We start from the raw sequence: 144,179 nt of genomic DNA on the forward strand, positions 1-144,179 counted from the left end.
CTGTCCAAAAGGACCACCAGAAGCAATTCGCCTCCAGCTGGTAAAGCTAGCAATATAAATTCACAGTCCTGCTCTATCACCTCTCTGGTTTTGTGTGGTAATTTTCTTCCCAGATATCTTAATTGCTTTTCCCTTGCACAAGATGTCACACTGATCCATTACGTTGATGACATTATGCTGAGTGGAGGGAGAAGTAGCAGCCACACCGAACTTACTGGGAAGACATTTGTGTGCCAGGTGATGAATAATAAATCTGACTAAAATTCAGGTGAGGCAGAAGAATAGCAAAGGGAATTAAAAGTTAAAAAAAGGGGAGAATGAGTAAAAGCAGAAAGCAGAAGCAAGGTAAAGGGGCAGTGGGCAAGAAGCAAGAGAAGAGCTAGAAGCTGAGTGGCCAAAACAAAAAGAGAAGGAGCAAGTACACCCCGACCAGCAGGATCCAGATCAAACCGGTAAGAGGCCGCTGTTGTATCCTTACCATGATCCTGTATGATAATCAGCTCAGTAAAATTCATGCATATCAACTGCATATCATGCATGAACTTAAAATTATGGGATGGAGGCAGTGCACAAGCACACAGGGGCCAAAGTAACTAAGTAATACACCTATCAATCGAAAAGGCAAACACTGGCTAGAGATTACACAGCCTTGGGAAGAGAAGGAAAAAGCACATAGAAAGATCCAAACTACACCACTCTGGGGCTGATCTCACCTCGCAGAGGTTGGTCCGCACTTCCCCTCTGAGTGGAACGCTGGGCCTCATCCACTTCTGCTGCCTTGCTTTGCTATGTGTCTCATCCAAAACTTTGTTCAGGACACCAACAGCCTGTACCTGCCTGGCACCACACAGGGACCTTCTACCGCAGTAAAATGTCTAGGAGTCCAGTGGTTTGGGGCCTGTTGAGATATTCCTTTTAAGGTGAAGGATAAGTTGCTGCATTTGCCCCTCCTACAACCAAGAAAGAGGCACGATGTCTAGTGGGCCTATTTGGATTTTGGAGGCAGCATATCCCTCATTATGGTTTGTTACTCTGGCCCATTGTCAAGTGACCCAAAAGGCTGCCAGTTTTGAGCGGGGTCCAGTACAAGAGAAGGCTCTGCAACAGGTCCAGGCTGCTGTGCAAGCTGCTCTGTCACTTAGGCCATATGACCGTGGAGATCCAATGGTGCTTAAGGTGTCAGTGGTAGATAGGGATGCTGTTTGGCGCCTTTGGCAAGCCCCCACAGGTGCATCACAGCAGAGGCCTCTAGGATTTTGGAGCAAGGCTCTGTCATCTTCTGTAGATAACTAGTCTTTTCGAAACTGAACATTTGACTATGGGTCACCAAGTCATTGAACGGCATATCATGAACTGGGAGTCTCCTGACCCATCTAGCCATAAAGTGGGAGGGGTGTGCACAGCAGCATTCCATCATCAAATGGAAGTGGTGTATATGCGATTGGGCTCAAGCAAGTCCTGAAGGCACAAGTTACATGAGGAAGTGACTTAAACGGTCCCCACTCCTGCCACCCAGACTTCTCTCCCAGCCTACACAAATGGCCTCATGGGGAGTTCCCTATGATCAGTAGACAGAGGAAGAGAAGACAAGGGCCTGGTTTACTGATGGCTCTGCACAATATGTAGGTACCACCTAGAAGTAGACAGCTGCAGCACTACAGCCCCTTTCTAGGGTATCCTGGAAGGACAATGGTGAAGGGAATTCTTCACAGTGGGCACAACTTTGGGCAGTGTACCTGGTTATGCACTTTGCATGGAAGGAGAAATGGCCAGACGCATGATTATGTACTGATTCATGGGCTGTAGCCGATGGTTGGCTGAATAGACAGGGACTTGGAAGAAGCATGATTGGAAAATTGGCGAATTGGGGGAAGAGATATGTGGATGTATTTCTCTGACCATAGTAGGTGTTCAAAAACTGTGAAGATATTTGTGTCCCATGTGAGTGCTCACCAGAATTACCTCAGCAAAGGAGGATTTTTATCATGTGGATATTTATCAATCATGACTCATTCTGTAGACATCACTCAACCTCTTTCCTCAGTCACCCCTCATCGCCCAATGGGCTCATAAAGTGGACATGGTGGCAGTGACAGAGGTTACACATGGGCTCAGCAACATGGACTTCCACTCACCAAGGCTGACCTGGCTACAGCCACTGCTGAGTGCCCAATTTGCAGCAGCAGAGACCAACACTGAGCCTTCAATACACCATTCCTTGGGGTGATCGGCCAGTTATTTGCTGGCAGGTTGATTATATTGGATCTCTTCCGTCATGGAAAAGGCAAAAGGTTTGTCTTACCAGAATAGACACTTTAGATATGGGTTTGCCTATCCTGCATGCAATGCTTCTACCAAGACTACCATCCTTGGATTTAATGGAATGCCTTATCCACCATCATGGAATTCCACACAGCATTGCCTCTAAGGCTTACCGCTAAAGAAGTGCAGCAGCGGGCTCATGTTCATGGAGTTCACTGGTCTTACCATGTTCCCCAACATCCTTAAGCAGCTGGATTGATGGAATGGCCTTTTGGATGCCATTTCAATACTAGGTGATAAAACTTTGCAGGACTGGGGCAAAACTCTCCAGAAGGCTATGTATGCTCTGAATCAGCATTCAACATATGGTAGTTTCTCCCATAGCCAGGATTCACGGGTCCAGGAATCAAGGGGTGGAAGTGGATATGGCACCACTCACCATCACCCCTAGTGAAACACCAGCAAAGTTTTGCTTCCTGTTCCTGCAATATTATGTTCTGCTGGCCTGGAGGTCTCAGTTCCAGAGGAAGGAATATTGCCACCAAGAGACAAAACAATAATTCAATTAAAGTGGAAAATTGTCAACTGACCACTTTGGGCTTCTCTTGCCTCTTAAATCCACAGGCTAAAAAGGGAGTTACAGTATTGGCTGGGGTGATTGACCTGAACTATCTAGATGAAATCAGACTACTCCTCCACAATGAAGGTAATAAGAAAGAGTATGCATGGAATGCAGAATCCCTTAGGGCATATCTTAGTATTACCATGCCCTGAGATTAAGGTCAATGGGAAACTATAACAACCCAATCCAGGTAGGAGTGCAAATGGTCCAGTCCCTTCAGGAATGAAGGTTTGGGTCACTCCAACAGTTAAAAAAACCCCCACAACCAGCAGAGGTGCTTGCTGAAGGCAAAGGGAATACACACTGGGTAGCAAAATACAGTTATTAATATCAGCTATGGCCACGGGACCAGTTGCAGAAATGAGGATCGTAATTGTCATGAGTATTTCCTTCTTATTTTGTTATGAATGTTTGTGCATGTATATACTTTTACTAAGAAAAATTTTTTTTAGATGGTGTCTCACTCTGTCACCCAGGCTGGAGTGCAATGGCAGGATCCTGGCTCACTGCAACCTCTGCCTCCCAGGTTCAAACAATTCTCCTGCCTCAGCCTCCTGATTAGCTGGAGTTACAGGTACCCACCACTATGCCCAGCTAATTTTTTGTATTTTATTTTTTAGTAGAGATGGGGTTTCACCATTTCGACGAGGCTGGTCTTGAACTCCTGATCTCATGATTCGTCCGCCTTGGCCTCCCAAAGTACTGGGCAACATTTTCATTTTATTTACTTCCTTTTTATCATGTCACATAAGATTTATTGATTTTATATCAGCATTTAAATGTTGCTCGCTTTATGTAACAGCATTTAGGTTAAGGATTAGTGTGCTTCTGGTTGTATGAAGGATAGCTGTATTATATTAGGTGTAATTATGACCTTATTATTTCCTTTATTTGGAGATTAAGTGTGATTTCAGGAGATGTATATGGGTTCAAGTTGACAAGGACTTGTGATGTTAATATATCAACTTGATTAGATTGAAGGATGCCTAGATAGCCGGTAAACTTGTTCCTGGGTGTGTCTGTGAGGGTGTTGCCAGAAGAGATCAACATTTGAGTCTGTGGACTGTGTGAGTGGGAGACCCATCCTCAATGTGGGTGGACACCATCTAATAGCTGCCATGTGGCTAGAACAAAGCAGGCAGAAGGTGGGATAAGCTGGCTTACTGAGTCTTCTGGCTTTCATCTTTCTTCTGTCCTGGATGCTTCCTGCCCTTGGACATCAGACACCAGATTCTTCTGCCTTTGAACTCTTGGACTCACACCCCTGGGCTCTCAGGCCTTTGGCCACAGACTGAAGACTGCACTGTCAGCTTCCCTGCTTTTGAGGCTTTGGACTTGGACTGGATACTACTGGCTTCTTTCTTCCTCAGTTTGTAGATGGCCTATATTGGGATTTGACTTGTGATCATGTGAGTCAATTTTCTTTTAATAAACTTCCTTTCATAAATACATATATTCTGTTAGTTCTGTATCTCTAAAGAACCCTAACTAATACATAGTCTCTCTCTCAGGGGCCAGAGGCTTGCAGGCCTACCTGGCCAGGCAGATGATCTAAATCTGCCTGAGAGTCATAACATGAGGGGTTGGTGCTGGCGGGTGCGGTGGCCTTGCCAGGGAGCACCAGCGGATCCAGCTGCTGCAGCAAGCAGAATGGGGGCCTAGGGCTGCAAGACGTTTTGAAGGGATGTGGGCATCAGCATTTTTAAATGTTATCGTGTGTGTGTGTGTGTGTGTGTGTGTGTGTGTGTGTGTGTGTGTGTTTAAACACTGGAATCATAAAACTTCAGATTAAAGAAAAACTGCAGGATGTAAAACAAAACCCACCTGCAGGTCAGGGCTGGCCTGCAGGCCACCTGTGACCAGTACAGTTTCCAGCCTGTGCTGCCCATGACTGCAGCAAGGCTCCACTGCACACCCCATGGACATGGTCTCTGTGACTGCAAACCTGAGTGCTACAGAGGTCCCTCCCCATTGCCAGAGCTGTCTGGCCCCGAGTCTGTGAGCTCCTGTGGGGCAGGTGTCAGCTTCTTGACCTGGTTTTCCTTCATAACTTGTTTCTGAGGGCAGTAGCTGGCCAGAGATCCTTTGCCAAGACATGTAGCTGGGGTTGTGAGGTGAAGCCTCGTTTTCAAGTTCATGGGCTTTAGACAGTGATCTCTGACTTTTTCGCTCAGTAGTTTCCTTTTTTTTTAATTAAAAAAGTATAAAACATGCATAAGGCCGGGCGTGGTGGCTCACCTAAAGTCGGGAGTTCACAACCAGCCTGACCAACACGGTGAAATCCTGTCTTTAAAATAAAAATGTTGGCCGGGCGCGGTGGCTCAAGCCTGTAATCCCAGCACTTTGGGAGGCCAAAGCGGGTGGATCACGAGGTCAAGAGATGAGACCATCCTGGTCAACATGGTGAAACCCCGTCTCTACTAAAAATACAAAAAATTAGCTGGGCATGGTGGTACGTGCTTGTAATCCCAGCTACTCAGGAGGCTGAGACAGGAGAATTGCCTGAACCCAGGAGGCAGAGGTTGTGGTGAGCCGAGATCGCGTCATTGCACTCCAGCCTGGGTAACAAGAGCGAAACTCCGTCTCAAAAAAAAAAAAGTATAAAATTTACCATCTGAAGTATCAATTCCAGCATCATTAAATACATTCACAATGTGCAAACACCAACACTGTTTACTTCCAAAACATTTCCATCATCCCTAACAGAATTGTGTACCCCTTATAGAGTAATCCTCCATTTCCCTGACCCCACTCTGTTCTACTTTTTGTCTCTATGAATTTTCCTATTCTAGGTACTTCCCAAGAGTCGAGTGATACAATATTTGTCTTCCTGTGTCAGACTTATCTCACTTAGAATAATGTTTTCTTTTTTCTTTTGAGATAGGATCTCACTCTGTTGCCCAGGCTGAAGTGCAGTGGCACAATCACAACTCACTGCAGCCTCTGTAGGCTCAAGCAATCCTCCTGCCTCAGCCTCCTGAGTAGCTGGGACAACAGGCGCATGACACCACACCTGGCTAATTTTACTTTTTGTAGAGATAGGGTCACACTAAGTTGTCCAGGGCAGTTTTGAACTCTTGGGCTCAAATGATCCTCCCACCTTGGCCTCGCAAAATGCTAGGATTACAGGCATAACCCACTGCACTTGGCCTTGAAATAATGTTTTGAAGTCTCATCCATACTGCAGCATGACTCAGAATCTTACTCCTTATGAATAATATTGCATTCTATATACATATCATATTGTGCTTATCCATTCCTCTGTTGGACATTTGAGTTGTTTCCATTTCTTCTGAATAATGTTACCACAAACATGGGTGTGCAAGTATCTGAATCCCATCTTTCAATTCTCTTGGGTACATATCTCAGAGGAGAGTTGCTCATCCTATGGTAATTCCATGTTATAACTTTTTGAGGAATCACCAGACTACTGTCCAAAGTGGCTACACTGTTTTACTTTCCCACCAGTAAAGCACGAGGGTTCTGATTTCTCCACATCTTCACAAACACTTGCTGTTTTGTTTTTTAAAAATAGTAGCTCAATGTGGTTTTGATTTGCATTTTCTGGTAAACTGACCATGATCATTGTATTTTCTTTGGAGAAATACATATTTAAGCCATTTGCTCATTTTTTAATCACTTTTTAAAACTGAGTTGTAGGACTTCTTTATATATTCTAGGTATTACTCCCTTGTGAGATACATGATTCTCCCATGTGATGAGTTTTTACTCTCTTAATAGTGTCCTTTGATGTCCCAAAATTTAAAATTTTCATGATGTCCAATTTTCTTTTGTTGTCTGTGTTTTTGGAGTCATATCAAATAAATCATTGCCAAATCCACAGTCATGAAGCTCTTCCCCTATTCAAAGGGTTTTATAGTTTTTGCTCTTGATACTTAGGTCTCTGATCCAGTTCGAGTTAGTTTTTACATATGGTGCAAAGTTAAGACTCCAACTTCATTCTTTGCAGACAGGTACGAGTATCCATATCCCAGCACAATTTGATGAAAAGCTGTCTTTTTTTCCATTGAACGGTCCTGGCACCCTTGTCAAAAATCAACTGACCATAGATGTGAGGGTAATTTCCTTTTACCAGGTAGTGCAGCTAGAGAATCAAGTAACTTAACAGGATCTTGGTAATCTCTCCAAGATAACCTAAGTTAACATCTAGAGTTGGAGGATCCTGTTCTATGGCAAGGAATGAAATTTGTCAAGTAGTTTCCCTGTCCTTCCACAACTTAGTACTCCAACAGGCATTCCTGGGAGTGCAGACATGACTAGGGACCAAGGGTACTTTTCCAAACTGCCAGCCAAGCTTGCTTCTGAAAGCAGAATCAACAGAAACCAATGGAAACTCAACTACTGAACTCATCAGCTCTGTTCAACGGGCCATCCAGAGGGGACTTTTCTCTCCCCTGGGCTAGGGATTTTTTTTTTTAATATAACCTTTACCCTCTTTCCTGGCATAAAGTAGGGAGTAATAATGTACCCATGGGCTATGATTAGATGCCAAAAAGCCAACAAAATTCCAGTACTGGCTCCCTCCCAACAAACCACAATGAAAATACACAAACCCCAGGAAAAAGGGGCTTCTTTAGCCCTGCAGTGTGAATGGAGGCAGGACTTCTGGCAAAAGGGCATTGTGAGGGCACATGGTTCCTCTCCTTAAAGTAAAGAGGCAGGGACGGTATGTGCCATGCTAGTAGTTTTGGGTTCTTCTCCAGACTTCCAGTATCTTCTACCTAGCCAGGAAACTCAGGACATGGAAACCTGGTAGTCACTGTGGACCAGGCCAAGCTCACTTGGCAGAAAAGCAGCACTCACAGTGCACCACACCCTAAAACCCAGTCTCTTGGAGCAGGCACATTCTACTCGGAGCCTGCTGGGCTCCCCTCACAGACCCGAGTTGGTTTCTTAGCACTGGAACCAGGCAAGCAAGTTTTAAATAAGGTGGGTCCTCAACTAGTGGTCACTATGAGAAATTCGGAGTGTGATCGAAGTGTTGCACCATCTTTCAATTTTTTAAACACAAAGTAGAGCTGGATTTTGTGTGCCATCTTCCTATTTACTAATATTGGTTGGATGTATGTAGGGAAAGTGGGTCATACAAAATCTATGCAGTGTTGCAACTCAGTGGTGGTGGTGGTGGGGAAGGTTAGAGCATACATTTAAGATCTTTAAATTTTTTAAGGCCAAACTTTTTCTTGTCTCTTAGGAACCAGTTGTGGACTTCACATATTTGTAGTTAATAAAATATTTAGAGAAAAATTTTTATACCAGTTCAACTCCAGCTACACATTAGAATCACCTGGAGAGGTTTTAAAAGGATACCTGAGCCACACCCTGGCACTGTCAAGTTCAGTAAATCAGGTGGGGCCCAGGGCCTCAGGTGATTCCAATGTACAACCACTCTTGGGAAAAACTAACCACCTCCCAGCAAGTGCTCAGCTTTCTATAGCTGTTGTTTTCTTCTCTTTAGAGAGGGTGGGTTGTACCCCCACAAAACTGTTAAAGATTAAAACAAGTCAGAAGCAGGGAAATTTGGGATAAAGCCAGCTTCAAGGAAAGAAAATTGGAGAGTGATAGCTATGAGTGTTAAGATGTACATAGGGGAGGTGACAGGAGGTGATGTGCTGAGCTGTGCCCCCCTCCAATTCCTGTGCTGAGGCCTAAACCCCAGTACCTCAGCAGTACCTCAGCAAGTCACTGCAGTTGGAGATGGGGCCATTAAAGAGGTAACTAAGGTAAAATGAAGTCATATAGTTGGGCCCTAATTAAATCTGATTGGTGTCCATAAAAAGGAGATTCAAACCCAGAAAGGCATAGAAGGTTAGACCATATGGAGACATCACAAGAGAAGCATCCACAAGCTGAGGAGAGGGGTTGAGAAGAAACAACCCCATGGACACCTGGATTTCAGACTTCTATCATCCAAAACTAGAACCAAAGACATTTCCTCTGCTGAAGCCCTGCAGCCCGGTATTTGTTATGACACTCCTAGCAAATGATTACAGGACACGTCCATGAGAAGAGCCAATGGAAAAGAAGAAAGTAGGCACTGGGATGTGCTGGTGGTTTGGAACACAAGGCAAGGCTCTAAAAGGGTCATGTTCGGGATCAGGGTCAAGTTCAAGGTCAGACCAATGATCATCAAAGAAAGTTAAGGGTGAAGATAAGAACTGGAGTTAATGCCAAGGCCAAATTTTAGGGTAAGATCATTTCAATGTTGGGGTGGGTCCAAATATGGATGACAGTCTATGTTCAAAGGATAGTTCAGATTAGGATCCAGGGAAAGTTCAAGGTCACTGTCAGTACAATGGCAGCATCAAGATGAAGGTAAGGCAGTTTCAGAGTCTGGTAGGACAAGGTCAGGATGATTATGTCAAACTGAGGATTTATGGCAGGGTCAAGTTCAAGTCAAGCAAAAAAAAAAAAACCAAAACTAAGATATGGCCAGAACTATGTTTAAGGTGATGAAGTCGGTTTCAAGGAAAAGCTCAAGCTCAAAGTCACATCAAGGTCTGAATGGCTCGTCCTCAAAGTAAAGTTGAAGCTTAGAGATTGATGTGGTCAGAATGCTGGATCAACACGAGGACAAGGGTTGGGTCCAAGGTCACACCAAGGCTAAGGATTAGAGCCAAGAGGATCAAGGTCATTTTAAGGTCAGAGCAGTTCAAAGGCAGACTATCATCAATGACAGGATAACTTTAAGAATGACTTAAGAATCATTAAGGTCAGCTAAATTCAGGTATAAACTTAGGGCAAGTATAAACTTATGGCCAGGACAATGTTCAGGGTTGGCTTCAGATTCAGATTCAGATTCAGATTCAGGGCCATGAAAAGTGTCAGTGTACTGGGTTCAAAATCAATCAAGGTCAGTCTCAAGGACAATTTTTTTTTTTTTTTTAAAAGACGGAGTTTCGCTCTTGTTACCCAGGCTAGAGTGCAATGGCATGATCTCGGCTCACCACAACCTCTGCCTCCTGCGTTCGAGCAATTCTCCTGCCTCAGCTTCCCGAGTAGCTGGGACTACAGGTGCACGCCACCATGCCCAGCTAATTTTTGTATTTTTAGTAGAGACGGGGTTTCACCATGTTGACCAGGATGGTCTCGGTCTCTTGACCTCATGATCCACCTGCCTCAGCCTCCCAAAATGCTGGGATTATAGGCATGAGCCACCGTGCCCGGGCCTCAAGGACAAATTTAAAATGAGGGCAAAACATGGTCAGGGTGATGGTTAGGGTGAGAACAATGGTTAGAATTAGGGCTAGATTCAAATTCAAGGTCAAGTTCATGCTTATTTCAGCTTAAGGTCAGGATGGCTGTGCTTGAGATTCAAGATCATGATGAACATGCCTGTAATCCCTGCCCTTTGGGAGGCCAAAGCAGTGAATCATTTGAGGTCAGGAGTTCCAGACCAGCCTAGCCAACATGGTGAAACACCTCTCTACTTAAGAATACAGAAATTAGCTGGGTGTGGTGGTGCACACATGTAATCTACCTCAGAGGCTGAGGGAGGAGAATCGCTTGAACCCAGGCCAGGAGGCAAAGGCTACAGTGAGCTGAGTGACACTCCATCTCAAAAAAAAGAGAAGGAATCAGAGTCATGTTTAAAATAAAAAGGGTAAGATGTGGTCAGGAAGATGGTCAAGGTCAGTACACGTGGGTCAGTTTCAAAGTTAATCCTAGGTCACCTCAAGGGGATCACAGTCAGGATGATCACTGGCATAAAACAATTAGGATGAGTTCTAATGTGGTAATGAAAAGAATCCATGTTAGTACATTTTATTTGATTCATGTAACTCCTAATTGCATGCGACTGAAAACTGAGAGGAAGGTAACCAAGACAACATATATTCCTCTCTAGGGCACTTTCTTACTGTGAGGTAGAGTGAACCAGGATGCCCCTACTTCATACTATTGGAAGGCATCATTTTCAGTGCAAAAAAGCTTTGTCTCAGACATTTATTTCTAAGGTAAAATCTTATTGCTGGTCAGTCTTAACTGACATGAATATAAGCAACACAACACACATCAATCTCAAAGGCATGTTCCTCCTGAAAGGTGAGGGGAATTTGAATGAACTCAAGTAGGAGTTTGGATGAGAATTCCTGTTAGTACATAAACACACTGACTCACATGGAGATAGAGTGAGCTGGGATCTGAGAAAGGAGTACTAATGAAGCAAGTACATATTAGTACAACACACTCATTCCCAGACGTCCTTTCCAAAACTTTTTTTTTTTTTTTGAGACGGGTGAGTCTTACTCTGTTGCCCAGGATGGCGTGCAGTGGCACAATCTTGGCTCAATGCAACCTCCGCTTCCCATGTTCAACAATTCTCCTGCCTCAGCCTTCCAAATAGCTGGGACTACAGGTGTCCACCACCACACCCAGTTAATTTTTGTATTTTTAGTAGAGACGGTGTTTCACCATGTTGCCCAGGCTGCTCTCAAACTCCTGGCCTCAGTGATCCACCCACCTCGGCCTTCCAAAGTGCTGGCATTACAGGCGTTAGCCATGGCACCTGGCCAAAAGTAACTTCTAGTTACTTGTTAGAGCAAACTGAGATGGATGTAAATCTAACAACAAATTCATCTCATTTCTTATTCTCACCTCGAGACAAATACAAATGAACCCAAACAATCCATGGTACTGCCAACAAACTCAGCCCCAGACAGTATTCTCAAAAGTAAATCCTTACTGCTTATTGCAGCAAAATGACATGTTCCTCTCTTTCGAGAGAAAACACATGCTTATGCTAAATCTAAGCAGGAATACAGAAAAAGGCACTGAGCTCTGTTAGTGCAGAGCTCAGTCTCAGGTATGACTTCCTATTGTGGTTAGGCCGAATCCCTTAGATGAACATCATACAATTTAGGGTTATAATTACGACACCAAGCCCAGCCATCAGGCTGATGGGACATGAGACTAATTAGTCCAGGTCAGAGAGTAAGACCTATTGTCATGGTAGGGTTCCATGTTAACTTCAAAGTCAGGTGATGATTAGGTCAGGAGGTGGGTCAGAGTCATGGTCACTCAATGGTGATCATGTTTAGGGTAAAGTAAAAGTCACTTCAAAGCCAAAGTTAAAATTTGAGTAAGATTTGATAAGAACAATAGTTGAAATCAGAGTCAATTAAAGATTACATTCATCTCAAGCTAAGGCAGGTTAATGTCAGGATGATCATCAGTTTTAGGATTAAGGTCAAGCAGGGCAGAGGTCAAGGTCCATTTTAATGTCACATACAAGGTCAAGACCAATGGAACACAATCAGAGGAATAGAGGCCTGATTTGAAGAGGTGAGCATCACACAAGGGTACACAAACTGTGGCCCAGTAACTGGGCCCTAAGCTGGAGAGAACTCTGCTCCTCTAGAGGACAAACACCTGATGAGGCACAAACAAAATACAGGACCAGAGAAGATTCAAGCCATGCACCACCAGCCAGGGCAGAATTGCACTGTGGATGATCTCACATTGTGCAGTATCTGAGCTTCTAAATTATGCTATTTTTTAACACATAAAGTACATGCCAAGAGGAGCCATAAGAAAAGACACCAAATGAGGAGCCTGAGAAGTGAAAATGTAGAAAAGTGTAGCAAAGTAGAATTCAAGATCAAAGTCAATGAGGTACTTCTGCAAAACCTAAAGTGACCCACAACCTGAACTACTAGTATTTTATAAGACTGCTTCTAAGTGACAACTATTCCATTCCAGGTGGCGGCTTACCTATGTTGAAATACTGGGCCTCTGCTGCCAAATCTTCCTCTCCTGTGACAAAGGCAGAATTATACATCTAAGTGTTAGTAACCAGGTCAACTAAAAATAAAACACATAACACATGACTAGGTTACAGTTACACCTACAGGCTATGCATGGCTCAGAGGTCACCAGCAGTTTGTGGATGCTCTTCTAAAGGGACAATGCTTTCTCCATTCGTGGTTCCCAACCTCCACCACTGCCATTAAAATAACCACCCTCCCAACCAAAACTAGGGACAGGCACTACAGGACCAGATAGGAGAGAGCCTTTCTGCCCCAAAGGGCCACACATGCCCATTTACGGAGGGCTCTCCTGCTTGATAAGGCATTGGCTATGATTAGCTCATGTAGTCTTTATTGAGCCAAGACTCTTGAAGAAGGAAAAAACGACAGGGCAAAGGCAGATGATCATTGTTCTTGTTCAATTTTATTGGCATTGCGTTCATCTCTTTACAGAAGAACTCAGCCCACACCCTAGAATGTAGACCTTTGGAAAAAGGAGAAGTGCTCCGTTAAGCAAGCTACAATGCGGGGGCAGATCCTAGGAAGGGAGCAGAACTGCCAGGGTTCCAAACAAAGAAACAGGTTAATTAATAATGGGCAATACTGGGGAGATGGGTGGGGAAAAGGAGAAAAAGCTCCGCTAACCTAAGGATACCACAACCCTGAAAGGAGCGCCTTCTAGAACAAAGATACAATCACTAGGACAGATCTGTTAGGGTTTTCCTTTCACTCTCATAGTAGGATGCTGATCTAATAGAGGAGTTTTGAAGTGTGGAGTAGGGAGGGTAAAAAGAAAGAAAATGAGAACTTTAATTTTTGAAATAACGGCAATTTATCCATTGCACATACCACTGTATTATGCAAATCAACCTTTTGGAAAATTTAGACACAGAAGGGAACTAGACAGTTTTCCCCCTGGAGAGATGAAAAGCTTTTTGGCTCTTAAGTCTTTGAAAAAAGGCGTACATAATTCTTGTGTCTACTGTACAGAATACTGCCACTAGCTGGATTTCCCAATTCTCAGCCACTAACACTCTGCAATCCAGACAGGGTTCAACCCTCCATCTTACATGCCTGCATTACAGGACTTAAACACATAATCCAAGAATTTCTTACACTAATTTATACATTTTAATTGGTTGCATATATTAACATGTACTATAAGATTCTTTTCTAAGAAGCATTACATAATAAATGGATACTGTAAAAAGATCTGATTAGTTAAAAGTAACAAGCATTAACAGATAGATACATACAAAACTCAGCCTAATCAGACTGGGTGTGAGCCTGTAATGGGGCATGGGGCACCAGCCTTCCCAAGGGGTAGCCTTCAAGGAGGGAGGGGGAAGGGAGGGGTAAAAAGACCACAAGACCGTTAAAAAAAATCAGATAATCAAACACAGATTAACTGTAAACAGTTCTCTCTCTCTCCAGTGGACAAAAAGAATAAGCTTCCAATGCCAACTCTGTATCAGAATGACTTCCACCACTGGCCTGTCTTGCTGCCATACACGTGGGCTCATGTGGGTGGGCAGGCAGACCCCAAGGAGCCATCACAGGCAGGGGCTGGAGTTTGCTTACTTCAGATCTGTGTGTGTATGTATGTGTGTGTGTGTGTGTGTGTGTGTGTGTGTGTGTGTGTGATATGTGGTGTGTAACTGTGTTGGATAGGGTTTCTTTTGGCAGCCAGATGTGAGAGATCAATGTATGTTTTGTTTGGAAGAGGAGAGGGGAATTGTGTTGAAGGCCTACGTGTGTTCTTGGTTTGTGAAGGACTCTGTGCTCAACTCTCACTGCCCCCTCAGCAACTGCAGCTTTCTGCGGAGGCCTTGGCCCGGTCATTCTTGTCCAGTTTGATAGGTTCGGGGAATTCGTTGTACAGCTCCACCTCTGTTTCCTGGACAGGGAGACAGAGAAAGGTTGGTTACTCAGGGAACAGAAACACTTCAGCCCTCACTGTGGGCCCTTTCTGCCCAGGAGAGGTTGGCTCACTTCTGCTTGGGCAGAGTGGGCAGGGAGCTGTGGAGCAGAGCCTGCCACTCAGTGAAGGAAGTGCTCTGGCAGAAGGTGCCATGTTCAGGGGAGTAGCAAAAGAAAAACAGATTTTGTGAGAACTCCAGGTCAATATGAAGAGAGAAATCCTGCTAGGAGAAGCAGTAGTCTGCACTCAACAATCAGGACAGAAGTTCACTGACATTCTCAATCAGATCACAGTTCACAGATGTCCTCCAGCAGATCACAATCTCAGAGCTCTGGGACCACATCCATTTCAGGTGCCTTCTGTATGTTCCATACAGCTGTGAATGGTTAACAATGATCTGGATTTCTAGTTTTTCTCAAACATCTGGCAACCCTCAGCCAAAGTATGCATGAGGTGAAGTGGCTGGAGCTGAGTGTGAGCTGTCTTCCCAGCCTGGAACACTCCTTCTACCTCCCCATCTCCCATTCACTTTTCTGGACCAATGGCCTCTCGTTTCCTTGCTTTTTCTTCCAAAGGTTCAGCAGAGTTTTGTCTCCCAAGTGCTGCAGGCCTAGAAAGGCAGCTGTGGATCCATTTTATCACTACCTATGACAAGTGATCAGAGCAGATGGACGACAGTCATTTTAGTGGGACTTTTGCTCAAGTAACACATTTCCAATGAGGAACAGCATTCTACTTTTGGGTACAGGAAAACACTGTCACTTAAATACTGAGCGCTTGTGTGCCAGGGACTGTTCTGGGATTTGGAGATAAAACAGGTACTATTTCTAGTCATTAAAAGTTATCTAGGGAAAAAAATCATTCAATTCACAATAGCTATAAAAGTATAAAACATCTAGGAATACATACTTTAAAAAATAACAGCTTTGGCCGGGCACGGTAGCTTACACTTGTAATTCCAGCACTTTGGGAGGCTGAGGCAGGTGGGAGTTCAAGACCAGCCTGGCCAATATGGTGAAACCTCATCTCTACTAAAAATACAGCAATTAGCCAGGTGTGGTGGCAGGTTCCTATAATCCTAGCTACTCAGGAGGCTGAGGCAGCAGGAGAATTGCTTGAACCCAGGAGGTTGAGGTTGCAGTGAGCCAAGACAGAGCCATTGCACTCCTAACAGCTTCATTGGGTTTTAACTCACATGCCATAAAGTGTACACTTCAATAATTTTTAGTATATTCAGAAAGTTGGGCAACCATCAACTAAGCCCAAAATACCCTCATTACCCCCTCAAAAAAACACTATGGCCATTAGGAGTTCCTTCCTGTTCTCATTCTATGCTATTCTAGACCCAGCAACCACACATCTACTTTCTGTCTCAATAGGCTTGCCTATTATTCTAGATATTTTTTTCTTTTACTTTTTTGAGATGGAGTTTTGCTCTTGCTGCCCAGGCTGGAGTACAATGGCACAATCTCGACTCACTGCAACCTCTGCCTCCTGGGTTCAAGAGATTCTCCTGCCTCAGCCTCCCGAGTAGTCAGGATTACAGGCACATACTTCCATACCCGGCTAATTTTTTGTATTTTTAGTAGAGACGGGGTTTCTCCATGTTGGTTAGGCTGGTCTCAAACGCCCAACCTCAGGTGATCCCCCACTTCAGCCTCCCAAAGTGCTGGGATTACAGGCGTGAGCCACCACACCCAGCTCATTTAATTTTTAAACATTATTTATTAATTTTTTTCCATTTCTTCTAGTGGACTGTGATTTATTAATTTATTTATTATTATTTTTTTTTGGAGTCTCACTCTGTCTCCCAGGCTGGAGTGCAGTAGCACGATCTCGGCTCACTGCAACCTCCGCCTCCCCAGTTCAAGCAATTGTCCTACCTTAGCCTCCCGAGTAGCTGGGATTACAGTAATGTGCCACCATGCCCAGCTAATTTTTTGTATTTTTTTTTTTTCAGTAGAGACGGGGTTTCACTGCGCTGGCCAGGCTGGTCTCAAACTCCTGATCCACCACCTTGGCCTCCCAAAGTGCTGGGATTACAGGCGTGAGCCACAGTGCCCGGCTGGGCGGAATGTTTGTGTTCCTCCAAAATTCCTGTGTGGAAGCCCTAACCCTTCCCCTCAGGTGGCTGTATCTGGAGTAAGGAAGGAATGAAGGTTAAATGAGGTTGCAGGGCGGGGCCCTAATCTGAGAGAATTCATGTCCTTATAAGAAGAGGTGACACCAGAGACACCTTGCTCGTGTGTCTGCTCTCTGTGCACACAGTAGAAAGGGCATGGGAGGACACAGTGAGAACACAGCAGTCTGTGAGCCCAAAAGAGCTCCCTCACCAGAAACCAAATGTGCTACCATCTTGCTCACAGACTTTCAGTCTCCAGAACTGTGAGGAAATAAAATGTATGTTGTTGGAGCTGCTCTGACTGTGGGGTTTTGTCAACGCAGCCTGAACAGACTAATTCAACGGTCACAACATAATTGCAATTGATGAGAAAAAAACAATGGGCTTGAAGAAAATCAAGAATTTAAGTCAAAATCTCAACAGTTTTATTTGGGGGATGGGAGGTGAGAGAGGAAAATGGTGGAACTCAAACAAAATTATTAGTTAAAAAAGAATGTGAAGTCGGACGCAGTGGCTCATGCCTATAATCCCAGCATTTTGGGAAGCTGAGGCGGGTGGATCACAAGGTCAAGAGATCGAGACCATCCTGGTCAACAAGGTGAAACCCCGTCTCTACTAAAAATACAAAAATTAGCTGGGCACGGTGGTGCGCGCCTGTAGTCCCAGCAACTCGGGAGGCTGAGGCAGAATTGCTTGAACCCAGGAGGCGGAGGTTGCGGTGAGCCAAGATCGTGCCATTGCACTCCAGTCTGGGTAACAACAGCGAAACTCCATCTCAAAAAATAGAATGTGGCAGGCTGGGTGTGGTGGCTCATGCCTGTAATCTCAGCACTTTAGGAGGCCGAAGCGGGCAGATCACGAGGTCAGGAGTTCAAGACCAGCCTGGCCAACATGGTAAAACCCCGTCTCTACTAAAAAATACCAAAATTAGCTGGGCATGGTGACAGATGCCTGTATTCCCAGCTACTTGGGAAGCTTAGGTAGGAGAACTGCTTGAACCTGGGAGGTGGAGGTTGCAGTGAGCCAAGATCATGCCACTGCACTCCAGTCTGGGCGACAGAGCAAGACTCTGTCTCAAAAAAAAAAAAAGAAGAAGAATGTGGCAAGGGGAAACTTGCCTCATCAGGTAGTCAAATCAAGACAGTCCTCAAGAGGGAACACAGACATCACCAGAACAGACTGCAGAGACTAGAAATAGATCCCAGCACATATGAGCATTTAGCATGGCCAGTCTATTCAGAGAGGGAAATCCCTTACATAACAGTCCACTGATTTCAAACAACTGGCTGAGCTGTCTGAGAGAAAAGGTGAGTCCCTCTTACCTGCCATAAGCCAAAATAAATTCCAGCTGAATTAGAGACAAATCAGATGTAGACATAAGAAACACAGCAATTTAAAATGAATACCCAAACAAAAAGTTATTTTTTTCCTAGTCAAAGGACTTAAAAAGACGACAGAGTTGGTAAAGTCACTTGAAATGTAAGTAGAGTTAACTTCAATTCACCAACAGTTCATCAGAACTGAGAGATGCCCAACTGTGTGCTGTGTGCTATGTGCTCGCTGTGTGTAGCAGAGAAAATCCAAATGGCTAAGCCCCAGGGACAGGGACTCAGAGGGACTCAGCCACGATGGTGGCTATTTACTCACCCAAAGGTTGGCAATGTCAGCAGAGTGACAGGTGACACCTATTGCTTGCTGGCAAGGAGGTAGGAGAAAGCAAGCCCACACTGCTGAAATGTTACTCCACCTGGGGAAAACAACCTGGCACCCTAACTTACAATAAAACCCATCTTCCAATCTAAAAATTTAACTCCTTAGAGGCTAGCTCTAAAAATAAAAGCATTATTATAAGACAACAGGGACAGAAGTGATGGAGGAGAAAAACTCTGATGCCAGGCAACAGGGAAACAGGTGGGAAGCACTTTCTCACATGTATTTGGATTTCCATTCCTTTATATGAACATTAAGAAAAACATAACAGTTTATTATATGGGGGTTAGAGTAGCCAAGTCTGCATCTTGGTCTGCTCCTTACAACTTGAGGGCTCTCCTGGCATTCTGGGTGGAACAATTTCCTCACTGGGTAGAGGTCTGTCCCTTTTATTCTGGAACACTTAGTGCAGACCCCACCTATGCCAGAATTTCCCTGGTCCTTGCAGCAACCATTCCAAACAACTCTCTGCCCTACCGAAAGCCATTACCTCCATGCAGCCAGCTTCCTGGAGTCAGCAGAATCTGCCTTGCCCTTCACAGCCACCACACGCTTCAAGTGTTCTCTATATTCCCCCAAATCCACCATACCTCTGACCACCCCTAGATACTGTCTGATGATGCCTCGTGACCTGCCTTAACTCAACACTGCCCCTAACACAGTTGTACATCAAAACAGACTTTCAACTCACATGAGTGGTTATATCTAATCACAGAAACAGTAAATCAGAAATTCTATATACTGTAGCCCTTGAATAGTTTTCCTGTGTTTTCTTCCTTGTGTTGTTTACTTAACTGTTCCTAGGGAAAAAAGTTACCTGTCAGTATGTGAGAGCTGAAAGAGTCTGTCCCATTTAATCTCCATAATCACTCTGCAAAAGCAGGTATTCCCATTTTTCAGGTGAGGGGGTAGAAGTTCATATATATATATATATATATTTTTTTTTTTTGAGACAGAGTCTTGCTGTCACCCAGGCTGGAGTGCAGTGGTGATCTTGGCTCACTGCAATCTCCACTGCCTGGGTTGAAACAATTCTCCTGCCTCAGCCTCCCAAGTAGCTGGGATTCCTGGTGCCTGCCACCAGGCCTGGCTAATTTTTTGGATTTTTTAGTGGAAATGGGGTTTCACCATGTTGGCCAGGCTGCTCTTGAACTCCTGACCTGAAGTTATCTGCCCACCTCAGCCTCCAAAGGGCTGGGATTACAGGTGTGAGCCATCGCACCCAGCCATAATATTTTTTTTTTTAAGCCCAAACTAGATATAATGATTGGTAGGGAGCAGAGCTGGGATTCGTATTCAAGTTTACTTCCTCCTTAAATAGAAGCAGCAATCTGATAGGGGTCTCCCAGTGACCTGCTCTCCCAATTGCATGAAAAGAAAACAAGAAAAAGCCTAGTAAAAAAAGGGCAGCCTCAGTCTTCATGGCCTCTGCCTCTTTTAGATTATTCCCCACAAAGTGGGATTTCTGGAAGCTTAAGCAGAACATGTCATAACCTTCCCAGATGACCACATAGGGTTTTCTGGCTATATAGAAAAGAGTAGGCTAGGGAAGAAGATTAAGGACAGGAGGCCAGGCATGAGCTGGGTCAGTGGTCAGGCATCACCAGAGGGGCTGATCAGCTGTGGGAGACCCACCTGTTTAAGTGCATTCCGTGCAATTGTCTGGAACGCCTGCTCCACGTTGATGGCCTCCTTGGCACTGGTCTCAAAGTAGGGAATGTTGTTTTTGCTGTAGCACCAGGCCTGTGCCCGCTTTGTGGCCACCTGAAAGAAGCAGGGTGCACACAGGCTCATGACAGAAGCCGCCAGCAGTGACTCCATCCTCCCCAGGAAGTGTCATGGCCCCTTGTCTATAGGTGGTACAGGTGAGGACAAAGACTTAGAGAAAGAGGGTATTGGAGGAGATCTGCAGACCCATCCAAACTCGCCCTGCTGGCTATGTTCAGGATAGCTAGGATTCAGCAAGACAGCTCAAAGCCTGTCTCGGTCTATAGCCCATACCTTCTGACGCTCCTTTCACAAACCTTAAAAGCCATTTGTGAATGGAGTAAGAAGCCAGTCCAGGAAGAAATGAAGAGTGTTTACTGGGACCTCAGAGATCCCAGAACAGGAATTGCTCAGCAGCTTGGTCTTAAGATGTATAGTCCCTTCCCCATTACTGCTAGTGTGATGTCACCCATGCCACTCACACGTTCTCATTCCTTCCCCAACCCCTAGCCCAATTTCAGCCAAGAGATAAGGACTAAGTCACTTAGGAAGGGGAGAAAAAGAGATCCATGGTCAGAAATAAACCTTGTTGTAATTAATCAAAGAGTCTATGTTTCCAACAGAAATGATATTTGAAAGTACAGTACAGCAATTTCACTCAAAGCCCAAAGCAATATTCTGCACACACAGAGATCCAGGCATGGCCTGGAGGTGCTGGGAGGCGACTACTAAGAATAACAAAATCGAATTCCCTCTTTCAAAGTTCAGAAAGGGAACTGAAGCTCAGAGAGCCAAGAAAATGGTCCAAAGTCACAGCCAGTTGGGGGCAGCATGGGGACTTAATTAACCCAGGTGAGTGGGTCCTGGTCCTTAAAGGCCGCTGGCCTGAAGGGCTCGAATAGGGTAAAAAGACTTCCACCAGCACCTCCTACAGACCTGTGAGCTTAGCAGGGAACTCTCCAAATTCACAAGGCCCCTGGGGAGCAGGTGAGTGTGACAATGCCTATCATCATTGGTACTTACTTGTCTGTTTTCGAGGTCAATCTTGTTTCCCAACACAACGAAGGGGAAATTTTCAGGATCTCGGGGACTGGCCTGGATGAGAAACTCATCTCTCCAGCTATCTAGGGTTTTGAATGTGTTGGGGGCAGTCACGTCAAATACCAGAACGCAGCAGTCCGCACCTCTGTAGAAGGCCACACCAAGAGACTGGAACCGTTCCTGTCCTGCTGTGTCCCATATCTGTGAGAGACAAAACATTTATTCCTTGGGAGAATGCTGGCAGAGCACCATGAGTGTGTATGCCGAGGTGCCAGAGGAAATGGGCTAGATTGTGGAGTCACCCACAAAGACAAGTGACACCAGACATCAGGAAGCAAATTTCAGCACCAGAGTATCCAAAACAATCCTCACAAATAGTATATGTGAGTATGTGTCTATGAACGGGTGACACTGAGTCCAACCTCCAGGGTACTAGAAATTTCCTATATCTTGATCCAAGTAGTGGTCACATGTAGGTGGTGTATAAAAGTTGAGCTATAAACGTTAAGACTTAAGTACTCTGGGAACTTTCTGAGTGCAATGGAAATACAGGGAGGTGAGGTGATTACTCACGAATGATACAGTTCAATCCATGTATTTTACTGTATGACAAGTTTGCCTAAACAATATAAAAGATTAGTATGTTTTATTTCATTTATATTATACTTCAATTAAAAAACTAAACAAATGAAAAACTGTGACAGAAAGAGACCAAGAGAAAGACAATGAGAACACACACCAGAGTAACAATTAAACCAGGTACTACTGAGCAGCTCCAAGCTGGCCACATCATTCATGGCCATGCTAGGTTTAAGACCAAGGCTGGGTATCCTCACTGCCCTAGATCCGTAACAGGTACGCAAACAGAGCTGGACAAATATGATGACAACTCAAATATAAGTATGAAGAGCAAAAAAGACAAATTTATCTCTAATGATTCCACTGCCTCTCAGCAGGTTAGGGCATTAAATGCTCTTCTCCCTTCCCCAGATACAATAAACAAAGTCCACACATGTAGACTAAACAGATTCGGGGCTGCTGGTGATACTCATCTCTGTGCTCTCCTCGTTCTTCAATGTTCTACACTGAATATGTATGCATCACTGAAAGTGGAGAAATGACCCCATTCTTAAACAAACACAAACAAACAAACAAAAGGACACTTGGCATCCTCCCACACAGGAATGAGTTCTAGTCATCTGCATGGAGGGGTTTTCTGGAGCTGAAATCCTACACTGCTTATGTGACACTCTCCACATTCTCCCACGCCCCTCCCCTCTACCCATCACACACCAGGGCACTCTGGCAACAGCAGATGGTGTGACATGGGAGAGCAGGTTCACTGGACTTTACTGCTGCCTAACATAATTAGTGAACCACCCATTCCTATTTTTAAGAAAATATTGCTGTCAATTTCCTATAATTATAAACAACTCAGCAATTAACATTAGCATAGGGAGCTTTTTCTGTATTTTTCTTTTCTTTTTTTTTTTGAGACGGAATTTCGCTGTTGTTACCCAGACTGGAGTGCAATGGCACGATTTTGGCTCACTGCAACCTCTGTCTCCTGGGTTCAAACAATTCTCCTGCCTCAGCCTCTCGAGTGGCTGGGACTACAGGCGTGCATCACCAGGCCCAGCTAATTTTTGTATTTTTAGTAGAGACGGGGTTTCACCTTGTTGACCAGGATGGTCTTGATCTCTTGACCTCGTGATCCACCCGCCTCAGCCTCCCAAAGTGCTGGGATTATAGGTGTGAGCCACTGCACCCGGCCTTTTCTGTATTTCAAATGGCTTCCTTCAGATAGACTCCTACAAGCAGAATTACGTAAGAACTCTGCTACCTTTAGGTGGAATCATCATCCGGAACTCAGATACACAAAGGCAAAGTAAAACAACAAAAAGAAAAGTCAACAAGTTGAGGGGTTCCTAGAAAGTTAACAAAATTAATTTAACTTTGAATTTACAAAAATAAAGGCCATATTTATCAAAACATCAACAACAAGTACAGTCCTATGGCTAACTGTGACCTTTAAATTTTTTAATAATTTAATTGAAATTGTTAACAGTGCCCTGAGTTCTTGTCATCTTCCATGACAGAAATCAAGAGAAATCACCAGACATAATAGCAAAGAGAAAGTGAAAGTTTATTTAGCTTGTTCATAGTGAGCTAGCACTGCAAAAGGAAAGGGGCAGCTATTCCCTGAAAGCAGTGTGTTAACTTTAAAGGGCTTTCCTATGGGTAGGGGTGATGTCAGGGTATGTATAGGAGGGGTTTTTCTAGTGCATGCACAGTGGCTGGAAATGCTTCTTCAGAAATTGTGACATTTGCAGGTTAAATTTTCACCCTGGGTGTGATTTTTGGCATTAAAATGAGGAAAAAGTAACTATAAGTTGAAGTATAAGTGTAACTACACATGCTGGGGGGGCCCCAGGGAGGTCCCTAGCCCCATCAAGTGGGAACTTGTGATAACAGCTTCTTGGGGTTTTTTGTTGTTGATTGTCTGGAAGTTAGGTAAGCTACAGCTTAAGTAGGGGGCTTTTGTTCTTTTTCTCTAGACCACATCAAAACAGGAAACCAGCCAGGCTGCTTGTCTCAAAACGTTTTGTTTTCTCCATTTAAGATTATACCCCACCAGGCAAGGTGGCTCAAGCCTGTAATCCCAGCACTCTGGGAGGCCAAGGCGGGTGGATCACCTGAGGTCAGGAGCTCAAGACCAGCCTGGCCAACATGGTGAAACCCAGTCTCTCTAAAAATTAGCCAGGTGCAGTGGTGGGACCCTGTAATCCCAGCTACTCAGGAGGCTGAGACGGGAACATCACTTGACCCCGGAAGGCGGAGTTTCTCTGGGCCATACACTCAGCCTCAGAACTCTGGATTGCTGCCTAAGTGTATGTTTGACACTAGGGAGCAGAGTGGCAGTTTCTACCGAAAAGGCTGTACTCATTACTACACTCCTACCATCAACCTGAGGCTACTCCACTCCCTATATTGTAGTATCCACCAGGTTGCCTACTGCTTGGATACTATTAGGTATTATCATCTTTTTTCACCTGCTTCTGTGGTTTGTTATTCTGGGAATCTTTTTATTCAGATGTTTAATGTGATCTATTATCAATCTTTAATATTTTATGATTTGTACTTTCTGTACTTTAAAATGCCAGAAGTCCAAAGTATTCACTATTTTCATTTTTAAACGTTTTCACTTTGTATTTTGTCCACCTTCAGATCTTGAATCCTCTGGCCTCACTGGAATGCAAAGCCCTGTCCTGGTCCCATTATTTACCCTACTGGCTAGGCGCAGTGGCTCACACCTGTAATCCCAGCACTTTGGGAGGCAAACGCAGGTGGGATCACTTAGGGGTTTGAGACCAGCCTGGACAACGTAATGAAACCCCATCTCTACTAAAACAAAACAAAACAAAAAATTAGCCAAGTGTGGTGGTGGACACCTGTAATCCCAGTTACTCAGGAGGCTGAGACAGGAGAACTGTTTGAACCCAGGAGGTGGAGGCTGCAGTGAGTTGAGATCATGCCACTACACTCTATCCTGGGCAACAAAGTGAGACTCCATCTTAAAATAAAATAAAATAAAATACTTACCCTACACTTCCCTTTTCCTCATGCATTCCCAGAGAGGTGCACCCTGTGCCCTCTGTCCCTGTGGTGTGCCTATCACAGTGCTAATATCCCTGTTTAAATTACTACAAACTCATAATATGTTCCCTGGAAATTTTACATGCCTATTTGATTCCATCTAAGATACTAATCAATTTCCAACTTCTTTCTCTGAACAGTATCAAGAACTTAAAAAAAAAAAAAACAAGAAACACAGCGGTCACTAATCTTCCGCTATACATTAGATTATAGTTCTGATCTTTGTTTCCTTACATTATTTTGGCAGTTATATACTCATGATTCCAAAAATAGAAGCACACTATAGAAGTGTTCTTCCTTCATAGCATTCTACACGAAATCACTTTCTGCCTGGAGTTATCCTTTAGAACTTCTGCCACTAGCCCTTAAAGATGTCTCTTTTATTCAGCAGAGACAGAACACTGTGCTGCCTGTCTCTTTCTGAACATATGCCACTGCCTGCTGGGCTCTGCTGCTACTTCCAAGAGTCAGCCTCAGTGCCGTGCTTGTCAAGTTTTCCTCTGGCTATTTTTAAGGTTTTTTTTGAGACAGAGTCTCGCTCTGTCACCCAGGCTGGATTGCAGCAGTGTGATCTCGGCTCACTGCAACCTTTGCCTCCAACGTTCAAGTAATTCTCTGCCTCAGTCTTCCAAGTAGCTGGGATTATAGGTGCCCACCACCACGCACAGCTAATTTCTGTATTTTTAGTAGAGACAGGGTTTCACTATCTTGGCCAGGCTGGGTCTTGAACTCCTGACCTTGTGATTCACCAGCCTCGGCTCCCAAAGTGCTGGGATTACAGGCATGAGCCACTGTGCCAGGCCAAGTCTTTTTTTAAAAATTTATTTCATTATGACTTACATAGAATTCTTTTTATTTATCCGTCCTGGAATCTGGGCTTCCTGAGTCAGTGGATTGGTGCCACATCAATTCTGGAAAATTCTCAGCAAATATCATCTTTGATCTATTATTCTCTTTACACCTTCTGAGACTGATGAAAAGTAGGTCCAATCTTTCACTTCTCTATTTCCTGCCATTTTTCTTTCATTCTTCCAGCCCTTTTCTGGTGTGGCCAATCTGCTGTACACATTAGCAGCCCTCTTCAAATTTCCAAATTCCAATGATTGTGCTTCATTTTTCACAAGTTCAATGACTTGTGTTTTCTACCCAAATCAATGTTAACTGTTTAGTTTCTTCTCTGCAGATAAAAGATTATCTTATCTTTAACCAAAACCCCTTTAGTGAGATATGGGTGACACACAAAGGCGGAACACATCTAATGCATACAACTCGATGAGTTTGAAGAGAAAGCTATCACCACAATGTAGGCCACAAACCTACCCATCAAAAGGTTTCCTCCCATCCTCTTATTATTTTTTTGTGGTAAGAACACTTAAAATAAGATCCACTTAAAATAAGATCCTCTTAGTAAATCCTTTTTTAAAATTTTTTTGTAGAGATGAAGTGTCACTATTTTTCCCAGGTTAGTCTCGAACTCCTCTCTTGGCCTCCCAAAGCACTAGGAATACAGGCATGAGCCACTGCATCCAGCATGCAAATTTTTAAGTGTATAATACAGTATTGACTATAGGCACTATGCTGTACAGATCTCTAGGATTTATTCATTTCATATAACTGAAACTCTGTATCTTCCTTATTTCTTTACAAAAACACTCTGGAATTACCAGCGAAGTTTCCACCGGTTTCTTGTGGTGCCATTTTCTTATTTTGATTATTGTTTATTGCAAGCTGCTAAAAGCCCTCAAAAAACACATGGGGATTCCTCAAGATCTAGGATAATGATGCCTTTGTCCAGAGACAATGATTTTCATTTAATTCTAGTATCTGAAGCTGGCTGCAAGAGCACAAGGGCCATCCTTTTGCTTCAACCTCTTGGGAACTTGTTATCTTTTTCCACTCTTTCCTCACTTCACGCGGTGCCCTGTGGATCTCATGATAGGGTTTACTTCAGGAGTTCAGTGCCCCAAGATCCCAGAGCTTAGTGGTACAGACAGGATTGTTATGACGACCCCCAACCTTGCAGGGGCTGGGCTCTGATTTCTGAATCCCCTGGCCCACATGGCTATCAAAACCATAGCTCAGTTGTAGAAGTTCTATTTTCCGTTGAGTAAGAGGTAGTCTGAGCCTTGCTGGTACACATGGAGAATCTTCAGATGGGCCTTTACCCCAGTTCCCTGAAGTTATTCTACTCCCTTCTGCCTTCTGTTAAGAATTCGTCAGTCTGTTGTTTCTTTATTAAGTCACGTCTTTTTTTTCAACAGTTGCTCTTAAGATTTTGCTTTTCAGTTTCCTACAATTTTAACTCTTCTTTTAGAAAATCTGCTCAGCTCTTATGGCTTATTGCTTTTTTAGCTGCATTTAATCTACAGTTTAACTGTTCATTTAGTTTATTTCAATACTATTTTTTCACTTCTAAGTTTTCCATATCCTCATTTTTTTATAGTATCCCTTTTCCATTATGTTTTCTATTTCTTTTTAGAATATCTCTAGTCACTGTGAACATCTCTATAGTACATTATTTCCTCATGTGGCTATGAACTCATCTTCTCTCCTGTGGTAGTAAATATCCCTAGAGAGTGGTCTTACCCTTGTTTTTGCCAGGAATGACAAATTTTTATTTGTTTATGTTAAATCCTTTGAGACAAAGATTTCTATACATGTGGATAGTGGGACTGAGATTCTGCAACAACTTCAGACATAAGCTTTGCCAATTCCTTGGGCTGAGGTTTTCCAGTCCTACTATCAAGCTTGACTTGCTTAAACTACAGTTATATTTTAAAGATCTCTAGGTGTATGTGTATAGGTGAGGTGAGGATGGGAGATTCAGACTAGCTCTGTTCTAGAAGTGTGAGTCAATTGTTAAAGAGTCCTGATCCTCTAGGAGCATGCCATAGCTTGAGGCCAACACATATTCAGACTTCTACCTCTAACCTACATCATTCACACATTTCAGTGAGCCTCCCCTATTTGCCAGGTACCTGCTAGGACTACAAAGGGATTAGAATTGTATCTGCGTCTAGAAGTATACAGGAAAGAACAACTGCCATAGAGACAGAAGTTTCAAAAGATCTGGCTAAAAGTTGGAGATTTCAGGTGGGTGTAAGGCCCTGCTGGAAGGAGAGACACATCTACTAACACAGGTCTGTAAGAGCAGCACATGATTTGGAAGGACTGGAAGGAAACAAAAAAAAGTGAGTAATAGCTATTTCTGCCATCTTTCCATGCCTCCATAATGGTATGCATGAATGTCATGGTTGATGCTCTCAAGGGCAAACATCAGGTTATTATTATTAGGCTATGCTCCAAAGTCATGGTCTGGTTCTAACTGTGAAGATGAAACATGATCACATTGAAAAATTTGAAATCACAGGTGACCACAGAGCTGGGAAAATTACTGTGAATCTCATAGGCAGGTTAAACCTGTCCCTGGAATGACTGGCCCCAGATTTGATGTGTAACTCGAAGATCTAGAAAAGTGACAGAATAATCTACTCTTATCCCAAGTTTGGTTTCAAAGTGAGGTTTTACTGACAACCTCAGCTGGCATCATGGACCATGAAGAAAGAGATGAAAACACAGGAGGGAAAATCCTGGGATTTAAAATTTTTTTTAAATTTAGAGACAGGGTCTCACTCTGTCACCCAGCCTGGAATATAACAGAGCAGTCATAGCTCACTGCAGCCTCCAAATCCTGGGCTCAAGGTATCCTTCAGGAGTTTCTTTTCTAGGGATGTAATACATATATACAAACAAAATGACTTAATGGGGGAGAAAAAAGTGAATAATAGTTTATAGCCAGAATGTGAAGTATTTTCAAAAAGTCATATGAAAGAATCTGTATCTTATCCTAACTGCTGAAAGGGAAACCCTTGAAAGATTAATAAGCTGATACATGAAAAAAAAAACAGATTGGCTCAACAGAAACACAACTGTTGAGGTTATGCATGAAATACAAAGTAAAAAAAATAAACTTTGTCTCACTACTAAGGGGAGACATAAAGGTGTTCACCTAAAGCACTGGGCAAGGAAAGCAAGAGAGACTCAAAACAGAGACCTGCAGGTTGCCAAATTTAGCAAAAAAAAAAAAAAAAAAAAAAAACAAAACCTAAGACAACAAAAACAACAAAGGATAAATCTAAGCTTTTTTTTTTTTTTTTTTTTAAAGAAATTTTAGTGTGTCTTAGCAAGTAATATCTGGGATATACTAGAAGTATACTAAAAAGTATTCACTATCTGAAATTCAAATTTCACTGAGTGCCAGCCAATTATCTACAAATAGAATAATAAGATTTGAATAACAGGGAAGGAAAATGTCTACGCATGAGGAAAGATTACGACTATATGAACTGTCAAGGCCTGGTTAGCACAGCCACCACATATGCTTACCTGCATTGTGACTAGTCTGTCATCCACCATCACCTCCTTGGTCAGAAAGTCAGCTCCTATTGTGGCTTTGTACTGATTGCTGAATTTCTTATTCACATACTGGTTCATGAGTGATGTCTTCCCGACTCTGAAATTGGAGAAAAATCACAAGTGTAAGTCAAATAGGAGGGTCCTAAAACTGACACGGATTCTTGAAGCATTTAAAAGAATCTGCCTGGCCGGGCTCAATGGCTCACACCTATAATCCCAGCACTTTGGGAGGCTGAAGAAGGCAGATCACAAGGTTAGGAGTTTGAGACCAGCCTGGCCAATAAGGTGAAACCCTATCTCTACTAAAAATACAAAAATTAGCCGGGGCATGGTGGCAAGTGCCTGTCCTCCAAGCCACTCGGGAGCTGAGACAGGAGAATTGCTTGAAGCTGGGAGGCGTAGGTTATAGTGAGCTGAGATCGCACCACTGCACTCCAGCCTGGGGCGGGGGAAGGGAGGGAGGGAGGAAGGAAGGGTGGGGGACGAAGGGAGGGAGAGAGAGGAAAGAAAGAAAGAGAGAGAGAGAGAGAGAGAGAGAGAGGAAAGAAAGAAAGAGAGAGGAAAGAAAGAAAGAAGAAAGGAAAGGAAAAGGAAATGAAGGAAAGAAAGAATAAAAAAAGAATCTGCCTGACCTGAAGGACAAGGAACTGCCCTCACAGCAAAGGGCAATGCCAGCAGCCTCCTCAGAATTATACTTTTGAAGTTTTGCGCGTTCTCTCTGGGTAAAAATACAGGGTACAGATGTGGAAAAGCTGCTTACATGCTTTGAAAGAGCCAGGTCAAATGGTAGAACCTAGTATTATTTTTTCCATTCTAGAAGGATGTCAGCAAATATACTCCTTCTAAAAGAAGCTTCACTAATAAGATTGCTCTGCTATTCCAACAGTATCCCTGTTATCTTAGATGTTTCTCCATTTAGTGGCTATTTAGCTTTATGAAATAACACCAGGAGGAAGACCTTGGCTTTGAGCAAACATACACCACTCAGACAATTTTATGCTTAAAGTTTAAAATCTCAAGCAGAAAAAGCACCAATATATCACCAAACTAAACCTCAAAGAATGCTCCTCCAAATATGTTTTCCAGTAAAAAAAAAACTCAGCAAGAGACAATGTGTGATTTTTGTGTAATGAGGTTAGGGCAACCTAAAGATAATGGAAAAACCTTCCCCATAGTCAGTGATAGCACTGTCCTTTGCCAGAAAGGAACAATTCATATTAAAGAACCTGGAGGTACCCAGACGGCCTATGGCAGTGATCTCCAACCCAGACCATCTGAGCCAGAATCTCCAAGGGAAGAAGTGGTAAAATCTGAAATCGAACAAGGGCTTGGTGAAACTTTTTTGCACAAGTTAGGGGAAGGCAGGCCTAAAAGCACTATCTTTCCATCCAGATGGGGATGGAATTGCGGGGTAAGGTAGAGAGCACAAATCTGAGCCCTAGCCCACTGGTCAGAGGCTGGACAAATCCTGGTGAATAAAAGATTCTTTGAACACTTGGCATGGTGGCTCAAGCGTCTAATCCTAGCACTTTGGGAAGTCAAGGCAAGTGGATCGATCACTTCAGTATAATGCTGAGGAGGCTGCTGGCATTGCCCTTTGAGACCAGCCTGGGCAATATGGTGAAACCCTGTTTCTACAACAAATACAAAAACTTAACCCAGAATGGTGGCACGTACTTGTGGTGCCAACTACTCTGGAGGCTGAGGTGGGAGGACTGCTTGAGCCCAGGAGGTTGAGGCTGCAGTGAGCTGTGATTGCACCACTGCACTCTAGTCTGGGCAACAAACAGAGCAAGACCCTATCTCTCATATACACACAAAAAAAGGTTCCTCATGTGAGTCAAATAAGCCAGTCAAGATAGAAAAACCTCTGGCTTTTCAAAGGAAGGGTAGGGGACTTTGGAATAAAGAAGCATGCCTGCATTTGTTAGTGTTGTTATTTTTAAAAATACATAAGCCTCCAACAAGTCAAAGCTTTCATGGCCCTTCAGACGCCAAGTCTGAAAAGCCTACCACAGAATCTTTTTATTCTAAGAGGTAGGGTCTTGCTCTGTCACTCACGCTGCAGTGCAATGGCAGGATCACAGCTTGCTACAGCCTCAAACTCCTAGGTTCAAGCAATCCTCCCCTCAGCCTCCAAAGCACTGGGATTATGGGCATGGGTCACCTCACCCCACCTACCTCAGAATCTTAAGAGCCATTACAGCTATGGTTAGTGGCACATCTAGAATCAGAACCCAGTTCTGCCATCCCAGGCTTCTTTGCAGATATACCTGAAGCAGGCACAGCAACAGGAGGATACTGTATGGTGCACTCAGAACACACATTTGCTAGGCCAGATGCCAATGGCAATAAATCTACTTAAGCAAGGCTCCCCAGCCTGGCCAGCTTGGAGAAAAGGGATTCCATGAAAATGTGTATCCTTAGGTGAGTTCAAATAGTCATCTGTTCCCCATAAAAAATCATGCTAAAAACCAGAGAACAAAAGTTTACATAACAAGGGATCATCTAAATTTCTGCCATGCAGAGAAGCATGTAAGGTCCTAAGCCTCTACTATGAAAGCAGAAGTGGCAGCATGGAGGGTGTGGGGTCCACAGCACTGAGGCTTAGCTCTGAGCCAATCTGTTAGCTCAAACCGTAAGAAACTTACCCAGAATCTCCCAGGATGATAACCTTCAGCAACACTTTCTTCCTAGAGGTCATCCTTCAAACTAAAGGGGGGAAAGGAGAAATCACTATGAGTGTAATGGAAACACCAAGGCAAAACACCTCCCTTGGCACAAACATCTGAGTAGCCCCCAGAGTGCAGGGCCCTGAGCCTTCCTGCTAGTTATCTTCTTTCCACCCAGAGGGTCCTGACAAAGAACAGTAATACTCACCAGAACTCTGGACCCAAGAGCTAGGCAGAACAGCACGGCAGGCCCATCCTGCCCCAACGAGCTGTTGCAGAGAATGTATTCTCTCACTTGGGCAGTGGATCAATTGAATGGATTGGCAATCTCAGTTAATGCTCCAACTTGCTCAACAGCTGGGTCCTTGCTTTATTCAGGTCGCTGCTTCAGTATCACTTTCTCAAAGAGGTAACCGCTTTATCTAAAGCAGCATAACCCCTCATTTGCTCTCTATCCCGTTACTCTGCTTGCTTTTTCTTCAGAGCACTTACTGCTAATTGACAGTTTTTATGTACTGTATTCATTTGTTCTCTTTCCTTTCTAATAATCTCCACTAAGACAGTTTTACTCCCCACTGTATACTCAATGCCAAGTAGAAATTTATTAAATGTTGGTTACCATCTGAATAATACTTGATTCTGCAGCTCTAGGGACTACCCTTTTCCAAAAAATCTTTCAGGCAGCCCTGTCTACTCATGACCAGAAGATGTGAGAGATGGCTGATCTCTGCTCAACTGTCTTGCAGCACTTGCCACAGCACGGTCTATCTACTCACCAAGACAGGACTCCTGCTGTAACTGCCTCTCATTTGCCAGGGTCTGACTCAGTGACTTCCAGAAAATGAATGGGTCTCAGAAGGACTACTTGTTAGTTTCCTCTTTAACCACCTAGCTTTTGAAGGCAAGACAGACAGCAGTGCCTACAGTGGGATTGACTTAAGCAGCAGATATGAACCCAGGCCACAGGGATTTCTATTCTGGTTTTGCTGCTTATTAATTTACCTATATGACCTTGAGCCAGTTATTTAATTTTTCTGCTGGAATAGGGAATATAGAAATATTAGTTCTTATGTCCTAAGAATGCTGTGAAGACTGAATGAATAAAATGCTGAGGACAGTGACTAGAATACAGTAGATAATTAGTAAATACTGGCTGCTACAATCTTAAGGTATGCCAAATACAGAGATGAGTAACAGAAGACAGAGAGAGAAGCAGCAGATCACAGTACCTAGGAAAGGTAATCAAGCTATCCACCTCTTTCCAGATGCTTAGCTGTGAACTGCTCTCTTTCTCAACAGGTGGTATTACACCCAAGACCACTAACTAAAAGGAAATATCAGACCTGACTACTGTCCTACAGGGCAGGATTTGGTAACAAGGCCTGTGCTCTTGATAGTGACCATCCTTGATGGCTTCACAGTCTGTTTCTGGCTATAGGAATGGTATGGGAATAGGAACCAGACTAGAGGATGGTTTGCTAGGCACATACCCCAGGTCCCATGACCTATGCAGAGGGTCAAGCGGTTTTTCTGCCAAAAGCCTCATGCCCATGGCTGGACTGTGAAGACACTGTATCTCAGCCTACCAGCATTAATCTAGAAAGTTCCTACAAGTGCTAGTTAGTAGTATAAGATGACTTGGAGTTCTGTCTTGCAACATAATTAGCACTGAGAGGTATATCTCAAACTATCCATTATATGTGGAGCCCCACTATTCCCTACCTTCCTCCCTAGGGACTGCTTTGACTGGTCAAAGTATAAATGTCTCACTCTAAGGTCTGGTATTACATTTCAAGATAGAGATCAGATGATGACAGTGGGGGCAAGTTTCAAATCCAAAGAAAGGCATATTAAGAAAAGGGATAGGCCAGGCGCGGTGGCTCACGAGGTCAAGAGATAGAGACTATCCTGGTCACCATGGTGAAACCCCATCTCTACTAAAAATACAAAAAATTAGCTGGACATGGTGGTGCGTGCTGGTAATCCCAGCTGCTCAGGAGGCCGAGGCAGGAGAATTGCCTGAACCCAGGAGGCGGAGGTTGCGGTGAGCTGAGATCACGCCACTGCACTCCAGCCTGGGTAACGAGAGCAAAACTCCATCTCAAAAAAAAGGAAAGAAAAGAAAAAGGATAAAAAGGCCAGGTGCAGTGGCTCACACTTGTAATCTCAGCACTTTGGGAGGCCAAGGCAGGTGGATCACCTAAGGTCAGTAGTTCAAGACCAGCCTGGCCAACATAGTGAAACTCCAACTCTACTAAAAATACAAAAAATTAGCTGGACATGGTGATGTGCACCTGTAGTCCCAGTTCCTCAGCAGGCTGAGGCAGAAGAATTGCTTAAATCCAGGAGGCGAAGGTTGCAATGAGCCGAGATCACACCACTGTACTCCAGCCTGAGCAACAAAGCAAGACTGTCTCCAAAAAATAAAATAAAATAAGAAATAAAAAGACAATGAAAAGATTTGCAAAGATACTTTGAGAATATTTATGAAAGTGACTGATTTTGAGAATGGGGAAAGGGATTTGCATAACTTGGTTTGTATATATGCTGCCAAAGCAAGCTCGTAACTGTTTGTTAATAAATTTCACTGGTGTATCAATGTAGTTTAATAATATTGAAAAAAAAAAGAAACAGGAAATACACTTCAACCTCCATACTCCCATATGACAGATTACATGTTTGTTTCCTTCCCTTTGCATCTCTGCTCACACGTCACAAGGCAGTCACCATGAGGCCACCTTACACGGCCGACCCTCTTAGGCATCAGAACACAACACCACAGTTGCTCTCCTCATATGCAAACCCCAGTCACAGTAATCCCAGAAATTGCCCAAGAACACTGCCCTGAAACCACTGAAATCCCAACTTCAGCGGGTACAGCACATCCCAGCAGACAATTTGTATTTTGTTCTTCCCACATTATTACTCATCCTCGTTTCCAATACTGATTATATTATTGTTACTGTAGTCTTTTTTTCTCTTTTTTTTTTTTTTTGGTAGTAGACTTCACCTGGATGTTATTTAGTCTTATGTCTAATATTCCTCTGAGTGAATTAAGCATTTAAATAGCCATTCCTGCTTTATTTACTGTATCAAAATTTTGGGAAAATGCTATAAAGAACATCTTTGAATTTTTGTCTGTGGGATTACTTCCTTGAGATATAGCAACACGTATGAGGGGGTTTAGGGGTGGGCAGATCTTCATAGATTCAGACTCATAAGACTATCACAGGCCACAATTGGCACAAGTCCACTGAGAACGATTGGGACAGAGACTCAGCTGGCAGGCAGGGCAGTGGCGGGTGATCAGCAAGCAGGAGTTCTTGCAAGAGTCCACATAGTGACTCAGGCACAGGGAGATTGCGCTGACTCAATATCCTGACTTAGAATGCTTAATCGTGGGGGTGCCAATATCTCTTTTGACAGCTCCTTAGGCTCCCCATAAGGACATGCCCAGCAGAGTCACTATGTTCCATGAAACACAAGCCTGGTGGCCCATCAGGTACCTATCTAAATGTAATTTACGAACCAGGGGGACATTTTACCATAAGGAACAAGTCCAGCAACAAATGTGATGTTCTGCTTTATCTAGCTCCCAGGGAAACAGAGCTAGAAAGTTAACCAACAGTCAAATTCTCATGCAAGGAAAGGGTTTTGACAACTGTAACTCACAGATACTGTTTAGGGATAGGGTTACTGAATCAAAAGAAAAGTCGGTGATGCCAATTATCCCAGCAATTTGGAAGGCCAAGGAGGATAGATTACCTGAGGCCAGGAGTTCAAGACCAGCCTGGCCAACATGGTAAAACCCCATCTCTAACAAAAATACAAAAAATTAGCTAGTCATGGTGGTGGGTGCCTAATCCCAGCTACTCAGGAGGCTGAGGCAGGAGAATCGCTTGAACCCAGGAGGCAGAGGTTTTAGTGAGCTGAGACTGCGCCACTGCACTCCACAACAAGAGCAAAACTCCATCTTTTTGTTGTTATTGTTGTTGTTGTTGTTGAGAAGGAGTTTCGCTCTTGTTACCCAGGCTGGAGTGCAGTGGCGCGATCTCGGCTCACCGCAACCTCCGCCTCCTGGGTTCAGGCAATTCTCCTGTCTCAGCCTCCTGAGTAGCTGGGATTACAGGCACGCGCCACCACGCCCAGCTAATTTTTTGTATTTTTAGTAGAGACGGGGTTTCACCATGTTGACCAGGATGGTCTCGATCTCTTGACCTCGTGATCCACCTGCCTTGGCCTCCCAAAGTGTTGGGATTACAAGCATGAGCCACCACGCCCGGCCCTAAAACTCCATCTTTAAAAAAAAAAAAAGAAGAAGCAACGTTTTCATGATTTTTGCCAATTTACTTTCCTGAAAGATTTTTTCAATTTATACGACTATCACTATTATAGTGGTTAGCAGGAGTACAGGACCTAAATGAGAAAAATGATAATTTTACAGAGAAAAACAAATCTGAATAAACAGTCTATGGAAGCCTTAATGAAAAAACATGCATTCTCGCCTTTTTAAACAAGTCCGGGTTTTTGTTTTTGTTTTGGGGGCGGGGAGCTGGGGAGAATTTAGTTTAAAAATTTTTTTCATAAAAATAAATACACAAGAAATGTTCCTTCCCCAAAAACACTAATGATGAGACCTGCCCTTACAATCTTGTGAAGTATGTTATAAAAATACAGTATTAAGTATTAACAGTGGGGTGCTGGAATAGGACTAAACTGATCAAGGAAAGAGACATCAGAAATGAACAATTTTGACAAATATGAAATTATAAAATTCAGTGGCAAAAAGATGAACAATTTACTAAATGGTAAGAGCCAGAAAAATTTTGGTGAGAATTAAGATCCCTACATCTCCTCCCAAGAGATTCCCAGAGTAGTAAAGATTTAAATGTAAAAATGGTTACACACGAAGCAGAAAGGAATACACACAAATATTAGTGAGCTGTTCCATATGGTGGGATTACAAATGTTTTTGTTTCTTTATATTTAACTGTGACTCTGAGAGGAGCACATTACCTTTACACTCAAACAGCCACCTCCACTTTGGAGAAAAATGTTAATCTGTTGACTCTTTTCAAATAAATTTCAGGCAAAAATCTCCATTCATCATGTAAGGCAAATTACACTTAAATGCAGATTTTCATCATCATTCAGGGCTTGCTAAGCATTTCAGAGTAGTTGCAAATGATACTAAACATCCAATCATAAGAATTCCACATCTTTCACCAGGACATTGATGGCTTCAAATTGGCAAAAGTTAAAAGGTATATTTTTGTACTTAATGTTCTCCCAGATCAAGAATGAGACATCTATTTCTAGAAAAGAGCCAGGAACAAAACAAACTAAATGCAACTTTTGCCACAAGAAGCTGCCCAAGCAAAGTTAGCTTCAAAATGTCCACCAGCAATTTCTGCTTTTGTTATCAATTTCTATTACCATCTTCATGGATTCCTGAAGACTGAAATTATTTTTTAAAAGCCTACAGCCAGGCATGGTATCTCATGCCTTTAACCCCAGCACTGTGAGAGGCCGAGGCAGGCAGATCACTTGAGGTCAGGAGCTCAAGACCAGCCTGGCCAACATGGTAAAACCCCATCTCTACTGAAAATATAAAAATTTGCTGGGTGTGTTGGTGCACACCTATAATCCCAGCTACTCGGGGGGCTAAGGCAGGAGAATTGCTTGAATCTGGGAAGTGGAGACTGCAGTAAGCTGAAATTTACCACTGCACTCCAATGGGGACAACAGAGCGAAATGATGTCTCGAAAAATAAAAGAAGCCTACAAAGTTTGAAATTTCTAACTGGAAAACAGTTCTCTAAAGGACAGACCACTTCTTCTCACAGAAGAATCTGCAGCCAGCAGAGTAGAAAGGAAGAAAAAGTTAGTTACACAAGGTCTCTGAGACCTGGTCCTTCAAAAGAAAGCATTGTAGATAATATCCATTAATCCATGTATATATTAATATCCTCTAAACCTTTTCTAGAGTTAGGTATATTCAGAACACATTTCTTTACTTCTGCTACCAAACCAAACCTCACCAGTGTGCACTGGAAGAAGCTCCTCAGAGTGAAACTACCAGTATTCGAACGATGAAACAATTCTTTTCAAGTACAATGTTTCTCATGTCATAACAAATCAAAACCTGGTATCTTCCTTTATTAGCCTACAGTCATCACCTTCTTCATTTATGCCACAGAGAAGCCAAATGGCTACATGAGCAGACAAAATAAGGAAACAGCAGCAGGTAAAAAGGTCAAGAAAAATACTGTTGAAGGGTCTGGGCCAGCAGAGTCAGTGTCAGAAAGAGGCTGACCAGGAATGCACAGTGGCACCTATGAAAAGGGCAAAAGACTGCTGTGGTGAAAATGAGGACAGCAGAGAAGGGCTAGGAAGTTGAGGGTCAGTTGGCAGTTCAAAAGTCTGAATTTTTCCAGGTACAATTTTGTATGGATATACAGGATAATAGCTCACGTGGACATGAGGGCTTTATGGTGATGCAGTACCCAGGAATTGAAAGCTAAGTATACTAGTCCCCACTTAACCATGGGGGATAGGCCCCAAGACCCTCAGTGAATGCCTGAAATGCAGCAAGTACCAAACTGGTCATCCGTCAGAACATACTGATGATGCTCATGTCTTCCACCTACAAATTTAATGCCTCTTCCACTGTAACTAAGCACTTATCATAGACTGTGGCTTTACCATTTGCAGTATGAGGTGCCACAGCAAAACTAACCTGACTTTCTTTTTTCTTCTTCACAATTTCAAGGATAGAAAATTTGTTCTCACAGATTTTGGCAACCTCAGCATATGATTTTTTTCACTTTCCTTATTAAGTCATCAATTTTTACCTTTACACTTTAAGAGCTTCTCTTTGGCATAACAAAATTGCCAGCATCTTATGCTTTGGGGCCATTAGTCAAATATGAGTTACTTGAACACAAGCATTGCAATGTTGATGTGATAACCAAGACAGTTACTAAGTGACTAACGGGCAGGTAGCATCTATGTGTGGAAACCCTGAACTAAGTGATGATTTACTTCCTGGGTGGGATGGCACAAGCTTTCATCAAGCTAATCCAAACAAAAACTTATGGCCGGGCCCAGTGGCTCATGTCTGTAATCCCAGCATTCTGGGAGCGCTGAGGCAGGAAGACTGCTTAAGGCCAGGAATTTTGAGACCAGCCTGGGCAACATATTGAGACCCAGTCTGCACAAATATATAATAAATTACCTGGGTGTGGTGGTCCACTCCTCTAAGTCCCAGCTACTCAGATAGCCAAGGTGGGAAGATGGCTTGAGCCCAGGAGTTTAAGGCTCCAATGAGCTCTGATGGCTCCACTGCCCGCCAGCCTGGGTGACAGAGCAACCCTCTGTCTCAAAAAGCAGACAAACAAAAAGAAACTTATGAATAGTATTTCTAGAATTTTCCATTTAACATTTTCAGACCATGGTTGACTGCAGATAAAGAGAATGACTATATCTGCAAAGCCATCAAAACAACAGTGTAAAATGCAGAAGATGAAATTAAACTAGGTGTTTATCACATCCAGGGTCACACAGCAATTAAGTGGCAGAGCTGAAATTACCAGGAGTGTCAGCCCAGTCCCTACCATGCCATTCTGTACTACCAGCTCTCACCCAAAAGAGTTCTGGCACTTTTAACAAGTCTTTTATGGCAATTCAGGCATACATACCAGGTTTGGAAACCACTGTACTGTTGTGTCCAATCCAACACTTTGATAGCAGAACAAATATTTAAACAAATGTTAAAGGTTCAACAAAACCATGACAATTAAACCAATTAATGTTCTATAGCTTGTTAATATTTTTAGTTGCTTGGTGTTTCCAAGTTGCCTGCCTGCAACAGCTAGGTCCTAACCACAGCTGGCTTTTCTGCTCCCTGCACTGTCCCCACCCTAATTATAGTACGGAATTGTAAAAAATTCAGGAAAGTATGAAAGAATGAAGCAAAGATAAAAAGCTACTGACAATTCCATCTCTCAGAAGCAATCACTATTAGTATTAGAGTATGTGTCTTTCCGGTTTTCCTTCAAATGGTTGAGGTTATGTACCATGTATAGCTTTGCATCTTGTTTTTTCCACATTAATTATCTTCCCGTGTTATTAACATTAAGGTTGCATGACAGTCAGCACACGGATAATCTCAAACTTTTCCTTGCTGCTAAGCACACACTGTTTTCAATTATGAGATGAATCTACATATATACACTCTGTCGGCATAATCTGATCAGACTCACACATGTTTTAATCACTCAGCATTTCTTGGATTAGCAGAATACATTTCATCCACGTGCCTCTCAGTTTGCTGAGGGTCTCTGCCTATTCTGCCTACTAGAATGTGACTTATTGAACATATGATCTAAATATAGCACTGGAAAGGAAGCACCATAGGGATAGGGAGTTGAGAAGTAGTAGGCTTCTGAGCAGATTTCAAAGTAACATTCTACACTTTCACCAGCACGAAACATGGGTAAATGTCTCTCTCTCCATCTCATTTTCTTCCAAGACTTCATGTTCTGTATATGACCATCACAGAAGACCCAGCAGTCATCCTGCCCTCAAAGCTGACGGACTTCAAGGCTCAGAGTGAGGTAGGCAAGCAATATTTGGACCTTTTTCCTAACCTTTGCGCCTTGTTTGTATTACTCTGTTCTCCTTTAAGTCACCTCTCTGTCCTATAGCACCTTCCATGCCCTGCAATTGGCCAATCTCAATTCAACACAACCACATTTCAGAATAACCCTCAAACCTGAAGTCTGGATTCTACACTCCTGGCACACCAGGATTTGTTTGTCGCTATTTTTCCTCCCTTCCTTTCAGGACAAATTCTGCCTTTACTGAGAGGCCTCCTGTGACCTCCCCAGAGCCCAAAACAAACGCAAACTTTCCTTTCTCTAGTTTCCATTACACTCTGCTCCACCATCTGGGGCAGCTGATGGTCTACAAATGCCCTTTCCTACTCTACTAACTTGGTGGAGGATGTGGGGCAGGAGTGAGAAGAGCCACACCTCCTTAGAGACTGTCATTTTGACCACAGAGCCCACAGGCAGCATAGAATGAAAGACAGCCACCTGCAAGACAATGGCCCGTTCTGTTGCCACTGCCAAAGAGAACTCTTATTGAGTCATGGTCCTCTAACAGAGCTCCATTTCTACCTAAGCAATTCTATGGTGTTACCCTCCCCACTTTGAGATGCCAGAATTTACATGACTTGAAATACATATTCCATTGATAATTCATAACTTGTATGCTCCAAGAAAAATTTTACTGTAAGCATCTTAGGATCGTCTGTTGTTCCACTTAGAATTACCACCTCTAGGAGGAAACTCAGAAGGAAAAGATAGACGCCTTCAAAAAGAAACATTAAGAGGGGGAAGCAGGATAAATACTTTCATTAAAATAAAAATATCTAGTTAGAGAAGCACATCAAAGAGCTGACCAAATATCTTACAAAAAGTTTTGTTTTCAGACAGTCTCCCTCTGTTGCCCAGGCTGGAGTGCAGTGATGTGATCTCAGCTCACTGCAACCTCCCCGCTCTAGGGTCCAAGTGATTCTGCCTCAGCCTCCCAAGTAGCTGGGACTACAGGTGCAGGCCACCACACTTGGGCAATTTCTGTATTTTTAGTAGAGACAAGGTTTCACCGTATTGGCCAGGCTGGTCTCGAACTACTGACCTTGTGATTTGCCTGGCTCTCCCTCCCAAAGTGCTGGGATTACAGGTGTAAGACACTGCACCCTAAAAAATTCTTTTAATTTTTTTTTTATTGTCAAGAGACAGGTTTCACTATGTTGTCCAGGCTAGAGTGCAGTGGCTTTTTACAGGTGCAATCTCACTACTGATCAGCATAGGAGAGTTGTTTGATCTGCTCTATTTGCAACCTGGGCTGGCTCACCCTCCTTGGGCAACCGGGTGGTCCCCTGCTTCTGAGAGGTCACTCTACTGATGCCAAAGTTAAGGCAGACATGCAACTGGTATAATGCACTAAAACCCAGAACTCCTGTGGCTCAAGTGATCCTCCTGCCCCAGCCTCCTGAGTGGCTGGGACTATACACCACTGTGCCCAGAAGAAATAATTGAATTTTGTTCTCTCTTCTACAGATTCAAGAAGCTCTACTCTAATATTTGGTTTCTGATCATGTTATGAATAGAACTCTTAAGCCCCAGGACTACCAATCATCATGTTATTAATCTTACTATTCTCATCAAGGGCAAAAATGGACATAAGACTATAAGGAGAAATCATACCAAATGCAAAAATTTAAAATACTACTGTGATCAGGATGAGTTAAGTTTATTTTAAGGGTAATTACCTTAGCTGGGAGAATTAGGGAAGGATTTCTCTAGAAAGAACTGAATGTAGATCTGAAGGAGGAAAAGAGAGCAAAGAGTTTTGCTTAACGAACAGCACATGCAAGGTCCAGGGGGAAATGAAAATAATATGCCTGGGCCAGATCACGCAGGACACAGTGGGCTATACTAAGGTCCCAAAACCACAGAGTAATGAGAAGCCTGACTTATGGAGATTTCTAAGCAGCAATGTTCATCCTGCAGAGCCAGCGCCCTGCCTGCCTGCAGTGGCGAGGGGAGGAGACCCGGTGGTGGATAATGAGGACTCTGCTGCCACCGTCAGGCAAGAGAAGACTGCACTAGACCAGTGTGAAAGCAGAAGGGAAGCGGATGAAATAAAAAAGTGGATGGCAATCTAGTGATGGATTTGATTGGGAGGGGTATGGGAAATAAGGAAAAATGCCAAGGAAGTTGCCTGGGTTTATGTCTCACGGGACCAAGAGGATTTCTTAGATCAGAGAACTCTAAAAAACAGCGAGGTGTTTCCTGGGGAGGAACTGTGTTTGATTTTAGACATGTTAGGTTTGAGGTGACCTCAACCAAATCTGTTCTTAAAGGTACAGTGGTATTTAGTTATATTTTAGCTCATTGTTAATTGAAGGGATACTAGTTTGTGCTAGGATTTTATGGCTGAAGTCTATCTAGATGCCCACGCTAAATTAGGAATGCTCCATGCATTCACCAGACACAAAAAGCAAAAGGGAAGAGATGGCTGAACCTGCCATTTAGAGGTCTGCTGTCTGGTGGGCCAGATGACATAATCATGGCACAGTACAGTAAAGTAGAGAGCACTACCAACAGAAATACTAAACATTTTCAAAAGTAAGACTAAACAGCTGAATGTACAACGGCTAAAAAGAAGTGTTCGGCATGTTAAAAATCACTGGTCAAGACATTTTATTGGTTATCAATCCCTTAATAAACTTCAAAGAAGTTCCCAGAAAGCAGAGTGGAAAATGTTAAATAATTGGAATGAGAAAGAGCAAGATTGATACATCAGGTCTAGAGAGCAGCTGAGCATGGGTGTTGCTGGGGTGGGGAGTAACTTAGCTTGGCAGGCAATGAGACAACTAGAATGCAGGAACAGGGTCCAAAGGCATGGCTCCATCAAGGTTAGAGGCCTGAGTGTATACATAAAAGTGACCAGGTGAGGGAGATATCTAGTCTACCCTTACAGTCCTTATCCAGAATATACCTGGTTCCCAGCCACTACATGGCTTGTCTCTAGTAGGCTTGCCATTCCTCCCACAGGGTCCCACCTCACTCCTTAACATAATGCCCTTTCTGCCCAGGAGCCTGCTCATCTAGGGGAGGCAGGTGAGGTCTAGAAAATGTTAAGAGCCTGTCTTCCTGGACACCACTCCCTCAAACCCAAGAACATCTGAGGCCCGGACACCTTTTTAAAAATCATACTTGAATCATAACTACCTGTATCTCTGTGTCTCAGCCAACTGGGCTAGGGCAGGAGGGGGTGCAGGAAGGGGGAAGGGAACAAATTTTCCTTGAAGGTATTCTCTCCTTCATCCCCAAGTTTCTAATCCCAGTAGTGCCTGAGGCATGAGGGTTTGGTAAATAATAGTGCAGGGACAATAGACATCCCCAGGGCCAAGGAAGAGATGATGAAGAATGCCAGTCTGTCTTTGTTTAGATAAATATTTTTAGGTAACTGCCTTTGTGAGAGTGCCTTTTTTGGGGCACCACTGAGGGCTGCGAATTCTTAGCACAAGACACTCTCTTACTCAAATGAAGACTTTGAGCCTCTTGCCCATTATTGACACCTCATATGTACCACTAAGCAGGAAAAGGCAGGCTAACAATTCTAGCCAAGGAGAATTCTTTGAGTCAGCAACAATAATGTTGCCTGGACTCTTCCTTAAAAGGTATAGACAGTACTTCTTCATGCTGGGTGACCTGTTATCCTTTGGTAATAAACAGTTGGAGAGAGTAAACAAAATCTTGAGAGATTATACAAAACATACAGAATGTCTGGGCACTTCCCCCCACATTTCCTCAATAAATTCTGCTGACAGCCCCGCATCTTACTAGAGCCTACCATGGACAACAGAGGCATGTTAGTGTGTGTCACAAGAAGAGGGGGCTAAGTATCAGAAGGTACAATCACTTTTGCTGTTACTACTGGTCACAGAGGGCTTAGTGCAATGAACACAGTGCTGTCCCTTAGAGCCAGTCCACAGAGCTTATGTGGCACTATCAAAGGTGACCTCACATGCTGCTTGTGAGGCTGGGGAAAAGAGCACAGGGAGGAAGACAGTAAGCATCTCCAGCTATGCGGGCATCAGCCTGGATGGACCTTGAGAGAGCATGGTTCTGGCATGTGCAGTGTTTATCCATTCAGATAGGGCTCAAATGGCAGTTTCTTCCTGAAAACTCAACATTTACACAATTTGCCTAAGGGGCCACAGCTAGTTGTGTGCAAGGTAGCAGGCCAGGTTCTATTTTGTCCCATTCAAAGATGCTTAAGGAACTTGAGATCATAGCCCCGTTGTAGGTAACCAGAAGGAAACGCTCCAAAATGCTGGGGAAGACTGCTAATTATACTGAACACTGGGGAAAGAAAGATAGCTAGAAACTGTCAAAACAACAGAATGGAAGCCTACCCTCAGGCTTTACGATCATAGCCACAGTTTTTGTTTTTGTTTTTTTGAGATGGTGTCTTACTCTGTTGCCCAGGCTGGAGAGCAGTGGCACGATCTTGGGTCATGGCAACCTCTGTCTCCCAAGTTCAAGGGATTCTCCTGTCTCAGCCTCCTGGAGAGCTGAGATTACAGGCATATGCTATCGCTTCCAGCTAATTTTTGTATTTATGGTAGAAACAGGTTTCACCATGTGCTCAGGCTGGTCTTGAATTCCTACCCTCAGGTGATCCACCACCTCGGCCTCCCAAAGTGCTGGGATTACAATGAGCCACCATACCCAGCCACAGCCATGGGTTTTAATGCCATCTCAGATACATTCAGCTGTGTGAACTATTTTTTGAGACAGGGTCTCTCTCTGCTTCCCAGACTGGAGTGCAGTGGGGTATGATCACCGCAGCCTCGACCTCCTGGGCTCAAGAGATCCTCCCACCTCCTGAGTAGCTAGGACTATAGGCACATGCCACCATGCCCAACTTTTCTTTTTTGAAGAGATGAGATGAGGTCTCTCTATGTTGCCCAGGCTGGTCTCAAACTCTTTCCCACCTTGGCCTCCCAAACTGCTGAAATTACAGGCATGGGCTATCCCGTGTGGCAGCTGTGTGAACTTAAATGTGCCTCTGCTTCCATGTGAAAAATGAGAATCCTCCACAAATGAGCTAATGCACAGAAAGCTCCTAGCATTCCATTTGACACATGAAATATGAGTGGTCGGCCAGGCGCGGTGGCTCACGCCTGTAATCCCAGTACTTTGGGAGGCCGAGGCGGGGGGATCATGAGGTCAAGAGATCGAGACCATCCTGGTCCACATGGTGAAACCCCGTCTCTACTAAAAATAAAAAAATTAGCTGGGCATGGCAGCGTGTGCCTGTAGTTCCAGCTACTCAGGAGGCTGAGGCAAGAAAATTGCCTGAACCCAGGAGGCGGAGGTTGCGGTGAGCTGGTGATCGTGCCATCGCACTCTAGCCTGGGTAACAAGAGCAAAACTCCATCTCAAAAAAAAAAAAAAAAAAGAAAGAAAGAAATATGAGTGGTTTTGCTAAGAGGGCTTTTCTAACTTAGATGAAAAATATGTACTTAATCAATAAGTATTATTCCACCTTCCAAATCTCACAACTGTAGTCTCTCATACTAACTTTAAGATTTTTGCTTTCATCAGTAAAGCTGCTGAAGAGGGAGAAAAAAAAAAGATTTTTGCTATATCCATTCCAAGGCAGACATGTGTCTAATGTCCCTATTATATTTCTAATACATATTATGCATTCACCCATATACTAACTAAAACCACAGTGTGTTCTGCATTGATGTACTGCATTATATGTTAACGAACAGTGCAGTGGAGAGTCATATTTACCATAAGACCCTTGTCATTTGAAAAAGATACATATGGAGACCTTTGTGTAGCCCTGCTTGGCCAATACCAATTTTTACAAAGGGCAAAAATGCCCCTTGTTAGATGAAAAACAAAGCAGCACTGAATCATCGGCATTGGGTCACTAAGTGACTCATTCCCTTATACCAATCTGAATTCTTGCCTCCACTTCTATTGTTTTGCAGTGACTGTACATGCACATGGGCCCTAAGGACATAGGTTATCACACATGATTCTACCCACTTCACACTAAAATATCATACACCCTAACAGCCCTCTTTCTGGGCCCCACTTATATCTGATCATGTGTTACCATTTTAAATTCAGAAGCAGTAGTCACTGACCATGAGCTAAGGGGTAAACACACCAAGTTCAGTTCAAACACTTGCTGAGTGCCATGAAGTGTCCATTACTGAGCTAGGTGCTGGGGATGACATACAGACAAAACTGCAAACACTTTCTTACTTCAAAAGGAGGCCATAGACCATCTAGGTCAACAGGGTGAAACCCCGTCTCTACTAAAAATACAAAAATTAGCTGGGCATGGTGGCGCGTGCCTGTAATCCAAGCTACTTAGGAGGCTGAGGCAGGAGAATTGCCTGAACCCAGGAGACGGAGGTTGTGCTGAGCCGAGATCACGCCATTGCACTCTGGGTAACAAGAGCCAAACTCCGTCTCAAAAGAAAGGAGGCCATCTCAGTTCTCTATAAGCTGGTAAGTACAACATTGTATCCTGTAGCTTTGTAAGTGTTAAATTGGAAACCTCAGTGGCTATATTCAACTAGCTACTTCACAACTGCTTCCTGGACAAGAGCATCTATGCAATTCTGAAACCACCTCCAAAGAATTGACAAAAATTGCCTGCTGAGTTCTGGACAGAAACATAGTTATAATAAAGCATTAATCAGGCTGCACTCTCACCCCTTTCCTTGTTGCTACAAGTCTGACCATTTGCATCCCCACTGTTCCTAGAGATAGGATTTCTAACATCACAATCATAAGACTGTGTAAAAATTGATTTGCATCCCCACTGTTCCTATAGACAGTATCTCTGACATTAGAATCATAAGGCTTTTATTTAAGGATCACTTAAGATGTATATCAGACCCCAATTCAAGCAACCTTTGAAGACCCCAATGGAGGAACATGATCAGCATGAGAATACAGCTTCTCTCCCTGTCCCATGACTTCACTCTGCACTCTAACCAATCAATAATCTCCACACTTCAGCTCACTTAAAACCCTTCAAAACCCGAGCCCCAAACTCCCTGGGGAAATGAATGTGCATTTCTCTCCTATCTCCTCATGTGGTGGCACTATGATTAAAAAACCTCTTTCTCGGCTGGGCACAGTGGCACGCCTGTAATTTCAACACTTTGGGAGGCCAGGAGTTTTGAGACCAGCCTGGGCAACATAGTGAGACTCTGTCTTTACAAAAAAATAAAAAATTAGTCAAGTGTGGTATCGTGCCTGCAGTCCCAGCTATGCAGGAGGCTGAGGCAGGAGAATCTCCAGAGCCTAGGAATTCAAGGCTGCAGTGAACTATGATCTTGCCACTGTACTCTAGTCTGGGTGACAGAACAAAATCCTGTCTCCAACACTGGCCCCCTACACACAAACACCCTCTTTCTCTGTTACAACCCAGGGTCTTAGCATTGCTGCATGCATCAGGTAATAGACCTCTTATGGTTACAATTTTGTGTATTTAGAAATGGTGAGGCCAGTTGGAGAAGAAAACCAAAGCACCTGAAACTCAACCACAATGAATCTTTTTTTTGGAGACAGAGTCTCACTCTGTCACCCAGGCAGGAGTGCAGTGGCACAATCTCAGCTCACTGCAACCTCTGCCTCCCTGGCTCAAGCAATTTGTCTGTCTCAGCTTCCTGAGTAACTGCGATTACAGGTGCCTGCCAACGAGCCCCACCACCATACCTGGCAAATTTTTGTATTTTTAGTAGAGACAGGGTTTCACCGGCCCAACGTCATTTTATCTCAACTCTATACTAGTCAATATACTTGGTCCACAACACTGAAATATCACCTCGTTTCTGCCCAAACACTTCCAGTGATGATTAACTTCCTCCTATGCAGTGTTCCATATTCAAACTATTCTAGCTGCAAAATGATGTAGTAAACTAGATTCTATCTTTGTGTAGTTCTTCTCCCTGCCTTGTTCTGTGAGGCAGCAAAGTACCAATCTAATCCTCCTCCCATGTGATATCCTTCATTATTTGGAGACATCCAGTCTCTCAATCACCAAACTGCACATCTCTGGTTCTCTCAACTCTTCTGCATGGCTTCTAGATGCTTTAACTCCCTGGTTGCCTCTCTGGCCAGATTAGACTCCTTATATTTCTTTAAATGTCTCTATCTTTGCACAAGTACTATCCACTACTAAAACAGGTTGATGCTTTAAGAATGTCACATAAGAAGAAAAAAACAATGACTGAGCATTTTATAAACTTCCAAAACTCTAAAAACTTCCTCAGTTTGAAGTTCTGAATACTATTCATCATAAATATGATTAGCCTTTAGTGATTTTAACTGCTCAAGAAATACAACAGTCAGGCTTCACTATTATGCCAACCCCTGATTAGTCTAGAGCACACATTCGTAAGAGAGGTGATAACTAACAAGGATCTGCAGCCCTCTAGTATGCACAGTATATCCATGGTATTAAAATTTCATTAAAGCAGGGGAGACATTAGGGGAAAAAAGGTCTAAAAAGGCTTAGGGGTAGAAGAGAGGTACTAATGAAAAAAGACTGAGAAACACTAGTTAAAACCTGAGCTGTCCAATACAATTACTAGCCACTGGTGGCATACTTAAAGGAAATCCCATGAAATCAAATACAGTCTCTCAGTCATAGCTGCTACATTAGACAGGTCTACCATACAGTGTTGGTCTAAACAATTCTGATGCATTTTACTAGAATTAATATATAGTCTTTAAACATCTCAAGACTCAATTTATAGTCCTTACTCGTTTCATTACTTGATATCTACACCATCTGCTTTCCTTCCTGACACACAATAAAAATACTGGCTCTTTGGCCAGGCGCGGTGACTCATGCCTATAATCCCAGCACTTTGGGAGGCTGAGGCGGATGGACCACTTGAGGTCAGGAGTTCAAGACCAGCCTGGCCAACACGGTGAAACCCTGTCTCTACTAAAAATATAAAAATTAGCCAGGTGCACACCTGTAATCTCAGTCACTTGGGAGGCTGAAGTGGGAGAATCACTTGAACCTGGGCAGCAGAGGTTGCAATGAGCCGAGATTACACCACTGTACTCCAGCCTATGCAATACAGTAGGACAGAGTGAGACTTCGTCTCAAAAACAAAACAAAACAAAACAGAAATTGATCACACTGATTAACTGGAGCAGCTTTTATAGAATCCTTGGCTGAGCAGGGTAAAGTTTTAAAACTTCAATGCGAATCTTTACAATTCTGTTTAACACCAAGTTTTCTCTGATTAGGTGTGAAAATCTGCTAGTGATGGTTTAGTTTCATCAGACTGGAGACAGTCCTCTTGAGGAGTTCTAGGGAGTTTTTTAAGTGTTTTATTCTCAAGTATTATAAGAACCACAGAGACAGGGCAGAGTGGCTCCTGCCTGTAATCCCAAAACACTGAGAGGACTGCTTGAACCCAGGAGTTTAAGAATAGCCTGGGCCACAAAGGACCCTGTCTCTACGGGGGGGGGGGGGGGGGGGAGAGACCCTTGGTCAAGGGTGTTGGCATGAGCCTGTAGTCCCAGCTACTTGGGAGGCTCAAGTGGGAAGATCGCTTGAGCCCAAGAGGTAGAGTCTGCAGTGAGCAGTGATCATACCACTGCACTCCAGAGGCTGGGTAACAGAGTGAAACCCTGTCTCAAAAAAAAAGAACCATACTGAGAAACAACAGAGTGCAGAGACAATCTAAGAAATGGGAGAATATATTTGCAAAACATATATCTGATAAAGGCTTAATACCCTAAACATAAGGAACTCAAACAATTCAACAGTAAGAAAACAACCCGATTTTTAAAATGGGCAAAGGACCTAAAAAGACATTTCTCAAAAGAAAATAGACATATGGCGTGTGTGTGTGTATGTGTGTGTGTCTTAACTAATTATTAGGGAAATGCAAATTAAAACCACATTGAGATACCACCTCACACCTGTCAGAATGGCTACTATCAAAAAGACAAAGATAAGTGTTAGGATGTGGAGCAATGAAACCCTTGCACACTGTTGGTGGGAATGTAAATCAGTACAGCCATTACAGAAAACAGTATGGAGGCTGCTGAAAATATTAAAAATAGAACTTCCATATGATCCAATGATATACAAAGAACATGGAATCAGTAAGTGGAAGAGACTTGCGCTTGCATGTTCACTGCAGTAGTAAGTGAGATACAGAATAAACCTAAGTAACCATCCACAGAGGAATGGATCAAGAAAATGTAGTTGGTCAGGCACAGTGGCAAAACACCTGCAATCCCACTACTTTGGGAGGCCAAGGCGGGAGGATTGCTTGAGCCCAAGAGTTTGAGACCAGCCTAAGTAACATGATGAAACACGTCTCTAAAAAAATTAATACAGTAGCTGGCTGTAGTGGTGTGTATCTGTGGTCCCAACTACTTGGGAGGATGAGGCAGCTGGGCCCTAAGGGATCAGGATCACTTGAGCCCGAGAGGTCTAAGCTGCAGTGAGCTGTGTTTGCGCCACTGCACTCGAGCCAAGGCAACAGAGTGAGACCCTGCCTATAAAAATAGAAAAAAAGTGGCATATATGCACAATAGAATACTAGTTGGCCTTTTAAAAGAAGGAAATTCTGTCATTTGCCACAATGTGGATGAACCTAGAGAACATTACGTTAAGTGAAATAAGCCTGGCCCAGAAAGACAAATACAATATAATCTCACTTATGTGTAAAATCTAAAGAAAACAAACTCATAGAAGCAGAGAGTAAAATGGTAGTTACCAGAACCTGAGGGCAGGGTAACTGGGGAGACAATGGTCAAAGGACACAAAACTTCAGTTAGGAGAAATAGGAGATCTGTTGCACATCTTGGTGATTATGGTTACTAACAGTGTATTGTATACTTGAAAATTGCTAAGAGACTAGATTTTGAGCATTCACACCACAAAAAATATGTGAGGTAATGCAAATGTTAAATAGCTTGATATAACCATCCCACAATGTGTATGTATTTCAAAACATCATACTGTGCACCACAAATATATACAATTTTTATTTATCAATTAAAAATTTTTACTTGTCAAGTTAAACAACAACAAAAAAAATCCTGGTTAACAGGCATTTCACAGGACGAGATTTACATTCCTAAACAATTTCTTCATGACCACTTCCAACAACATCCCAAAGTAAAATAAATTCAGTCAGGTAAAGGATAATCTGTCTCCACACTTGGAATTGTTTAATGCTCCTAAACAAGTATAGTAGATAATGCAAAGTGTTAACATCATGCCTGCTCGGGACAAATAGCAAAAACTTAACCTCTACTACCATCCGTGGGATACAAGCCTCAGAGTTCTCAAATCAGGAAGCCTAGAGAATGTGGTATAGCACTGCTACTAAAGAAAGGAGAGAATTACACTAGATGAAAGGCAAAATGTGTCCTTTTCTCTGCCAGTGGAGGAAGGATGGAGACTAACAGAAGACAGACTGAACTAGAGTTGACCAAGATAATGGGGTTCAATAGAAGGCAAGATGAATAGTCTCACTAAAAGTCAGGCAGCCTACCAGTTCCCATCTGAACATAAGCTGTGGTCAAAGACCTACAAATGCCTAGGTTGCATTTCCACCTCTCCTACCAGTATTATTGCTAGTCTCCAATCAAAGGACCCCAAACAGGGCTCCCCCTTCTCAGTGGCCCATTCCTCATATATTTAAGTAAAAGAAGGACATTAAGAAGGGATGTTGGCAGGGCACAGTGGCTCACGCCTATAATCCCAACACTTTGGGAGGCTGAGGTGGGTGGATCATCTGAGGTCAGGAGTTCAAGACCAATCTACCAACAATGGCGAAACCCCTGTCTCTAATAAAACTACAAAAATTAGGCCAGGCACGGTGGCCACACCTGTAATCCCAGCACTTTTATGAGGCTGAGGCGGGTGGATCACCTGACGTTGGGAGTTTGACCAGCCTGACCAACACAGAGAAACCCCCTCTCTACTAAATACAAAATTAGCCAAGCTTGGTGGAGCATGCCTGTAATCCCAGCTTCGGGAAGCTGAGGCAGGAAAACTGCTTGAACCCAGGAGGTATAGGTTGTGGTGAGCTGACATCACGCCACTGCACTCCAGCCTGGGCAACAAGAGTGAAACTCCATCTCAAAAAAAAAAAAACCCAAAAACTAGCCAGGCATAGTGGCTCATGCCTGTAATCCCACCCACCTGGGAAGCTGAGGCACAAAAATCGCTTGAACCCGGGAGGCCTCAGAGGTTGCAGTGAGCCAAGATTGCACCATTGCACTCCAGCCTGGGCAACAGAGCGAGACTGTCTCACCCCCCACCCCCGCCAAAAGATCCAAGAGGCTTTCACTTCAAAAGATGATCCAACTGACTGGAAAATGACTGGATGAAATGTGAACTTTTTTGCCATTCCTCTTCCAACCACTCTCCACCCAACACCACAAAGAGTTAAGATCAAAGGAATCAAAAACTTCAGCCATACAGCATTTATCTCTTACTAACATTAGAAAGGTGGAAGGGGGAGTCAACCCTTGGGGAATCAGACAGCCAACTCTTACCTAACAGCGTATGTTTCTGCAGACTTCTAAACCCTTAACTGAGTCTTCCAAATCAGGTATTAGGGACACATGACAACCACTACAAGTCCGACAATTTGCAAAAGGGCTCAAGCTCATTTTGTGGCTATCACCCTCAGAACAGATATCCAAAGTAGAATGCTTCTAAGTGCATCAGGCTTAAAATAAGTGTCATATCACCCCAGTACACCAGCAGATTAGGCATAACATGTAACTATTAGGAAGGACATGTTAGGAATTTAATTCACAATCCCCATCCCCAACAAAAACATTTTTAAGTAAGAGTTTTAAACATGTGTTATGAAAGAAAAAAAAAAATAGAGACAGTAACATTATAAACTCTCACATTCTAAAAGCAAATTTTAAATAAAAAAGACCATGGGATGTTTCCAATGGAAACTGCAGTATTTAGGTGTATTCTCTAAGCTTTGGAACACATCCTTCTAGGTTATCTGATTCTAGCCTTTCACTGCCCTTCAGCAACTATAAATTGTGTAGAACTGATGGAAATGCAAATCACTCGTCTATGGATATGTAAATGAACTGTCTTGATAACCTTTCCCTGTGGAAAAGCCAGTTGTGTTCGTTTTTTCGACACTATTACATGTATGTCTGCTCTGTTGTCCCCCTCCCTGAACTAGTTGTAACATCCTCCTCTCCTTTAATGAGTTAAAATCTTTACCGTGTTCATTTTATATTTAAAATTAGTCATGATCTTCCCTTTTTTGAAAACTCTTTTAACAATATCCATCACCTAGATTTAACAATGTCTCCACCTAAGTTTTGAGGGTGTTTGGATCATCTTCAGGAGCAAAATATAGTATGTTTAGGAGAGAATTTAAGGAATAACATCATAGTCAACAAAATGGTCACAAAAAGGCTGATCAGAACACAGTGGCTTCCAAGGGAGAAGTCAAGACATTCAGATCTACTCCTTATTCACATACAAGAACAACTCTGGTATACAGCCCAAAGAGACTCTCAGATGCTCTGGTTCAAATCAGGGCTCTGAAACTTTAAAAGTAATTGCAAAAATTGCAATTACTTCTGCACCAACCTAATATTAGCTGTACAATTAAAGGTTGGGTTATCTGGCCTCCTTCCACCTTCTACTAAATCCCTACATCTGTAAAAGGTAGATGATTTAATTTTCATGCGCTCCTGTGAAGATATGAGTACAAAGATGTTAAGATGCCAGAGACCAATGCCTGATACACTATCAATAAGTGGTACCTTATTACCATTAAGCATAATATCTCTATACCTCTTGAATCCCTGGAACAATTGATGGTTACTGATGAAATGGAGTAAGTCCCTTATTAACCTGCTACAACATTCTCCAGCTCACAGGGCTGTAGAATTATTTGTCCTTTAGCCAGACAAATCACAGAAACTATTTTAGTCTCCACTCTTGAAGATGAGCCCCACGACTGAGGAAATTTTCCACCAAATATAAAACTTAAAATTGTAGGCTGGGCACAGAGGCTCATGCCTGTAATCCCAGCACTTTGGGAAGCAGAGGTGGGCGGATCACTTGAGGTCAGAAGTTTGAGACCATCCTGGCCAACAACCAGGTGGTTGAAAACCAGAGATAGTGAAAACCCCATCTCCACCAAAAATACAAAAAATTAGCTGGGCATGGTGGTGCATGCCTGTAGTCCCTGCTACTCAGGAGGCTGAAGTGGGAAAATCACTTGAAGCAAGAAAGTGGAGGTTGCAGTGAGCCATGATTGCACCACTGCACTCCAGCTTGGGTGACAGAATGAGACCCTGACTCAAAAAAAAAATAAAAAGGTCACATTTCCTTTCTTAACATTTAAAGACTAAGGGAAATAGTGGCAGAGCTGTCAGGTTACCCTAACAAGCAGTCAGCTCCCAAATATTTTATGGAAAGAAGGAGTAGTATAACGATTTATGTTAAAGAAAAATTACTTATACTTGGATTTTTTTTCAGGAAGAGAAAGATGGAAGATTTGCCTTCTTCATTATAATTTCTTAAGTTCTGGGTTTTTTTCTTTATACTTCATTTGACTGTAGAAAGAACGAAGCTATAAATCACAGAGGACAAATGCAAGAGATGGGGAACTATACACTGGATTACAGAGCTGGCTCATGAGGGGCATTCGGTAAAGTGACAGATGACTAAGCAACTGACGATCTTTTGTAACTGGCTTTCTTCCCCTCCCCCATAAGTTCTGACTCTCCAGTGTATCTGGTGAGGACAGGTTATAAAAACTTAGATGGCTTCTGAATACCCAAGATCTTAGTTTAAAATCCAATCCCATTCTTTTTTTTTTTTTTCCTTTCCACCTGGGAGCAAGTGGGCGGAGACCCAAAAGGGCATCAGCCAATCCAATCCCATTTCAAAAGACTGTCAGAATCTTGGGTTAGGCAAGGATTTCTTAGATATATTAGACAAAAATAACAGGAGGCCATTGTTTTGGACTGAGCTCTTGTACTAGGCCTTAAAAGACCAGATCAAACAAAACAGAGTCACTCGAGCTAAAGTTCCATGTCACCAAATGAAAACTAAATTATCTGACCTTCTAAAAAATCAAGAGAGACAGAATACCCAAACAGGCCAGTTTTGGCAGGCATGATAAGGAATTACCCTCTTTTTTAATCCTTACAAAAAAGTAACCAGACACACAAAGAGGAGCTAGTACCATTCCTTCTAAAACTATTTCAAACAATCCAAAAAAAGGGAATACTTCCCAAATCATTTTACAAGACCAACATCATTCTGATACCAAAACCCGGCAGAGACCCAACAAGGAAAGAAAACTTCAGGCCAATATCCATGATGAACATAGATGCAAAAATCTTCAATAAAATATTGGCAAGCCGAATGCAACAGCAAATCAAAAAACTTATTCACCATGATCAAGTAGGATTCATCCCGGGGATGCAAGGCTGGTTCAACATACGCAAGTCTAACAACGTAATTCACCACATAAACAGAACCAAAAACAAAAACCACATGATTATCTCAATTGAGGCAGAGAAGGCATTTGACAAAATTCAACAGCCCTTTATGCTAAAAACCCTCAATAAACTCGGTATCGATGGAACGTATCTCAAAGTAATAAAAGCTATTTATGACAAACCAACAGCCAATATCATACTGAATGGGCAAAAACTGGAAGCATTCACTTTGAAATCCGGCACTAGACAAGGATACCCTCTTTCACCACTCCTATTCAATATAGTTCTGGAAGTTCTAGCCAGAGCAATCAGGCAAGAAAAAGAAATAAAGGGTATTCAAATAGGAAAGGTGGAAGCCAAATTGTCTCTATTTGCAGACGACATGATAGTATACCTAGAAGACCCCATCACCTCAGCACAAAAACTCCTGAAACTGATAAGCAACTTCAGCAAAGTCTCAGGATATAAAATCAATGTGCAAAAATCGCAAGCATTCCTCTACACCAATAACAGACTTAAAGAAAGCCAAATCAAGAACGAACTGCCATTCACAATTGCTACAAAAAGAATAAAATACCTTGGAATACAACTCACAAGGAACGTAAGGGACCTCTTCAAGGAGAACTACAAACCACTGCTCAACGAAATCAGAGAGGACACAAACAGATGGAGAAACATTCCATGTTCATGGTTGGGAAAAATTAATATCGTGAAAATGGCTATACTGCCCAAAGTAATTTACAGAATCAACGCTATCCCCATCAAGCTACCATTGACTTTCTTCACAGAACTGGAAAAAACCACCATGAACTTCATATGGAACCAAAAGAGAGCCCGCATAGCCAAGTCAATTCTAAGCAAAAAGAACACAGCGGGAGGCATCACACTACCGGATTTCAAACTATACTACAAGGCTACAGTAATCAAAACAGCATGGTACTGGTACCAAAACAGAGATATAGACCAATGGAACAAAACAGAGGCACCGGAGGCAACACAACATATCTACAACTATACAATCTTTGATAAACCTGACAAAAACAAGCAAGGGGGAAAGATTCCCTGTTTAACAAATGGTGTTGGGAAAACTGGCTAGCCATGTGCAGAAAGCAGAAATTCGACCCCTTCCTGACACCTTACACTAAAATTAACTCCAGATGGATTAAAGACTTAAACATAAGACCTGGCACCATAAAAACCCTAGAAGGAAATCTAGGCAAAACTATCCAGGACATAGGAGTAGGCAAGGACTTCATGAACAAAACACCAAAAGCATTGGCAACAAAAGCCAAAATAGACAAATGGGACCTAATGAAACTCCACAGCTTCTGCACGGCAAAAGAAACAGTCACTAGAGTGGATCGGCAACCAACAGAATGGGAAAAAAATCTTTGCAGTTTACCCATCTGACAAAGGGCTGATATCCAGAATTTACAAAGAACTCAAACGGATTTACAGGAAAAAAACAAACAAGCCCATTCAAAATTGGGCAAAGGGTATGAACAGACACTTTACGAAAGAAGATATATATGAGGCCAACAATCATATGAAAAAATGCTCATCATCACTGGTCATCAGAGAGATGCAAATCAAAACCACATTGAGATACCATCTCACGCCAGTTAGAATGGCGATCATTAAAAAATCTGGAGACAACAGATGCTGGAGAGGATGTGGAGAAAAAGGAACACTTTTACACTGTTGGTGGGAGTGTAAATTAGTTCAACCATTGTGGAAGACAGTGTGGCGATTCCTCAAGGCCTTAGAAATAGAAATTCCATTTGACCCAGCAATCCCATTACTGGGTATATATCCAAAAGACTATAAATCGTTCTACTATAAGGACACATGTACACGAATGTTCATTGCAGCACTGTTTACAATAGCAAAGACCTGGAACCAACCCAAATGCCCATTGATAATAGACTGGATTGGAAAAATGTGGCACATATACACCATGGAATATTATGCAGCAATCAGAAATGATGAGTTCGTGTCATTTGTAGGGACATGGATGAATTTGGAGAACGTCATCCTTAGCAAACTGACACAAGAACAGAAAATGAAACACCGCATATTCTCACTCATAGGCGGGTGATGAAAAATGAGAACACATGGACACAGAAAGGGGAGTACTAAACACTGGGGTCTATTGGGGGGAAAAGGGGAGGGCCAGTGGGAGGGGGAGGTGGGGAGGGATAGCCTGGGGAGAAATGCCAAATGTGAGTGAAGGGGAGAAGGAAAGAAAAGCACACTGCCATGTGTGTTCCTACGCAACTGTCTTGCATGCTCTGCTCATGTACCCCAAAACCTAAAATCCAATAAAAAATTTAAAAAAAAAGAAAAAATAAAGTAACCTGAGGTTAACCAGTCATCTTTCAATTATTCTTTCTTTGTTCCCACCTTACAAAGCCCATTCTTCTGCAACTGCCCACTGGAAGTTTTCATTCTATTTTATAGAATGGAGGCTGCCCTGATTCATGAATTACAAATAAAAGCTAACTAGGATCTTTAAATGGGCTGTAATTTTGTCTTTTAACAGATGTCACACCAAAAGCACAATCCCTAGAAGGACTGACAAATTGGACTTCATCAACACTCAGAGCTTCTGCTCTTCCAAAAATACGATTAAAAGAATGAAAGACGCAGACTGAGAGAAAATATTTGAAAATCACGTATCTGACAAAAGACTTGTAATCAGAATATACAAAGAACTCTCAAACACAGTAAGAAAAAAACCAATCCAATAAAAGCAGACAAAAGATCGAACAGATACTTCACCAAGGAATAAGCAGGTGAAGATGTTTGTTCAACATAGCTACTCTTTAGGAAAATATAAATTAAAAACATAATGATATACCATTACATACCTCTTAGAAGGGCTAAAAATTTTTAAATGACCGTCCTGTGTTGGCAAGGACGTGGAACAAATGGAACTCCCATACATTATTGGTGAGAATGTGAAATGGAAAAAACATTTTAAAAGTTAGATATATACTTTGGGGTGATGAAATTTTGTGGGCCAGATGCAGTGTCTCATGCCTGTAATCCCAGCACTTTGGGAAGCTAAGACAGGAAGATCACTTGTGCCCAGGAGTTTGAAGAAATCCTGGGCAACATGGCAAGATCCTGTCTCTACAAAAACTAACTGGGTGTGGTGGTGTACAACAGAAGGGAGGGAAGGAGAGAAGGAAGGAGAAAGAGAAAAGAAAAGGTTCTGTAATGAGATGGTGATAGTTGTATAACCTTGTGAATATTTGAACTGCACACTTTAGGCTGGGCGTGGTGTCTCACGCCTATAATCACAGCACTTTGGGAGTCTGGGGTGAGTGGATGACAAGGTCAGGAGATTTAGTAGAGATGGTGAAACCCCATCTCTACTAAAATATTTTTTTTAAAAAATCAGCCAGGAGTGGTGGCGCGTGCCTGTATTCCCAGCTACTTGGGAGGCTGAGGCAGGGGAATAGCTTGAACCCAGGAGGTGGAGGTTGCAGTGAGCCGACATCAAGCCACTGCACTCCAATCTGGTGACAAAGCAATACTCTGTGTCAAAAAAAAAAAAAAAAAATTAGCCAGGGGTGGTGGTGTGTGCCCTTAGTTCCAGCTACTCATGGGGCTGAGGTGGAAGGATCACCTGAGCCTGGGAGGATGAAGCTGCAGGGAGCTATGATCACACTGTTGCACTCCAGCCTGGGCAAGAGAACAAAACCCTGTCTCCAAAAACAAAACAAAACAAAAAACACACACTTTATATATGTGAATTTTTATGATGTATTAAGTATTTCAGCTTTTTAAACAAAGTTAAAGCATACGCCTACCATATGCCCCAACCATTCCCCTTTGAAATAGTTACCTACCCAAGGCAAATGAAAACGTAGATCTAGACAGAGACTTGTGCACCAGCGTTCAGGGCAGCTTTTGTTATAACAGCCAGAAACACAAATAAACCCAAATGTCCATTAACAGAAAAGCTAATCAAACTGTGATATAGCTATACAACGAAATACCACAGAGCTATAAAAAGGAATGAACTGTAGATATATGAAGGAGAGATTAATCTTAAAATAATAATGTCCAATGAGGCCAGATACTCCCCTGCCCCCTGAACAAATAAATACACTGTATATAAAGTATATATACAGATCCCATTTATACAAAATACCAGAAAATGCAAACTAGAAAGCAGATCAGTGGTTACCTGGAGAGGGGTAAGGAAGGGGCAGCAGGCAGGAAGGCGGAATTACAAAGGAATATTCTAAAACTTCAGGGTAAGAGATTTGTTCATTCTCTTGATTGTGGTAATGATTTCACAGATACATACATATGTGAAAACTCATAGTGTATAGTTTCAATATGTACGACAATTATATTCCGATGAAGCTATTCTTTAAAAAAAAAAAAAAAGTATAGTCAGAACTTTTTTGGCTGCAGGTAGCTGAGGAGATGACATGGAAGAAGCAGCCACTCTGCATTGCCTCAATTCTCACGGCATTCATGATTGCTGATCTGAATTCCAGCTTCGACTTTTCTTATTTCTCTGCTGCGCACCTCTGCCTTGTGTTCTGTTAGCACCTAAAGTCACATTAGACAGAAACCTTCCACTCATCTCATCTGCCCTTCCCAAGAGGAACACTATATGTTCCTTTACCCCAACCATCATGTCTGGTTTAGCCCCAGCCATACAAATCTTTCCCTAACCTCTTTACATTTCCACAATCCTAGTAGCATCATTACTTCTTGACTCCCAATTTATTTCCTTACCCCAGGCTCCCTTAACTCTATGCCAGCCTGCTTTGCTACACACAGGTGCAGCTACTGAAAGCCAAAGCTCCTTGGGCTAATTCCTCAGGCCCTCCAAGAGCTTGGCCCCACATCCCTTCCGAGGGTCCCACAAGCCTAGGTCTAGGTGTTTGCTTGCCACATCTTAACCTGCCACACCACACTTTCCCAACCCTCAGCTCCTAGAAGGAGCATCCCTCTTGTATACTGTGACTAAAACCCAGCAACTCCTATGGAGACTAGCTGCAAACACCTGACTGAAGCGACAATTCAGAGCAGGGGCTGAGCCACTCAGATTTTAAATCAAATCTGAATGCCAACATGCAGCAGGGTGAAGCAGCATCAGGCACTAGGCATAAAGGCTGCAGCAAGAAATGGTATCCGGACAAATCAGACCCCAGTGTTGGTCAAAAGAAAGGAGAATCCACTTCACACCAACTAGGACTGCTAGAATCAAAAACACAGACAAGTTCTGACGAGCATGTGGAGAAATCAGGACCCTTCTGCATTGCTGGTAGGAATGTAAAGCGGTACAGCCATTTTGGAAAACAGTCTGGCAGTTCCTCAAAGAGTTAAACATATGACTCAGGCTGAGCACAGTGGCTCATGCCTGTAATCCATGCACTTTGGGAGGGTGAGGCAGGCGGATTGCTTGAGTCCAGGAGTTCAAGACCACCCTGGGTAACAAGGTGAAACCCTGTCTCTATAAAAAATAAAGAAAAGAAATATGGCCATTCCTATGGATCTGCTCTGTTGGTGTAGACAGTGACCTTTGGTTCAGGAGCTGCTTTCTCTTCTCCCCAGAAAATCATGGTGGACTTTTGATTTTTATTTTCAAATCTTCTTGGTAGTTTTTAAAATCATGAAGCCAGAAAAGAACCATACAATAAATGCAGTCCAATTTTATGCCTTCTGCTCTAGTGGAAGACCCATCTGCTCTTTCCCATGACAGTGGTTACCCAGAACTTCTTGGGGTGTCCTAATTTATTGCTGAACAACTGGTATTTACTTGGTTTCACTGTTTGAAACTTACTGGTTAAACAACTAGCTCATAATCTGTCCTCTGAAGAGATGCAATTTGGCAAACATACTGATTTTATATATTAAAGGTGCCATGTTTGAGTCCCTGCATTGAGTGGAGCCTATCAGAGTTCATGTTAATTTTTACACTTGTGCATATCTAAGTAGAGGGGCTGCTCTGGTCTGAATGTGAATGCCCCTGCAAAATCAGTATGTTGGAGCCTAAGGCTCAAGGCAATACTATTAAGACGGGGAGCTTGGCTGGGCGCAACAGTTCATGTCTGTAATCCCAGCACTTTGGGAGGCCAAGGCGGGTGGTTCACCTGAGATCAGGAGTTCAACACCAGCCTGGCCAACATGGCAAAACCCTGTCTTTACTAAAAACACAAAAATTAGCCGGGCATGGTGGCACACACCTGTAATCCCAGCTACTCCTGAGGCTGAGGTAAGAGAATTACTTGAACCTGGGGGGGCGGAGGTTGCAGTGAGCCAAGATCATGCCATTGCACTCCAGCCTCAAAAAAGAAAAAGAAAAAATAAAAAGAGGTGGAGCCTGTAGTGGAGTGATTAAGTCAGGAAAGGCAGGAACCTTGTGAATGGGATTGCAGATCTTCGGAAAGTTGCTGCAGGGAGCCACCTTACACCATGTGAGGGCATATAAAAGGCACCATCTAGAAGCGTGACCCTCGCCAGACAATGCATCTATTGGAGCCCTGATCTTGGACTTCCTCAACCTCCAAACTGTGGGCAATAAATTTCTGTGGTTTATAAATTACCCAGTCTAAGATATTTTGTGACAACAGCCCAAAGAGGTCAATGGAAGATTTAAGGGAGTTCTTCATCATAGGAGGTGTTTAATTGTATTACTTAAGTTGAATTAGTAAGAATGTAAGTGTGAGAAGCAGGGATGGTGAGGAAGGACAGAAAGGTCACTCTAGTTAAACACAATATTGCTGGCAGAGGAGAGATAGAAAAGGTAGAAAATAGGTAGAAACAGGCACTGATTTTGGCACAGTGAGAAAGTTGTGGCTAGCAAAGCTATTACAGGGCAGAAATGTGGTACGTGGTAGAGGCTGTCACTGTACTACTCATCACTCACACTGAGGTGACTGGAAGGAGCCAGGAAAGGACAGAGAGGAGTCACAGGTAGCTCATTTCCAGCCCTGCTAAACAGGAGGGGGAAGCCTGCCATCTCTGTGGGACAGCTTGCAGCTTCTCATCTGTCCTCCATATTGACCTCTGTAGTCCTGCGGGGCCCAGATTATTTTGCTCACTTGTAGCTTGGTCTCCTGAAGTAATCTGATGAACAAAACAATTTCATTAATGATGAAGGAATACTTCTAACAATAACTCCTCACTCTGAAAATAGGTAGGTAGAGGAAAACAATGTATCCTGGCTTTTAAGTAGGAATGTATCAGTTGAAAAGCATGGGGGAGGGAATCTAACAGGGAATGCCAGCAGAAGGAATATATTTAAAATGATTGAAATAAAAAATAATTTTACAATTCTTAATGAGGAAAGATTCAGTTAAAGATTATCAATGATACCGTAGGTGGGAAACTAAAAGATCCCATGGCACCAAAGTATTACCCCAAAGCACTTCCTAATCACACAGGAATGGGGGTAGGGGAAGGAAAAGTATCTTTACAATGCAGTGATATGGTTGTGACTACCTTAATACCATGATTAAACTTACTGTCTCTAATAGTGGAACAATCAGACATTATGAGGTACCTAATGAAGCATTCCTGTCAACAATATATAAGCTAAACATACTTAAGCCTTTAGACCTAATTTCCACTTCAGAAGAAAGAGTGGGGATAGAAAAATACATTAAACATCAAAAGATGGCCAGGCGTGGTGGCTCACACCTGTAATCCCAGCACTCTGGGAGACAGAGGCAGGTGGATCACAAGGTGGATCACATGAGACCATCATGGCCCACATGGTGAAACCCTGTCTCTACTAAAAATACAAAAATTTGCCGGGTGTGGTGGTACGCACCTATAGTTCCAGCTGCCCAGGAGGCTGAAGCAGGAGAATTGCTTGAACCCAGGAGGCAAAGGTTGCAGTGAGCCCAGACTGCACCACTGCACTCCAGCCTGGCAACAGAGCCAAGACTCTGTCTCAAAAAAAAAAGAAAGAAAAATTTCAAAAGATGCACCCAGACAAACCTAGAATGTGGGACACTCTGTTAGGACAACTGGTTTGATCTTTCCAAAAGTAAAAATAATGACAGAAAAGAGAAGGAGGGACCACATTCTAAATTAAAGGACTTCAGAGCATTTACAGGCAAAGTATCACGAGCTCTAATTTACTTTGTAGTAGCTCAACTTAAAGAGCAGATAAAGCAAATACAGAAAATTCTAACTGTTGAAATTAGGTAGGAGATTGTATCTGTTACACTGAGTCTCTTTGTTTTGTGTATGTTTGACATTTTTTCATAATAAACTGTGACAGTTATTCCACATTAGAGGAAGAGTGGCTTTCTGAACAGGACAGTTGGGGCAGAAGCTCTCATTGGATCCTAATCTAGATAAACAAGTCTAATCTCCACCCTCAGGTTCTTCCCCCACCAGGGTGGGGTCCAGGTAACGTCAACAATTAGAAATGCCCCAAACCAAACCTTCCAAAGTACTTCAAGTTTGTTTGACCAATAATGCTGTCACTCCACGTCATTCCCCACTCCCAGAAGGCCCTCCATACTCATTCAGAGTTAAGTAATCCTCCAGGTTTTCATATAATCACTTGACTTTTGGAGGTCATGGTGGGAAGTGGGAGGGTGATACGACTTCAGGAGGTTAAGAAAAACTGTGATGGGAGGGTTTTATTATAAAGAATAAATAACAATTTCCTTGGTTAACTGTGTTGGGGAGGAGAGCTTAAAAGGGGATGGAACGTTTAGTAAACATTCCTTCCAATTCCTTGGGAAGAGTTAGCAGAAACCCTTAAAGTATCCGCTTTTCTTTTCCCTTGTTCCTCCTCCTTAACCTTTTTCATCTTTAATCTTCACACAGGAGTGTACTTGCAGCCTAGAAAAAAATGACCCATCACTTTTAGTTCAACACTGCCAGCAAAATTTCCCCTCCAGGTTTTCAAATTTATTAGCATAAGGTTATAGAAAGTATTCCTATATAAGTTACTATGGTAAAATATATACAATTACCACTTTCACCATTTTTAAGTGCATACTTCAGTGGCATTAAGTACCATGAAGTTTATTTTTGTTTTACAATAGATTTAAAATCCCACTTTAAGGCCAGGAGCAGTGGCTCATGCCTGTAATCTCAGCACTTTGGGAGGCTCAGGAGGGCGGATCATGAGGTCAGGAGATCAAGACCATCCTGGCTAACATGGTGAAACCTCGTCTCTACTATACAAAAAATTAGCTGGGCATGTTGGCGCACGCCTGTAGTCCCAGTACTTGGGATGCTGAGGCAGGAGAATTGCTTGAATCCGGGAGGTGGAAGTTGCAGTGAACAAAGATCACCCCACTGCACTCCAGTCAGGCAACAGAGCAAGACTTAGCCTCAAAAAAAAAAAAAAAAAAAAAAAAAAAAAAAAAAATCCCACTTTAAGATAACTGGCAAAACATGCAAATATGGTGCCAAGTCCAGGGGGAGGAAATGCAAAGGCTCCACACCTTCTACATAGTAAGTTCACCACAGACATCTTGATGGGGCTGGTGCCACAGTTTGGCAGGCATAAACATATATGAAAACATTAAATGCTCAGTTGCTTTTCAGCAATGCCTAAAATAGTCTTATTCAGATCCCTATTTCAATATGTTAATTAAGTTGTATACAATCATACTCTGTCCCTGTAATTTAACTAAAATTCCAATTTTCAAAACAGGATTTATAGGCTGACAGCTGCTGCTCCAGAGGAGAGGTACCTTTTTCCAGAAGGCAAATCTGTGGCAGAGAACTCAGTCCTGAAGATCTAAATAAAGGACCGTTAACTCAAAGGTCACGCCAATCTGGACACAGACTTTGGTACATAAGGCCTGTTGGAAGGCTGGTGACTTTAGCACAGATTCATTTCCCAAATATATGCACCAACCCAACTGCTAGAGATGCAAAGATGACTAAGATAGTCTCCCTACTTCAAGCGTGGTTCAAGAAGACCCTGGATAAGCAGACAGGAAAATGGCAATATATGTGTGATGTCATAGGCATAGCCAAGACTTCTTCCTCCGAGTAGGATGTAGGGGTATAGAAGACTTTGACTACGGTTTGCCATATTTTAAGTTTTAAAACAATGAGTATATATGACTTTGTAATCAAAGCAAACTCTCAACACAAAATAAGGGGCTGGAGGTGATCAGGAATCTAACCCAACATTATATGAGGGCTTAAATAATGCTTCTCAAAGAGGGTGTCTAGATGTTGAATCTTCAACTGGGTAGAGATAATCTTTTTTTCCTTTTACCAGGAGAAAGTGCGAACGCAGTCCCCCACTACCACAAATGATGCAGTCGAGTTTCCCACATTTGGGGAAATCACAGGAGTCAGCACATCCGGAGTGCAATGGATAAGCCTCATCCTAGGAAAACCACCTTCTTGATCATGGTATCTCCCCTGCCAGGTAAGTATAGAGAGAATCTTCACAGGACAGAATAAAGGCCAGAATTTTAACATGGAGAGAAGACAACAGGCTAAGAACACCCCAGAACAGCTGTGCTTACTTTTTGAACACTTATGCCAAGGATTTGGGGGCTGGAAAAATCTGACCCCTTGGTACTCTTGTTTCTACTTAGCTTTATAAACAAATTCGTGCATCTGCACGATTTCCATCCTTATCTGTAAGAAAGGCTTCCTCTCCACCTTTTAGGGTTGTAGGAAGAATTCCACAGGCAAATAGGTGATGATGGCTTTTAAGGGATAAAACATTTCATATAGGTCTATACCTTATCTGAAGTTGCTATGGGACTGTCAGTGGAAATGACAAGATTTTGCCTAGGTCTCCCTACCAAGAGGATTCGAGCAGAAAAGATTTCAAAGTCTACACTAGTTCCATATGTTTATACCTCAGTTTAAGCTAGAGGCTGCGTGTTTTTCTGTAGCTCTTGCTAGCCAAAAATCTACCCATCTTTCACTTCTAGGTTTTGCCTCTGTTATGGTTGCTACATGAATTTCCTTGCTTCTACACAAAGGCTTGACAATCAACAGCCTGTCAGGTGATGGCACTGACCTTTTTGTTCATCCCAGTATATCTGGGAGGTACTCACAAACCAGTTATTAGCAATCTACACTGCAGGAAGTGTTTGTGAAACAGAGATACAGGAAGGATCAACAGAAGGATCCTCCAAGATAAAACCTATCTCTAGGAAAAAGTGACTCTATTACTGCTGGAGTACTTGGTCTCTCCAGAGAAACAGAACCAACAGATTAGTGATAGAGTTACTACAAGGAAATTGGCTGCCAAGATTATGCAGGCTGAGAAGTCCCGTAACCTGCAGTCAGGAGGTCTGAGAATCAGGAGAGCTAACAGTATTAAGCTCTAGTTGGAGCCTGGCGTCAGAGGCCAAAGAACACCTATGCCCCATCTCAAGCACCATCAGGCAGAGAAAGGAACACTCTCCTGCTCAGCCTCTTGCTCTCCTGCTCAGCCTCTCCTCTTCACCCATGTTGGGGAGGGCAGTCACCTTCACTCAGTCTACCAAGTCAAATGTCCGTATCATCCAGAACACCCTCACAGACACACCCAGAATACTGCTTAGCCAAATATCCGGGCACCTGAGGCCCAGTCAAATTGACTCATAAGAGTCACCATCATACACGGGCAAATATGAAAACCTAACAGAGCTCACTTGAGGTTCGGGTACCATGGGGTGTTGCAATGCCCAAGCAAAAGCTGAGATCTTCAGGCTGAGGAGGAAGTGCTAAAGAATACCATGTCAGAGGTTTCGCAACACTTTGCTTCTATTTCAAAAGCTACATTCCTGCAAAGACAGCGTGAAGTGACTAAAACTTAAAACCCATTCTCAAACTGAGCCCACAAGATCTTGGCAGAATAGATGTCCACCTGCCTCACAAGATCACCCAGTGCACAGCCTCCCTCAGACAACTTTTAGGCAGTCATGGCTAGAAACTAACCTGAGATGACAACACACAGCGACAGAGATATTCATGGAAAGGAACTAACATAAACCTTCATTACCTACCACGTTAAACTCCTGGGGCTTCTCCACCATAACACTGAATTCCTGCCACACTACGAGGAGCTAACATATAGTTTACTTAATTTTATTCCTCTTGAGGTTAACACATTTGCTTTAAAATGTAAATTCTGTTTCCCCATTCAACAATCTCAATGTAACTATGAAACCCTATTTCATGGCCAGAGACCTATCAGCTTATGATACATTCGGCTTTCTTTGAAAAAAACAATTTGAACAGAAGATACTGATCTTAATTTCCTCATTTGTAAAACACAGGGGCTGTAGGTTCAAGATCTTTACTGAACTTAAAAACAACCTGTAGTTTGTTTACTACTTAACTAAAGCCTGAGGAACATTAGAACTACAAGTCCCCTTAAAACTCTGAGCCAGGGATTTTGTTTCTTTGTGGCAACAGAAACATTTCAAATGAACTCATATGTGAAATCTTAAGTAAAAAACAGATAAAACACAGCTATTCATGGGAAGGCCAAGAGCAATCCAATGCTACCAAAGGATCATGTTCAGGGAACCCTCAAGAGTTCTATCCACAACCAAAACATCACTGATTTACTCCAAACCCTTTTATCTGATAAATGCTGAGAGACAGAAGCATACCTGCCCAAGAGTAAAAATCCCTAAATATTTTTCGTTGTTGTTTTAAAGTCATTCATTCTTGATGAATGTCACTGAAAGCAGCAAAATTTAAAAAACCAAACCCAGCTGGGTGCAGTGGCTCATGCCTGTAATCCCAGCACTTTGGGAGGCCAAGGTGGGCGGATCACGAGGTCAAGAGATGGAAACCATTCTGGCCAACATGGTGAAACCCCCTATCTACTAAAAAATACAAAAATTAGTTAGGCATGGTGGCGCGTGCCTATAGTACCAGTTATTTGGGAGGCAGAGGCAGGAGAATTGCTTGAACCCAGAAGGCAGAGGTTGCACTGAGCCAAGATCGTGCCACTGCATTCTAACCTGGCACCTGGCTACAGAAGAAGATGACTCTGTCTCAAACAAAAATACCCTGGAGTAGTGGCTCACACCTGTAATCCCAGGAATTTGACAGACCAGGGCAGGAAGATCATTTCAGGTTGGGAATTCAAAACCAGCCTGAGCAATAAAGTGAGACCTTGTCTCTACAAAAAAAAATTAAAAATAACCCAGGTATGGTGGCTCACACCTGTAATCCCAGTGATTTGGGAAGCCAAGGTGAGAAGATCGCTTGAGCCCAAGACTTTGAAGTTACAGTGAGCTACAATTGCACCACTGTACTCCAGCCTGGGCAACAGAGCAAGACCGTGACTCTAAAAATATAAAAAATAAGATAGACTGGACACAGTGGTTCACAAGTGTAATTCCAGCACTTTGGGAGGCTGAGGTGGGAAGACAGCTTAAGCCCAAGAGTTGGAGACCCACCTAGTCAGCATAGAAAAACCTTGTCTCTATTATTATTTTTTTTTTTTTGAGACAGAGTTTCGCTGTTGTTAGCCAGACTGGAGTGCAATGGCACGATCTTGGCTCACTGCAACCTCCGCCTCCTGGGTTCAAGCAATTCTCCTGCCTCAGCCTCCTGAGTAGCTGGAACTACAGGCGCACACCACCATGCCCAGCTAATTTTTGTATTTTTAGTAGAGACAGGGTTTCACCTTGTTGACCAGGATGGTCTCGATCTCTTGACCTCGTGATCCACCCGCCTCGGCCTCCCGAAGTGCTAGGATTATACACGTGAGCCACCGCGCCCGACCAACAATATTAAGTTTTTAAAAGTATGAACAAAAGTTACCTCTCCATTTATTAAATTATTTATTTGTGAAATGTTTTATAGTTTTCTACACAAATCTTGCTGCTACCTAATTTATTCCTATTTTATTCTTTTCCATGATATTGTAAATATAACTGCTTTCTTAATTTCCTTTTCAGATTGTTGTTAGTGTTACAGAAATAGAACTTTTGTTCAGTCTGTATCCTACAACTTTGCTGAATTAGTTTAGCAGATCCAAAAGTGTTTTGTGTGTGAGAAATTTTTAGAGTTCCCTACATATAAAATCACTTTCAAGGCTGAGGAGACGGCATCGTCCAAAGCAGAAAGAGTACAGTCCCAAGAACTTAGCAAAGAAAGGTGGTTATGAATTGGGTTTCTCATCTCCGGCCTAGTCAATCTAGGTAAGAGATTGTCAATTTTGTTAAGTTTTTTCCGGAAACTTTTGGATTTGCTGAATTTTTCTACTTATCTCTACTGTATTAGTTCCTTCTTTCTGCTAGCTTTGGGTTTGTTGTTTTCTACTTTGTTAAGGTATAAAATTGGTGATTTGAGGTCTTCCTTCTTTTTTTATAGCTTTAAGTGCCTTCATTAAAAAAGAAGGAAGATGTCAAATTACTAATTTTATACCTTAACGAAGTAGATACCTTGCTCTGTTGCCCAGGCTGGAATACAATCTTTTTTATAAAATTAGATTGGTGATTTGAGGTCTTCCTCCTTTTTTAATGAAGGGATGTATAGCTATAAATATCCTCTTCAACACTGCTTTTGTGGCATCTCATAGGGTTTGCAATGTTGTATTTTCTTTCTGTTAAATTGTTTCTAATCCTTTTTTTTTCTTTTCTAATTGCCCTTGTGAGTTCTCCTTTGACCCACTGGTTCTTGAAGAGGGTGTTACTTAATTTACACAAAGTTTCCAGTTTTCCTCTGTTACTAATTTCTCTCTTCATCCCATTTTGGTCAAAGAAAATACTTGGTATAGTATTTTTTAAAATCAACTGAGTCTTAATTTGTGGCCTAATGTATGGTCTATCCTAGAGAAGGTCCTAAGTCTACTTAAGAAGAATATGTATTCTATTGTTGTTGGGTAGAATGTCCTAGGTAAGTCAGCAAGACCTAGTTGGTTTTTTATATTGTTCAAGTACTATATTCTATTTCCCTGTTTATTTTCTGCCTGTTTCTTCTACCCATTAAAGTCCCCAACTACTATTGTAGGGCTATTTCTCCCTTCTATTGTCAGTCATGCTTTACATATCTGAATGGTCTGTTATTAGGTGTGTAAATGTATAAGTGTTTTGTCTTTTCGCTGTATTAAACCTTTTATTATATTACGCACTTCTTTGTCGCTTGTAAACTTTTTTGATTTAAAGTATATTTTGTCTGATATTAGTGCAGCAACCCTAATCTCTTTTGGTTACTATATGAACGGAGTATCTTTTTCCATCCTTTCACATTACATTTTTTTGTCTTTGATCTAAAATGAGTCTCTTATACGCAGCATGCTGAATCAGTCTGTAGTCTTTTCTATCCATTCTGCCAATCTGTCTTTGGACTACAGGGTTTAAGCTATTTACATTTAAAGTAAACACTGGTAAGGCAGAACTTTTGGTTTTACTATTTGTTTTCTATATATGCCTCGCAGCTGTTTTGTCTCCTATTTCCTGCATTATTATCTTCCTTTGTGTTTAGCTGATTTTTGTAGAAAAGCATTTAATCCCCCTTACATTTCCTTTTATGTGTATCCTACAGGTATTTTCTCTGTGGTTACCATGGGGGTGACATTTAACACCCTGAAGTTTTACTACTCTGATGTGAATGTATTCCAAGTTTAACTTCAATAACATATAAAAACTGCTCCTACACAGCTGCAACCCCACCACCTTTCAGCCATTAATGCTACAAAATTACATCTGTATGTGCTGTGTCCAAAACACAGACTAATAACTTGATACATTAGTCTCTTAAATCATGAAGAAAACAAATAGTACTAGCTTTTATAATTTTTCCAATATTTACCTTTATCAGACATGATTATATCTTCATTCAGATTTGCTTTCCTGTCTAATGTTCTTTCAACTTTTATGACTTCTTACATGAAGGGAGATCTAGTGGCAACAAACTCTTTTAAGCTTCTGATCATCTGGTGCTGTAGTTTTAGTGTTTGTGCTCCTCCAAAATTCATCTTGAAACTTAATCCCCAATGCAATAGGATTAAGTGGTGGGGCTCACACCCATAACCACAGCACTTTTCTAGGAGGTTCAGGCAGGAGGATCATTTGAGCCCAGAAATTTGAGACCAGCCTGGGCAATACAGTAAGACTCCATCGCTACAAAAAATTAGAAAAATAAAGAGGTGGAGCCTTCAAGAGATGATTCGGCCATACTAGCTCCACCCTTATGGATAGGATTAATGACTTTATATAAGAACTCAAGGGAGCAAGTTCATTCCTTCTGCCAAGTGAGAACACAGAAACAAGGGAACATCTTGGAAGCAGAGGGCAAGCACTTATCAAGCACCATATCTGCTGGAGCCTTGATTTTGGACTTCCCAACTTTCAGAACTGTAGGAAACAAGCTTCTGTTTTTTATAAATTATCCAGTCTTAAGGTATTTTGTTATAGCAGCACAAAAAGACTAACATATCTGGGAATGAATGTTTTAATTCCACCCTCATTTTTTAAAAAAATATTTTTTATTGAGGTTAAACATACACGCGTGCATGAAGTTTACTATCGTTATCATTTTTAAGTATACAGTTTGGGGTAACAAATACATTTTTATTCTTTTTTCCCCCCTTCATCCTCTATCCGCTTCCCCACCAATATGATCTACTTTTTAGCTCTGACATAGGAGTGAGAACATGCAATATGTTTTTCCAGGCTTGGCTAATTTCATTTCACATAATGGCCTCCAGTTTCAACCATGTTGCTGCATATGACAGGATTTCAGTTTTGCTGGATATACAATTCATAACTGACAGTTTTCTTCCATCAACAACTGAATACATCAACCTACTAACTTGTGTTCTCAAAGGTTCTGACGAGAAATCTGATGATGCTCTTCTGAGGAAATTATGATAAAAGATATCCTCCTCTTCATTCTACAGATGTTAATAATGCACCCGATCATGTCTTATGCAATAGAACAATTCCTTATGGTATCATGATGTTAGTTAATTTGTAGCATCATTTTGAGACCAAATATTCAGAGTTTAAAGAAAAAGGTATTGAATATTGAGTGTACACATGACATGTTTAAAAGCCAAAAGGTATATTTACAGATTTTGAACTTAGAAATGAAAAAGATTGTTTTAGCATACTTCAGGTTTCTGATATATATCTGTATCAATCTCTACAACCCACCTAAAAAATAAGCACTTCTTTAAAAAAAAAAAAAATGGAAAAAGGCTATTGAGGAAAAAAGTGAGAAAACTATTACGAATTATCCACAGCTATGACTGGCTCATTTCTTGCTCTGATATTATAAGGAGCCATTGTTCTGGAATTACAAACACCTAAATGAGCACTTGGCTGGACCTAAGTTTTTGGTATGTATAGCCCAGTAAGCTGATTTTTGGTGACCTGACAAACATAGACCACAATTAGCTTGTTTCTTTGTGTGTGCATTTTTTCTTTTATCTTATCTTTCCCTTCCTTTGCTTTTGTCCTCATTTTTCTGTCATTTTTAAAATTTTCCTTTTTCTTATTCTTTTTTCTTTTTCTCGTCCTTCTTTACTCTTTTTTCCCACTTTTTAAATTCTTTTATCTTCTTCCCATTTTTCTTCCATTTCCTTTGTTGTTTTTCTCATTTTTCCATTTTTTATTTACTTAATGTTGTTGGTTAGCATATTAGCATTGTTGGTTAGCACTGTTAAGTGTAGTCAGTATACAGTTAGTGTAGTCAGTATTATGTTCATTAATTAGCATAGTTTGTAGCACCAATATTATTGGTTAGCATTCTTAGGATATACAGTTAGTATAGCTAGGAGGTTACTGTATTAGCCTGTTTTTATGCTGTTGATAAAGACATACCCAAGACTCAGCTATTTACAAAAGAAAGAGATTTAATTGGACTTACAATTCCATGTGGTTGGGGAAGCCTCACAATCATGACAGAGGCAAAGAGGACCAAGTCACATATTACACGTATGGTAGCAGGCAAAGAGAAGAACACTTGTGCAGGGAAATTCCCCTTTTTGTAACCATCAGATCTCATGAGACTTACTATCTTGAGAACAGCACGGGAAAAGACCTGTACCCATGATTCAATTACCTCCCACCAGGTCCCTCCCATAACCCATGGGAATTCAAAATGAAATTTGGATGGGGACATAGACAAATCATATCATTCCGCCCCCTGGCCCTTCCCAAATCGCATGTCCTCACATTTCAAAACCAGTCATGCCTTCCCAACAGTCCCCCAAAGTCATAACTCATTTCAGCATTAACACAAAAGTCCACAGTCCAATGTCCCATCTGAGACAAGGCAAGCCTCTTCTGCCTATGAGCCTGCAAAACCAAAAGTTAGTTAGTTATTTCCTAGCTACAATGGGGTTAAAGGAATTGGGTAAATACAGCCATTCCAAATGACAGAAGTTGGTCAAAACAAAGGAGCTATAGGCCCCCATGCAAGTCTGAAATCCAGCAGGGCACTAAACTCTCACATCTCTAAAATGATCTCCTTTGACTCCATGTCTCACATCCAAGTCACGCTAAAGCAAGAGGTGGGTTCCCATGGTCTCGGGCAGCTCTACCCCTGTGGCTTTGCAGAGAACAGCCTCTCTCCTGGCTGCTTTCATAGGCTGGTGTTGTGTCTGCAACTTTTTCAGGTATATGGTGCAAGCTGTTGGTGCATCTACCAATCTGGGGTCTGGAAGATGGTGGCCCTCTTCTCACAGCTCCACTAGGTGGAATCCCAGTGGAGAACTCTGTGTGGGGGCTCCATCCCCACTAGCAAAGGTTCTCTATGAAAGCCCCGCCCCTGCAGCAGACTTTTGCCTGGACATCCAGGTGTTTCCATGCATCCTCTAGTTCTTGACCACATCCAAGAGTCCTTGTTGGGGAAAATTATGATTACACCATGGCCACACACCTAGTCCTGGTGTATAGGAAACTAGAGGAAGGCTCCATCATCAGAGTGCAGCCCTTGCCTTCTGGGGTTCCCACCAATTTTCTTCCCCGTTCCCCAAAGCTTAGCCCACATTCCCTGTCTACCAAAAGAGGAGGAGTCTAAGCTAGCCTGCCTTTCCCACCTTTACCTTGGTTACCTCTAAAAGTCAGCAGGCTAGAAGAACAGGGCAGAAGACCACCAGAAAAGCCACCCTTGCCACTAGTCCCTTATTCTCCTTGAAAATGAGACCAATACTAACACAGCCCCCTCCAGTGACTGCAACCTCTGCCTCCTGGGCTCAAGCAATTCTCCTGCTTCAGCCTCCCAAGTAGCTAGGATTATAGGCATGTGCCACCACACTGATTTTTTTATTTAGTAGAGATGGGGTTTCACCATGTTGGCCAAGCTGGTTTCGAACTCCTGACCTCAAATAATCTGCTCGCCTCAGCCTCCCCAAAGTGGTGAGATTACAGGCATGAGCCACTGTGCCAGGTCAGCAAAGTATTCTTAGGATGAAACTGACAAACCTCCTTGTGGCCCCTACTGGGCCTGGCACTTGCCATAGGGGAGAGACTCAGGTCACAACATCTGGTCATCCAGCATGGAGGGACTTGATTCCCAAGATTATCGTTGGGGACAGGTGACTTCTGGGTTTCCCCCACGGCTGCTCGTAGGAGTCCAAGGCTGCAGTGAGCCATGATCGACCACTGCACTCTAGCCTGGGTAACAGAGCAAAACCCTGTCTCTAAAAATTAAAGAAAAAATTAAAAGCTAAAAATAAACAGTTGAGCCCACAGAAGTAGAGAATAGATTAATGGTGAACAGAGGCTGGGGTAGTGGGAGAGAGAAATAATGTAGGGTTGTTTATCAAAGGGTAAAATGTTTTGAATAGGAAGAATAAGTTTTGAGATCTACTGCATAGCAGGGTGACTACAGTCAATAATAATGCACATTTGGACATTTCAGAATATCTGTCTATTGCAAATGTCTCCTATTTAGAATGGAAAGCAACAAGATCCCGAGCTCCATGGATCCTGACAACATGGCATGGCAGGTCAGCCAGGCATGGACTTAAATAGCTGCCGGGGGAGCTGGTCAAGAAGTCCTTTTTGCTGTATGTCCAGCACACCCAGCTCAGAGGACTCAACCAGCAGAGGATGGGTGTGTACAAACCGCCAACAAAGTCTCTGCATGGGATTCAAGTCAAGAGGGCAACTGGGATTACAGGAACACGCCACCCCTGTGGCCTTCAAAAGCACCCTATCTAAAGTAAGGGGGAGTCCCTCAATTCCACCTTGGGCAACGTCAGAGCCTGGACTGTGTTTCCTGAAACACTTCTCCCCTTCCCTGCTCTTCTCTGTCTTTTCTTAATAAGATGGTTCTTGGCTGGGGCCGGTGGCTCACGCCTATAAACCCAGCACTTTGGGAGGCTGAGGCAGATGGATCACTTGAAGTAAGGAGTTCGAGACTAGCCTGGCCAACACAGAAAAACCCTGTCTCTGCTAAATACAAAAATTAGTTGGGCATGGTGGTGCGCACACCTGTAATCCCAGCTACTCAGGAGGCTGAGGTGGGAGAATTGCTTGAACCAGGGAGGCAGAAGTTGCAGTGAGATGAGATCATGCCACTACACTCCAGCCTGGGCAACAATGCAAAACTCCGTCTCAAAAAAAAAAAACACACACACGCACATATATAAATACGTGTATATATGTGTATATGGTTCTTAAACTACTATTTCTTCCAAATTTTACCGTATAACCGAAGGTCCAGAAAGATGGGTCACAAATATTTTGCCGTTTTGCACCCTCCCTGCATAGAATTGGGGCACTGCATACCCTAGTTTAGGTAACACGTAGACATGCAGTACTTGGAATTAACCAGTAAAACTTAACAGAAAAGTGACTTCAGAGAAGTATGGAGGTAACTCCAACAGCAAAAAATCACTACAAGTGGCTTTGAGCCAAATGCAGGGCAGATACGCACACACTATACATGATCTCACACTGATACTACCTGGTTAACTTTTCACAAGGACCAAAGGCAACTGTGGGACTATGTTAATTGGGCCAAAAGCTCCACAATAGGATAAGGAAGTCTTGTGAACCAGGCTGTGTGTTGGCAGTTATAGAAGTGGCATGGGTGTGATCCCCAAAGCAACTTAGCAGATCACTTGGCTGTGCTACTGAGGTTCCCAACTGGATACTGAAGGAGTATGACCTTTCCAGTGTGATATTTTCTTTTTATAACAGTAGTCAATGATAATATTTCAAATAATAACATATCACATTTCAAAATAATTAAGAGAGTAAATTTCAAATGTCTCCCAAATGGATCAGTCCCTCTAAGAGGCCTGACCTAGGTATGGACCCTTCTGTCTGCTCACGTGTATTGGTGAAGTCGTCTAATAAAGTTTTCATTTCACTCACGCCTATAATCCCAGCACTTTGGGAGGCCGAGGCGGGTGGATCACGAGGTCAAGAGATCGAGACCATCCTGGTCAACATGGTGAAACCCCGTCTCTACTAAAAATACAAAAAATTAGCTGGGCATGGTGGTGCGTGCCTGTAATCCCAGCTACTCAGGAGGCTGAGACAGGAGAATTGCCTGATCCCAGGAGGCGGAAGTTGCAGCGAGCCGAGATTGCGCCATTGCACTCCAGCCTGGGTAACAAGAGCTAAACTCCGTCTCAGAAAAAAAAAAAAAAATACAAAAAATTAGCTGGGCATGGTGGCACATGCCTGTAATCCCAGCTACTCAGGAGGCTGAGACAGGAGAACTGCCTGAACCCAGGAGGCGGAGGTTGCAGTGAGCTGAGATCGTGCCATTGCACTCCAGTCTGGGTAACAAGAGTGAAACTCCGTCTCAAAAAATGAATAAATAAATAAATAAAAATAAAGTTTTCATTTCAGTTATTGTACTTTTATGCTCCAGAATTTCTGTACAGTTCCTTTTTTTTTTTCCCAAAGAGATGAGGTTTCATCATGTTGGCCAGGCTGGTCCCGAACTCCTGACCTCAGGTGATCCAGCCACCTTGGCCTCCCAAAGTGCTGGGATTACAGGCATTAGCCGCTGTGCCCGGCCTCCTTTTTATAATTTCTAACTTTTTGAAACAGGGTTTCGCTCTGTCACCCAGGTTGGAGTGAAGTCATGTGATCATACCTCAATGTAGCCCCCAACCCCAGGGCTCAAGTGACCTGATAATATGCCTCCCGAGCAGCTGGACTACAGGCATAGGCATGTGCTACCACACCTAGCCAATTTTTTTTTTTTTTTTTAAGAGAATTTTGTCATGTTGAACAGGCTGATCTTGAACGTCTAGGCTCAAGCAATCCTCCCACCTTGGCCTCCCAAAATGCTGGCAATATAGGCGTGGGCCACTGCACCCAGCCTCTTTCTTGATTTTGTTCATAGACTGTATTTCTGCCCTCCTTTAGTTCTTTGTCCATGGTTTCCTTTAGTCCACTGGGCATATTGCTGATAGTTACTTCAATGTCTTTGGCTAAAAATTCCAAAGTCTGGGCTTCCTAAGAGATGGTGTCTGTCAATATTTTTTCCCTGTGAATGGGCCATACTTACCTGTTTTCTTGTTATGTTTTGTAATTTTGTTGAGAAATAGAATGGTCTGAGTATTATACTGCAGTACTCTGGAAATCTGCTTCTCCCACGCATCAAGGATTGCTGATTATTGCTTGCTGAGAGCTACAACTGCCCATCTGTGAGCACACCACTCACAAAAAATCAGCAGCCTCTCCTTCACACATCACTCCCTTGGGTCGTTTAAGTGTCTAATTAAGTTGCTGAGTTTCAAAATACTTGATTCCAACCACTCTTTCCAGTTCATGGTTGACTAGGTGGGAAGGATTAAAGCCTCAGAGCTTCCTACTTCGCCATATTGCTTGACATCACCCCACAGTCTGTAGTCTTCATTTAATTATCAGTGGCCCAGTCCAATTTTTAGACCTCAATCAAACACATTAAATCCCTGAGTCACTGCTAACTCACTTCGCAGAGAATGCCAGGCATGGGCATATTCTATTGTACATACAGGTATGATCTGTTTTCTAGTTGCAGTAAAAGATAGTGAACAGGTTGCAGGGGCTCAAGCCTACAATCCCAGCACTTTGGGAGGCCAAGGCAAGCAGATGACTTGAGCTCACGAGTTTGAGACCAGGCTGGGCAACATGCTGAAACCCCATCTCTACTAAAATCAGCCGGGCATGGTGAGGCATGCCTGTAGTCCAGTCCCAGCTACTAGGGAGGCTGAGGTGGGAGAATGGCTTGAGTATGGGAGGCAGAGATTGCAGCGAGCCAATGTAGTGCCACTGCACTCCAGCCTGGGCAACAGGGCCAGATTATATCTCCAAAAAATAAAATAAAAATAAAAAAGGATAGTGATGAGTCACCCACGTAACTCCTTCCTTAAATCTCTTATGACTAAAAAAGATTACAATAGGAAAGAATCTGATATGTGGCAGAAGAAGATAAAGATAATCTAATGTAAAAGCAGACTCAAAATATCAAACTAGTGGATCCTTGGTTTAAGCAGTGTTCAAAATACCAGAAGTGAAACACAGCATTAAGAAGTGATTTAAGAGCATGACACAAAATTTGCATCCGGTGTCTTTATTCTGAAAACAACTGCCCGGTGCTCTGAAGCTACAGTTGGAGTGTATACTTCTAACTCTGCGCCCAGCACACATTAGAACTTGAATATATTTTGATGAAATATTTTAGCTTCTGTTGTCTTATTGGAAGCACCTTTTGGGAAGCATATATAAGAAAGAATACAAAGAATGCTCCACAGAGGGAAAATACTTAGCTCTCCTATGGAAATGCTCTCTAACCTTCTCTTTCTAAAACATGCCCTTTTTTGAGGAGCTCATTTTTATCAGTAGAGTAAGACAAGACTTAAAACGCTTGGGAAATTGATGTTTCAACAATCAGTCGGCAATTCCTACTAAACATAGCCAAAAATAGCGAAAACTGCTTCAGCAACTGACCATTCAGTATTCAATGGTCATGCATATGATATAATCTTTGATGAGCAGCAACAGGGCAAGTCAAGAATTTCTATTCTGTATTACCAGAAGTTAATACAAACGTGAGTATCACACTATGCCCAAAGTGCCCAGATCTCTATCAAAGTGCCCAGAGAGCTAAGGTTACTCCTGTTTTTCAAGAGCATCAGCCCTGCTTCTCCACTTCTCTATCACTGACTCTGTTGTACATGTCCATGCCTACCCCCATCCCTAACCTGTGCAGTCTGTCAGATACAAAGTCTGTCAAATAGGGCCGGGCACAGGGACTCACGCCTGTAATCTCATCACTTTGGGTGGATCATCTGAGGTCAGGAGTTGGAGAACAGCCTGGACAACATGGCAAAACACCATCTCTACTAAAAACGTAAAAATTAGCTGGGCATGGTGGCACATGCTTGTAATCCCAGCTACTTGGGAGGCTGAGACAGGACAATCGCTTGAATCCAAAGGCAGAGGTTGCAGTGAGCCGAAATCATGCCACTGCACTCTAGCCTGGGCGACAGAGCCAAATTCCATCTCAAAAGAAAAAAGAAAAAAACAAGTCTGTCAAATTGCCTTCCTTGATTTTACAGCCATGGCTATCATCTTATACTAGGCTTGCATACATCATACTTGTGCTTTACAACAAGTGTAAATCTTTTCTACCAGAATAATCCTCCTCAGATATCATTTTGTTGTTCCCTTCTAAATATGTAAATATGGATAATTATCATGAAAAAAATGTGGCTAATGTGAAAATAAGTACAAAACTTTCTGCTTTTTGCCACATCACAGTACTTCCTATCTAGGCTCTTGAAAAGTAACATACTTTAAGAGCACAAAGCTCACTTAAAATGAAATTGATATTGCATACCATGCTTGCTTTCTTGTTGTATCTGGTCCCAATTCTTTCCCCTCATTTTCAAGGCCTGCCAATATCTCAAATCCTTGCCCAAGAATGTCTGCTTGCCCAGATAGCCCACCTCCCAGGTTCTGCCACATTAACATATGTGGAGGTCCATTCTTCTTTCCCCTGTATATATCCCTCTCAGTTGAGAAAAAAAATTCTGCCCCTACACGTTAACTTAAAATACATATTCTAAGTAACACAGACATACATGTAGTATTAAAAAACATTTAAAAAAAAAATGAGACTGTCTCACTCCTCTGTTACTCAGGCCGGAGTACAGTGGCACAATCATGACTCATTCCAGCCTCAACCTTCCAGACTCGAGCAATCCTGCCACCTAAGCCTCCCAAGTTAGTGGGACTACAGACATGTGCCACCACACTCAGTTAATTTTTTTTTTTTTTCTGTAGAGACAGGATCTCCCCAGGTTGCTCAGTCTGGTCTTGAACTCCTGGGTTCAAGCAACACTCTGGCCTTGGCCTCCCAAAGTGCTGGGATTACAAGCATGAGCCACTATATCTGGCTGAACATTCTAAACTGTACTTTACATACTTTTTAAAGTGGGGTACTGAACAAGTTATACTCACTTTACATGTATTATCGTATAAAGCCCATTTTTTCCAAATACAGCTGCATTTACATGCTTTTAAAAGAGAAAAAACTTTTTTTAATTAAAAACTGTCATTTTTTAGGTCAAAAAACAGCAGTTCTGTAGAGTTCAATATTGTCCCTAGGTAGGTAGGAATGGAGGCGGCACTTGCTTTCAAAATTTCCTTTTGTACAACTAAATTTATTATATATACCACTGCCTATTAACAAAAAAGTGAAAAACTGCCCTGAAGCCTACTATCACATCTTATTTCATTCTGTATTATCCTCTCTGGTAGGTGATTCTTCATATCAGATAGCCAACCAGAAAAATTCCTCCAGGGCAGGAACCATCTTCCACCTCTGGCATCTCTCTCTTCCTCTGGCACAATGCATCTTCTGGGTACCTGTATGCTGACTACCTTTCCATTTACCCTGTATCACTACAGGGTAGTGAGTATAGGAGAGTGTGGTGGTTCTTACCACAGAAGGGGGAAGGAGAAAAACTAAACTAACTTCTTAGATTTTAATATACACTGTCTGACTTGTCCTTTGAACAGGTGAAGTTTTTCACTAACTGTATATACCATCTGTACAGGGATGGGGGTGTACTGCAGGATCGGCCAATACATGCTTACCTCCTTCTTATACTCACATACTCTTACAGGGAAAAATCTTTCCAATACTCCCTCACGTCCACACTTGGCTAACAGAAAACTGGCCATAAGGTTCCCTCCTCAGAGACAGCCCTCCTTCCCTCTCTCCAGAAGATCATGGGTGCTCCACAACTCAAGATGACTTTATAAACTCACAGTACTGCAAGCAGCAAAAGAGAGCCATTTGGCAGGAACAGGTGAACAGTTGCATGTAGACAAGATTTCATATAACAACACGCAGAAATGATTAGCTATGCCTTTAGAAGACAACAAGAGGAAAAAAGGGAGCCTTCACTGATGCAGTGTACTTTCTTCCTGTCTTTAACAGGCAACTGTTTTGTTCAATTCAGACTGCTAACATGTCTGCGACATCCCTGAAAATAAAGACTGGCCCAATGGTCCACTCTTAATCATGAAAATTAATTAACCCCCTCTTTATCTGTTAAAATAAATAAGACAGAAAAGAAATATTTGTGGCAAAAGAAACATTTTCAACGTATGTGAAACCTGGGAAATTCCTATGGAACTGGACATTAATAACCTTCCACCAGGAATGATAAATCTCATTTGTCAAAGTTAGACAACAGTTAACAAAAATCCATCTAAATTACAGATTATGAAATGACTATGTATGTTCAAATACTGAAGGAAAAAAAAAGACTGCAGAAAACAAAACACGAAATGCTTAGAGGCTTCATGAACCTAATTAAAAATCTAATACTTGCGACCCAGAATGGTGACTCACACCTGTAATCCCAGCACTTTGGGAAGCTGAGGCGGGCGGATCATGAGGTCAGGGGTTTGAGACCAACCTGACCAACATGGTGAAACACTGTCTCTGCTTAAAAATACAAAAATTAGCCAGGCGTGGTGGCATGCACCTGTAATCCCAGCTACTTGGAAGTCTGAGGCAGGAGAATCCGCTTGAACCCGGGAGGCAGAGGTTGCAGTGAGCCGAGATCGGGCCATTGCACTCCAGCCTGCTCGACAGAGTGAGACACACACACACACACACACACACACACATATATATAAAATAAAATAATAATAATTAGCTAGGCATAGTGGCACACAACTGTGAGCCCAGCTACTTAGGACACTGAGGCAGGAGGATCACTTGAGCTCAAGACTGCAGTGAGCTGTGTTCAGGCTACTATACTCCAGCCTGGGCAACAGTGAGACCCCATCTCAAAAAATTAAAATACAAAATAAAGAACAAATCATTAAAGGGGGGGATTCTAAAGACAGGGGAAAGCTGGGCATGGTGTTCACTCCTGTAATCCTAGCACTTTGGAAGGCCAAAGTAGGAGGATCACAGGAGACCTGGAGTTTGAGACCAGCCTGGGCAACTTGGTGAAACCCTATCTCTAAAAAAAAGAAAAATACAAAAAATTAGCCAGATATAGTAGCATGTGCCTGTAGTCCTAGCTACTGGGGAGGTTGAGATGAGAGGATCACCTAAGCCTGGGAAGTCATGGCTGCAGTGAGCCATGATAGCACCAATGCACTCTAGCCCAGGTGAAAGAGTGAGACCCAGTCTCAAGAAAAAAAAAGAGAGTAAGATAGGTTTCTCACACATGTAATTCTAGCACTTTGGGAGGCTGAAAAGAGTGGATTGCTTGATCTCAGGAGTTCAAGACCAGCCTGAGCAACATGGTAAAATCCCATCTCTATCAAAAACATAAAAAATTAGCTGATGCATGGTGGTGCACGCCTCTAGTCCCAGCTATTTGGGAGGCTAAGGTGGGAGGATCACTTCAGCCTGGGAAGCAGAGGCTGTAGGGAGCTGGGGTTGCATCATCACTGTATTCAGCCTGGGTGACAGAGCAAGATTCTATCTCAAAAAAAAAGGAAATTTCTTAGGATAGGAAAGTGATTAGCGAGTAAAGATGGGCAACCCAGTATCTATAATGAAGCTATTTTTAGCATTTAAATAACCAGTTGATTTGTAAAAAGAGAATCTACAAATGAGTTATTTCCCCCAATAGCTATTACACATTATCAGCCAAGTAAGATACTAGTGCTATTTCCCAAATATTTCCTATTCCATGCCTTCCAAGTCCACACATTCACAATTGATTCCTTGTGTGGTATGACTCATTTTGGCCAATGAACTGTAAGCAAAAGTAACATGAAATAATGTGTCATTCCTGGGCTGGAATTTAACTGTAGGAACAAGAGCCTCCAATCTTTTTCCCTTTGCCAAGACAGCTAGCAATATTCCTATCACGGCTGCTCCTTCGGCTGGAGTAAGAATGATGCAGTCTCTAGAAAACCTATGCTCTTTTTGACCACTTTGAGGTTATTAGTTACTACAGCATAACCTAGCTTATTCTGTCTGATAGTACTTGAAAATTTACCACCTGAAAATGTGTATTTCAAAAGAAACAGATTAGTCTGAACATCCCTCTTTTTAAAACATTTATATAAAACTGAATGATAAAATTTACAAAGGCTGTTCTTCCACAGAAGATGCTATTATTCTTTAGCCATTATTAAAGAATTATGTTGGGCCGGACGCAGTGGCTCAAGCCTGTAATCCCAGTATTTTGGGAGGCCGAGACGGGTGGATCACGAGGTCAAGAGATCAAGACCATCCTGGTCCACATGGTGAAACCCCGTCTCTACCAAAAATACAAATTAGCTGGGAATGTTGGCGCGTACCTGTAATCCCAGCTACTCAGGAGGCTGAGCCAGGACAATTGCCTGAACCCAGGAGGCGGAGGTTGCAGTGAGCCGAGATTGCGCCATTGAACTCCAGCCTGGGTAACAAGAGCAAAACTCCGTCTCAAAAAAAAAAAAAAAATTATGTTAACTTAGAATACTGGATGCTTCTCCCAGTCCCATTAACACAGTGGCTCCAAGATACCAACCCTGACCTTTTGGTCCATTTCCTCATCTGAAAATAAAAAATGACAAAGCAAATGCTGCTTACACATTTGTGAAGCTTAAACAAGGTAACAACCTCTACGAAATGTAAATACATTGTTTATGTACTTTGTTCTGAGTATTGCATTCCTACTGGGAGGGAAAAAGCAAAGGCAACTTACACAAAGAATTAAGTCCCTTGGAAGGCAATTCTTGTGAAGAGAACTTTGCTTCTAGATTAGCAGATTCTTTGATACGATGTATCACTGTCCTCAAGCTTTCTAAACCCAGGTACTAAACCAAAAGTTTAGTCTCTAATGAGAGACCAGGATGACTTGTGCCTTTTCTTCTTTTTGTTAAGACAAACTGGAAAGCAGATAGCTAATAAAACAGTTACATAAGACCTATTTTCAATAGCTGGAAGCTTTTGATATCAACCCTAGATTATCGCAGGCACTAAACCAGTAAAACAGACTGCCCATAAATTGCTAAGGGGAGCAAATAGGCTGGCTAAAGAGGAAAACTAAATGAACTGCTCTCTTCCTCTATCCCACCCCCCCCAACCAGCTCCCATGTTTAACTTTTCATTAAAGTCACTTCTGAGGAAGCAACTCTCTGAAAGTTTAAGCACAACACTAGTAGTATTTCAGTCCTGGCCCACTAGGCTCTTCAGGTATGGTTTCTTTGGACAAATTACAACATCAAAGCCATTCCTCACCCTTAACTGGAGGTTCAAATGCTATTATGCCTTGCCTATTCCAGCATTATGGAATAAAGTGCCACTTGGTTGAACTTAAATCCTCCAACATAGCATTACAGGGCCTGCCCTCCCGACTAGGATCTGGTTCCCATACATATAACCACTCCCAATTTAGAGCTACTGCAATCCCTACATCCATTCACTGACTTATGCCATTCCCTCCAACTATAATGGTTTCCCAACTCTCACCTGCCTACCCTTTTATTTAAAAATACACTCAACATGTCCCCCACCACCCCAGACATTAAACAACTCTAGCATTTTCTTTAAATAAATGAGTCTTATCCACCCTGTGTTTACAATTATTCCTGAATAATTCCCCACAGGGGCCAACACTGTTTTCTTAAAGTAGAGAAGAAAAATCTGTTAAATGAACACAGAACACACAGTTCATCATTCAGGAAAGCTACACATATTAACCACCGACCCAGAAGCATAATTTGCATGCATAAACAATAACTTACTCTGCAATTAGAACCAGAAAAATTTAAATAAAAGTTTAGTAATATTTCAAGATTAGAATAGTGATTCATCCCTATCCTCAAGTGGTTTAGAGTTGGAAGAGAGGCAAAGTCATGTAATGTTATTTCAATCAAACTAAGGTCTATAGTGGATACACAAAGCTGAAAAGTACGCAGCCAAAAGGCTGATGGTCAAAGGCCTGCTAGTATCTGAAAGGTCAGTCAGAATATGCAAAACAGACCTATTTCTAGCATATATATGAAATAATGTGATATTTTCAGGGTTCAAGTGTCTGACCAAAAAAAAGAAGTTTGAATGACAGCACTGTCTACTATGGCTAGATTTATACCCCACAGATTATCCTTTTTTTTTTTTGAGACGGAGTTTCGCTCGTTACCCAGGCTGGAGTGCAGTGGCTGGATCTCGGCTCACTGCAACCTCCGCCTCCCCGGTTCAAGCAATTCTCCTGCCTCAGCCTCCTGAGTAGCTTGGATTACAGACGCACACCATCACGCCCAGCTAATTTTTCTATTTCTAGTAGAGATGGGGTTTCACCATGTTGGTCCAACTCTAATGTTCCTGACTCGGGTGGTTACCGCTGTGTTGCTGGCAGTGTTGTCCCAGCCCTCTCCCTAAAACGACTGAGCGTTCATCTAATGTGGTTTTCTGTAAGAAGGCACAGAAGGCACAGATGACCACAGCTAGAGAATTGAGAATTAACTATACTACTGACCAGTTTAGGGCACCAAAACTTGGGATTAAACACTTCCCATTTCCCACTCCCAACTCTTGAACAGTCTTGCTATCTGTGACTCGTTTTATTTTTGTGCTTTTAATAGTCTGAGCAATCTTACCTTGTTTACAGATGTATTGACTCCATTTGCTTCAGACCATGGAGCACCGTTTCTCCTTTTTTACTATTTATAGGATTCCTTTTTTCACAAAACTTTTAATAAAAACAAATTGTAGAAATAAACACATTAAAATTTGCCCAGCAAAAAAAAAAAAAAAAAAAAAAATTTCAACGTGTTTCACCACGTTGGCCAGGCTGATCTCAAACTCCTGGTCTCTTGACCTCGTGATCCACCCGCCTCAGCTTCCCAAAGTGCTGGGATTACATGCGTGAGTCACCGCGCCTGGCCACAGATTATTCTTTTATAGGTCAATTCCACCACCAGGAATGGACTCCAGACTACAGAAGTAATAAACTGTGTGTCACTATGGAAGACTAACTGCTCACTCACTGGACTGAAGCACTACTTTCCTTTCTTTTTCTTTCTCTCTCTAGTTTTTTTTTTAAGACAGGGTCTCATTCTGTTGCTAGAGTACAGTGGCATGATCTCAGCTCCACCTCCTGAGTTCAAGCGATTCTCATGCAACATCCATCTCCCCGGTTCAGCTCCACCTCCTGAGCTCAAGCGATTCTCTTGTCTCAGCCTCCCAAGTAGCTGGGATTGCAAGTGCCCACCACCACGCCTGGCTAATTTTGTGTATTTTTAGTAGACACGGGGTTTCACCACGTTGGCCAGGCTGATCTCAAACTCCTGGTCTCAAGTGATCTGCCCATCTTGGCCTCCCAAAGTGCTAGGATTACAGGCATCAGCCATCATGCCTGGCTGAACCTCTGCTTCTGACTCCAATGGATTTAAGCAGCATTTAAAAGAGGTAGTCTCAAACTGTGACACATTTTACCCCTGGACAACCTTCCCCAGCCCCTTGCGGTCCCCCTACAGTGGTAAGTAAACGGGGTGTACTATGGTGCCAAAAAGAAATGGGTTTGCACCAGAAAAGCTTAATATTAAAAAGACAAAAAGTTACAAGTGCTAGCAAGGATGTGGAATATCTGGACTTCCCAGATACTGCTTGTGGGAGTGCATGCTGGTAGAACTTTTAAAACTGGCCATATCGTCTAGAGTAGAATAGATACTTTTATGAGCTGAACTGTGTCCACCTGAAATTCTTATTTTGAAATCCTAATCCTCAATACTTCAGAATGTGACTTATTTGGAGACAGGGCCTTTAAAGAGGTAACTGAGGTTAAGTAAGGTCATGAGGGTGGGCCTCAATCCAATATGACTGGTCTCCTAAATGAATTAGGACACTGACAATACAGAGGAAAGATCATGCGAACATATAGGGAAGAGAAGACAAACCAAGAAGAGGCTTCAGATGAAACCAAATTGCCAACAGCTTGACCTCAGATTTCTAACCTTCAGAATTGAGAAAATAAATTTCTGTTTAAGCCACTCTATCTGTGATACTTGTTATGGCAGCCCTAGCAAATGAATACAGACACATACCCTAAAACTCAGTCTTTTTACTTAAATACATTATGATATATCACATAATACTACTGAGCAATGAAAACTCCAATTACAACTGCACACCACAAAACAAAGCCTCACAAACAACACTGAGTCAAAGAAACTAGAGAGAGAAGAATACACAGTGTATGATTCCATTTACACAAAATCCAAATCAGGCAAAATTAGTCTACAGTTCTAGAAATCAGAAGACTCACTACCCAAGCATCAGGGGATGATAATGACATAAAGAAGACACAAGAAGACCTCTGGGTTTGTAAAAATTCTCCAAGCTGTTCACTTGTTTGTGCACTTTTCTGTATGTATGTATGCTTACTAAAATAAAGAATAAATTACTTGAAAATACAGACAATAATGTTCTTATCCAGTGTTACCATGGCAAATAAACCTTACTCTGGAGCTGGATGCATCGGGTTCCTCACTTGTTACCATTAAACATTTGAAAAAGCCGGGCACAGTGGCTCAAGCCTGTAATCCCAGCACTTTGGGAGGCCGAGGTGGGTGGATCACGAGGTCAAGAGATACAGACCATCCTGGTCGACATGGTGAAACCCCGTCTCTATTAAAAATGCAAAAACAGCTGGGCATGGTGGCGCATGCCTGTAATCCCAGGTACTCAGGAGGCTGAGACAGGAGAATTGCCTGAACCCAAGAGGTGGAGGTTGCGGTGAGCCGAGATGGCACCATTGCACTCCAGCCTGGGTAACAAGAGTGAAACTCCATCTCAAAAAAAAAAAAAAATTTTTTTGAAAAATACAGCTATTCCTATGATCCCTAGCTTCTCATCATTCAGTATCTACTAGGAAAAGTATCACAGGTCACAATACCCAAGAGTGTCCAGTCTCCTCCACAGTTAAATTCTCACATTATTTTTGGGGAGAGTTCAATTTCTTTTTTTTCCTTTTTTTTTTTTTTTTGAGACAGAGTCTTGCTCTGCCCCCTCATGCTGGAGTGCAGTGGCATGAACACATATCACTGCAGCCTTAAACTCCTGGAATCAAGCGATGCTCTCGTCTTAGCCTCCCACGCACCTGGAACCACAGGTGTACTACCATACCTAACTAATTTTTTTTTTCTTCTTTGTAGAGATGGGGTTTCACTTTGTTGCCCAGGCTGGTATTGAACTCCTGGGCTCAAGCAATCCTCCTGCCTCACCCTCCCAAAGTGCTGGGATTATAGGCATGAGCACTTTTATAAGGCATGAAATGATGTGGTCTTTAGGGCACTCGCATACAACGGAAAGACAGGATGGTACAACAGAAAGAGCACTGAGCTAACAGACCTAGACTGACATGTCAGCTGAGACACCAGAGCATCCACCCTCAGCTATCTCAGGCAGATACTCAGAACAGTTGTGAGCACCAAATGAAATCATATGTAAACTACAAGCACCACAGAAATATTAAAAAGCATTTAAAGGAAAATGTTGTATAGGAAGGTTTCTACAAAATCTTACTGCTCTTTTAACAACCACCAACATGGTGCAGGTCAGAGGATTTAAGAGTAGGTTTTAAATGATCTGTAGTTATCTCAGGGATCCCCCTATCTGTAAGTGCATGGGAGGACTGCTGGTAGGCAGACTGAATATCATATACAAGGGATGCTGTTTTTCATAAAGTTTATGCTGGGTTATTTAAGGTTAATGCACAGCAGCTTTGTAACTATGCACTCTCAAATAATTCAAACTAAAAAGTTTATCAAATGGAAACCAACTTTTTATTACACTTATATTCCAATATTGGAATATATGATATAACTATTTATTTCACTAAGTAATTTTTAAAGGACTCCTGTTCTGAAATGGTTAATGCCCAGGAGAAAGAACCAAAGCTGGAAAGGAAAGGCTGAGGGAGAAGAGAGAACCTTTTCTTTTTCTGGCAGTAGCCATACAAGTAAGACCAACTAAGAGACAAGCAAGGCTGGAGAATTCCTAAACTGCCCTGTTCCCAGGCTTCCCCTAATAGGCTTCCTTGGATTTGCTTGGTCCCAACTGTAGGCAGCTCCAAGAGACCAGAAGTGGACAACAGAATCAGGCAAACTGATCTCCTCAGCAGTGATGAAATCACCAAAACAGAGACTCCAGGCCCCATGAATTAAGTACTACATCTTCAAGCAAATGAACAAGGCCAATACTGTAGGTCAGCATTGGAACCAATTTCCAAGCTTTCTTCCTCCCCCAAGGAGATATTTTGCAAGTAGCTATTCTTAAATATGTTCTTGTAATCACAGCCTCAGATACTAAAATTGAAACTGGTAACAGACACTGCTAAAAAGCCTGTTTTGATTTCACTCTCCACATCACTTTTACCTCTGATTCACAAATCACAGTGACCACAATCGCCATTAAGAAATGTTTTAAAAATAAGTTTTAAAACACAAATACAAATTATTTTTGCCTTTAATGCCTTACAGAGTAAGGGGAAAAACAGAATAGAGGGAAGAAGTGAGAGCAAATAACTGAAAAGATCAACACATCGCACAATGTTTCTGCAGCAAACTGCAGAGGAGCATAGAGATCTATTAGATAATATTAACAGATAAGCATGCAGTAACACAAAGGAATGGATGCCAGAATACAATGAGAGCTAAGAGTCATCAACAGAAAGCCAATAGCTAAAAAATACACAGGGAGGTGGGGAGTTCATTTCTAGAGTTTCAGTTGCCTTCAGAAGAAGACATTTAGTGCCAAGGGGAATCTCTGTTTAGTCTTATTCAGGAGGACTTCTAAACCTTACCTCCCTACGAAAAGCCTGCCTACAGCTCCAAGTCCAATATCTGGTCAAATCTATTTCAGCTGTATTTGTTCAATTATATGAATGGGGAGTTAGATATTTTATCATAGGAAAAACTAAAATATTTGTGTGAAATGCCAGAGAGGAATGTGCATAAGACAACTGTCATATTTGTGTGGCCTGTGTTTGCTACATCTTTGCATACAAAGGCTAATGCCAAATGTAAGAGCAAAAACATTATTAGTGAAGATCTCTTTGAGGATGCATTCAAAGCTAATCAAATAAGCAAAACTTTTTGGCCTCACTTGGCAGTGAGGTCAGAAAACTGATTCGAAGTCACATTTTACTATCAAGCACTGTTCTCTGATTACACGGTTTGGGAGCTTAGGCACAGTTGGCACAAAAAAAAGAAAAGCCGGGCGCTGTGGCTCACGCCTGTAATCCCAGCACTTTGGCAGGCCGAGGCAGGTGGATCACGAGGTCAAGAGATCGAGACCATCCTGGTCAACATGGTGAAACCCCGTCTCTACTAAAAATACAAAAAATTAGCTGGGCATGGTGGCGTGTGCCTGTAATCCCAGCTACTCAGGAGGCTGAGGCAGGAGAGTGGCCTGAACCCAGGAGGCGGAGGTTGCGGCATTGCACTCCAGCCTGGGTAACGAGAGCCAAACTCCGTCTCAAAAAAAAAAAAAAAGAGAGAAAAACAAAATTGCCCCAGGTGGTTGCTAACTACCTAGAAGGATATACTAATAAAACTATTTTTAAAATATCTCCTGTATTCCGCCCTTCTGTTTACTAATGTTTTACCACAAATGTAAAACTCAAATCTCTTAAAGAAGGGAATCTGGAAAGTTGTGGAAGATAGGGCAGCACAGCTTTTCTACCTAGAATGGTACTGAAACTATGGCTGGTACAGTATCAGTGCTACATTAAACCTTCTTCCCAGCTGAAGAAAAAAATCCAGCACGCCAAATGTATCTTTGCTCAAAGACACTGCAGTGCAACATTAATGGCAGTGACACAGACTACCTCTTGAGTGAACAAAAAATGCCACTAGAGTTGGCCAGGCAAGATGGGTCACACCTGTAATACCAGCACTTTGGGAGGCTGAGGCGGGCAGATCACCTGAGGTCAGGAGTCGAGACCAGCCTGACCAACATAGAGAAACCTCACCTCTACTAAAAATACAAAATTAATTAGGCATGGTGGCGCATGCCTGTAATCCCGGCTACTCAGAAGACTGAGGCAGAAGAACTGCTTGTACCAGCGAGACAGAGGTTGTGGTGAGCTGAGACTGCACCATTGCACACCACTCTGGGCAACAAGAGCGAAATTCCATCTCAAAAAAAAATTAAATAAAATGCCACTAGAGCAAAAGGAGAAACAAGTTGAGTGCTGAAGGTTACTCTTTAAAAGATGAGATTAATTAGAAACTGTAATATTATCTTCTACACTCTCTGGAGAGCAAGCCTTATATACAAATGCTGTTGTTGAAATTAACGAAGTCTTAAAGTTAGCCAGAACACCAGCCTTTGGATTACTACTGATTCATCAGCAGAGAAGAGAAAATAACTCTTTCAAAAAGCCTGGAGTTCTGCCACCAAATCATTCCACAACAGAATTTCTGGCCAAGATCATTCACCTTTTAAAAATTCCTTGAGGACAGGAACCATGCCTATCTCCCTGAGTCAATATCCCGCAATGCCTGATACATTGCTGATACTCAATGAATACTCAAAATACTTCATGAACGAATAAAAAGGTGCCTATCATTACTCTCCTCTAAACTCAAACATCATATAAAGCTACAGTACTTATTACTCACTTAAATATTTTAGGCTGGGTAGCAAAGTTTAAAAAAAAGGACACATTTGAATACAACAGGATTGTGAACACTAAGCTTTAGCTTAGCCAGTCCCTTCAGAAGTACTCCTAACTCACCTTCCAGTTCTTACACTCAAATCTGAACAAACCTTCCCAAGTAAGAAGAGAGAAACACACTAAGAGGAGATTTTATTAATCCATGGATGAGAAATCATGTGCCTCATCAGCTGCTTAAGTCACAAGGAAGAGACAAGAGCCTGTTCTTTAGGAAACTAAAGATGCAGTATTTTCAATAGTAAAGAACCAACTGGCTGGACAGCCATCAACTAAGGTTGTAAGAAAGGTTCACGAAGCAGGCTTGCCAGGCCTACGTGCAAAATTTTTCAAACCTCAATTAAGTACCCTGCCAGTATTCAAGAGCTCCTAATTCGGTGATAGTACACCACAACATGTGTGATAAGTCGCAAATGGCATTTCTTATAGCCTTAAGGTAGAACTGATGAAAGACTTTCGAATGACATCAACAGAAAGAAAGGAGGTGGTGGGAGGCAGTGAGGTACAGATACCAGGTGGCAAAAGATAAACCACAAGCTTTGGGGGCAAGTGAAAGCAGTATAACCTAGAAATTGAATACACTGCTCTGGACTCTGACTGCCTCGGCTTGAAACTCTGCTTCATAACTTATTGGCTGTGTGGCCTTGGTCCAATGACTTAACCTCTCTGTTCTTCAACTTCCCACTGTTAAGTGGGCACAACAGTGGTACTTCAGAGGATTTATGTTTTCTTTCAACAAAGGGTAAACATAATGATCTATTAAAAGGTCTTGCCACGCTGCCTAACATACAATAAACGCTCAAATATTTGCTGTCAGTATTCTCAATATTCCCCTTATGAACCATAGGTAACAAGACTAAAATGAATGCAGAAAGAGGCCCCCAACACGGTCGGAATGGAAACACAACTCTGCATCCAACTACCATCTTTCCTCAAATAAGTTGAAAAACTTACCTCAGGATTTACCGTAACATGCCTATGACAAAAAGCTCCCCGTCTCCCAGCGCCAGAGGCACCTCAATGTACACAAGTACCGAGCCGAGCCCAGCGCACGTGACCTGACTCACTGCCCTGACTCAGTTGCTGTCAGGGAACCTCTCCCACTAACAGGGTCAGGCTGTTCAACTGAAGAGCCGGATGAGAACGCGCGGCTCGGCCCAAGCGCCTGTGACCCATGCCCGCCAGGTGGGCACAGCGGCGGGCGGGGTGGGCTCCGACACCCTCAGTCTCGCCGCGCTAAGGAACTCCACCGGCTAGCGCGTCCTGCCGCGGCGCAGGGCCGCCCAAGTCAGGGAACCCTCTCGGGTCTCTGAGATCGACACCAACAGTAAACAGAGCGTCCGAGACTGGCGGCCGGGGTCGGAAACCCAGCCAGAGGTCACACCCGACGACCTCCGACCTCTCCAAGCCGGGCGGGGTCCGGGCCTGCTCCAGGGACCTGAGCGATGCCGAGTTTCCCCGCGAGGCCAGGGCTGGGCCCGGAGTCTGCCCAGGAGGACAGGGAGGACGCGAGGCCCTGGCGACCGAGGGGCTGAAGAGGGGGATGGGGCCAGGCCGCCGGCCGGGCTGGGCCCGCTGCTTACCGCGGCCGCTGCGCTGGGGGCTCCGGGCCGGGCGCGTAGCGAGGGCTCCCGCCGAGGAGGAGACTCAACGGAGGACAAAAGCGGGGAAGTCCAAGTTCCAGTTCCAGCGAACTATCCTGGGCTCTCCAAGCCGCCAACTCCGCCGCTGCCGCCGCCTCAGGCTTTATGGCCAAGACTCCAAGCCCGCTCCCACTTCCGCCACCGCCACCGCCCCGAGCGGAAGTACCTGTCACGAGACGCTCGACGCCAGGGTGAGGAGGTGGAGCCCCGCCTCAACCTTGCGTCACGTTCCGGCTGCCTCGTGCCTGAGCCTGGGTCACGTGCTACAAACATGTCTGCTCCCAGGAGATAGTCCCCATCTTTGAGGTTCGTACAAGAAGCAGGACGGCGCCATGTTGGACCCGCAGACGGATTCCCTCAGCCATCCGTCCTTACTACAGAATAAAGAATGCCAGCGAAGAGAGGACGAGGGGTAAACTGGCCATTCCAGTTGTGTCCTTCTTCGGAAGGCATCATTTATCCTTACTTTAACCACTTAAGCAAAGATTAGTATCACCATTTTACAAATAAGAAGCTGAGACCCAGCATATCAGGTCACTTGGTCTAGCTCAACACAGAAACTGGTGGAGCAGGGTTTTGAACCAAGGTCTGTCTGATGCCAATGTGTGTTATCGTTCTAGTAGACTGTAAATGACTACAGCAATTGTGTGGCTCGGCGATAGAGACACTTAAAAGAAAGACACTGTCTGGCAGAAGAGACAGCCCACAAAAATGGAAAAATAGCTAAGCCTCTCTGAACTTAGTCTTAAAGAAGATGTGACAAAGATGGACCTAGTAGAACTCTTCTTGCAAGCATGGAGCCGCCTCGCAAGCACCAGCCCCATCTGAACACATCAGGATCCACTCAGAACTTTTGTCCACATCTTCAACAATGCCCTTTCATAGTCATTTTTTATCTTGGTTCATTCAAACTCCATTCTTTCAATTGTTCCATCCAAAAACCTTGCAACTGTTACAGTAGATAAGTAGTCAGACCTGAGCAGGGCAGGAGATGGGCCACTCCCCCACCAGCAATGTGAGGCAACCATCAGGTAGTGGTCAGGTGGTTGTTAAGCTGTCACTCTAAAACAATAAGTGGTTGCAGCCAGACCTGGGGAGAGGCAGTCTCCCAATAGATAGAAACACCCAAAGCTGGCTATCAGCAGCTTCTCGATAAGATCTCAGGAGTTGAAGGGCCTGGGTAAAAAAAAAAAAAAATCTTAGGAGCTAGGCGAGCAGTCTCAAGCCTGAGATGGTACATTGTCTGGGGTTCCCCCTTTTTCAACTAAAATTGGCTCTTTCCCCAAAAACCTCACAATCTATTCTCCTGTTTTCTCTATGTGTATTCTGAAATGGCCTTGCATACCATCTGCCTCTGGAGTAAGTCTACTCTTTCTCTGCTTTCACTTTGCAAGTGCCCAGGTGTTGGAGACCAGCTTGGGCAACACAACAAGACTGTTTCTTCCAAAAGATAAATAAGAAAGAAAAGAGAAGGCACACATCTACATCAGACCACTGCAGTTGTACTTCTCTACTTGAAAAGCTCTTCCTCCAGGTATCTGCTTGGCCACTCCCTCACTTTCCTCTGGTCTTGACTTTAAAGTAAACTTTTTAGTAAAATAGCCTTCCCTATTTAAAACCGAAGTCCCTTTCTCTGTCACCACAACACACACGAAAAAATTGCCATCTCCCTTACTGCTTTTCTCCTTTTTTGCATGTAAACAGGAGGTCTTACTATGTTATTCAGGCAGTCTTGAACTCCTGGTGTTGAATAATAATTCAGCCTCCCAAAGTTTTTCCTCTTATATTACTCACTTATTTACATAGTGTCTGCCTTCCCCACTAGAATGGCAGCTCCATAAGGGCAGCTATTTTTGTGTTTCATTCACTGAGATAAATCCCTGATTCTTGAAACAGTGTTAGGGTGTAGTAGGAGCTCAATATGTACAATTTACAGAGTATTCAAGGGAATGGAAACTGAAAATAGTTTCGAAGGCCAAGAGTTATGATAATTCCACCCCATTCAGCAGCCAATCAAAATTCTGGGTTTGAAGATAAAGTAGCAACTAGGAATGCAGTAGTCCTCATCCCCAGGTTTGGCAGGGCCAACTGCAGGATTTGAGTATCCAAGTCCTAGAACCAATCCACCACAAATAACAAGGGACAACTACTATACCAGAAAAGGCAGAGCACAAAAGTTAAATGGGACATGTGGGCCCCCAGCCTTCTAAGAGGACTTCTGAGAAGGCTATTCAGATGTAAACATGGGGTATTTCCTGTGGGAAAGAAAGGATGGCTTAGAAGAAACCTATGAGCCAAGAGGGTAGAGCCAGGAGCTACAGATAATCATTTCCAGGGAGCAGGAGGGGACTCGAATTGAGGAGCTGGCATCAGGTACCTGGCTAGATTTCAGAATTACTATGACCCAGTGGCAGCTGTCACTCCTGTTTTTCCCCCTTTTGAACAGAAGTGTCTATTCTGCTTATGTTCCATATGCTGGGTCTGTGGAGAGCAGATAACGCCTCTAGCTCGCAGACCTTCAGAGGAACAGTACTCAGAAATGTTCTTAAGGAATTATATCTGAGGAACTCATCCGCACCTGGACCTGATTTGCATGACAAGATCCATTTTGAGCCAATGATGTATTGGGGTTGAGAATTTTAGGGTCCTTGGAAGGAGTTGAGTAGAGCAGGTCCTCCAATAACATCATTTCAGTTATAACATTGATGAGAAAAAATTGATTCCTGGCCAGGGCCCCTGTCTGTGTAGTTTGCACTCTCTCCCCATGTCCGAGTTTTCCTTGGTTCCTCTGGTTTCCTCCCACATTTCGAAGATGTGCCCTTTAGGCGAATTGGCGTGTCTGAATTGTCCCAGTCTGAGTACATGTGCGTGTGTGTGTGCAATGGGATGGCATCCTATACAGGATTGGTTCCTGTCCTGAGCTTCCAGAATAGATTCTGGCCACCTGCGACCCTGAGATGGAATAACTGGATAAATAATTATCTTGCCCATTTTCATTAATCTGTCTTAAATGTATATATAGTTCACATTTACTTTAATATTCAATATTAGAAGTATTTTGGTCTTGACGAGCCTGGCCAACATGGTGAAACCCCGTGTCTACTAAAAATACAAAAATTAGCCAGGTGTGGTGGCATGTGCCTGTAATCCTAGCTACTGAGGAGGCTGAAGCAGGAGAATCACTTACATCCAGGAGGCGGAGATTGCAGTGAGCTGAGATCGCACCACTGCTCTCCAGCCTCAGCGACAGAGTGAGACTCCGTCTCAAAGCAAACAAACAAAAAATAAGTGTTTTAGGTGTTATTTATACGTTTGGTGATATATTTGTGCCCAGAAATATGATGGCCATCTCCCTTACTGCTTTTCTCGGTTTTTGTGTGTAAAGAGGAGGTCTTACTATGTTACTCAGGCAGTCTTGAACTCCTGGTGTCGATCTTAACTATTGTTTCTATCAGTTAACCTATAAGAAAATTTATTTCGTCATAAATTATTTCACTTGAAGTTGCAGTTTTCAAGAACCTATGGATGATGTTCAGTGACGATTTACTGTATATTTTGCACCTGGAAGAAATAGAAATAATTTGTATCCAGAAGGTCCACCATGGTAGATTAAAGATGGTGGCAAGTTCTTTGCTCTTCCTTTCTTTTAGATGTGGAGTCCTCTCCCCTCCCTTTGAATCTGGGCTGGTGACTTGTTTGACTGGTAGAATGTAGCATAAATGACATCCTGTGACTTCCAAGGCTACATCACATGAAGCCTTACAGCTTTTGCCCAGAGCTCTTGAAATGCTTAAGTAGTAGAAGCTCCTTCTCAAAGAACCAGCCTCCGTGCTGTGAGAAGCCCAAACCGTGCATAGACACTCCTGTCAATAGCCCCAGCTAAGCTCCCAGTCAGCGGCCAACATCATCTGCTAGCCATGTAACCGAGACGTTTGGGATATCAAGCCATGGTGAGGCTTCAAATGACTGCAGCTCCAGCCAAAAGCTGACTGCAACCACACAAGAGGCCCTAAGTAAAATTATCTTATAGTTGAACCCAGCCAACCTACAGAACCATGAGTCATTAAGAATTTGTGTTTTAAGCTGGGTTCTGGGGTGCTTTGTTACATAGCAATAGATGTCGGGGTCCGGCACGTCTGCCGGAGGACTACCGACCCGCGGGAGTCCCCGAGACCGCCAACGTAGATGTCTCGTTCAACCTGAGAGAGAGAGTGCGCGGAAAAGAAAGAATATAGAAAAGTAGAGTCTGGAGGGCTGCGTGAAGATATGGCCAAAACGCAGCAGCTTTATTTTTGTGGGTTACAGCTTTTATACCTTTTGTCTTGTTTACATTTACGTCATCTCAGCAGAAAGAAACAAAGGGGAAAACAGAAAGGAAACAAAAACTCCATAAAATAGATATCCTGCTCAGGAAGCAGTTTAAGGGGGCTAGTGGTAGTAGTTTACATTTCAATGATTTTACATTCCAAGATAAATGGCACCCTTAAGGTGGCTGGTTAAACCTGTTTTGCATCAGGAGCTAAAACAAAGGCTTGGCTCCAGGGAAAATATGGGCAGAGGTCTCTGCTCCTCTTAGACATTTCAATTGCAGCAAGTTTATTGCTTACACAGAGACTGAAGGGGGACATGGAAGCAGACAGCACAATGTCCTTATAAACTGCAGGCCTTTGCTTTGCATTCTGTTGTTGCTTTTAGTGAGTCAGCTTACGGCCCTGTCTCACTCGACAGCCCTCGAGGTGAGGAAATGCAGTACAAGTCCAGCAGCCAAACTGAGACGAATCAACTAACTGTCTCGAGCCTTTGGCGCGAACACCACATCTCCCGTTTTTTTACTTTGCAAATGAAGTGTAAACAGCTTCAGTTGCATCTCTCGGAGGGTGGAGAACACAAGATGGAAGACACATGGCAGGCACAACATTAAGCATTACTATTATTAATATGTAGGGTGTAGTACATTGAAACAGACCACACAGGAATTTAATGTCCAAGCAGCAGTCAGTGGCAGCTGTCACCTTCACTAGGAAGACAAGCTAGATTTACAGCATTGTGGGGTAATGCTCAAAAGCCTCAGGAGGGATTGCCGGCTGGGCACATCCCTGGTGTATGCTGGCCTTACTGCGGCTGTGCCTGTCTTAGGTTGTCCTCCCCTGAGGATCTTACCCGTCATTGGCTAACCAGCCATCCCTTCAGGTCCAGCATCATAGTCAATATTATCTTTAGAGGCTAATGGCCTTGCAAGTGATATTAGATTATATGTCACTGAGGAGCACATGAACCCACATTTCTTCAGCTTGAGCCCGTCACCTCTGCTAGGACTGACATTCTGTGTGCCTCTTTTTTTTGTACAAACACCTCAAATGTTAGCTAACGCCTATTTTACTGTCTAACTTTAAATGATGCAGTTTAGCTTCTAACTTGTCATCAATAGACATTTGAGATCCTATAGCAATAGAAACATTTTTGGCTAAATGATTCACATATACAGCAGTATTAATGGATTTTGAAAGACTAACAGCAGCTGTAGCTGTAGAAGTTACCACAGACACAATGGCTATAATTGCCGACGTAGAATCACAAGAAAAAATGGCTACCATGGCTAAAAGTAGAGTAACCGGATTAAGAGAATGTCCTTGCTGACGAACAATGTGTGACGCATCAGCCACTAGGTGTCGCATCTGGGTCCAGGTCGGGACTGGAACCTTTTGAGGAGGTGTCAGCTGGTGCCGCTGGCGATGGACACGGCGGGATGTGGTCCTCCGTAGGCGTAGACATCGGATTCTCAGGGGAAGGGAGTTCAGTGAAGACATCTGAGGGCTTGGCTGACGAGGAGATGTCAGTCGAGGAAGAGGGATGGTCACTGGCCTCAGAGAGGACTGTCTTCTTCAGGGCATGCTTGACGTGTCGCTCAGCCACCCAGATAGGTGAGGGGGCAGACCTGCGCACTCTCTGAAGCGCTGATTTCTGCTCCGGCTCCGATCTTTTCGTCCAGAGCTCCCCCATTTCTGGCTTCATGTCCGACTCCGAGAGCGGAATCGGGCTCGTTTAGAGGATTGCAAGGTGGTAAATTACCGCCGCTCCCTCCACCATCAGGATTAGATTTGCTAGAGAAAGAAGAGGAACTAGAAGCAAGAGAAACACCAGGGGAGCAGTGAGGCAGGCAGATAGCCTGGCGCAGGTGAGGCCAGACCGAGAGAAGCAATTCTGCCTGCGGAGAAAATTGATGAGCGGCGGCATATTCCTCAATCTTAGTTCCTATTTTACTCCACGTCGATTCATCTAACGATCCCTCCTCAGGGACCCACGGACACAATACATAAACAATCTCTAAAAACTTAGAAACATGCTTCTTTTTTACATCAAATAGATAAAACAGAATATGACCTATACAAAATGAAGGGGAAGGGAAGAGTTGTATAAAACATCTTCAGTAGAACAGGTGGGTGGAAACAGATCCCAGGGTTGTCAGGGAAATGACATGATCACAGCTGGGTTTTTTTGTTCGTTTGTTTTTTGAGATGGAGTTTCGCTCTTGTTGCCCAGGCTGAGTACAGTGGCGATCTCAGCTCACTGCAACCTCCATCTCCTGGGTTCAAGAGATTCTCCTGTCTCAACCTCCTGAGTAGCTGGGATTACAGGCGTGTGCCACCACACCTAGCTAATTTTGTATTTTTAGTAGAGACAGGGGTTTTCCATGTTGGTCAGGCTGGTCTCAAACTCCTGACCTCATGATCTACCCACCTTGGGATTACAGTATGAGCCACCACACCTGGCCAATCACAGCTGCTTTAAGAGTCCTGTAGTAACTTGGTGTCTTACAGGAAGTAAGGCTGGAGGTTCAGGGACCAGGTGAGCAGGGAGGAAGCCTAAGCTGGGACTGGATGTGAGATTGGGTTGGGAGGGAAAGGTAGGGATTGCTACTTATTGAAATAAATGGGTCATGGGCTAGACCTGGTATTATTTGGATGAGGTTGAGAGGCCAGAGGGAGAAAGAGATTGGAACCTTGACAGAGGGATAGTATCTTAGGCCATTTTGTGTTGCTAAAAATGAATACTTGAGGCCAGGAGTTGTGGGTCACTGTAATCCCAGCACTTTAGGAAGCCAAGGCAGGAGGATTGCTTGAGCTCAAGAGTTCTAGACCAGCCTAAGCTACATAGCAAGACCTCATTTCTACTAAAAAATTTCAAAATTACCCAGGTGTGGTGGGGCCCCCAGGTACTCAGGAGGCTGAAGTGGGAGGATTGATTGAGCCTGGCAGGCAGAGGTTATGGTGAGCTATGATGGCACCAGCGTTGGTGACATCATACAGGCCCCTGCCACCATGCCCAGCTAATTTTTATATTTTTAGTAGAGATGGAGTTTCACCACATTGGACGGGCTAGGCTCGAACTCCTGAGTTCAAGTAATCTACCTTCCTCAGCCTCCCAAAGTGCTGAGATTACATGAATGGGTGAGCAGCAGCAGAACCCAACACTTTTTATCCAGAGCTACACAAATAACTGGACCAGGATTCAGAGAAGCAAAGGAGGAGAGCTGGTGGGGGCTGTGGGAGATGCACTTCTGGATTGGCACCCTTTGCCAACAAGTCTAGTGACACAATGTATGAGCTGCCCCAGTGCCTGGCATGCTGCATGACCTTCACAGTATTAAAAATATCAGCGGGCATGATGGCTCATGCCTGTAATTTTAGCACTTTGAGAGGCTGGGGTGAGTGGATCACCTGAGGTCAGGAGTTCAAGACCAGCCTGGCCAACATGGCAAAAACCCACCTCTATTTAAAAAATACAAAAAAAGTAGCCAGGTGTGGTGGCGGGCACCTATAATCCCAATTACTTGGGAGGCTGAGGCAGGAGAATTGCTTGAACCCAGGAGGTGGAGGTTGTAGTGAGCTGAGATTGTGCCATTGCACTCCAGCCTGGGCAACAGAGTAAGACTCTGTCTCTGTCTCAAGAAAAAAAAAAAAATCACTGCTATTAGAGAAGAGAATTCTAGTAAATGTAGCTTAGTTGACATAGCACAAAGCGACTATACTATACCTGATAATGGGACAGGAAAAGGAGCTAGGTTTTTCTGTTGACATAAATTTATATATGTTTAAGTTTCAACCTTGATATTTCATTAACTATCAAATATTTCAAGTTTAAAAAAAATCCATAATGTGATTGCCGGGCTCAGTGGCTCATGCCTGTAAATCCCAGCACTTCGGGAGGCTGAGGTGGGTGGATCACAAGGTCAAGAGATTGAGACCATCCTGGTCAACATGGTGAAACCCCATCTTTACGAAAAATACAAAAAATTAGCTGGGCATGGTGGCGCGTGCCTGTAATCCCAGCTACTCAGGAGGTGAGGCAGGAGAATTGCCTGAACCCAGGAGGCGGAGGTTGCGGTGAGCCGAGATCATGCCATTGCACTCCAGCCTGGGTAACAAGAGCAAAACTCCGTCTCAAAAAAAAAAAAGAGAGAGAGAGAGAGAGAGAATACCTGAGCAGAAAATATTACAGGTAGAGGGAATGGCAAGGGTAAAAGCTTTGTGCAGAAAAGGGTGTCCTGCTCGAGGAACAACAAGGAAGCCAGCATGGTTGGAGCAGAGTGAGCAAGGGAAAGAGTAGAAAGAGTTGAGGTGGGAACAATGTACATACCTAGGCCATATAGGGTCTCACAGGTCATAGCAAGGCCTTGCAAATTTATACTATGTGTGATGAGAAACCCTCTGGAACATTTTAAGCCGAGGAGGCGGGGAGTGTGTGTGTTTGTGTCTCCCTTTACAAGTTGTACAGCAGAGCCTTTCCTGGCCACTGCCCTTTTCTCCTCTTTTCCCACAGTGAACCTAGGAGCCCTGGCAGGCCCCTAACCTGGCTCTCTGGCTGTTTATTTATCATCTAAACTGGGGGGCTCTTCCAGGTCCAGGAGCTGCTCTGATCTGCTTCAATGTCCCCAGCACCCTACTGGACATTGACAAATGTCAACACATGATTGAGCAATTTAAAGCAGAGAAAAATATTGAATTATTCTGACACAGCTTTGCATGATTTGTAAAGTTCTCTGGATTTTGCTACTTTATTTATTTATTTAGAGGTGGAATCTTGCTCTATTGCCCAGGCTGGAGTGCAGTGGTGCAATCTCGGCTCACTGCAACCTCCACCTCCCAGGTTCAAGCCATTCTCCTGCCTCAACCTCCCAGGTAGCTGGGACTACAGGTACCCACCACCACTCCCAGCTAATTTTTGTATGTTTAGTTTTGGGGCAGGGGTGGGGGTTCATCATGTTGACCAGGATGGTCTTGATCTCCTAACCTTATGATCCACCCTCCTTGGCCTCCCAAGTAGCTGGGATTACAGGTATGAGCCACCACCATGCCTGGCCTACTTTATTACTTTTTATGTATTTGTTTTTGAGACAGGGTCTTGCTCTGTCACCCAGGCTCAAGTGCAAGTACTGTGATCATAGATCACTGCAGCTTCAACCTCCTGGGCTCAAGTGATTCTCCTAAGCCTCCCAAGTAGCTGGAACCACAGGCTCATCACCATGCCTGGTTAATTTTCTTTTGTTTTTTGGTAGAGATAGGGTCTCACTGTGTGACCCAGCCTGGACTCAAACTCCTGGCGTCAAGTGATCCTACTGCCTTAGCTTCCCAAGTAGCTCGAACTACTGGCTCATGCCACCACACCAAGCTAATTTTTAAATTTTTGTAGAGATGGGGTCTCACTGTGTTGCCCAGGATGGTCTCTAACCCCTGGGCTCAAATGATCCTCCTGCCTTGGCCTCCCAAATTGCTGGGATTTCAGGTGTGAGCCATTGTGCCTAGCTAGGTTTTGCTGCTTTAATCTGGACGATTTTGGCCAGGTGTGGTGGCTCATGCCTATAATCCCAGCACTTTGGGAGGCTGAGGTGGGTGGATCACGAGGTCAGGAGTTGAAGACCACCAGCTTGGCCAAAATGGTGAAACCCCATCTCTACTAAAAATACAAAAAATTAGCCAAGTGTGGTGGCAGATGCCTGTAATCCCAGCTACTTGGGAGGCTAAGGCAGAGAATTGCTTGAACCTGGGAGGCGAAGGTTGCAGTGAGCTGGGATCACGCCACTGCACTCCAGCCTGGGCAATAGGGAGAGACTCCATCTCAGTAAATAAATAAAGTGAAAAATTTTCCCAAGGTTTTCTTCTTGGCAGTTTTTATTATTCCAGAACTCACTGGCTGGCTGTCCCAACATGCTGCACCATAGTCTTTCATCGTTGGTAACTTCTGATCTTCAACACCCAATCTTAGCACCTGTGTCAGAGCAATTCACTTGAGCTTTCTGGGCTCCTCACTTCCCATGGTGGGGATACGGTCAGGCATGGTGCCTCATGCCTATAATCCCAGCACTTTGGGAGGCGGGGGTGGGCAGTTCACCCCAGGTCAGGAGTTCGAGCCCAGTCAGGCCAAGATGGCAAAACCCCATCTCTACTAAAAATTCAAAAGTTAGCAGGGCATGATGGTGCACACCCGTAGTACTAGCTATTCGGGAGGCTGAGGCAGGAAAATCAATTGAACCCAGGAGGCAGAAATTGCAGTGAGCCGAGATTACACCACTGCACTCCAGCCTGGGCAACAAGAGCAAAACTCTGTCTCAAAAATAATAATAATAACCCCAAAATTAGCCAGGTGTGGTGGCACAGGCCTGTATTCCCAGCTACTCAGAAGGCTGAGACATGAGAATCACTTGAACCTGGGAGACAGAGGTTGCAGTGAGCCAAGATCGCACCACTATACCCAGCCTGGGCAACAGAGCAAGACTGTGTCTCAAAAGTAAAATAATAAAATGGGCCAGGTGTGGTGGCTCACACCTGTAATCCCAGTACTTTGGGAGGCCGGGGTGGGCAGAGCACCTGAGGTCAGGAATTTGAGATCAGCCGTGTCCAACATGGTGAAAACCCCATCTCAACTAAAAATACAAAAAAAATTAGCCAGGTGTGGTGGTGCCTGCCAATAGTCCTTGGGAGGCTGAAGCAGGCTAATCGCTTGAACCCAGGAGGCAGAGGTTGCAGTGAGCCAAGGTCATACCAATGCACTCCAACCTGGGTGACAGAGTAAGACTCCATCTCAAAAAAATATAAATAAATAAATAAAATGGTAATGATAAACCCTACTTCTGAGTTCCTGTGAGAATCAGATGTGAAAGTGACTTATAAAGCACTTCTTCAACCACATGCAGTGGCACATACCTGTAGTCCCAGCTACTCCAGAGGCTAAGGCAGGAGGATCACTTGAGCCCAGGAGTTTGAGTCCATCTTGGGCAATGTAGCAAGACTCCATCTCTTAAAATAACCAACCAACTTAAAAACAAATAAATAAAATGCTCCTGACCAGGCACAGTGGCTCACGACTATAATCTCAGCACTTTGGGAGGCCAAGGCAGGCAGATCACGAGGTCAAGAGATGGAGACCATCCTGGCCAACATAGTGAAACCCCGTCTCTACTAAAAGTACAAAAAATTAGCTGGCGCATGCCTGTAGTCCCAGCTACTTGGGAGGCTGAGGCAGGAGAGTTGCTTGAAACCAGAAAACAGAAGTTGCAGTGAGCTGGGATCGCGCCACTGCACTCCAGCCTGGTGATAGAGTGAGACTCTGTCTCAAAAAAATAAATAAATAAAATAAAAAATAAAGTGCTCCTTTACATTACAAGGGAATAACTGGCATTACATGTCAGTTGCCAGGTGAGATAAATTTCTTTTTTTTTTTTGAGACGGAGTTTTGCTCTTGTTACCCAGGCTGGAGTGCAATGGCGCGATCTCGGCTCACCACAACCTCCGCCTCCTGGGTTCAGGCAATTCTCCTGCCTCAGCCTCCTGTGTAGCTGGGATTACAGGTACGCACCACCGTGCCCAGCTAATTTTCTGTATTTTTAGTAGAGACGGGGTTTCACCATGTTGACCAGGATGGTCTTGATCTCTTGACCTCGTGATCCACCCGCCTCGGCCTCCCAAAGTGCTGGGATTACAGGCTTGAGCCACCGTGCCTGGCCCAGGTGAGATAAATTTCATGTGGTGACTTAAGGCACTTTTCTATTAGGTACTATAAAGGAAATGAAGGTTTGTCTATTCATTTATTCAAAAGTGAATAAATCAATGTTTAGCTTCCAGAGTGTGACCATAGGGACCCAGAGATGAACCAGTGCACCAGGAGCTCCCAGTTCTGTGTGTGTGACTGGGGGAACACCCACAGGAAGACAACCACACATCACATGAACACGTAATCTCCTATCCTTCCTCTTCCTTGTGCCACACTAGCCACAACTGTTTTCTAGAGTCTTCCTGCACACAGGCTGCATTGTACCCCTCTGCCCACAGTGACTCTTTTGGAAGAGGGGCAGTTGACCACATTCAGGGCAATCAGGGCCAATAACACTCAGTGGATTTTTTGGGATGGAAGGAGCATGAAGACAGATTAAAGCATGTCTAGAATTGTTGGGGGACTTCTCGTCACCTTGAGAGAACCTACCTGAGAGTGAAGCTGTCTTTTGCCATGCCTGCTGCTGTAACAAAATGCCTTAGACAGGGTCGTTTATAAACAATAGAAATTTTTTTGTTTTTGAGACTGACTCTCACTAAGCCACCACTCAGGCTGGATGGAGGGCAGTGGCGTGATCTCAGATCACTGCAACCACCATCTCCCAGATTCAGCTAATTCTGAGTAGCCTGTCTCAGCCTCCTAAGTAGCTGGGATTACAGGCACCTGCCATCATGCCCGGCTAATTTTTGTATTTTAGTAGAGACGGGGTTTCACCATGTTGGCCCGGCTTGTCTTGAACTCCTGACCTCAGGTGATCTGCCCGCCTTGGCCTCCCAAACTGCTAGGATTACAGGCATGAGCCACTGTACCTGGCTAACAATAAAAATTTATTCCTCACAGTTCTGGCAGCTGAGAAGTCCAAGATCAAAGCACTGGAAGATTTAGTGTCTGGTGAGGGCTTGTTCTTTGCTTCCAAAATGGTGCATTCTGACTGAGTCTTCCCACGGCAGAGGGAGCAGGAGGGATGATCAGGTTTCCCCAAGCCCTTTGTAAAGTCACTGATCTCATTAATGAGGGGAGAGCACCAATCACCTCCCAAAGGTGATTAATTCCATCTTAATACCATCACCTTGATGGTTAAGTTCCAACATAGTCTCCACGTATCTTTGGAACCTGTCAGCTGTGGCAGTCGCCCTTCCTAGCCATGGAAGAGCACATTCTTGTTTTTGTTGACAAAGCTGTCACCATTTGGTATCAGATTCTGGCCTGCACAAGTAACATTCTTCACCATTAAAAACCTGGAGGGTTTCAGGTTATTGGGCAAACTTTTCTAAACTATTGTTCAAATGTTTCTAGAAAAAAAAATTGGAATTCCAACATAGAAATTTTGGGAAGGGGCACCAACATTCAGACCATAGCAGAATCCAAGACAAAATAGAGGAAAACAAGGAAATGAAGAGGGACTTGTTTGAGTGACACAATTTTGGGAACCCACATTCAGCCATTTCAGAAGCTATCTGCTCCCCTCCCACTCCCTATTAGTCCCCCAATCCCACTTTTAGGCCTTCACCGCTTGCTGAATGGAAAGTCACAGCTGCACCCAGGGGCTGCCTCAGTGGCAGCTGCAGCAACATCAGTGCCCGGGTCCAGCCTGAGTGGACTCAGAGGCTTTGGCTTCCAGTGACTGCCCAGATGAGCCAGGTAATATGACATAGAAATGTGGGGAGTGAACATTCCCATGAGTAAACTCTGACCATCAAGACTGAGGATTCAGAAAGGAACTGAGGAGTAATATCTTTTACTTTTCCTCTTCCCAATAGACTGTTCAGCATGACCTCCCTAGACATGTCTCATCTAGGTTATCAGAATTAGCAGATATAAATCCTTGTATTAAAACATTCTTTGCGTTCATCTAAAATTCAAATTTAACCGGGAATCCTATATTTGATCTGGCAGCCCAAACCCAACAACCATGTTTGCTGAGACTCTGCAGCCGGTTTGATGACACGCGACCCTGTCCTTGCTTTTCCTCCTGCACTCCGTTCTTTACTCACTCCTCTGTCTCCTTTACTCTTGCTGCCCTGGGCTCTCTTTTCTAGGGGACAAAGAAAAACAGGCCAACTCAATAGGATTTCTGTCACTTGCATCTGAAGAATCCTTACAACAAAATGTAGGGCTAGCACAGTGGCTCACACCTATAATTCCAGCACTTTGGGAGGCTTAGGTGGGCGGATCACGAGGTCAGGAGTTCGAGACCAGCCTGGCCAATATGGTAAAACCCTGTCTCTACTAAAAATGCAAAAAAAAAAAAAACCTCATTGAGGCCGGGCGCGGTTGCTCAAGCCTGTAATCCCAGCACTTTGGGAGGCCGAAGTGGGTGGATCATGAGGTCAGGAGATCGAGACCATCTTGGTCAACATGGTGAAACCCTGTCTCTACTAAAAAATACAAAAAATTAGCTGGGCATGGTGGCGTGTGCCTGTAATCCCAGCTACTCAGGAGGCTGAGGCAGGAGAATCGCCTGGACCCAGGAGGCGGAGGTTGCAGTGAGCCGAGATCGCGCCATTGCACTCCAGCCTGGGTAACGAGAGCGAAACTCCATCTCAAAAAAAAAAAAAAAAAAACTAGTTGAGCGTGGTGGTGTGTGCCTGTAGTCCTAGCTACTTGGGAAGCTGAGGCAGGAGAACTGCTTGAACCCAGGAGGCAGAGGTTGCAGTAAGCCAAGATTGCGCCACTGCACTCCAGCCTGGGAAATAGAGACTCCATTTCAAAAAAAAAAAAAAAAATGTAGCCTCAGTTCCTCCTCCTGTGGGATGAGGATGACAGTTTCTACCCATTGACAGCTTCGGATAGATGGTGCTATTGTTTGGATGTTTGTTCCCTTCAAATCTCATGTTAAAATGTAATCCACAGTGTTGGAGGCGGCGCAAATGGACTGACACAGATGGGAAGAGCAAGTGGCCTGAGGAAGGACAGGCGGTAACACCAGGACCAATGGGCCACTCTAGCAGGCTTGAGCCCCAGAGCTGCCCCCTGCCACACTGAGCTCACGGGGCTGCTGGGAAATGGGGCTGCTTGCCCTGCTGTGGCTGTGTTCCTTCCATGATCTCTCACTGGGATGATGTCTCTCCTGGCTCTGCTTCACCAGACCACAATGCCTGCCTGCTTCAGACTTTGTCAGTCAGATTAACAAGCACCAGGGAGACCAGGAGGACCAGAGGACTGCCTTTACCCTGCCACTCTTTCTACAGTGTGGACTGCAGCCCTCCTCTGGCTTCATGCTGATAAGGCTGTGGGAGGCTCGGCCTGTCTTAACCTAACCAACACTTGCCTCTCCCTGAGTGCACCTGCAATCCCCTTTGCCTGGAATGACCCTACTGTGGCCTTTAAGGCCCTGCACTATCTGGTCTTTATCTGTCTTTCATTGATTTATTCACTCAACAAACACAGCTTGGGCAGACTGTGTGGCAGGCACTGTTCTAGGCACTGTCTACCAAGAGACAGCAGTGAACAAAACAGACAGAAATCCCTGCCTTCATGGGACTTACAGCCTAGTGCAGAGATAGAAAATAAAGCATGCACAGAAGAAAAATATATAGGGTATCAGGTGATAAGTATGATGGGGGAAAATAATGCAGGGACGAGGGGTGAAGACACACCCTTCCCCCTCTAGCCTCACTCTCTCCCCAGTCAGTCCATTCCCACCATGCTGGTCTTCTTTCTTTCTCAAGTGCACCAAACTCCCTCCAACCTTAGGGCCTTTGTGCTTCTAGTTCTTCTGTCTAGGAAAGTCTCCTCCTTCTCCTTCCCTACTGCAAAGATTGTTGCATGGCTGGATTCTTCTTACCATTGGAGTCTTGGCTCAAGTGACACTCCAGGGAGGCCCTGTTGAATCATCCAGTCCAGTACCTTTTCCCGGTTACTCTTTAACCCATTAGCTTGTTACACCGCTATATTTTCTCCATGTCGCCACTCTGAGAAATGCTCCTCTGTGCTTATGTATTTACATGCTCAGTGTTTCTCCCCCTAGAATTTCAGCACCATGACAGTGAGGACTTTGTCTTGACTGTCTGTCCCTCCAATGCCTGGAACATAGTAGGCGGTAGGCATTCAGTGAGTAGTTATTGAGTTACTGATACAGTCATTGCTCTTTTGTCCTCCCCCCACCTCCACCCCCAGTTCATTTTCTTTCACCTAAAGAACTCCTACTTTTCCTTTAAGACTAGTCTAGCAAGAGACCAGGCATGGTGACTCACACCTGTAATCCCAGCACTTTGGGAGGCCGGGGTGTGCAGACTGCCACATGGCAAAACCCTGTTTCTACAAAAAATACAAAAGTTAGCTAGGTGTGGTGGCACAGGCTTGTAATTCCAGCTACTCAGGAGGCTGAGGAGGGAGGATGGCTTGAACCTGGGAGGCAGAGGTAGCAGTGAGCCAAGGGCATGCCACTTCACTGTAGCCTGAGTGATACAGCCAAACCTTGCCTAAAAAAATCAAACACACAAACAAAAAGACTAGTCTAGTGGGGAGACACCAGTAAACACTACAATACTCTATTAATTAAGGCAACACTAGCTGCTATAACAAATAGGCCTTCAAAGGAATTACATCTCAGACATAGTTGAAGCAGGTAGCTTTCCTCTATACATTGATCCTGGACACTGGGCTCCATCCATCTTGTGGCGGCACCATTCCTAAGGGTCGTGTCATTGCCCAAATACAGCTGGTAGCAGGACATTGATGGTGTGTAGATGACACAACTGCTTTTTAAAGGCCTTGGTGTGGAAGTGACACATAATGGGTTCTGCTTACATTCCTTTAGCAAGAGCCAGTAGTATGACCACACCTAGATGTAAGAGGTGGTGGGAAACAGGGTGCCAGCTGGAAAGCTGCTTTCCAGCAACATCCACTTGGTATAGAAGAAGGAGAAATAAGGCCGGGCGTGGTGGCTCATGCCTATAATCCCAGCATTTTGGGAGGCCGAGTCGGGTGGATCACGAGGTCAAGAGATCGAGACCATCCTTGTCAACAAGGTGAAAGAAACCCTGTCTCTACTAAAAATACAAAAAAATTAGCTGGGCATGGCGGCGGGTGCCTATAATCCCAGCTACTTGGGAGGCTGAGGCAGGAGAATTGCCTGAACCCAGAAGGCGGAGGTTGCAGTGAGCCGAGATCGCGCCCTTGCACTCCAGTCTGGGTAACAACAGCAAAACTCCATCTCAAAAAATAAAAATAAAAAAAGAAGAGGGAGAAATAAGCCCTGGGGCAGTGGCTCACACCTGTAATCCTAGCACTTTGGAAGGCTGAGGCCGGTGGATCACCTGAGGTCAGGAGTTCAAGACCAGCCTGGCCAACATAGTGAAACCCCATTTCTACTAAAAATATGAAAAATTAGCTGGGCGTGATGGCAGATACCTGTAATCGAGCTATTTGGGAGCCCAAGGCAGGAGAATCACTTGAACGAGGAGCCAGAAATTGCAGTGTGGGGAGACCGCATCACTGCACTCCAGCCTGGGCAACAAGAGTGAAACTCTGTCAAAAAACAAAAAAGAAGCCGGGTGCGGTGGCTCACGCCTGTAATCCGAGCACTTTGGGAGGCCGAGGCGGGTGGATCACGAGGTCAAGAGATCGAGACCATCCTGGTCAACATGGTGAAACCCTGTCTCTACTAAAAAAAATACAAAAATTAGCTGGGCATGGTGGTATGCACCTGTAGTCCCAACTACTCGGGAGGCTGAGGCAGGAGAATTGCTTGAACCCAGGAGACGGAGGTTGCAGTGAGCTGAGATCGTGCCACTACACTCCAGTCTGGGTAACAACAGTGAAACTGCGTCTCAAAAATAAATAAATAAAAATAAAAAATAAAAAAGAAGAAGAGGGAGAATAAATTGTGCTTCAGAAACTGTATTTCTGGGCTGGGCACAGTGGCTCACACCTGTAATCCCTGCACTTTGGGAGGCCAAAGTGGGCAGATCACTTGAGGCCAGGAGTTCCAGACCAGCCTGGCCAACCTGATGAAACCCCATCTGTACTAAAAATACAAAAAATTAGCTGGGCATGATGGTGGGCACCTATAATCCCAGCTACTCAGGAGACTGAGGCAGGAAAATCACTTGAACTGGGGAGGTGGAGGTTGCAGTGAGCTGAGATTTCGCCACTGCACTTCAGCCTAGGTGACAGAGCAAGACTTCATCTAAAAAAAAAATATTGTATTTCTGCCTCTGCCACAAATACAGTGTGGTAAAGGAAGCACAGGAGCTAGGGTGACCCAGAAGAGGCACTTAATATAGCCAGAGAGACAGAGTAGTTAAAGAGGGCTTTTTCAACGAGGCAGTGCTGAGGCAGCTCATAAAGGGTAAGAATTTGTTGGGCAAAGGAAGAGGAGGTTTGTTTCCGGCAAAGGGACCACTGTATGCAGAGGTTTGCTGAAAAGAGAGCATGTCATAAATTGTCCCAGAAAGTGCTGATATATTCATTGCCAAGGGGAGGGAGTTAGAGCAAAGGAAGCAGGAAAAGCAAAGAAATCCAAGCAGAAAGATCAGGTCATGCCATGTGGTGAAAGCTTGGACTCAAATGTTTGAGATGGACGTTTCCTGTTTTCTTGGTATTGACAATGGAGATCCAAAATTGACTCGAAATAGTGCTGTGGACCTCACACTTAAGGATGATTCAAAGACTCTGTTGAGACTGGGGCAAGAACATGCCACAGGTATGTACAAAGAGGTGGCAGAACCGGCCCTACTACAATCACTCATCCCTCCCCACCCCCCAATATGAGCACAAGTGTGAGAAGTGATGACAGGGAATCCATGCTAGTCAGTGCCCACTAGGGAACGCTGGGGTTTTCTTTCCTTCTTCACTATTGCCAAAGTGAGGAGATTCTAGAAGACTTGTTCTTAAAGCCTGGGGGGCGGTGCTATCAGCAGGGGAGATGGGCATCTCATTTCCCAGTGGAACCTCCAGTGAGGCAACGGATGGGTCCATCCTGCCTTCTGCCTCCCTGGAGAGGGAAGGGAGAGGGAGGCAGCAGGGAGCTGGCTGTTAAGCCCCCTTTGCGGAAGTAAACAAGGAGGACTTTCCCAGAGTGCAGCGCTGGGCTTGGGCCATTGTATTAGTTATCTATTGCTGCAATACAAAGCACCTCAAAACTTAGTGCCAGAAAACAATAGTCATTTATTACCTCAGGATTTCTGTGAGCTAGGAGTTCCAACAGGGAATGATTTATCTCTACTACATGATGCTTGGGGCCTGCTGGAAATAGATGCTCGGTGCCACAAAGAAAAATTAATACTGAGACAAAAGATTTTTCAGCAACACAATTTTTACTTCCCGGACTGCAGGAAGGGTACCCTTGCTAGCTAGCCATCGTGCCATGAGAGTACAAAGAACAAAGGAAAATACACAAACGTATTCCTTACGCATTTGGGGTCATCCTGACTGCTGTGTCTGATCTCCGCTGGCTGGAGCCAGACCTCACAATCTAAACCAAACCTGATTGGCTAACAATTTAAAACTTTTCTAAACAGGTAAAAGCAATGGAGAGCTGGGACATGCCTGGGAGCATGTTCAGCACAGATATCTTGGTTAAAGTACAAGGACATAGAATGTACTATGTGCCTGTAAGCATGGCATGTCTAACAGCTGCATAGGATAGGGCTTAACAAAGTTATTAGCACACTTATTCTTTTTTTTTGAAACTAAGTCTCGCTCTGTCACCAGGCTGGAGTGCAATGGTGCAATCTCGGCTCACTGCAATCTCTGCCTCCCAGTTCAAGTGATTCTTCTGCCTCAGCCTCCTGAGTAGCTGGGACTACAAGTGTGCACCACCACACCCAGCTATTTTTTTTTTGTATTTTTAGTAGAGATGGGGTTTCACCATGTTGGCCAGGATGGTCTCGATCTCTTGACCTTGTGATCCGCCTGCCTCAGCCTCCCAAAGTGCTGGGATTACAGGCATGAGCTACCATGCCCAGCTAGGACACTTGTTCTTTAACAAGAAAGGAAACTTTAAAAAGGAACTTTTTTTTACTTTCCACAGGGCCTCAGCTGAAAATCTCAAGGGCTGGAGCCCAGAGCCGTCTGAAGCCTTGTCTGGGGCTGAAGGGCCTGCTTCCAAGGTGGCTCACTGGCGTGGCTGGCAAATTGGTGCTGACAACTCAGCTTCCCATCACGGGGTTGCTTGAGTGTCCTCAAGGTAGGCAGCTGACCTTGCCCCGAGAGAACAAGCCAAAGGCCCAAGGCAGTGCCACAGGGTCTCATATGACCAAGCCTCAGAAGTCATGCACTGGCCCTCTGACAGAATGCTGCTCATCACCCAGGTCAGCGTTGATTCAGTGTGAGAGGAGACTACAGATGGACGTGAATGGTGGTGGGTACGGACCACTGGGGCCAAACTGGAGGCTGAAGACCACATGCATCTTGCTGGCTTCTCACCCAGGAGGACTGGCCTGGGAAGAGGGATCCCTGGAGAGGAGCTGAGCGGGTAAGAACACATCAAACCCGAGACAGATCTCTCTTCTATGGCTCTGAGCTGGGGGAAGATCCCACAGGGTTCTGTGGTTAATGTACAGGTGCCCTATGAGACTCCTGGGCACACAGAGGGTACCAATGGCCAGTGAGCACAGCCAGAGAAGCAGAAGTGACCCTGTATCATCTATGGAGAAGACCTGCTAGCCAGCCACTGTGGCTCAGACCAGTACTCCCAGCACTTTGGGAGGCCAAGGCGGGCAGATGGCTTGAGCCCAGGAATTTGAGACCAGCCTAGGCAACATGGTGAAACCTCACCTCTACAAGAAGTACAAAAATTATCTGGACGTGGTGGTGTGGGCCTGTGGTCCCAGGTACTCGGGAGGCTGAGGCAAGAGGATCACTTGAGCCCAGGAGTTTGAGGCTATAGTGAGCTATGACTGCACCACTGCACTTGAGTCTGAGCAAGAGTGAGAGCTTGTCTAAAAAAAACAAACAAACAAAAAAAAACACTCCTTTCCCAACTGCTGTCCACTGTCACCTTGGCCATAAATCAGATGACAGTATGTGAATGCATCTATTTCTAGACTCCGTCCTGTCCTATTGATCTGTTTGCCTGTCCTTAGGCCAATATTGCACTGTATTATATTTACATAATATGTGTATTATATTTACATAATAGGTCCTAATAACTGGTGGTGTAAGTCCGCCCACTTTTTCTTCCTCTGACAGATTGCCTTGGCACTCTGAGGTCAACTCCAGCCCTGACTGGGGAGGGATCCACTTTGAAGCTCAGCAGCTCATCCCCTGCCTGCTGGTGAGGCTGCTCTCGTTGGTATCTGGAGACATCAGTTCCTTGCCACATGGACCTCTCCACAGGGCTGCTCATGCTCACAACATGGCAACTGGCTTCCCCAGGGGGAGGACACAAGTGACAGAGAGGAGGAGGGACCCAGAGTCTCTATCATGTGAGCCACTGTGTCTTATCATAACTTAATATCAGAAGTGACATTCTATCACTTCTGCTGTATTCTGTCTGTTAGAAGTGAGGAAACAAATCTGGCCCACACAAGAGGGGACAGGTTTACACAAGAGTGTGACTATCACAAGGTGAGAATCACTGGGGTTCATCTTATAGGCTGCTGACCTACCACATGCACAAAACAGATTGCTTTGTAACCTACTTTTTTTTTTTGGAAAAAAAGAAAAAGAAAGAAAAAAAGAGAAAGAAAGAAAGAAAGAAAAAGAATGAAGGAAAGGAAGAAAGAGGGAGAGAAAACAAGAGTGTTGTTTTATTGCCCAGGCTAGAATGCAGTCTAAAAATCGGTATTGAAAACCTCTTTTATGCCAATAATTGTGCTTAATAATGGAGACAGGAAAAAATGAGGGAATAAAATAACAAACAAGTAGCCAACCAATATTTCATTTAAACCTGTGAGTAGGTGTGATGTGGTACTGATAAAAGTGTATATTTTGTGTATTTAAAATGGAGAGTTCTAGAAATGTTTATTAAGTTTACTTGTTCCGGATCTGAGTTCAAGTCCTGGATATCCTTATTAATTTTCTGTCTCATTGATCTATCTAATATTGATGTTGAAGTTTCCCACTATTATTGTGTGGGAGTCTAAGTCTCTTTATAAGTCATTAAGAACTTGTCTTATTTATCTGTGTGCTCCTGTATTGGGTGTGTATATATTTAGGATCATTAGCTCTTCTTGTTGCATTGATCCTTTTACCATTATGTAATGACCTTCTTTGCCTCTTTTTATCTTTGTTGCTTTAAAATCTATTTTATCAGAGGTGAGAATTGCAACTCCTGCTTTTTATTTATTTATTTATTTATTTATTTTTGCTCTCCATTTGGTTGGTAAATCTTTCTCCAACCCTTTGTTTTGAGTCTTTGTGTATCCTTGCATGTGAGATGGCTCTGGATGGGTTTTAGTTGTGTCTTTTGATTGGGGGATTTAGTCGATTTAAATTTAGGATTAATAATAATATATGTGAGTTTAATACTGCCATTTGATGTTAGCTGGCTGTTTTGCCCATTAGTTGATGTGAATTCTTCATTATGTCGATGCTCTTTACTTTTTGGTATATTTTTGGAAAGGCTAATACTAGTTGTTCCTTTCTATATGTAATGCTTCTTTCAGAAGCTCTTGTAAGAAGAGCTTCTTGTAAAACCTACTTTTTAAAAATTATTATTAAGATATAATTTGGCTGAGCGCAGTGGCTCACATCTGTGCTCCCAGCACTTTGGGAGGCTGAGGTGGGCAGATCACTTGAGGTCTTACAAAACCAAGCCTCGGAAGTCATGGTTAAAGTACAAGGACATAGAATGTACTAAATGTGAACTCAGGAGTGCACCATCTTGCCCGGCTAATTTTGTATTTTGAGTAGAAATGGGGTTTCACCATGTTGGCCAGGCTGGTCTTAAACTCCTGACCTCAGGTGATCCACCCACTTTGACCTCTCAAAGTGTTGGGATTACAGGCGTGAGGCATCCTGCCCAGCATAACTGTATGTCTTCTGATCTATGAAGGACATAGAATGTACTAAATGTGAATTCTAATATATAGTCCAGGCTATAATTCACATACTACAAAATTCACACTTTTTTTTTTAGATGAAGTTTTGCTTTTGTTGCCCAGGCTGGAGTGCAATGGGGCAATCTCAGCTCACTGCAACCTCCGACTGCAGGGTTCAAGTGATTCTCCTGCCTCGGCCTCCCTAGTAGCTGGGATTACAGGCATGCACCACCACACCCAGCTACTTTTGTATTTTTAGTAGACACGAGGTTTCTTCATGTTGGTCAGGCTGGTCTTGAACTCCCAACCTCAGGTGATCTCCCCACCTTAGCCTCCCAAAGTGCTGGGATTACAGGTATGAGCTACTGGGCCAGGCCCAATTTTTTTTTTCTTTTTGAGACAGAGTCTCGGTTTGTCACTCAGGCTGGAATACAGTGGCATGATCTTGGCTCACTGCAACCCACTGCCTGGGTTCAAGCAATTCTCCTACCTCAGCTTCCTGAGTAGCTGGGATTACAGGCACGCACCACCACGCCCAGCTAATTTTTGTATTTTTAATAGATACGGGGTTTCATCATATCGGCCAGGCTAGACTTGAATTCCTGACCTCATGATCTGCCTGCCTTGGCCTCCCAAAGTGCTAGGATTAGAGGCGTGAGCCACTGTGCCCGGCCTCAGTTCTTTACTATTGATTCATACGTCTATCCTGATGCTAACGCGATACCCTCTTGGGTACTCCCGAGTAGCTGGGATTATGGGCATGCACCACTTTGCCTGGCTCATTGTGTATTTTTAGTAGAAATGGGGTTTCACTATGTCGGCCAGGCTGGTCTCGAACTCCTGACCTCAGTTGATCCACCCACTTTGACCTCTCAAAGTGTTGGGATTACAGGCGTATGCCATCCTGCCCAGCACAACTGTGTGTCTTCTAATGTATGAACATGGGTGTTCTTTCTATTTATTTACGTGTTTTTGTTTTTTTTTTTTTTTTTTGGAGACAGTCTTGCTCCATCGCCAGGCACCAGGCTGGAGTGCAGTGGCGCGATCTTGGCTCACTGCAACCTCTGCCTCCCGGATTCAAGCAATTCTCCTGCCTCAGCCTCCCGAGTAGCTGGGACTACAGGCGTGTACCACCATGCCCAGCTACTTTTTGTATTTTTAGTAGAGATGGGGTTTCACCATGTTGACCAGGATGCTCTCGATTTCTTGACCTCACGATCTGCCCACCTTGGCCTCCCAAAGTGCTAGGATTACAGGCGTGAGCCACTGCGCCCGGCCTTACTTAGGTTTTCTTTATTTCTTTTAACAATATTTTGTCTGGGCACGGTGGCTCATGCCTGTAATCCAAACACTTTAGAGGCTGAGGTGGGTGGAACATCTGAGGTCAGGAGTTCAAGACCAGTATGACCAACATGGTGAGACCCCGTCTTTAAAAATAAAAATATTTTGTACATTTCCATGTATAAATCCTGTACATTTTTGTTAAAATTTATTCCTAAGTATTTATCATTTTTGCTTCATTGTAAATAGAATTTTCTTAATTGCATTTTCAGATATTTCATTGCTACTATACTGGTTTTCTTCATTGCTAGTATATTGAAATAGAACTATATTAAAAATGTCTATCTCATATCTTGGAACTTTGCTAAGTTTCTTAGCTTTATTTATTTATTTTGTTTTTTATTTTTATTTTTTGAGATAGAATTTCACTCTACTGCCCAGGCTGGAGTGCAGTGGCACGATCTTGGCTCACTGCAACCTCTGCCTTCTGGGTTCAAGAGATTCTCCTAAAAAAAAAAAAAAAAAAAAAAGAGATTCTCCTGCCTCAGCCTCCCAAGTAGCTGGTATTACAGGTGTGCACCACCATTCCCAGCTAATTTTTGTATTTTTAGTCGAGACAGGGTTTCACCACATTGGCCAGGCTGGTCTTAAACCTGACCTCAGCCACTTGCTTTTTTTTTTTGAGACGGAGTCTCAAAGTCTTGCTCTGTTTCCCAGTCTGGAGTGCAGTGGTGCAACCTCAGCTCACTGCAAATTCTGCTTCCTATGTTCAAGCCATTCTCTTGCTTCAGCCTCCTGAGTAGCTGGGATTACAGGCGCACTCCACCATGCCCGGCTAATTTTTGTATTTTTAGTAGTGATGGGGTGTCACCATGTTGGTCAGGCTGGCCTTGAACTTCTGCCCCTTGTGATCTTCCCACCTCAGCTTCCAAAGTGCTGGGATTAAAGGTGTGAGCCACCACGCCTGGCTCTTTTTTTTGAGATGGAGTCTCACTCTGTCACCTAGGCTGGAGTGCAGTGGTGCGATCTCAGCTCACTGCAACCTCTGCCTCCCAAGTTCATGCAATTCTCCTATCTCAGTCCCCCAAGTTGCTAGGACTACAGGCGAGAGCCACCACACCTGGCTAATTTTTTTTTTTGTATTTTTAGTAGAGACGGGATTTCACCATGTTAGGCCAGAATGGTCTTGATCTCCTGACCTCATCATCCGCCCTCCTTAGCTTCCCGAAGCGGTGGGATTACAGGCATGAGCCATTGTGCCCCACCACCACTTGTTTTTTAAACTTGGAAATAAATTCTGAACTTTTCTCTCTCTCTCTCTTTTTTTTTAACAGCATTATAACTAGATGAACTTCTTCAAATATGACTAATTATTCTACAGTATGATATTTTCATGGCTGATTAGGATTCCATCCTATGAATAAATTATTGCTTATTTAGCAACCACCTCCCAAATGTGCTGCTGTAGCTAGTTTGCACTGACTCTCAAAAGCCATTTGTGTATATCATTTCCCAACTCTGTGTTAGTAAAATTCCATCAGTAGCTTGAAATTGGCCTGGCGAAATTCTTTACATCACTGAAATTGGCAAAAGCTCTAGAACGCTCATCCCCACTCACAACTAACAGGCAGCTATCAAACATTTAACTTGCTTTGTCCTGGGGAGGTTCCTGGTAAGAGTTCTGGGGGCAGGGACCATAACAGAGAGCCACATCAAGACCACCTTTTATTCATGTGTGTATCCCTGAGACTCCACAGAAGGCCTACCTCATATTAGGTGATAAAGACATTTTCTTCTTTTTGTGTATGTTTCTTGACATAGTTGATTTCCCAATCTGAGTACCATTTTATAATCTTTCTTGATTTAGCATGACTTCAAAGCTTCTTATACACTGACACATAATTGTCATTATCTTAATGGCTGTAATTTTCCTTTGAATGAATAAGTCATTAGTTCTTTAACCCCTCCCATGTTGACTTACTCTTAGGTTATTTCCAGTGCTTCACAGTGATGGGCATCTCTACATAACGAGCTTCCTGAGTCTTGCTGAACCTCCTTTACTATTTTTAGAGATAGGGTCTCACCCTCTTGCCCAGGCTGGAGTTCAGTGATGAGATGATAGCTCACCGGATCCTCGAACTCCTGGGATCACGGGTTCCTTCCCCACCTCAGGCTCCCAAGTAGCTGGGACTACAGGCACACATGCCACCATGCCCAGCTAATTTTTTTTTTTTTTTGAGACAGAGTCTTGTTCTGTCACCCAGGCTGGAGTGCAATGGCGTGATCTCTGCTTACTGAAACCTCTGCCTCCCAGGTTCAAGTGATTCTCCTACCTCAGCCTTCCAAGTGCCTAGGATTACAGGCATGTACCACCTGCCTAATTTTTGTATTTTTAGTAGAGACGGGATTTCACCATGTTGGCCAGGCTGGTCTCCAACTCCCAACCTCAGGTGATCTGCCTGCCTCGGCCTCCCAAAGTGCTAGGATTATAGGCGTGAGCCACCATGCCTCGCCTAATTTTTGTTTGTTCATTTGTTTTTTGTTTATGAGATGGAGTCTCATTATGCTGCCTAGGCTGGTCTCAAACTCCCAGACTTACACAATGCTCTTGCCTTGACCTCCTAAAGGCATGAGGGATTATAGGCATGAGCCACCATGCCTGGCTGGAGCCCTTATAAAACTGGAAATAGGCTATTTTGCCAAAAGAGCAGTTGAGACAGTGTGAAAAAACATGACCTCCTAAATCATTAATTCCTTTATATAGTGAGAGTCTGCTTTATGACTGAGTCTAGCACCTGCTTCAGGGATCCGAGAAAGACATGGGCATGGACCTCACATTCATAAAAAAGGTCCTACATTTGGAAGTTTAATGCTGTCTCCAAATAAGATTATATCTGCAAGACAAGAGTGTTTACCATATCACTCCATAGTCCTGAACCAGGATCAATCAAGGGATATATTCAGCTGCTCTAACAGAGAATGAAATTACATGTGCAGGTGGACGGTCACGGCGCCTGTAATCCCAGCTACTCGGAGGCTGAGGCAGAAGGATCGCTTAGCCTAGGGGTTGTTTGGTCCTTTTTAAAAAAAAAATAAAATAAAGCAAGATCTCACTTTGTCACCCAGGCTGGAGTGCAGTGGCATAACTGCGGTTCACTGCAGGCTTGACCTCCTGGGCTCAAGTGACCCTCCTGCCTTAGCCTCCTGAGTAGCTGGGACCATCTATGCCTGCAGCACCTGTATCATCATTTTTGTATTAAAAGCTTTAAGTTAGGGCCAGGTGTGGTGGCTCATCCCTGTAATCCCAGCATTTTGGGAGGCTGATGCAGGTGGATTACCTGAGGTCAGGAATTCAAGACCAGCCTGACCAACAGGGTGAAACCCCGTCTCTACTAAAAATACAAAAATTAGCCGAACGTGGTGATGGGTGCCTGTAATCCCAGCTACTAGGGAGGTTGAGGCACAAGAATTGCTTGGGCACTGGAGGTGGAGGTTGCAGTGAGCTGTGACCACGCCATTGCACTCCAGCCTGGGCAACAACAGCAAAGCTCTGTCTCAAAAAGAAAAGCTTTAAGTTGGCAACCTTAAACCTTTAGACTATTCTAGAAACTTTGATACCCTATTTCAATCTCCTTTTTTTGTTTTTTAATAATAAGCCAGGAGCTTAAAGGAATTGGCTCAGACTTTCCTCAGCTGTGATAGCAAAGAGGTGATCTCTGCCCTCTTAGTCAAGTGTGGGACACACATGTAAATATATCATGTTAAAAGGCACACACAAAGAGCTGTAGGGGGTCAGGACATGACTTCTTTTCCATGAGGTAAGAAGAAGCTTATAAGAAGAGGCAATTCATTCATCTGGGGGAAAAAGCAAGAAAGAACACTCTAGACAAAGAGAACAGCTTGAGCTGGGTGTGGTGGCTCATGCCTGTAATCCCAGGATTTTGGGAGGCAGAGATGGGAGAATTGTGTGAGGTCAGGAGTTTAAGACCAGCCTGGCCAACCTGGCCAAAGCCCACCTCTACTAAAAATACAAAAATTAGCTGGGAGCAGTGGCTTATGCCTATAATCCCAACACTTTGGGAGGCCGAGGCAGATGGATCACAAGGTCAGGAGTTCAAGACCAGCCTGGCCAAGATGGTGAAACCCCGTCTCTATTAAAAATGCAAAAAAAATTAGCCAGTCATGGTGGCAGGTGCCTGTAATCCCAGCTACTCAGGAGGCCGAGGCAGAGAATTGTTTGAACCCAGGAGGTGGAGGTTGCAGTGAGCTGAGATCGTGCCACTGCACTCCGCCCGGGTGACAGAGTGAGACTCTGTTGCAAAAAAAAAAAGAAAAGAAAAAGAAAAGAAAAGAAAGAAAAGAAAAAAACAAACACAAAAAATTAGCCAGCCACAGTGTTGTGCACCTGTAATCCCAGCTACTCAGGACACTGAGGCAGGAGAATCGCTTGAACCTGGGAGGCAGAGGTTGCAGTGAGCAGAGATCACACCACTGGACTCCAGCTTGGTTGACAGAGCAAGACTCTGTCTCAGGAAAAAAAAAAAGGAAACAGCTTGAGCAAAGGCACTGAGTGTTGGAGGTACCTCAGTGTCTTAGTCTGTTTTGTGCTGTTATAACAAAATACTTGAAATTGGGTAACTTATAATGAACAGAAATGTATTTCTCAAAGTTCTGGAGACTGAGAAATCCAAGCTTAAGGTTTCGGCAGATCCAGTTGTCTGGTGAGGGCTGCTCTCTGCTTCCAACATGGTGCCTTGCTTCAGTGTCCTCTGGAGGGAAGGAACACCATGGTCTCATGTGGGGGAAGGCAGAAGGGCAAGAGACCTGAAGGCTGCTGCACCAAGCCGCTTTTATAAGGGCTTTAATCCCATCCACGAAGGAGAAGCCCTCATGGCCTAATCGTCTCTTAAAGGTCCCTCCTCTTACTATCACTACAGTAGCCATTAAGTTTCAACACTCGAATTATGGATCAGACAGTCAAACAATAGCACCTGACAATTCACCTGAACACGGAGTACATATGGGTTCAATGAGTGGCTAGAGATGAGACCGAAGAGTTAGGCTGGGACTAAGCGTTGGAGAGGAAGATGTTTTATTTGAGGTGGTGAGTATGTTAAATTGGTATTTATCATCAATGTCAAGCTCTTAGTGTGCCTTCTTAAACTGCAGAGGTTAGAGAGCTTAAAAAAATTTACATTTCCCAGACTTTCTTGCAGTTAGAATTCTGGATAAGAGTTAGCTTCACTCCTTTAATGCGCTAGTGCATAATATAACAGCTAGGAGTCAGGTGGGGGCCGTTGTTTTGCTGCCTGGGTACTCACTGCTGTCCAGGACAACCAGGGGGACACTAGGTTTCAGCATAGGCCAGTTCTGCTGTTTTGTTCTGGATGCATTTTTTTTTTTTTTGAGCTGGAGCCTCGCTCTGTCACACAGGCTGGAATGCAGTGGCATGATCCTGGCTCACTGCAGCCTTCACCTCCTGGGTTCCAGTGATTCTCCTGCCTCAGCCTCCCGAGTAGCTGGGATACAGGTGAGTGTGCCACTGCAGCTGGCTAATTTTTGTATTGTTGGTAGAGATGGCGTTTCACCATGTTGGCCAGGCTGGTCTCGCACTCCTGACCTCAGATGATCACCTACCTTGGTCTCCCAAAGTGGTGGGATTACAGGTGTGAGCCACCACACCCATTCACATTCTTGGAGGTCCACCCAGAGCCCATTTCCTTAGGTCCTCCGAGATTTTGTGAGCATCTAATCACCTGCATTAAATCCCTTTCTGATGAAAATGGCTAGAATGCCATGTCCTCTGTAACTGAGCCCTGATTAATGCAGAAGGTATGTGGTTTGACTGCCTAGCTGCATTCCAGCTAAAACATGGCTCAAATTCAGGCTCTGGCTCACATTTTGGAGAGCCTGTTATGTCCACAAGGCAATGTAGACACCCCACCAGAAAACTCTAAGCCTGCTTCAGGTGAAGAACTAGACCACTCCTGAGGGCCAGTTAGGGCAAACATAAGCACAGCCTTCTCTGTAGGGATATTGCTTCTGTGACACCATTGGTCCTCTCTTCCACATTTAAAGATGAGGATTGTACAATCCTGTTCATGACCCAGGTCAAATGTCTGCAACAGTATACCAAATGAGTTAAAACACCTGTCAGCACAGAGATTTTAGACCTCTTTCCCTACAAACAAAACTATGGAAATTCAATCAGAGACTGGGGGAGAGGAAGGGTAGTGGTAGAGGATTCAGAAACAAAGAGGAGGAAGTGAATAAAGATGAACGTTTTTTATTTTAGTAATCATCTATTTTAAGTACAGTAGGAAATGATAACCTGTAAAATAAACCCGGTTTTTCAAGTAGCTTTGCTTTGGGACATGCCCATGTTTAAAAAGCACAGCAGGGCCGGGTGTGGTGGCTCATGCCTGTTATCCCAGCACTTTGGAAGGCCAAGGCAGGTGGGTCACGAGGTCGGAAGATCAAGACCATCCTGGCTAACACGGTGAAATCCTGTCTCTACTACAAATACAAAAAATTAGCTGGGCATGGTGGCATGCGCCTGTAGTCCTAGCTACTCAGGAGGCTGAGGAAGGAGAATCACTTGAACTCGAGAGACGGATATCACAGTGAGCCAAGAGAGCCGAGATCATGACACTGCACTCTAGCCTGACAACAGAGCAAGACTCTGTCTCAAAAAAAAAAAAACAAAAAACAAAAAACAAGGCCACGCGCAGTGGTTCATGCCTGTAATCCCAGGATTTTGGGAGGCCAGTGCAGGCAGATCACGAGGTCAGGAGTTCAAGACCAGCCTGACCAGCATGGTGAAACCCTGTCTCTACTAAAAATACAAAAACTAGCCGGGCATGGTGGCACGTACCTGTAATCCCAGCTACTCAGGAGGCTAGACAGGAGAATCACTTGAACTCAGGAGGCGGAGGTTGCAGTGAGCCAAGATCACGCCACTGCACTCTGGCCTGGGTGACAAAGTGAGACTCCATGTCAGAGAGAAAAAAGAAACAAAGCAACTAGGGGATATCTTAGATAAGCAATAGTATAATAGAGCTGGCATGAAGGTATAGCACTGATTGGTGCAGTTATCATTCCAATTCCTGACATTTGGAAAATTCACTGCAGAATTACATTGGTCATCATGACAACTGTAGGAGCTGCTTATTTTGCCCCCACTTTAGAATGGAAACTGATGGTCAGAGGTTGAAATGACCTGTCAGGATCATATGGCTGCTAATGATCAGTGACAAGGTTGGGATTTGATCCTGGGCAATGTCTTCCTCACTGCCCTCCAACCCCCCACCTCATCTGACTTCTCTATAGACCCTGTAGCTACCAGGGTCTATACTTCTCCAAGTATCTTTGGAGAAGTGAAAAACTCTTCCAGGCCACTTCCTGGTGGCAGTGGTCATTAGCCATATCCCAGTTCCCCTCTGGAGGGTCTGGTCTGTGGCAGAGAGCACTCAGGAAATCTGCCAGGCCCTCCGCCTGGGCCTCCAACCTGGTAGCTTCCTCAATGGTGCAGGCTGGAGGGAAGCAGCTGCCTTCAGGTTCCAGGGCAGAGAGGAGAGATGGGCTGGTTGGGTCTCTGCTGCTTTTCCTTGTGCAGTCTCTGGCCTGCAGTCCACATTCCAGGAAGACAGTACAGAAAGAGCAGCGGGGAGACTGGGCGTGGTGGCTCATGCCTGTAATCCCAGTACTTTGTGAGACCAAGGCGGCTGGATCACAAGGTTTGGGGTTCAAGACCAGCCTGGCCAACATGGTGAAACCCCATAGCTACTAAAAATACAAAAATTAGCTAGGCATGGTGGTGCATGCCTGTAGTCCCAGCTACTCGGGAGGCTGAGGCAGGAGAATTACTTTAACCCAGGAGGCAGAGGTTGCAATGAGCTGAAATCATGCCACTGTACTCCAGCCTGGGCAACAGAGTAAGATTCTGTCTCCAAAAAAAAAAGAGCAGTGAGGATGGTGCAGGGAGATGGGATGCTGCCTGATGACAGGCCAACAGTTCTTTCTTAAAAGCCAATGGCTCCCTTCTGACATGGCCCCAGGACTTAGCAGCAAACCAGAGATGGATAAGGTCCAAGCCAGCCTTCCGGAGGAGCTAGAGGCCACTGGTGTGCCTGTTGAGCCAGGGGTTTCCATACTTTCCCAGGGTGTGGAATGCGGTACTTCAGAGGCCAGCCAGTTGGGGAGAAGGTCTTCTAGGGGTGGCTGCAGCCCACTGCTCTTGCTCCCACCAAAACAACTTCTATTTTATCTGTTTTGGACACTAAAATGTTTTTGAGAACCATGCCCTAGCATCTTCTAGGCCCTAGGTTTGAAGAAATGTTCCCCAAGGCCTCGTTCAGTCACTGGTTCTAAAGATATCCAAGGCAGAAATGGATGGGCTAGAGGAGAGCAATGGTAAGTATGAAAGGGGGATCTGGAAACTAGGTGAGTGGGAGGAGAGTAGATCCCAGAAGCAAACTGTTACCAAACCCTCTTCCAAAGTGCCTCCTTTTCATTCCCCTACCTAGTTAAAAAACAACAAAGCATGTTGGAGGCCAGGTGCAGTGGCTCATGCCTATAATTCCAGCACATTGGGAGGTTGAGGCAGGTGGATCACCTGAGGTCAGGAGTTTGAGACCACCCTGGCCAGCATGGTGAAACCCCAGTTTTACTATAAATACAAAAATCAGCCGGGCCTGGTAGCAGATGCCTGTAGTCCCAGCTACTTGGGAGGCTGAGGCAGAAGAATCACTTGAACCTGGGAGGCGGAGGCTGCAGTGAGCTGAGATCGAGCCACTGCACTCCAGCCTGGGTGACACAGTGAGACTCTGTCTCAAACAAACAAAAAACCCATGTTGGTCTCAAAGTATGTGTGTACAATTATTAGTTATAAAATAATAACTTGGGGCTGGCCAGGCATGGTGACTCAGGCCAGTCCTTTGGGAAGTGGAGGCAGGTGGATCACCTGAGGCCAGGAGTTCGAGACCAACCTGGCCAACATGGAGAAACCCCATCTCTACTAAAAATACAAAAATTAGCTGTAATCCCAGCTACCCAGGAGGCTGAGGCAGGAGAATCACTGGAACCCTGGCGGCAAAGGTTGCAGTGAGCCGAGATTGCGCCACTGCACTCCAACCTGGGTGACAGAGCAAGACTCTGTCTCAAAATAATAATAATAACTTGGCTGGGCACGGTGGCTTATGCCTGTAATCTCAGCACTTTGGGAGGCTGAGATGGGTGGATTACCTGAGGTCAAGAGTTCAACACCAGCCTGATCAACATGGAGAAACCCTGTCTCTACTAAAAATACAAAAATTAGCTGGACATGGTGGCACACACCTGTAGTCCCAGCTACTCAGGAGGCTGAGATGGGAGAATCACTCGAACCCAAGATGGGGAGGGAAGTTGCAGTGAGCTGAGACTGTGCCACTGCACTCCAGCCTGGGCGACAGAATGAGACTATCTCAAAAGACAACAAAATAAAATAATAACTTTAGAGTGGAAAATCTGGTAGACCCCACCTTAACCAAATAATCACATTTAACATTCACAACATTGTGCTAAAGTAACAATCATGAAGGCTGCCCCACTGTCATGTGCTTGTAGTCCCAGCTCCTTGGGAGGCTGAGGCAGGAAGAGTGCTTCAGGGGTTCCAGGCAGTAGTGTACGATAGCTGCTACACTTCAGCCTGGGTAGCACAGTAAAACCCTGTCTGGGATATAGAATGTTCTCAACACCAAGAAACAATATGTTTGATATGCTAGATATGTTAATTACCCTGTTCTAATTGCTACAAATTCTATGTACAATTGTTATGTCAGTTTAAAAAATCAAAACAGGCAGGGCGCAGTGGCTCACGCATGTAATCCCAGCACTTTGAGAGGCCAAGGTGGGCAGATTGCCTGAGGTTGGGAGTTTGAGGCCAGCCTGGCCAGCGTAGTGGAACCCCGTCTCTACTAGAAATACAAAAAATAGCTGGGCGTGGTGGCAGGCGCCTGTAATCCCAGCTACTGGGGAAGCTGAGGCAGGAGAATCACTTGAACCGGGGAGGCAGAGGTTTCAGTGAGCCAAGAAGGTGCCATTGCACTTCAGCCTGGGCAAGAGAGGGAGACTCCGTCTCAAAAAAAAAAAAAAAAAAAAACCTAAAAAATCAAAACAACAAAAAAGTACTATCATGGATCTCTGATAAGATGCTCTGAGAAAGACATTCTCACATAAGTATACTTGCTCAAAATGTATAACCTGGATCTATTAAGAAGGAAACATCAAGTAGACCCAAACTGAGGAAGTCTGCAGAATAACTGACCAGTGCTCTTTAAAAATATCAAGGTTAGAAAAGACAAAGGCTGAGAAACTCTTCCAGATTAAGAGATTAAAGAGGCCTGATAACAAAACGCAATGCCCCTTAACTGGATCTTGGACGAACTAAGTGGTTTTCGAAAAAGCCACAAAGGATGGACTTTGAATGAGTTAACAGTATCATATCCTTCTTTTTTTTTTTTTTTTTTAAGACGTCTCATTCTGCCGCCCAGGCTGGAGTGCATTGGCGTGATCTCAGCTCACTGCAACCTCGGCCTCCCAGGTTCAAGCAATTCTAGTGCCTCAGCCTCCCAAACAGCTGGGATTGCAGACGCGCGCGCCACCATGCCCGGCTAATTTTTGTATTTTTAGTAGAGACGGGGTTTCACTCTGTTATTTGGCCATTATGGTCTGGAACTGCCGACATGAGGTCCAAAGTGCTGGGATTACAGGTGTGAGCACCGCGCCCCGCCTGTACCCGTTTTTTTTTTTTTTTTTTTTTTAAACAGAATGCCTTTGTCCTTAGTAAATAAACCTTGAAAGTAGGGGTTAAGCAAAAAGATGTCTTCGACTTATCCTCAAGGGGTTCTGGGAGAAAAGGAAAGGTAAAGAAAATATCTGAGGCGTGTGAGCTGCCCGGGCTGGAGCGGGGAGGGCGCCGGGAGATCAAGCTCTGGGCCGCTGTTGCCGGGGGAACGGCGCGGAGCCGTGGCCGCTCACAGGGGCCAGGCTGGGCCCTGGTGAGGCAGGCGAGTGGTTATGGAGAGCAGAGGCTGGGAGCCCGAACCCTGAAGAAAAAGAGGGAGCTGGGATGGGCCGCGCGTTTAGGTCCTGGGAGAGGGGAGGGCCAGAACACCAGGTCAGAAGGAGGCGGCCGGAGATCCGGGCCATGGTTTCTGCGGAAGGAGGAAAGCCGCCAGCCCAGCGTTTGCCTCCGCATGTGTCCCCGTCAAGCATCCCGCTCCTCAGGGGAAGGGTCCCGAGTAAGTGGCAGTGGCTGAGCGCGTGGGGAGCCGAGCGGACCCGCGCGAGACACGCAGTTCTAGGTGCCCCAGGAAGCCTGCAGGAGGCTCAGGCTGCAAGTCTGCAGTAGCCGGCTGCAGATCGGTCACGAATGGAAGACGTCCACGCAGAAGGGTGGGGGGTGCTGGGGGGGCGGCACCTGCGCTGGGAAGCCTGCTTGTCACTGAACCGGGAGCGGGGAACTGCGTGCTTCCAGCAATTTCAAAAATGCGACTTGCCGTCGGGCTCAGTGGCTCACGCCTGTGATCCCAGCACTTTGGGAGGCCGAGGCAGGTGGATCACGAGGTCAGGAGTTCGAGACCAGCCTGATTAATATGATGAAACCCACCACCCCGCCCCTGCCTCGTCTCTACTAAAAATACAAAAATTAGCCAGGTACTCAGGAGGTAGAGGCAGAAGAATTGCTTGAACCCGGGAGGCACAGGTACTGCCTATGATGACATGGGCATGTATGACTCATAGGCAGTGGAAGAACAAGATTGGCCATTAGTAGTTTATATTATAGAAGCTGGTGATGTGTACTTGGAGATTCAGTATTTGATTGTGTACTTTTTCTATCTTTTAAAATAGTTACTTATTTTCAAGACGGAGTTTTGCTCTTGTTGCCCAGGCTGGAGTGCAATGGCCAGATCTCAGCTCATTGCAACCTCAGCCTCCTGGGTTCAAGTGATTTTCCTGCCTCACCCTCCGGAGTAGCTGGGATTACAGGCATGCGCCCACACATGTGGCTAATTTTGTATTTTTGGTAGAGACAGGGTTTCTTCACGTTGGTCAGGCTGGTCTTGAACTCCCGACCTCAGGTGATCTGTCCGCCTTGGCCTCCCAAAGTGCTGGGATTATAGGGATGAGCCACTGAGCCCCGCCTATTTTTATTTTATTTTTAAATTTCATGTCAAGACAGAGTCTCGTTTTGTTGAATTTTTAAATTTTTTTTTCATTTTTTGAGACAGGCTCTCGCTCTTTCCCCCAAGCTGGAAAGCAGTAGCCCAATCAGGGCTCAAGGGATTCCCTCCACCTCAGGCACCCAAGTAGCTGGGACCACAAACATGCTCCACCACACCTGGCTATTATTATTATTATTTTACAGATAAGGCCTCCCTATGTTGCCTAAACTAGTCTCAAATACCTGGGCTCAAGCAATCCTCCTGCCTTGGCCTCCCAAAGTGATTTATAGGCGTGAGCCACTGCACCTGGCCTGTTGTGAATTTTTTTTTTTTTTTGAGATGGAGTCTTGCTCTGTCACCCAGGCTGGAGTGCAGTGACCTGATCCTGACTCACTGCAACCTCTACTTCTTGGGTTCAAGCAATTCTCCTGCCTCAGCCTCCCAAGTAGCTGGGATTACAGGCACCCACCATCATCCCCAGCTAATGTTTGTATTTTTGTCGAGATGGGATTTCACCATGTTGGACAGGCTGGTCTTGAACTCCTGACCTCAGCTGATCTGCCTGACTTGGCCTCCCAAAGTGCTGGGATTACAGGCGTGAGCCACCGTGCCTGGCCTGTTTTGTGATTTTTTATTAACAGTCTTCCCAATTGGTGTGAAGTTATACCTCATTGTGGTTTCGATTTTCATTTCCCTAATGATTAGTGTTGTTTAGTATCTTCTCATGAACTTTTGGCTATTTGCATTTTAGTTTTGAAGAAGTATCTATTCAAGTACTTTGCCTGCTCTTTTTTTTTTGAGACGGAGTTTCACTCTTGTTACCCAGGCTGTAGTGCAATGGCACTATCTTGGCTCACAGCAACCTCCGCCTCATGGGTTCAGGCAATTCTCCTGCCTCAGCCTCCTGAGTAGCTGGGATTACAGGCATGCGCCACTATGCCCAGCTAAGTTTTTGTATTTTTAGTAGAGACCGGGTTTCACCATGTTTACCAGGATGGTCTCGATCTCTTGACCTTGTGATCCACCCGCCTCGGCCTCCCAAAGTGCTGGGATTACAGGCTTGAGCCACTGCATCCGGCCACTTTGCCTGTTCTTTAAAGAAAATTCTAAATATTGTAGTAAAGTGCCGGACGCAGTGGCTGGTTCCATCTCAGCTCACTGCAACCTCCGCCTCCTGGTTCAAGTGATTCTCTTGCCTCAGCTTCCCAAGTAGCTGGGATTACAGGCATGCATGCACCACCACCACGCCCAGCTAATTTTTGTATTTTTAGTAGAGATGGGGTTTCCCCATATTGACCAGGCTGGTCTTGAACTCCTGACCTCAGATGATCCACCCTCCCAAAGTGCTGGGATTACAGGCATGAGCCACTGTGCCCAGCCCCCCACCTTTTTTTTTTTGACAGAGTTGCATTCTTGTTGCCCAAGCTGGAGTGCAATGGTGCTCACTGCAACCTCCACCTCCCAGATTCACCAGATTCAAGTGATTCCCCTGCCTCAGCCTCCCAAGTAGCTGGGATTACAGGCATGAGCCACCATACCCAGCCAACAATTTTTAAGTGTATTGTTTAATGGCATTGTGAGATAATAAGAAATATTGGCTGGACACAGTGGCTCATGCCTGTAATCCCAGCACTTTGGGAAGCCAAGGTGGGCGGATCCCCTGAGGTCAGGAGTTCAGGACCAGCCTGGCCAACATGGCTCTACTAAAAATACAAAAATTAGCTGGGTATGGTGGCAGGTGCCTATAATCCCAGCTACCTGGAAGGCTGAGGCAGGGAGAATTGTTTGAATCCAGAAGGAGGAGGTTGCAGTGAGCTGAGATCTCACCAATGCACTCCAGCCTGAGTGACAGAGGGAGACTTTGCCTCAAAAAAAAAAAAAAAAAAAAAAGAAATGTACATACTGGTCTCTGCCCAGGTTACTGGCACAAAGCCCCTAATACTCTTGTAATTTTCTAAGCAGTAGAGTTGCTAAGACAATCTTTTTTTCTAACATTTGGTCTTTGAACTCTGGTTCCTGACATAGAGCTCCTAAATCTTTTGGAATTTCCTGGGTGACAGGAGCCGAGCTCTTTCGTTCTACTGAGAGGACTCTTGGCAGATCCCTGATATCCTCAGGATGGGGGCTGGTTGGCAAGGGAAGCAACCTGTTATTAGAGGGTTAGAAATTTCAGCACCCTCCTGACTTTGGGGAGGAGAGAGAAGCTGAAGGTTGAGTTGATCACCAAAGGCCAATGATTTAGTCAATCGTGTAGGTCATGAAGCCTCCACAAAAACCCAAAAGGACAGGGTTCAGAAGAGCTTCCCAACAGCTGGGCACAGGCAGGTTCCTGGAGAAGGGCACACCCAGAGAAGGCACAGAAGCTCTGTGCTCCTTCCCCACATCTTGTTCTGGGCATCTCCTCCATCTGGCTGTTAATTGGTATTTTTTTTTTTTTTTGAAACAGAGTCTCTGTCACCCAGGCTAGAGTGGCACAATTTGCCTCACCACAACCCCCACCTCTCAGTTCAAGCGATTCTTGTGCCTCAGCCTCCTGAATAGCTGGGACTACAGGTATGTGCCACCATGCCCAGCTAATTTTTATGTTTTTAGTAGAGATGGGGTTTTGCCATATAGGCCAGGCTGATCTTGAACTCCTGACCTCAAGTGATCCACCCACCTTACTCAGCCTCCCAAAGTGCTGGGATTACAGTGTTTATCTGTATTCTTTGTAATATCCCTTATTAGAAACCAGTACACATCAATAAGTGTTTCCCTGAGTTTTGTGAGTCACACTAGCCAATTAAATGAATTCTGGGAACCCCAATTTATAGCCAATTGGTCAGATGCACAGACCATAACCCATGCTTGCAGCATGTGAAGTCGGGGGCGGTCTTGTGGGACTGAGCCCTCAACCTGTGGGATCTGACGCTATCTCCAGGTAGATGGTGTCAGAATTGAACTGGAGGACACCCAGCTGGTGTCTGCTGGGGAATTTGCAGAATCAAAGTTTGGTGTGGGAAAATAACCCCCACATAGCTTCTGTTGGTAGTGTTGAGTGGCTAAGAGTAGGAAAAATCACTTAGGTTTGTTCCTCTATCTCACATAGATATTAAGTATGCTCACATTGCTGTGCGACCCTTGCTTATTTTGAAAGTGGGTTTTTCTGTTGTTGAGTTTTAGGAGTTCTGCATGCAATTTGGATATTAATCTCTTTTTTTTTTTAAAGATGGGGTTTCACCATGATGTCCAGGCTGTTCTTGAACTCCTGACCTCAGTTGATCCACCCACCTCGGCCTCCCAAAGTGCTAGAATTACAGGCGTGAGCCACCGCACCCAGTGGATATTAATCTCTTATCAGATATATGATTTACAAATATTTTCTCCCATTCTGTGGGTTGCATCAAAGAACACAATTTCAACAAATTGAGTTTTAAAGATTTGGCCAGGTGTGTGTCTCATGCTTGTAATCCCTTCACTTTGGGAGGCAGGGATGGGAGGATCACTGGAGCCTAGGAGTTCAAGGTTACAGTGAGCTAGAATTGTACTACTGCACTGCAGCCTGGGTGACAGAGCAAGACCTTGTTTGTAAACAAAACAAAGATCGAATTAGCTTTTATTGATGATTCATGAACTGAGCAACATCCAACCTACAAAATAGACAGGAGCTCTACCAGGCATGGCAGAGCAGTAGGTTTTCTAAGGCAGGCAGCTTGACCTGGAACAATGAAACAACATGGTGTAAAAAGTGGATTGGTTAACATTATGTTCCTTTGGGTTACTTGCCTTGTGTGCTTAAAGCAGAGGTGACTGCCTTATCAAGCAGCTTAGGTTGCTGTGAATCTATCTATATATATATATATATATTTTTTTTTTTTGTAAAACTGGCCTGTTGAGGATTTGACTATTGCCTCTCTCCTGATTTCTGAGATGGTCAGATATTTTTTTTTCAGAGTCTTGCTCTGTTGCCCAGGCTGGAGTGCAATGGTGTGATCTCCACTCATCGCAACCTCTGCCTCCCAAATTCAAGTGATTCTCCTGCCTCAGCCTCCCAAGTAGCTGGGATCACAGGTGTGTGTCACTATGCCAGCTAATTTTGTATTTTTAGTAGACACGGGGTTTCACCATGTTGGCCAGGCTGGTTTTGAATTCCTGACCTCAAGTGATCTGCCTCTTGGCCTCCCAAAGTGCTGGGATTACAGGCATAAGCCACTGTGCCCAGGTTTATTACAAAGAATAATTCTTTACTGGTTTATTATAAAGAATATGTCAAGGGATACAGAAGAAGAGATGTAGCTCGAGGTATGGGGGAACAGGTGGGGAGCTTCCATGCCCTCCATGAGCTTTCAGGTTTTCAGCTATCTGGAAGCTCACTAAACCCTGTTCTCTTGGACTTTTTTTAAATGGAGTTTTGCGCTTGTTGTCCAGGCTAGAGTGCAATGGCTTGATCTCAGCTCACCACAACCTCCACCTCCCTGGGTTCAATTGACTCTCCTGCCTCAGCCCCCCAGGTGGCTGGGACTATAAGCGTGCATCACTATGCCCAGCTAATTTTGTATTTTTAGTAGAGATGAGTTTTCTCCATGTGGGTCAGGCTGGTCTTGAACTCCTGACTTCAGGTGATCCACCCACCTTGGCCTCCCAAAGTGCTGGGATTACAGGTGTGAGCCACCAAGCCCAGTCTGTTCTCTTGGATTTTTATGGAAGCTTCTCACCATCAGCCTTCCTTCCTATGGAGTATAAGATGGGACCTTCTTACAGGAGTGTCTGAAGACCCATAATCAGAGAGGTGGGAAACTCTAGAGAACATCAGAGCGGAAGGAGGGCAGGAGAAGGTCAGAGGCCTGCCCTGAGGCCTAATATACTCAGCATTATAACAAAAGACTGTAACAAAGGCTATGGGAGTTATGGACCAGGAACCGTGGACCAGTATATATCATAACACCACATATATAGATTTTGTAACTTATTAGAATGGTCTTTAAGAAATCTAAATCCAGCAGGCATGGTGTCTCATGCCTGCAATCCCAGCACTTTGGGAGGCCGAGGTGGGCAGATCACCTGAGGTCAGGAGTTCTAGACCAGCCTGACCAACATGGAGAAACCTTGTTTCTAATCAAAAACCAAAAAATTAGCCGGGCATGGTGGCACATGCCTGTAATCCCAGCTACTTGGGAGGCTGAGCCAGAAGAATCACTTGACCCTGGAAGGTGGAGGTTGCAGTGAGCCAAAATCACACCACTGCACTCCAGCCTGGACAAGAGAGCAAGGCTCCATCTGAAAAAAAAAAAGTATCATCTGACTGTGGTGGCACATGCCTGTAGTCTCAGCTACTTGAAAGACTGAGGTAGGAGGAATGCTTGAGCCTAGGAGTCAGAGGTTGCAATAAGCTAAGATTGTACCACTGTACTCCAGCCTGGGCAATGGAGACCCTGTCTCATAAAAACCAAAAAACAAACAGAAAAACCACTATCTTTTAAAGTTATTTTTTAAATTTTTTTCCCCAAGTAACCTTGATTTTACTTAAAGAAATCACTCTCTTTATCCTAGCCTACTGGGCTCTACATGATCTAGTTCATACTCCTTTGATTTCATTCAATTTTAGGCACCTGGCCTCACCTTGCTGTTCTTCAACCATACCAAGCACATTTTAATGTTGAGGAATTTATACTTATTCTTTCTGCCAGAAGCACTCTTCTTTTGTGGTCCCTGATCAAATATCACCATCTCAATGAGGTCTTTTCTGACCATCTTCTCTAAAGTATCACTGCATCTCTATCCCCTCATCCTGACTTTGTTTTCTTCTTTTTTTTTTTTTTTTGAGATGGAGTTTTGCTGTTATCCAGATGAGTGCAATGGCATGACCTCGGCTCACCGCAACCTCTGCCTTCTGGGTTCAAGCAATTCTCCTGCCTCAGCCTCCCGAATAGCTGGGACTACAGGCGTGCGCCACCATGCCCAGCTAATTTTTGTATTTTTAGTAGAGACGGGGTTTCACCTTGTTGACCAGGATGGTCTTGATCTCTTTACCTCGTGATCCACCTGCCTTGGCCTCCCAAAGTGCTGGGATTACAGGCATGAGCCACCGCGCCCGGCCTGTTTTCTTCTTAATACTTATTACCACCCGACATATTTAGTTGCTCATTGTGTCACCCCAGGAGAACGTAAACTCTAAGAAGGCAGAGATTTTGTTTTGTTTAAGACAGGGTCTCACTCTGTCACCGAGGCTGGACTGCATTGGCTCAATCACAGCTCACTACAGCCTTGACTTCCCAGGCTCAAGCAATCCTTCCACCACAGTCTCCTGAGTAGCTGGGACTACAGGCATGCACCACTGCATCCAGATAATTTTTTTTTCCTTTTTAAAAAATATGATAGAGATAGGATCTTGCTCTGTCACCCAAACTAAAGTGCAGTGATGCAATCATAGCTTACTGCAGGCTCAAACTCCTGGGCTCAAGGATCCACCTGGCTCAGCGTCCCCAGTAGCAGGGACCACAGGTATGTGCCACCCTGCCTGGCTTTTTTTTTTTTTTTTTAAAGTAGAGACGGATCTTGCCATGTTGTCCAGGCTAGTTTCTAACTCCTGGACTTAATCCTCCCACCTCCCAAAGTTCTGGGATTACAGGTGTGAGCCACCACGCCTACTAAGGGAAAAGTTTTGACCTCTCTTATTATAGTAAGACCTTCAATTTTTATGGGAATATATGAATGCTTAGAATAAAGCCTTACATGCTGGCCAGTGGACGAGCAACTTATTGGTCATACTCTTAAAAAGAAGGGGCATGCAGCTGGGCACGGTGGCTCACGCCTGTAATCCCAGCACTTTGAGAGGCAGGCAGATCATCTGAGGTCAGGAGTTCAAGATTAGCCTGACAAACATGGAGAAACCCTGTCTCTACTAAAAATATAAAACTGGCCGGGCGCGGTGGCTCACGCCTATAATCCCAGCACTTTGGGAGGCCGAGGCGGGTGGATCACGAGGTCAAGAGATCGAGACCATCCTGGTCAACAAGGTGAAACCCCGTCTCTACTAAAAATACAAAAATTAGCTGGGCATGGTGGTGCGTGCCTGTAGTCCCAGCTACTCGGGAGGCTGAGGCAGAATTGCTTGAACCCAGAAGGCGGAGGTTGCGGTGAGCCGAGATCGTGCCATTGCACTCCAGCCTGGTGCCTGCTGACAGAGTGAGATTCTTTCTCCAAAAAAAAAAAAACAAAAAAAAAAACTAGCTGGGTGTGGTGGCATGTGCCTGTATCCCAGCAACTCAGGAGGCTGAGGCAGGAGAATTGCCTGAACCCGGGAGGCAGAGGTTGTGATGAGCTGAGATTGCGCCATTGCACTTCAGCCTGGGTGACAAGAGTGAAACTCTATCTCAAAAAGAAAATAAAAAAACGAGGGGCCTGCCTCTTCTCTTCCCACTTTACATGGGCTGGGATTAGACGTGGTAGCAACCAATTTTTAGACTATTTAGGTGATGGCAACTCCTTAGAGGTTACAAAGCAACAAAACAGATGAAACCTGGGTGCCCCATGACTTCTCAAAACAGAACTGTCAAGAAAGCTCGTGGCTGCGTGTGATGGGTAATGCCTATAATCCCAGCACTTTGGAAGGCCGAGGCAGGCAGATCACCTGCAGTCAGGAAACATGAATAATGTTGGTTAATGAAGTCTTACTGTATTGCTCACATATCTACTTTCCAATTTGTTCTTCTAACAGAACCCTGATTTATTCAGGACAACAATGTGCCCATACAAAGAACTTCATTTCTCAGTGTTCCTTGGAGGGAGAAGTGACCATATAATATGGTTATAGGTAATATAATATGGTTCTAGGTAACGAAGTATAGGTGGAAGTTGCTGGGTGGGGCTTCCTGAAAAGTTCATAAGAATAAGGGCTGACTGAGCTGGCAAGTATGGTTTGCAGTTTTCTCTTCTCTTCTACCCTGTCTGAAATGTGGATGTGATAGAGGAGGTGGCAGCCACATTATGACCCTGAATTGACAAGAATGAGGATGACATCCACAGGGTAAGGATGACTGAGCAAAGGTACAGAAGTAACTTTGGCCCAATGGCTCCATTATGTGATTTTACCTCTCTGGACTTCTCAATTCATGAGAAAATTGAAATCTATGCTTGGCTAAGGCATTACATATTAAATTTTCTATCAAAAGACAGAAGGGCCAACCAAGTGCAGCGGCTCATGTGTATAATCCCAGCACTCCGAGAGGCCAAAGTGGGAGGTTCACCTGAACCCAGGAGTTTGAGACCAGCCTGGCCAATATGGTAAAACCCCAACTCCACCAAAAATATAAAATTAGACAGGTATAGGGGCACCTGCTTGTAGTCTCAGCTACTTGAGAGGCTGAGACTAGGGAGGATTGCTTGAGCCCAGGAGGTCAAGGGTGCAGTGAGCCATGATTACACCACTGCACTCCAACCTAGGTGACAGAGTGAGACCTTGTCTCAAAAAAAAAAAAAAAAAGCATGCAGTAGCCACTTATATGAAGATGAGCCTCAGAAACAGTGGCTTATAGGCAACTGTGAAATGAAACAGTGCAGGTGGCTGTTGGCAAAGAGGCATCTCTGCAATAGCCTGCAGACCATATCCGCCTCCTGTGGAGGCCTTTTTCCCGATAGAGACAGGAAGCCTGAGGTCCAAGGCTCTGAAGCTGGTTGACCTACCATTCCTTCAACTTCTCACTGTAGGCTTCCTGTGTTAACTGTCACCCTGCAGCAACCCACCCCTGCCCCTTGACCAGGGAAACTCTTCTGCCAGAGGGAAGTATTAGTTCTTTAGCTCTGAGGTTATTACAGAATTAAATACCACTTATTGAGTACCTACTGCATATCCTGCACAAAGTGCTTTACATATATTATTTTTAATTACTATTCTCACAGTGACCCTGTGAAAGAGGTTTTGTGATTCTCACCTTAGTTATTCGGAGACTGAAACCAAGAAAGGTTAAGCACGGCCAGGTGCAGTGGCTTACGCTTGTAATCTCAGCACTCTGGAAGGCCAAGGTGGGTGGATCACCTGAGGTCAGGAGTTCAAGACCAGCCTGGCCAACATGGAGAAACCCAGTCTCAACTAAAAATACAAAAATTAGCCATACATGGTGGCACACACCTGTAATCCCAGCTACTTGGGAGGCTGAGGCAGAATTGCTCCAACCAACAAGGCAGAGGTTGCAGCAAGCCAAGATCACTCTACTGCACTCCAGCCTGGGCAACAGAGTGGATTCCGTCTCAAACAACAACAAAACAACAACAAAAGAAAGGTTAAGTAACTTACTGTGGGCTCCACAGTAAGAATCTAATAAGAATCTAAATTCTTTCCACGTGGCCTCTAAGATGATGAAAATAGTAAGAGCTCTACAGAACTAGCATATTTTTACATCCTCATAAAGTCTCAGAGGCAAAAAGGTACTTCATCAAGCAACTGAGGGATTCCCAAAACAATAGTAGATAATATGTACTGAGCATTTAGTACAGGTAAGTAACTTGGCTAAATTAAAAAAATTTTAAAAATATATAAAAACAAAGAAGAAAAAACAACAAAAAAAGTAACTTGGCTAAACTCTTAATTACATTAGCATATTTAATGCCTTCACCAACCCAGAGTGCTATGTGTAATTATCCCATGTAAAAATGCCTTCTTAGCTGGGAGCCATGGTTCACACTTGTAATCCCAGCACTTTGGGAGGCCGAGGAAGGGAGATCATTTGAGGTCAGGAATTAAAGACCAGCCTGGCTAACCTAGCGAAACCCCATCTCTACTAAAAACACAAAAATTAGGCCTGGCACGGTGGCTCATGCCTGTAATCCCAGCACTTTGAGAGGCTGAGGCGGGTGGATCATTTGAGGTCGGGAGTTTGAGAGCAATCTGACGAACATGGAGAAACCCTGTCTCTACTAAAAATGCAAAATTAGCCAGGCATAGTGGTGCATGTGTATAATCCCAGCTACTCAGGAGGCAGAGGAAGGAAAATTGCTTGGACCCAGGAGGCGGAAGTTGTGGTGAGCCGAGATCAAAACATTGCAACTCCAGCCTGGGCAGTAAGAGCGAAACCCTGTCTCAAAAAAAAAAAAAAATTAGCTGGGTGTGGCTAGGCACAGTGGCTCATGCCTGTAACCCCAGTACTTTGGGAGGTTGAGGCGGGCAGATCATGAGGTCGGGAGTTCGGGACCAGCCTGGCCAATATGGTAAGACCCTGTCTCTACTAAAAATACAAAAATTAGGCCGGGCATGGTGGCTCACGCCGGTAATCCTAGCATTTTGGGAGGCTTAGGTGGGCAGATCACCTGAGGTCAGGAGTTTGAGACCAGCCTGGCAAACATGGCATAACCCTGTTTTATTAAAAAAAATACAAAAATTAGCCCAGCGTGGTGGTAGGAGCTTGTAACCCCAGCTACTCAGGAGGCTGAGGCAGGAGAATCACTTGAACCGGAGAGGTGGAGGTTGCAGTGAGTCAAGATCGTGCCACTGCACTCCAGGCTGGGCGACACAGTGAGACTCAAGTCTCAAACACACACACACACACTAGCCGGGTGTGGTAGCACGCGCCCCTAGTCCTGGCTACTTGGAAGGCTAAGGCAGAAGAATCGCTTGAACCTGGGAGGCAGAGGTTGAAGTGAGCCGAGATTGTCACACTGCACTCCAGTATGGGCGACAGAGCAACTCTGTTTCAAAAAAAAAAAAATTAGCTGGGCATGATGGCATGGCCTGTAATCCCAGCTACTCAGGAGGCTGAGGCAGGAAAATCGCTCGAACCCGGAAGGGGTAGGTTGTGGTGTGCTGAGATCGTGCCGCTGCACTCCAGCCTGGGCAACAAGAGTAAAACTCTGTCTCAGAAAAAAAAAAAAAAAAAAAAAAAGAATGCCCTCTTGTCCGGTGCCTGGCACACTAGTAAAGACTCAGTATGGTCGTTGCTTTAGGATGGAGGACTAACACTTCTTTCTTTTTTTTATTATATATATATATTTTTTAAGACGGGGTTTCACCATGTTGGTCAGGCTAGTCATGAACTCCCAACCTCAGGTGATCCTCCCGCCTTGGCCTCCAAAGTACTTGGATTACAGGTGTGAGCCACCACGCCTGGCCAACACTTCTTTCAAATTCAAATAGGTGACTTCCAAAATCAATGCCAATTCTGAAACTGCTACTGCTTATCTTCCAGGCATTGGAAACCCCTTTCTGGATGATTCTAAGGCAGAACTTGGCTCAAACTCTCAATGTTGCCACTGTTTTCTTTTTTTATTGAGATGGAGTTTCGCTCTTGTTGCCTAGGCTAGAGTGCAATGGTTTGATCTTGGCGCACTGCAACCTCCGCCTCCCGAGTTCAAGCGATTCTCCTGCCTCAGCCTCCCGAGTAGCTGAGATTACAAGCACGCGCTGCCATGGCTGGCTAATTTTGTATAGACGGGGTTTCTCCATGTTAGTCAGGCTGGTGTCGAACTCCCAACCTCAGGTGATCCACCTGCCTTGGCTTCCAAAAGTTCTGGCATTAGAGGCGTGAGCCACGGCGCCCTGCCAGCCAGTTTTCAATATTATCCCGAAAAACCTAAGATAAACCAAAATCAGAAGAAGCCACTGTGAGAGAATATGTGTGTTTGTAGTAAAAAGGCATTCATTCGTTCTACAAATAATTAGGTTAAGTACCTCCTGTTTCCAGGTCAAACTTCCTGACACCACCCCAACAAAAACTAGCTTTCAAGAGGGCTCAGGCTGTCACAGGGATTGGCATTCTTTGCAGTAAGTAGAAGAGTATTGACCTTGAAATTTTTATCTTTGCTAATTGAGTTTCATAAATGTGTATCATATGTCTTGGTTCCAGTGGAAAAAACTTTTTTTCTATGTGATAATTTGCCCTTAGGATACCCTTATAAAAGAACTTGTCTTTAAGTCTTAATTTAGATGTTTACAAAAAATTTAAAATTAGCACCTGTCCATGGTACAAAGCTCAGAAGACCCAACGTTCTTAGATGAAAACTGTCTCCTCCCATCCCCATTCCCGGTATCTCCATCCCTCCATTCCCTTCCTAGGTGATCGCTATTACCATTACCGCTATTCTATGCCTACACATTCACAGCTTCATTTATGTGGGTCTTCTAAGGCTTATCTACACATTTTCCTGCGCTTTGCTTCACTTAATTTATCTCAGAGCTGGTTCCACATCAGTACATAAACTGCCGCTTTGCTCTTTTTTTAAACGGTAGCAGCATAATTACCCTGAAAGATGGCCTCTAATTTATTTCACCAGTTCCTGGTTTTACGGCTCAGGACGCGAAAAAGGAAGTCTGAGTAGGTCGCGTTGAGGTCTCTAGGAATCCCCGAGCTCCCACCTCCCGAAGTGTTAGGAGGTAACGTCGCCTCATCGCGCTCCAGTGGTTTGTCGTGAAGATGCACACTTGGCCCCGAGGCGGCCCTCATCTCTACCCGCACACAAAGGTGTGTCGCAACCCCGCACGCGGAGACAGAGCCAGCAAGGGGCGGGGACCCTCGGGCCGCTGCCTCTCGCAGCTCCGTGTGTGGGCGCCTCCCGGCGGGCCGCCATCTTTTGCTGCGGCCGCCGCCCCAGCCAGGCAACTCCGCGGCGGCCATCTTAGACGAGAAACCTTCGCTACAATCACTGCGTCAGACCACTGCGTCTCCCAGGAACAGGAAGCCTCTCTGCGTTTGGTGAAGCCACAGGGGAAGCAGTCATCCTGTCGTCTTGTACGGCAAACTCTTCCATTGCGGAGCCGGCATGCTGACGTAATGAGGAAGGCACAAGCCAACACGGCGACTGGGCGCCCTCTGGTGGCCGTGCCGGAGCAGCGGCGCTGGCTTTGATCTATCTGGGATTCTGCTTCCGGGACCGCTCCGCGGCTGTGAGTGCAGAGCCGGGGCGAGGTGAGGCTCGCTTCCTAGGACTAGATCTGAGCATGCGCCATGAGCGATGTGGGGGCGTGGCCTGGCGCGGGGCGTGGTTGGGCGTGGCCGCTGAGGTAGGAGCTGGAAAATTGTGGAAGGAGTCCTGCATTTAAGAAGGGCGGGCTGGGCGCGGTGGCTCACGCCTATAATCCC

The 144,179-nt window shown here is 44.1% G+C and overlaps 1 protein-coding gene and 2 non-coding genes across 3 annotated transcripts; 1 reads left to right on the top strand and 2 right to left on the bottom strand.

Moving 5' to 3' along the window:
- Positions 1 to 13,055: 13,055 nt before the first annotated feature.
- Positions 13,056 to 94,804, bottom strand: RAB7A (RAB7A, member RAS oncogene family). The gene is made up of 6 exons (XM_002758677.7): positions 94,611 to 94,804; positions 31,877 to 31,937; positions 29,196 to 29,322; positions 21,135 to 21,353; positions 20,040 to 20,168; positions 13,056 to 14,548 (listed from the first exon to the last, which is right to left on the bottom strand). The coding sequence occupies exons 2-6, from the start codon at positions 31,927 to 31,929 to the stop codon at positions 14,453 to 14,455; spliced, it is 624 nt and encodes a 207-aa protein (XP_002758723.1). The 5' UTR covers positions 31,930 to 31,937; positions 94,611 to 94,804; the 3' UTR covers positions 13,056 to 14,452.
- On the bottom strand, positions 66,232 to 66,395 carry LOC118148236 (U1 spliceosomal RNA). The gene has a single exon (XR_004735000.2). It is a non-coding gene; the product is annotated as a U1 spliceosomal RNA (small nuclear RNA).
- A 13,008-nt stretch (positions 94,805 to 107,812) lies between the features above and the next one.
- Positions 107,813 to 107,941, top strand: LOC118148183 (small nucleolar RNA SNORA24). The gene has a single exon (XR_004734959.1). It is a non-coding gene; the product is annotated as a small nucleolar RNA SNORA24 (small nucleolar RNA).
- The last annotated feature ends 36,238 nt before the right edge of the window (positions 107,942 to 144,179 follow it).

The sequence above is a fragment of the Callithrix jacchus genome, chromosome 15, assembly GCF_049354715.1.
Source record: "Callithrix jacchus isolate 240 chromosome 15, calJac240_pri, whole genome shotgun sequence".
NCBI classification, from domain to species: Eukaryota; Metazoa; Chordata; class Mammalia; order Primates; family Cebidae; genus Callithrix; species Callithrix jacchus.

Excerpts from the sequence above, each read along its gene's own strand:
- RAB7A (XM_002758677.7), bottom strand. The coding sequence starts at position 31,929 with ATGACCTCTAGGAAGAAAGTGTTGCTGAAGGTTATCATCCTGGGAGAT. Across the intron at positions 29,323-31,876 it reads ATCATCCTGGGAGATTCTGG|AGTCGGGAAGACATCACTCA; the intron begins GTAAGTTTCTTA and ends CTCCAATTTCAG. Across the intron at positions 21,354-29,195 it reads ACAGACTAGTCACAATGCAG|ATATGGGACACAGCAGGACA; the intron begins GTAAGCATATGT and ends TGTCTCTCACAG.